Source organism: Elephas maximus, chromosome 11, assembly GCF_024166365.1.
Source record: "Elephas maximus indicus isolate mEleMax1 chromosome 11, mEleMax1 primary haplotype, whole genome shotgun sequence".
Taxonomy (NCBI): domain Eukaryota; kingdom Metazoa; phylum Chordata; class Mammalia; order Proboscidea; family Elephantidae; genus Elephas; species Elephas maximus.
Genome location: NC_064829.1, coordinates 96992746 through 97136924, shown reverse-complemented (window position 1 = coordinate 97136924; position 144179 = coordinate 96992746). Strand labels below are relative to the sequence as shown.

Here is a 144179-nt window from a genome sequence, read left to right as displayed (position 1 = left end):
AATGTCGTAGATGTATATATAGATGTCAAGGATGACTCCATATGGTCTGCCTTGATAAACTTAAAGAATGGAATTGCCATTTACTGAAATTGCCAACATTGCAAGAAGAGTATATGTTTGAGAGGGAATCATGACTTTATTTTTGTTATTATGTTGGAGTTGCCTCATAGACCTCTAAGTGAGATTACAAGTAGATAAGGAGAGTCTGGAATTCAGGAGAGGACTTCAGGTGGGAGGTACAGAGATTTAGGGGTTCTCTACATCGAGGTATTATAGTGGGTGAGACCACAAAAAAATAAAAATAAAAAAGAGAGAAGGGGCCCAAGGACAAAGCTGTTGGATCTCCCAGCATTTAGAGTCAGATATGAGGTGGAAACAGCAAGTGGACTGAAAAGGAGCAGCCATTGAGGAAGGATGAAAGACCAAGGGTGACAAGAGATGATGGGGTTTCAAGAAGGAGAGAGTTAGTATTTAGTTCATCTATTTTACCTGCCAAGCGTTGTTCTAGGTGCTTTGGACATGTCTGTGGACAAACGTAAATGCAAATGTAAATGCTCATGATGGGTTCTGTAAGATAGGGTCTGAGAAATGATTATTTGAATTTAACTAAACAGATATCACAGCTGATCTTGACAAAAGCGGATCTGGTTGTGTGGTAAGGGGAAATATTTTGACTGGAGTGAGTTCGAGAGAGAATGGGAGGAGAGGAAGTGGTAGTAGTGAGTGCAAATGAGAAACCTGAGAAATTTTGATAACTGCTGCAATAAATCTAGAGCTGTGAAATGGATCTGCAGCAGAAAGTAATTGTACTCCGTAAACCTCTGCTGTCTCCACCAGCCTCTGATATTATCTCTTCTGTGACTCTATGTGCATCCTTTGTATGGGGCTCCTCACATCTTGTCACAACTGCATGCCCACGTCTTCCCCCAGCACACTGGAAGCTCCACAAGGATAGGCTCAGGTCTGATTCGTGCCCCTGTTATTCCCTCTACCTCTCTCCTGCTTACCTGCATGTCACAATTTGCAATTTCATGTTTATTTATATCTGTCTCCATACCTTCCCAGACTAAAGGTCACAGAGTCTATGTCAGCTTTGGCCCCTCCTCTATATCAAATTCCTAAAGTATAGTAGGCCTCAGCAAAATGTTTAGCTCTGGTGTTGGAGAGATCTGGGGTTGGATTCATGATTAAAAGATTTGTGGCCTTGGGCAAGTACCTAACCTCCTCAAGACTTAGTTTTCCTAACTGTGAAATGGATAAAATAATAGCATTTCCTGAAAAGGTTGTGAGTGCTCATTGCAATTGGAAAGCAACCAACAAGTGCTATATCTGTTGGATAACTGAATGAATGAGGCGTTAAAAAAGGTTTAGGGGAAAATGGGAATATTCACATCATGGACCCTATCTGCCTTTCCCAGCTCCCCAGTGCCCTACTCTGACCACTTTCTCTCCCTTCCACACAGGATCACAAGCAGGAGTCCAAGTCAGAGAACCCTGTTGGCCTCAGAAGCCCTGCAGAGGCCGCTTTCACCTTGGGGACAAAACCTAACCAGTAGTACTGTGGAAGAAAGACCTGGTGATCTACTTCCATTAAGTTACAGCCAAGAAAATCCTATGGAGCACAGTGCTACTCTGTAGCACTTGGGATCGCCAGGCATCAGAATTAAACTGGCAGCAATAGGTTTCCTTATTTTTTTGTTTCTGGGTTTTTGTTGTCCCCTCTAAACACCATTATAAACCCTGGAAATGTGCAAGAGATAACCAAAGGAGAATTCTAGAAAGTGGTAAAAGATGGTGAGCTGATATGGATCCCAGGACTAGAGGAACAGCACAACAGCAGGGGATCTTGACTCCGCCACCCAGGAGAGGAAGGCCACCAGACCCACTGTTTCCCAACCCCTGACCTAGGAACAGAAGGCATTCAAGCCATCTCACTCGTCTCCCAGACAGAATGGTAGCCCCTCTAGCAACTCAGGGGAACTCAACATGGATCAGTGCTGAGCCGTGGCAGAAATAAGGTGCCAGAGGAAGTACTTTCTTTCCCCACTGGACCTGGGACTCCCTTTTTCCACCAAGAGATACTGGCGCAGGTGGGCAGAACCAGCAGGAAGACAAAGGTACAAAGGGGGCTTCTTCCAGGAAGTCTCTGTCCCTGTGGGTCTAAAACATTCCTCTCCTCTCCAGAGGCACTAGAAAGGGAGGGGAGAACTGGAGAAAGAGATCCAAGTACAGCCAGGAGCCCAGCCCAGGAAGTTCTTAACTCCTATAGGGCTCAGGACCCTCCTCCCTTCCTCAGAGACACTGCAACAGCCAGGGCTCACCAGGAGGGGGATCCTACCACGACTCTCCCTCACCAGGAGACACCTAGTGGTCAGGCCTGGGAAATTCCTTCTGCTACCTCAGGCAGCATCAGCTGGGACTGGTGGGACCCGTGCAATATCAGCTAAACCACGGAACCCAAAATAACATTGCCATTGGACCAAGACCTACAAGCTAAACCTAAACAAAGTGACTGTCTGCTAAAATAAAAGGTGGAAGTAGGACCCAGAGTGTCCTAACATAATAGACAAAATCCAGGATACAATTGAAAATCACTCATGCCAGACAAAAATAACAAAAAACCAAAGAAGAAAAACACAACTTCGATAAGAAAAGACAATCGACTGACACAAAGACTAAAATAAATCAGATGTTGGAATTACTTGACAAAAATTTTAAAGCTGTGGGAAGCCCTGGGTGGCACAAACAGTTAAGCCCTTTAGCTTGTAACCAAAAGGTTGGTGGTTTGAATCCACCCAGAAATACTTCAGAAGAAAACCTGGTGATCTATTTTTGAAAGGTCCATAACTATTGAAATCACTATGCAACACAGTTCTACTATCGCACACATGGATCATCATGAGGCAGAACTGTGTGTGTGTGTGTGTGTGTGTGTGTGTGTGTGTTTAATGTGCCTAGCAGTGTTACAGGCATTTGGGATACATACATCACTGACCAAAACAGATCTCAGTGCCATCCATCCAGCTTAATTTCCAGCAGGGGGAGACATACTACAGACAAGCAACCAAGCATCATATTGATTAAGTTCAGACTATAACGTTTTCAAAGGTGATAAAAAGAAAGAGCAGATTAAGGGAAATCAGGACGACTGGGGGTGGAGGGGAGCATGCCCAATATTAACAAGCATGACCAGAGTAGGCTTCATGGGAATGGTGAGATGTAAGCAACGACCTAAGGAGGCCAGGGAGCGAACAAAGCAGGTATCTCGGGAAGAGCTGTCCAGACACAGGGAGCACCTGGAGCAAAGACCCTAAGTTGCAAAGAAGATTCAGGAAAAACAAGAAGATCACAATGACAGGAGTGGAGTGGGTGAAGGAAGAGGAGACGAGGGAGGGAGGAACTCAGGGCCCAGGTTGTATAGAGCCTGTGCCCACTTTAAGGAATATGGCTTCACTGCCAGGGAGAGGAGACCCAAAGCATAGTCTCTTTGTTATCCACTGCTGCTAAAATAGAAACACCACAAGTGGGTGGCTTTAACAAACCGAAATTTATTTTCTTGTGGTTTAAAAAAAAAACCCGTTGCCTTCGAGTCGATTCCAACTTAGAGTGACCCTATAGTACAGAATAGAACTTCCTTATAGGATGTACAAGGCTGGAATATTTGGAAGAAATACAGCTAGAATGCTCCTTAGAAGCAAGGATGGCTTCATCTCACATACTTTGCACATGTTATTAGGAGGGACCAGTCCCTAGAGAAAGACATCTTGCTTGGTCTAAGGTAAACAGTCTGTGAAAAAGAGGAAGACCCCCAACCAGACGGATGTACACAGTGGCTGCAATAATGAGCTCAAGTGTAGCAAAGATTAGAAGGGTGGCGCAGGCTCAGGCGGTATTTCCTTCTGTTGTACATGAGGTTGCTATGAGTCAGAAGTGACTTGACAGCACCTAATGACAACAACAACAACAGTATTTGCGGAAGCATATTTCCAGGTCTTTCTCCCTCACAGCTGCTGGTAGGTTCAAACCACAGTCCTTTTGGTTAGCAGCCAAGTGCTTAGCTACTGCGCTACCAGAGCCCCTCATTACTACGAAAAAAAGACTGGAAGGAAATTCACTCACATGTTCATTTCTGTGGGTGTTGGGATTTGTGGGGAATCAGTAAGGTCTAGGTTTCATACTTAGCAGCACTATTTTACGCAGGCATCTAATATTTCTGATCCTCACTTTTCTCCTTTGTCAAGTGTGAACGCTAGCCCCTCACTTTCCGTATTTTTGTGAGGGTGGCATGATGCTAAGTATTTAAAGGAGCAGTAGAGTCTCATTTTCCCCAATCTTCTGTTAGTTTGTCGTACTGTGGGGGCTTGCATGTTGCTGTCATGCTGGAAGCAATGCCACCGGTATTTGAATACCAGCGGGATCACCCACAGTAGACAGGTTTTAGCTGAGCTTCCAGACTAAGACAGCCTAGAAAGAAGGACTGGTGGTCTACTTCTGAAAAGAATTAGGCAGTGAAAACCTTATGAATTGCAGCAGACCAGTGTCTGATATACTGACAGAAGATGAACCCCTCAAGTTGAAAGGCACTCAAAATATGACTGGGGAAGAGCTGCTTCCTCAAAGTAGAGTCAACCTTAATGATGTGGATGGAGTCAAGCTTTTGAGACCTTCATTTGCTGATGTGGCATGACTCAAAACGGCAAGAAAAATCTGCAAACATCCATTAATAATTGGGGCCTAGAATGTACGAAGTATGAATCTAAGAAAATTGGAAATCATCAAAAAAGAATAAAGATCGACATCGTAGATGTGTTAGTTATCTAGTGCTGCCATAACAGAAATAGTATAAGTGGATGGCTTTAACAAAGAGAAATTTTAGCCGTAAAGTAGGCTAAAAGTCCAAATTCAAGGTGTCAGGTCCGGGGAAGGCTTTCTCTCTCTGTCAGCTCTGGAAGAAGGTCCTTCTCAATCTTCCTATAGTGGGAGAGCTTCTCAGGCGCAGGGTCCTCAGGCCCAAAGGATATGCTCTGCTCCTGGTGCTGCTTTCTTGGTGGTATGAGGTCCCCAAATCTCTGCTTGGTTCCCTTTCCTTTTCTCTCTTGAGAGATAAAAGGTGATGCAGTCCACACCACAGGGAAACTCCCTTTACCTTGGATAAGGGAGGTGACCTGAGTAAGGGTGGTGTTACAACCCCACCCTAATTCTCTCAACATAAAATTACAATCACAAAATGGAAGACAACCACATGTTACTGGGAATCGTAGCCTAACCAAGTTGATATGCACGTGTTGGGGGGAACACAATTCAGTACATGACACTAGGCATTCGTGAGCTGAAATGGACTGGTATTGGTCATTTTGAATCAGACCATTATATGGTCTACTATGCCGGGAATGACAACTTGAAGAGAAATGGCATTGCATTCATCACCAAAAAGAACATTTCAAGATCTATCCTACACCGCTGTCAGTGATAGGAAAATATCCATACGCCTACCAGGAAGACCAGTTAATGCAACTATTATTCAAATTTATGCAGCAATCACAAAGGCCAAAGATGAAGAAATTGAAGATTTTCACAAACTTCTGCAGTCTGAAATTGATCAAACATGCAATCAGGATGCACTGATCATTACTGGTGATTAGGATGTGAAAGTTGGAAACAAAGAAGGACCGGTATTTGAAAAGTATGGCTTTGGTGATAGAAAACAATGCTGGAGATCGCAACACTGAATTGCAAGGCCAAAAAATTCTTCACTGCAAATACCTTTCTTCACCAACATAAACCGTGACTATATACACAGATCTTGCCAGATGGAATACGCAGGAATCAACTTGACTACATCTGTGGGTAGAAAAAAAAAAAAAAAGATGATGGAAAAGCTCAACATCACCAGTCAAGACAAGACGAGGGGCCAACTGTGGATCAGACCATCAATTACTTATATGCAAATTGAAACTGAAGAAAATTAGAACAAGTCAACAAGAGCCAAAGTACGACCCTGAGTATATCCCACCTGAATTTAGAGACTATTTCAAGAATAGATTTGATGGGTTGAACACAAATGACCAAAGATCAGATGAGTTGTGGAATGAGATCAAGGGCACCATACATGAAGAAAGCAAGAGGTCATTAAAAACGCAGGAGAGAAAGGACCTAAACGGATGTTAGAAGAGAACCTGAAACTTGCTTTTGAACGTCGAGAGCCAAAGCAAAAGGAAAAAATGATGAAGTAAAAGAGCTGAACAGAAGATTTCCAAGGGTGGCTCGAGAAGACAAAGTAAAGTATCATGATAACATGTGCAAAGAACTGGAGATAGAAAACCAAAAGGAAAGAACATGCTCAGCATTTCTCAAGTTGAAAGAACCAATGAAAAAATTCAAGCCTTGGGTTGCAATACTGAAGGATTCTATGGAGAAAGTATTAGACGGCACAGGAACCATCAAAAGCTGGTGGAAGGAATATACAGTCACTATACCAAAAAGAATTTGCCGATGTTCAACCATTTTAGGAGGTAACATATGATCGGGAACCAATGGTACTGAAGAAAGAATTCCAAACTGTACTGAAGGCATTGGTGAAAAACAAGGCGCCAGGAATTGACGGAATCCCAATTGAGATGTTTCAACAAATGGATGCAGCACTGAAAGTGTTCACTCATCTATGCAGAGAAACTTGGGAGACAGCAGCCTGCCCAACTGACTGGAAGAGATCCATATTTATGCCTATTCCCAAGAAAGGTTATGTAACTGAATGTGGAAATTATCAAAATATGGAAATTATCATTAATATCACATGCAAGCAAAATTTTGCCGATGACTATTCAAAAGAGACAGTAGCGGTATATCGATAAGGAACTGCCAGAAATTCAAGCTGGATTTAGAAGAGGACATGGAACCAGGGATATCATTGCTGATGTCAGATGGTTCCTGGCTGAAAGGAGAGGATACCAGAAAGATGTTTCCCTGTGTTTTATTGATTATGCTAAGGCATTCAACTGTGTGGGTCATAACAAATTATGGATAACATCGCGGAGAATGGGAAATCCGGAACGCTTAATTGTGCTCTTGAGGAATCTGTACATGGATCGAGAGGCAGTTGTTCAAACAGAACAAAGGGATACTGCATGGTTTAAAGTTAGGAAAGGTGTGCATCAGGGTTGTATTCTTTCACCATACCTATTCAGTCTGCATGCTGAGGAAATAATCAGAGAAATTGGACTATATGAATAAGAATGGGGCATCAGGATTGGAGGAAGACTTACTGACAACCTCTGTTATACAGATGACACAACCTTGCTTGCTGAATGTGAAGAGGAATTGAAACACTTACTGATGAAGGTCAAAGACCATAGCCATCAGTATGGATTACACTTCAACATAAATAAAACAAAAATCCTCACAACCTCACCAATAAGCAACATCATTGTAAATGGAGAAAAGATTGAGGTTGTCAAGGATTTCGTTTTACTTTGGATCCACAATCAGCACCCATGGAAGCAGTAGTCAAGAAATCAAGACACATTGGATTGGGAAAATCTGCTGCAAGAGACCTCCTTGAAGTATTGAAAAGCAAAGATGTCACTTGAGGTCTAAGGTGCACCTGACCCAAGCATGGTGTTTTCAATCACCTCGTATGCATGTGAAAGCTAGACAATGAATAAGGAAGACCAAAGAAGAATTGATGCCTTTGAATTGTGGTGTTGGAGAATAATATTGAATATACTGTGGGCTGCCAAAAGAACAAACAAATCTGTCTTGAAAGAAGTACAACCAGGATGCTGCTTGGAAGCAAGGATGGCTAGACTACATCTCACATACTTTGGACATGTTATTAGGAGGGATCAGTCAGTCCCTGGAGAAGAGCATCATGCTTGGTAAAGTAGAGGGTCTATGAAAAAGACGAAGACCCTTCGTGAGATGGATTGACACAGTGGCTGCAACAACAGGCTCCATCATTGCAACAATTGTGAGGAAGATGCAGAACCAGACAGTGTTTCATTCTCTTTTGCACAGGGTTGCTATGAGTCGGAACTGACTCGATGGCACCTAAAAATAACAACAGAGTCATTTCTCAAGGAGCCCTAGAGCACAATAGTTAAGTGCTTGTTAAAATGCTGAGCCACTAACCTAAAGGTCAGCAGTTGGAACCCACCAGCCACTCTTCAGGCGAAAAATATGGCAGTCTGCTTCTGTAAAGTTTACAGCCTGGGAAACCCTGTGTGGCAGTTCTACTGTATCCTACAAGGTTGCTACGAGTTAGTATTGACACCACAGCAGTGAGTTTGGGTTTTGCTTACAGCCATTTACCAGCTCCTAGGCCCCAGCCTCCAGGTCAGATCTTCACTTTCTCCTCTGGGTTCCCACAGCTTTATCCTCCCCACTGTGTCAGCCATGGTCATGCTGGGCTGTGGCTGGGTCTCTGACTCTTCCCAGTCCTCTGGGGTGACAATGTTGAGCTTTACCTGAGCCCTGAGCTCCTGGAGGCTCCCTGTGTGGTGAAAATGGTTTGGGCTTCACTACTAGCCTGTTGCTGTTGTTGGGTGTCATTGAGGTCACCCCAGCTGTTACTGAGTAGACCATCTCCACAGGGTTCTCATGCCTGGTATCTTTACGGGAGTGGATCATTAGGTCTTTCTCTCTTGGAACTGCAGGGTGGGTTCCAACTGCCAATCTTTTGGTTTGCAGCCAAGTGGTTAACCATTGCACCACCAGGGTTCCATTCATCAAGATTATTGCCAAGAAAATCCTTGCTCCCAATGCCCAGTTCTCAGGGCCTGGTGTGTGTCATCAACACCAAGGATGCCTGGGGCAATGGGCACTGAGTAGGTCAGGAAGGTCATATGAGACCCACATCCTTATGGCCTGGCCATATCTGCCCTGCTTCCCTATGCCTATTAATACCTGAGAACTCACTTTCTAGCTGCACAGTATAACTGATTTTCCCACAATTCTTTGCCTGTGCTTCCCCCATTATGGCTCTTACTAACAGGAGCTAGAATGGCCTGGTGACTTGTCTGCCTCCATGTTGGCTAAAAATAAGCCAAGGCAGTTACCATTAAGTTGATTCCAACTAATGGTGGTCCATGTGTGTCAGAGTCAAACTCTGCACCATAGGGTTTTCAATGGCTGATTTTTGAGAAATAGATAGCCAAGCCTTTCTTCCAAGGTATCTCAGGTGAATTGGAATTGCCAAACTTTTAGTTATTAGCTGAATGCTTAACTGCTTGTGCCATCTAGGGACTCTCCTCATTGGTTAAGGAACTCCTAAATCAAGTCTGCCATAGTCTCATGTTTGACCTAATCCCCCAGCATGAAGTAGAAGATGTTCATGATGTGGTTGTTGCATTCATTCATTCAGTCAGTCGATCATTGGCACCTCTCTCACTCAAGACACTTCCCCTTCATGTATGCCACGTGGTTCTGCCTCAGGCCCCTCTTGAGTCCCATGCCCAGCAGGATTGGCCCTCCTGAACATCTACAAGCTGTGACTCACAGAGCCTGGCCAGGAAGCACCTGCTTTCCTGGTGTGAACAGTGGTGTGTGAGAGGAAATCCACACACAGAGAACCAGGAGCTAGGGATGGGAATCTTCCTCTGCTGTGTGTGACTCCACTGGGACCCACCTAGAAGCAGAAGTGGTTTCCCTGCAGGACTCTGACAGCTTGTGCTGTGAGTTTCCCCTTGTATGGTCAGTCACCTTTCTCACCTCATTCCTGAGCTTCCTGATGGGTCATCATCCTAGTCTTGTGACACTAGGACCCCATGTCTCTTACTGCCAAAATGCTGCTGCTGCTGCTGCTGTCCCTGCTCTGGGCAGGTGAGTGGCTGAGGGGATGTAGCACTGGTGCTGGCGCTGGAGCTGGAGCTGGAGCTGCAGCTGCAGCTGATCCTTGTTTCCAACAGGGCCCCAGATCAAGTTTTGGAGTTCCAGCTGAAAATACAGGAGATGGTGACAGTACAGGAAGGTCTGTATGTTCTTGTGCCCTGCTCAGTCTTTTATCCCAAGAAGGGCTGGACTGAGACTGACCCAGCTCACGGCTACTCATTCTGGAAAAGAGCCAATCAGCTCTACAGTGTTCTAGTGGCCACAAACGATGCAGCTACAAAAGTGCAGGAGGAGACCAAGGGCCGATTCCAACTCATTGGAGATTCTCAGGATTATAACTGCTTCTTGGACATCAGAGATGCCAGGATGGCGGATGCAGGATCATACATCTTTAGGGCCATCAGAGGGTCTTGTGTGAAACACAGTTTCAAATATACCCAGCTCCACATGTGTGTGACAGGTGAAGACTGGGGTCAAGGTGGGGCCACAGGGAAGGGACATGGCCCCCAGGAAAAGAGTGGGGTGGGACCCCCTGCTCCTTATCCTGGGAGGACACTGGAGCTGGCTGGGGAGGATTCTGCCTGCCCGAGGCAGAAGCTACCTTAGGGGACACCCAGAAGTCCCCACCTCCAGGACCTGAAAATCTCTCTCTCCTCAGCCCTGATACAGACACCCAACATCTACGTCCTGGGGACCCTAGACTCTGGCCACCCCACAAACATATCCTGTAAGATGCCATGGGCCTGTAAGAGGGGCACACCTCCAACCTTCTCTTGGATTGGGGCCGCCAACTTTTCCCTGGGCTCCAAGACTCCTAACTCCTCGGAAGACACCCTCACCCCAGAGCCACATCACCACAGCACCAACCTCACCTGCTGAGTGACCTTTCCTGGAGCAGTTGTGACCACGGACAGCACCGTCTAGTTCAATGTCTCCTGTGAGTACTGGGCAAGGACAGAGCTGGGTCCTTGAGGGCAGTGGGCATTGGGGGAAGTGAGGCAGAGCCTGAGATACTGGGTGCTGGGTCTTAGAAGGAGGGCATGCTGAGGAAGAGGGCACTAGACTCTGCCTCCTTCCTATTTCTCAAGTTTCTTTTCGAAATGGGCCAATGCCCATCTTCCTGCCACTGAAACGGGAACACTTATTTTCTGTCTGTTCAAATGCTCCACAAAGCCTGATCCTCAGTGTTTCCTGGGGAAACTGGACAAGGAGGGAGCAGCCACTCCTCTCTTGGGTTGTGGAGGTCATGAGGCCACTGCCCCTCAGAGCAAACTGGGGTCTCACAATTCTTATGGGAGGAGGTCTCAGGCCAGGTGTGGGAGAAGAGAGGTGGGAAGTCCCCCACTCACTCATGAGTCTACGGCTGGCTTCCTTGTACCCCTGATCTTGCTATCACCGAGATCATCCATGGCCTTCTCCATGCCAAGCCTAGTGGGAGCAGCTGTAATCAGTGCCAGGGCTATGTCACCATTCTAAACCCTGCCCTCCTGCCTCTCAGGACCTGGACCCTAATTAGTCCTTTAATTTGGTCTTTATGTCGGTTTTTCTTAAAATGTTTCACTCTGCTGGAAAAACATATGTATAAGAACATTTGCCAGTTCAGCATAATTTATGTCTAACTCCTCATGTTGTGCAACTCTCACCCCACTATCAGCCTCCAAATAATTCACCACAGTTAACAGAGACTCAGTGCCCCCAAACTAAGACTTCCCCTTTTCCCCTCACTCCCACCCCGGTAGGCACCAATTAACTTTGTTTTCGATACATTTGTCTGTTTCATATTATTGGGAACATACAATATTTTTATGACTGACTTATATCACTCAGCACAAGTTTTTCATCATGACTCCGTGGTTTTACAGTATATACAGTAGATATACTGTAGAGTACTTAATCAACCCTCCATTTGTCTTAGTCATCTGTTGTTGTTTTTAGGTGCAGTCGAGTCGGCTCTGACTCACAACAACCCTATGTACCACAGAATGAAAAACTGCCTGGTCCTGTGCTATCCTATTATCGTTGTTTTGCTTGAGCCCATTATTGCAGCCACTATGTCAATCCACTAGTCGTCTAGTGCTGCTATAACAGAAATTGCACAAGTGGATGGTTTTAACAAACAAAATTTTATTCTCCCAACGTCTAGTAGGCTACAAGTCCAAATATAGGGCATCAGCTCCAGGGGGAAGGCTTTCTCTCTGTCGGCTCTGGAGGAAGGTCCTTGTCATCAATCTTCCCTTGGTCTGAGAGTATCTCACCACAGGAACCTCAGGTTCAAAGGATGCTCTCTGCTCCCAGCACTGCTTTCTTTCTTGAAAAGAGACCCCATGTCTCTTTTCTCACTTCTCTCTTTTATATCTCAAAAGAGATTTGCTTAAGACACTATCTAATCTTGTAGACCTCATCAGTATAACTGCCGCTAATCCATCTTATTACATCATGGTGACAGGATTTACAACACATAGGGAAATAACATCAGATGATAAAATGGTAGATAATCATATAAGGGAATCATGACCTAGTCAAGTTGACAGATATTTTGGGGGGACGGAATTCAATCCATGACACCACTGATCGAAAATTGTGCCGTTTCCTATCTTTTGCTGTGGTGAATAACTTGTACGAACACTTCCCATTGGTGTGTGTCTGTCTGTATGATAATTTGCTAGACAGTTTGAGTCAAAGAGTGTATTTGTAATCCCTACAGATATTGACAAACTGTGCTATTTGCACTCCTACCAGCGGCACTGGGTTACCAGCAATGTGCCTGTTTCTCTCTGAAAGATTTTCATTGTTGCTGATATGATAACTGAATCCATTGTAATTTAAATTACATCCTCATTTTGTGAGAAGGTTGAGTAGCTTTCATTGTGTTTAAGAATCATTCTTTAAAAGCCTGTGGATTTTAACCATATGAAGAAGCTCTTATGTTAAGGAAATCAGGTTTTTATTAGTTGAAAATATGTATTTAAAGCCTGTTAATGGTCTTTGAACTTAGTGTAAGGTGATTTTAACCCAAACAACCCAATGCCGTCAAAAAAAATGGTGATTTTACTAAGCAAGAACAAGAAACAAAAACAGGTGTTATTTTTATTTAGATGCGTTCAGTGGTGTGCTGGAGGCAGCTTTCACCTGTTGGGAAGAGCCAATTGTGTGCATCTTTTCCCAACTCCGTGTTCAGTGATTTCAAATTCAGAGCTTGATATTGGCCATGATAGGAGTGTTTTACACCATGGAAATTGGCAAATGATACAAATAAAAGCTTTTTTTCTTTTAACGGTTGTCAAACATTTGCAGTAAACCACTGGCTGCATTTATCAATCTTTTCTTTATGCCTCTGACTGCCTCCACTACTTGTAAATTTTGCCACAATTTCATCTAGGAGCCTCATCTCTGTTGTTTGACGCTGTCAAGCTGCTTTTCCATTCACAGCGACCCCATGTGACAGAGTAGAATTACCCCATAAGGTTTTCTAACTGTAATCTTTACAGAAGCTGATTGCCGGGTCTTTTCTCACAGGAAGCCACTGGATGGGTTTGAACTGCAAACCTTTCAGTTGGCAGGCAAGAGCTTAACTGTTGCACCTTCAGGGCTCCTTAGCCTTATCTCTGAACACTCCCAAACATACCAATTTACTCAAGCGTTACAGGGCCTTGATCATGTGAGGCCATTTCAGCTCTCAGCTGTAGGTCCTCCTCCTGTACCTTCTTCCCATAATGTTCTTCCATGCCAACATCACCCTCTAGGCAGCTCCTATCTGTTGTTCATGCTCTGCTTAAACCTCTCCTCCTCCATGAAGCTCCCCCGTCCTGACAGACTCTGAAAGCTGCCCATTCTCAGGACTCCCTCAGCATGAGTCCATCAGTAAATGTGTCATATGGCCTTATGAGTAACTGCTTTTGAGTATGTTGCTCATGAGATTGTGAGCTCCTCAGACCCAGCTAAATTAAACAGGCTTCAGTGAACTGTTGTTAAAAGACTAAATTGCAAGATTCTTGAAGGTAAATCTTGGATCCGAGTTGGCACAGACAGCCAATACAGGGGGTGTGGGATCCAAGAAAAGTCAGACAAATGCACATGGCCCTCTTGGAAAAGTGACAAGAGTCTGCTCCTAGCCCTGTTCCTTTGGGATTCAACTCAGGCAAGACGAGCTGCTCAATCAATGAAGAGAAGAGACAAATCTATGTGGTGGAAGGAAAAGACAGAGCCCCTAAGCTGGATCTGGTTTTAGCTTTCTGTCCATCTCACCAGGACCTGAAGCAATGGTTCATCTATTACTTTCCTGAAGGGCCAATTCCTGCGTCTGGTCTGTGTCACCAACAGTAATCCCCCCGCCAGGCTGAGCTGGGCACATGGGAGCTTAACCCTGAGCCCCTTGTAACCCTTGAATGCAGGGGTCCTGGAACTGCCTGGGGTGGAGTTGGCAGACTATGGAGAGTACAAAGGGGTCTTGCATGGAAGTGGGCACACATGTGGATCATGGATTTGCAAAGACTGTATGTTCAGATGCCTGATTGGGGGGATTGGGGATCACCCCAAATATTACTTGTATGCAGGGAAACCAAGGAGCCTGTCAGGAGTAGCTCAGGGGGTCACCTGGGGAGTTGGCATCATGGCCTTGCTTGATCTCTACCTTTGCCTCATCTTCTTCATGTGAGTGTTGGTCCCAATTTGGGTGAAGACTTGGGGGGGCGGTGGTAGTAACGGGGCCAGCTCAAAGGATCTCTGAAACCTGAATCCTAGAGCTCTAGGGACTTGGAAATATAGTAAAGTGCAGGAGTGCTGTTAGCCGAAGTGACATCAAGAATTTAGTCTCCTTGATCTTGTTTGTGAAGCTTTTATTTGCTGTTATGTAGTGAGACCCTGACTGCACAATGGTGCAAAAAGCTGCCTGGTCCTGTGCCATCTCCATGATGCAGTTGCAGATTAGACCTTTGTGATTCATAGGGTTTTCATTGGCTGATTTTAGGAAGTAGATTGCCAGGTCTTTCTTTTTAGTCCAGCTTAGTCTGGAAGCTCTGATGAAACCTGTTCAGTACCGTAGGAACACTCAAGCCTCCACTGATAGATAGATGGTGGCTGCCCTTGAGGTGCATTGACTGAGAATTGAGCCTAGGAGATAAGAATTCTATCACTGAGCCACTAATGCCTCCTTGATATTATTAGAGATCTATTTACCCCACCCTGCTCATGCAGCTTTTTTTTTTTAATGCCTAGCACACACACACACATGAACGTATACACACACTGCCACCACCACCACCACCACCACAGCGGTGGCGATGTCTGGCTTCTGATACCCAGGGCTCTTATTTTATCTAAACCCTTCACTAGCTCTATGGTTCTGGGTAAGTCATTTTCACATTTCACAGCTGTCGTTTTTCTTCCTGTGAAAGTGGGATAATAGTGCCTACTTCACATGGGTTAAAACATCGTGCAAACAATTATGTTATTATTACTAAGTCCAAGATCTATTGACAACTCATAAAGCTTATGTCCTGATTTTACATCCTGGACTCCATAATAGCTCGAGTGAGACAGTGGTATTTCGTAGCTTCAAAACCTTAAGAATTGGCCTGGGGGGGACATCTCGGTAATTGGCATAACATAGTTTATAAAGAAAATGTTCTACATTCTATTTTGGTGAGTAGCGTCTGAGGTCTTAAAAGCTTGCAAGCAGCTATCTAAGATATATCTCTTAGTCCCATCACATTTGGAGCAAAGGAGAATGAAGAAAACCAAAGAAACAAGGAAAATATTAGCCTAAAGGACTTATGGACCACGTGAACCACAGCCTCCACCAGTCTGACCCCAGAAGAACTAGATGGTGCCCAGCTACCACCACCAACCACTCTGACAGGGATCACAATAGAGGGTCCTGGACAGAGCAGGAGGAAAATGTAGAACAAAATTCAAATTCACAAAAAATGACCAGACTTACTGGTCGGACAGAGACTGAAGGAATCCCTGAGACTATGGGCCCCAGACACTCTGCTAACTCAGAACTGAAGCCACTCCTGAAGTGCACCTTTCAGACAAAAATTAAGCAGGCCTATAAAACAACAGTAACATACTTGAGGAGTGGGGTTCTTAGTTCATTCAAATATACGAGACCAAATGGGCAACACCTGCCCAAAAGCAAAGACGACAAGGAAGGAAGGGATGGGAAAACTGGACAAATGGACTCGAAGAACCCATGTCGAAAAAGAAAGGAGAGAGTGTGATACCTTGCAGGGATCACAAGCAATGTCACAAAACAATCTGTGTATAAATTTTTTAATGAAAAACTAATCTGCCCTGTAAGCTTTCACCTAAAAAAAAAAAAAGTTAAGGATTTCCTCCAAATTTATCTTTAACAGAATAAATACTTGGACAAATACTGTACAAGTAGACTCCAAGAGTATAGGGGCATAGGTGGTTCAGTGGTAAAATTCTTGCCTTCCATGTGGGTGACCTGGGTTTGATTCTCAACCAATGTACCTTATGTACAGCCACCACCTGTCTGTCATTGGAGGTGTGCCTGTTGCTATGATGCTGAATAGTTTTCAGACAAAGATGAAATAAGGAGAAAAACCTGGTGGCCTACTTCTGAAATCAGCCAATGAATCACAATGGTCAGATCTACAATCATGGGGATGGTGCAGGACTGGGCAGTGATTCGTTCCATTGTGCATGGGGTCTCCATGAGTCAAGGGCCAACTCTACAGCAGCTAACAACAAGACTCCATGATAAGGTGCGTACTCAGGCAAGGACAAAGGAAAAAAAAAAATACTCGAGCATCCTGCCCTCTGGGCCAGGGTTAGGGTCTCTTCCAACACCTGGCTCCAGCTGTCAATGAGGAAGGTGCATCTGTTTTCTTCATGGTCTTAAGCTAAGCATCAACCTTCACTTTCTTGGCTCAGTCACCCTTCCTAGGCTCTTAACAGAAGCCAACCAGGTTGAAAGAGTCTGCTCTTTTTGCTCAGAGTGAAGATCTACAAGAAGAAAACAGCTGAGGCAGCAATGAGCACAGATGATGTCCATCCTGTGTTGGGTACCTCCTCCCAGGTGAGTGATGTGGGCATCTTTCCACCCAGTGTCCCAGCTGAATGTCTCCCTGGAGATGGTCCACAGGGGCTCACTCAGCATGTCAAGAACTGAGCTCCACATTGCCCCCCACCCACCCAAAATTTGTTCCTCTTACTAGATTTCCCACTGCAGTCACCCAAGCCAGAGACCTGGTACTTTTCCTCTCCTCCTTCCTCTTCTTTATCTCCAAAAGCCAGCAATTCACCAACTGACCAGTTGCCATGGAGTTGACTCTGACTCATGGCAACCCCATGTGTGTCAGAGTAGAACTGTACTTCATAGGATTTTCCAGGGTTGTTTTTTTTTTTTTTTTTTTGGAAATAGATCTCCAGGAATTTCTTCTGGGTGGACTTGAACCTCCAAACCTTTGGCTAGCAGCCAAGTGTGTTAACTGCACCACGCAGGGACTCCAAGGAATTATCACACAGCCTCATGATTACTGGCTTGTCCCCCACTACACCATGAGCCCCTTGTTGGCAAGGGCAGGTGTAATTTGTGACTTTGTGATTCTCACTCACGCATTCTATTTCTGTCTATCAAATTACAATTTGCAATTATATATATATTTTTGACAATGTGATACTGTCTTCTTGCCCTGATTGTCTGAGGTCAGGAAATCTGCCTTGTTTATCATGGTGTGCTCCATTCCTTGGTACAACCTAGGAAGAGTTAGTTAATCTCAGTCTGTTTTCACATCTGTAAAATGGAGATAACAGTTATATCATCCACAGAGGGAAGTGTAATAATTCTGTGATTTAGTAATAAGTATTGGCACAAATGGTTAAGTACTCAACTACTAGCTAAAAGGTTGATGGTTCAAAGCCACCCAAAGGCACTGCCGGAGATAGGCAAGGTAGTCTGCTTCCAAAAGCCTTGAAAACCCTATGGAGCAAAATTTGGAAATGGATAGTGGTGATGGTTGCACAGCATGATGAAAATAATGTTATTGAATTGTACATGTAAGAAATGTTGAAATGGCAAATGTTTTGTTGAATATGTTTTTACCACAATAAAAAACAAAGAAAGTAAAGCCTATGGAGCCATTCTACACTGCACACATGAGGTCACTATGAGTCAAAATCAACTCGATGACAACAACAGTAGCAGGCCGTCGCAGTGATTAAAATTTGTTAAAGGTATGAATGAGTGAATCTTCTGGAAACGTGTGTGAAATGGATAAATGAGTAAATGTCCATCAGTTCCAAGTTCCGTTGAGAACCATTGCTTCCTTCTTTAGGCCCAAAGGTCTGCTCTGACCCCCTCTGTCATCCCACTCAGGGTGACCTAAATGAATCCTGGTCAATCAACCCCTCTGACCACCTGAGCTCAACTGCAGCAGCCCGCATGTTAGGGAGGAGCAGGAACTTCATTATGCCTCTGTCAACTTCCAAGGGGTGAGGCCCTGGAACTCTCAGAGACAGGAGGCCACCAACACCGCCGAATACTCAGACATCAAGATCCAAAAGTCAAGACTGGTCCAGAGCCCCAGCTCTGGCTAGAGCCCAGTGAAGGCATCTCTGAGGAAAATGTGCCTCAGGGACAGATTCTTGAAGAATAGCCAGTTCTCTGGACCAACGGAAAATGGACTTACTTGAAGTACTTATTAGTTCCCTGTGGCTGCTGAAACAAGTTATCAGGAACTGTTGTTGTTGTTACATGCCGTCGAGTCGGTTCTGACTCATAGCGACCCTATGCGCAACAGAACGAAACACTGCCCTATCCTGCGCCATCCTTACAATCCTTATGCTTGAGCTCATTGTTGCAGCCACTATGTCAATCCACCTCGTTGAGGGTCTTCCTCTTTTCCGCTGACCCTGTACTCTGCCAAGCATGATGTCCTTCTCCAGGGACTGATCCTTCCTGACAACATGTCCAAAGTATGTAAGATGCAGTCTCACCATCCTTGCTTCTAAGGAGCATTCTGGTTGTACTTCATCTAAGACAGATTTGTTTGTTCTTTTGGCAGTCCATGGTATATTCAATATTCTTCGCCAACACCACAATTCAAAGGCATCAACTCTTCTTCAGTCTTCCTTATTCATTGTCCAGCTTTCACATACATATGATGCAATTGAAAATACCATGGCTTGGGTCAGGTGCACCTTAGTCTTCAGGATGACATCTTTGCTCTTCAGCACTTTAAAGAGGTCCTTTGCAGCAGATTTGCCCAATGCAATGTGTCTTTTGATTTCTTGACTGCTGCTTCCATGGGTGTTGATTGTGGATCCAAGTCAAATGAAATCCTTGACAACTTCAATCTTTTCTCCGTTTATCATGATGTTGCTCGTTGGTCCAGTTGTGAGGATTTTTGTTTTCTTTATGTTGAGGTGGAATCCATACTGAAGGCTGTGGTCTTTGATCTTCATTAGTAAGTGCCTCAAGTCCTCTTCACTTTCACCAAGCAAGGTTGTGTCATCTGCATAATGCAGGTTGTTAATGAGTCTTCCTCCAATCCTGATGCCCCATTCTTCTTCATATAGTCCAGCTTCTCGGATCATTTGTTCAGCATACAGATTAAATAGGTATGGTGAAAGAACACAACCCTGCCGCACAACTTTCCTGACTTTAAACCAATCAGTATCCCCTTGTTCTGTCCGAACAACTGCCCCCTTAATCTATGTAAAGGTTCCTCATGAGCACAATTAAGTGTTCTGGAATTCACATTCTCTGCGCAGTGTTATGAATAGTTTGTTATGATCCATAAAGTCAAATGCCTTTGCATAATCAATAAAACACAGGTAAACATCCTTCTGGTATTCTCTGCTTTCAGCCAGGATCAGTCTCACATCAGCAATGATATCCCTGGTTCCACGTCCTCTTCTGAAACCAGCCTGAATTTCTGGCAGTTCCCTGTCAATATACTGCTGCAGCCGTTTTTGAATGATCTTCAGCAAAGTTTTACTTGTGTGTGATATTAATGATATTGTTCTATAATTTCCACATTCAGTTGGATCACCTTTCTTGGGAATAGGCACAAATATGGATCTCTTCCAATCAGTTGGCCAGGAAGCTGTCTTCCATATTTCTTGGCATAGATGAGTGAGCACCTCCAGTGCTGCATCTGTTTGTTGAAACATCTCGATTGATATTCCATCAATTCCTGGAGCCTTGTTTTTCGCCAATGCCTTCAGAGCAGCTTGGACTTCTTCCTTCAGTACCATCGGTTCCTGATCATATGCCACCTCTTGAAATGGTTGAATATCGACTAATTCTTTTTGGTATAATGACTCTGTGTATTCCTTCCATCTTCTTTTGATGCTTCCTGCATCATTTCATATTTTCCCCATGGAATCCTTCACTATTGCAACTCGAGGCTTGAATTTTTTCTTCAGTTCTTTCAGCTTGAAAAACGCTGAGCGTGTTCTTCCCTTTTGGTTTTCCATCTCCAGCTCTTTGCACATGTCATTACAATACTTTTCTTTGTCTTCTCGATCTTCCCTTTGAAATCTTCTGTTCAGTTCCTTTACTTCATCAATTCTTCCTTTTGCTTTAGCCGCTCAACGTTTGAGAGCAAGTTTCAGAGTCTCCTCTGACATCCATCTCGGTCTTTTCTTTCCTGTCTTTTCAATGACCTCTTTCTTTCTTCATGGATGATGTCCTTGATATCATTCCACAACTCGTCTGCTCTTCGGTCACTAGTGTTCAACGTGTCAAATCTATTCTTCAGATGGTCTCTAAATTCAGGTGGGATATACTCAAGGTCATATTTTGGCTCTCATGGACTTGCTCTAATTTTCTTTAGTTTAAGCTTGGGCTTATATATAAGCAATTGATGGTCTGTTCCACAGTTGGCCCCTGGCCTTGTTCTGACTGATGATATTGAGCTTTTCCATCATCTCTTTCCACAGATGTAGTCAATTTGATTTCTGTGTGTTCCATCTGGCGAGGTCCATGTGTATAGTTGCTGTTTATGTTGGTGAAGGAAGGTATTTGCAATGAAGAAGTTGTTGGTCTTGCAAAATTTGATCATTCAATCTCTGGCATTGTTTCTATCACCAAGGCCATATGTTCCAACTACTGATCCTTCTTTGTTTCCAACTTTTGCATTCCAGTCACCAGTAATTATCAATGCATCTTGACTTCATGTTCGATCAATTTCAGTCTGTAGCAGCTGATAAAAATCTTCTATTTCTTCATCTTGGCCCTAGTGGTTGGTGTATAAATTTGAATAATAGTCGCATTAACTGGTCTTTTTTGTAGGTGTATGGATATTATTCCATCACTGACAGGGTTGTACTTCAGGATAGATCTTGAAATGTTCTTTTTGACGATGAATGTACCACCATTCCTCTTCAAGTTGTCATTCCCAGCATAGTAGACTATATGATTGTCGGATTCAAAATGGCTAATACCAGTCCATTTCAGCTCACTAATGCCTAGGATATCGATGTTTATGTGTTCCATTTCATTTTTGATGATTTCCAATTTTCCCAGATTCATACTTTGTACATTCCAGGTTCCGATTATTAATGGATGTTTGCAGCTGTTTCTTCTCATTTTGAGTCGTGCCACATCAGCAAATGAAGGTCCCAAAAGCTTTACTCCTTCCACATCGTTAAGGTCGACTCTACTTTGAGGAGGCAGCTCTTCCCCAGTCATCTTTTGAGTGCCTTCCAACCTGGGGGGCTCATCTTCCAGCACTATATCAGACAATGTTCTGCTGCTATTCATAAGGTTTTCACTGGCTAATGCTCTTCAGAAGTAGACTGCTTGGTCCTTCTTCCTAGTCTGTCTTAGTCTAGAAGTTCAGCTGAAACCTGTCCTCCTTGGGTGAACCTGCTGGTATCTGAAAACCGGTGGCATAGCTTCTAGCATCACAGCAACACTCAAGCCCCCACAGTATGACAAACTGATGGAAATTTGGATTGAATTATGTCCCCCCAAAAACGTGTGTATCAACTTTGTTAGGTCATGATTCCCAGTATTGTGTGGTTGTCTTCCATTTTGTGATTGTACTTTAATGTTAAGAGAATTAGGGTGGGATTGTAACACCACCCTTACTCAGGTCACCTCCCTGGTCCAAGGTAAAGGGAGTTTCATGGAGTGTGGCCTGCACAACCTTTTATCTGTCAAGAGATAAAAGGAAAGGGAACCAAGCAGAGAGTTGGAGATCTTATACCACCAAGAAAAAAACACCAGGAGCAGAACGTGTCCTTTGGACCTCAGGTCCCTGAACCTGAGAAGCTCTCCGACTATGGGAAGATTGAGGACAAAGACCTTCTTCCAGAGCTGGAGGAGAGAGAAAGCCTTCCCCTGCACCTGACACCTTGAATTTAGACTTTCGGCCTACTTTATGGCTAAAATTTCTCTTTGTTAAAGCCATCCACTTATACTATTTCTGTTATGGCAGCACTAGATAACTAACACATCTACGATGTCTATCTTTATTCTTTCCATTTCATTTTTGATGATTTCCAATTTTCCTAGATTCATACCTCGTCCATTCCAGGTCCCAATTATTACTGGATGTTTGCAGATTTTTCTTCTCATTTTGAGTCATGCCACATCAGCAAATGAGGGTCAAAAGCTTGACTCCATCCATATGATTAAGGTTGACTCTACTTTGAGGAAGCAGCTCTTCCCCAGTCATATCTTGAGTGCCTTTCAACTTGAGGGGTTCATCTTCTGTCAGTATATCAGACACTGGTCTGCTGCAATTCATAAGGTTTTCACTGGCTAATTCTTTTCAGAAGTAGACCACCAGTCCTTCTTTCTAGGCTGTCTTAGTCTGGAAGCTCAGCTAAAACCTGTCTACTGTGGGTGGCCCCGCTGGTATTCGAATACCGGTGGCATTGCTTCCAGCATGACAGCAACATGCAAGCCCCCACAGTACGACAAACTAACAGAAGAGTGTTGGGAATTACTCTATTGCTCCTTCAAATACCTAGCTTCATGCCACCCTCACAAAAATACGGAAAGTGAGGGGCTAGCGTTCACACTTGACAAAGGAGAAAAGTGAGGATCAGAAATATTAGATGCCTGTGTAAAATAGTGCTGCTGAATATGAAACCTAGACCTTACTGATTCCCCACAAATCCCGACACCCACAGAAATGAACATGTGAGTGAATTTCCTTCCAGTCTTTTTTTCGTAGTAATAAGGGGCTCTGGTAGCGCAGTAGCTAAGCACTCGGCTGCTAACCAAAAGGACTGTGGTTTGAACCTACCAGCAGCTGTGAGGGAGAAAGACCTGGAAATATGCTTCCGTAAATACTGTTGTTGTTGTTGTCATTAGGTGCTGTTGAGTCACTTCTTTCTCATAGCAACCTCATGCACAACAGAAGGAAATACCGCCTGGGCCTGCGCCACCGTTTTAATCTTTGCTACACTTGAGCTCATTGTTGCAGCCACTGTGTACATCCGTCTGGTTGGGGGTCTTCCTCTTTTTCACAGACTGTTTACCTTAGACCAAGCATGATGTCTTTCTCTAGGGACTGGTCCCTCCTAATAACATGTGCAAAGTATGTGAGATGAAGCCATCCTTGCTTCTAAGGAGCATTCTAGCTGTATTTCTTCCAAATATTCCAGCCTTGTACATCCTATAAGGAAGTTCTATTCTGTACTATAGGGTCACTCTAAGTTGGAATCGACTCGAAGGCAACGGGTTTTTTTTAAAACCACAAGAAAATAAATTTTGGTTTGTTAAAGCCACCCACTTGTGGTGTTTCTATTTTAGCAGCAGTAGATAACAAAGAGACTATGCTTTGGGTCTCCTCTCCCTGGCAGTGAAGCCATATTCCTTAAAGTGGGCACAGGCTCTATACAACCTGGGCCCTGAGTTCCTCCCTCCCTCGTCTCCTCTTCCTTCACTCACTCCACTCCTGTCATTGTGATCTTGTTTTTCCTGAATCTTCCTTGCAACTTAGAGTCTTTGCTCCAGATGCTCCCTCTCCCTAGGCTGCTCTTCCCGAGATACCGGCTTTGCTCACTCCCTGGCCTCCTTAGGTGGTTGCTTACATCTCACCATCCCCATGAAGCCTACTCTGGTCACACTTGTTAATATTGGGGATTCTCCCCTCTGCCCACCATAGTCCTGATTTCCCTTAATCTGCTCTTTCTTTTCATCACCTTTGAAAATGTTATATCCTGAGCTTAATTAGTGTGATGCTTGGTTGCTTGTCTGTAGTATGTCTCCCCCGCTGGAAAATAAACTGGATGGATGACACTGAGCTCTCTTTTGGTCAGTGATGTATGTATCCCAAGTGCCTGTAACACTGCTAGGCACATTAAACACACACACACACACACACAGAGTTCTAACTCATGATGATCCACATGTGAGAGAGAACTGTGCTCCACAGCGATTTCAATGGTTATGACCTTTCAGAAATAGATCACCACGTTTTCTTCCGAAGTACTTCTGGGTGGATTCAACCACCAACCTTATGGTTACAAGCTAAAAGGCTTAACTGTTTGTGCCACCCAGGACTTCCCACAGCTTTAAAATTCTTGTCAAGTAATTCCAACGTCTGATTTATTTTAGTCTTTGTGTCGGTTGATTGCCTTTTCTCATTTAAGTTGTGCTTTTCTTCTTTGCTTCTTTGTTGTTTTCGTCTGGCATGAGTGATTTTCAATTGTATCCTGGATTTTGTCTATTATGTTAGGACACTCTGGGTCCTACTTCCACCTTTTATTTTAGCAGACAGTCACTTTGTTTAGGTTTAGCTTGTAGGTCTTGGTCCAATGGCAGTGTTATTTTGGTTTCTGTGGTTTAGCTGATGTTGCAGGAGTCCCACCAGTCCCAGCTGATGCTGCCTGAGGTAGCAGAAGGAATTTCCCAGGCCTGACCACTAGGTGTCTCCTGGTGAGGGAGAGTCGTGGTAGGATCCCCCTCCTGGTGAGCCCTGGCTGTTGCAGTGTCTCTGAGGAAGGGAGGAGGGTCCTGAGCCCTATAGGAGCTAAGAGCTTCCTGGGCTGGGCTCCTGGCTGTACTTGGATCTCTTTCTCCAGTTCTCCCCTCCCTTTCTAGTGCCTCTGGAGAGGAGAGGAATGTTTTAGACCCACAGAGACAGAGACTTCCTGGAAGAAGCCACCTTTGTACCTTTGTCCTTCTTGCTGGTTCTGCCCACCTGCCCCAGTATCTCTTGGTGGAAAAGGGGAGTCCCAGGTCCAGTGGGGAAAGAAAGTACTTCCTCTGGCGCCTTATTTCTGCCATGGCTCCAAATTGATCCACGTTGGGTTCCCTTGACGTTGCTAGACAGCATTTGGGATGTCCAGATTTTCAAGTCAGACCCAGACAGCTCTCCTGGCCCTGCCCAGCCTGCTGGCCCTGCCTCCTGGGAGCCCAAAACCCGGAGCCAGCGACCTCACCCTTCAACGGTGTCATGAGGGATCTACGCCTCAACAGTGTCATGAGTAGCGGGTATCTTCCCTGCCTTCATGGACCTCACTGTCCAGTGAGAGGACCAGATGCCATTGTCAACGGGAAACAGACAATGGAAGGAGTGCTGGGCTCTAGAGAGAGGTCAGGACTGAGGGCTGAGTGTGCACAGTAAAAATGACCCAAAGAGATTCAGAAACTGGGAGAAGGACAAGGGGGAAGCTCTTGGTGCCCTGAAAAGAGCTGAATCAGGGGATTATTTTGTTTTGTTTGCATTGATTTTTAGCCATTCCAATAAGTGTGTAGTTGTCTCATATCTGGGTTAAATTTTCAGTTCCCTAAAGGGAAATGAGTGGAGCCCTAATGAGCAGTGGTTAAGCATTCGGGTGCTAATTGAAAGTTTGGCAGTTTGAAACATCAGCCTCTCCAAGGGAGAAAGATGTAGGAATCTCCTTCCCTAAGGATTTCCAGCCTTTGAAACTTATGGGGAAGTTCTATTCTGTCCCATAGTGTTGCTACGAGTCAGAATTAACTGGTCAGCAACAAGTTAATGGGAAATTATTTTGAATATATTTTAATGTGCTTATTTGCAATCTGTTCACATTCTTTGGTGAAGTATAAGAGCAAATATTTTGTCTATATTTTTTAACTAGGTTTTCTCATTTTGTTTTGAGAGTCCTCTGTATAATATGCACACAAAACATTAGTCAGATATATGTTTTGGAGATATTTTCTCCCAGTCTTTGACATTTCTCTTTTCTCCCTAAACAGCATCGTTTACAGAACTGCAGGCTCCCATGCTCCAAAAACATAAGATGACCCTCTTGCTTGTCAGCACGTGGAAGAGTAGGGCAAGGAAAATAAAGAGGGAGCAAGTGTGGAACCCATATTCCAGGTGCAGTAAGTCCATGGGCAGGAGCTCAGAGAGCACCTCCAGAGAATGCAGAGATGGAACTGAGAGGATTCTTCCTTCTCCAGCTCCTCCACCACAATCCACTGTTTGCTCATTGTCCTTAGGAACACAGGGGCAGCTGCCTACTAAAAACACGATCCTGTGGTAGTGACCTTCCTTCTTCTCCCCTGAGAGTTCAGGACACGTCCAGTTTTCTCACTCGTTCCAAACCAGCCAGTGCAACTAGCAATCAATCCAACCATCCAAGCCTGGGATTGTATCACTGGAGCCTCCAACGGTTGGCTTTTTTTGTCTCTTCCCTGTAGCTTCATTCAAGCAGGAAGGGGTGGACATCTTCTCGTCTGGCCAGGACACCTGCCAGTGAACCAGATTGCAGGGAGAAAAGGGGGTCAGATCACCACAGTGGATCCAGGATGGGAGCTCGGCAGTGTCCTTATCCACTGATCCACTCATTTCTTTCCATTTCCTTAGTCTCATTTATTCTTTCTTTGTTGATTCATTTCCATAAATATTTAGTAATGATAATACTTAACACTTATTGGGTGACGTGATAGGCAGAATAATGGCCCACAAAGATGTCTACTTCCTCATCTTCACAACCTGTGAATATGTTACCTCACATGACAAAAAGAGCTTTATAGATGTGATTAAGTTAAGGATCTCGAGATCGGAGATTATCCAGGATTAACTGGGTGAATCCAGTGTAATCACAAGGGTCCTATAAGTGAATGAGGGAAGCAGGATCATATGGGTCACAGAAGGAGCTGTGAAGATGGAAGCAGAGGTAGGAGTGATGTGATTGCTGTCTTTGAAGATGGGGGGGGACCAGGAGCCATGGAATACAGGTGCCTTCCAAGACCCGAAGAAGCAAGAGCACCGAGAGAAATGCAGCCCTGCTGACAGTTTGATTTTTGCCCAGTAACACCCGTTTCAGACTTCTGAAATCCAGAACTGCAAAATAGTAATTTTGTATTGTGTTAAGCCACTGAGTTTGGGGTCTTTTGTTACACCAGCAAGTGGAAACCAATACAGGTGATGCCTAATCTCATTGCTTCTTTTCAATAATCCTGTGATAAAGATACTATTACTTTCTCCATTTTATGGAAAAGGAAATTAAGGCAGAGAGGTATCAGGTAAATTGCTAAGTTCACATATGCAGAAATTATAGATTCAGGATCCATTATTGCGTCTTGGAGGAAGAAAGACCTATACCTTACAGACAGCCTCATAAGGGCCAGGCCCTGGGGTAGCACTGGACACAGAGTGGTGCACAAAGTAGACGTGAGCCCTGACCTCATCCAGCTTAATTCCTAATACAAGAAGAAGAAAACAAATAAAAAATAGACAAATACCTAACTGTGAACTATTCTATGATGGAACTGAACAGGATATAGTAAAAAGGAATAACAGGAACCCAATCAGATCCACTTCTTCTCTCCAGGAGACCCCGGTGATTTGGGGAAATGGGCACAGGGACCCACAGTACTGGGACGTCCATGGGATTAAGGGGAGAGACCAACATGCCTGGGAGGGAGCTGGCGAAGTTTCCACTGAGCTCCTCCAGATATGGCCCATTTCTCTGTACCCTTTTTACAGCACAATTCCTCAAAGCGTTGCTTATTCTCACTTTCCCAAGCCCCTCCTCCAGTTCTCTTCTGAACTTCTCCAGTCATGTCTGCACCACCTTCCAACCAGTCCACCAAAGCCACAGTTGTCAAGATCACCATGGCAAAGTGTTTCTAGATTTAAATGGCCATTTCTCAGCCCTCACTCTACCAGATCCACCTGATACAGTGCTCACTCTCTTCTGAAGCATCTGCCTCACTGGCACCCTGGACAGCACACTTTGCTGATTCTTCCTCATTGGCACCATCCTGAGCCCCTCTATTTTGGCTGTACAGTCAGCCCCTTTTCATCTCATCCGTCGTCCCCACGTCATACTAGTTATACACGTTATTTGTGTTTTACTTTTCAACATGCTTTTTTGGCTCAACATTGCATGCGTGTTTATTGTGGTAGGTATGCATATATAGTAAAAAGGTTGCCATTTGAACATTTTTTACATGTGTAATTCAGTGACATTAATTATGCTCATCATGTTGTACGACAATCACGACTACCTGTTTCCACATTTTTACATCTATGTACACATATTAACATCACCAGCCTGAACTCCTCTCTTGACCTTCAGGCGTTTAAATCCACCTGACATCCCACTGGGAGATCAAGCAGCCCCTTGGAATTAACAAAATGCTGCTCTTGGATTCCTCTACGTAACATACCTTCTTTCTTTCAGTTTCTCAGAGAACATTTTGGTGCCATCCTTGCTCTTCTCTTTCCCTCAGTCCTCACATGCATTAGAAAATCATGCTAGCTTGATCTTCAAAGTACATCCAAACGTGTATCATCACCACCAGCATTATCTCCCAGGTTCAAACCCTAATCTCCAGAATCCTGCCTCGAGCATGCGGTAGCACCTTGCCAATCTCTTTTTTGTTGTCCTGCTCACACTCCAGGAGTCCCTGGATGGTACAAATGGTTAAGAGTTTGGCAGCTGACCAAAAGGTTGGAGGTTGGAATGCACCCAGAAGCTCCTTGAAAGAAAGACCTGGCTATCTACTTTTGAAATATCAGCCACTGAAAACCTAATGGAGCACAATTCTACTCTGTCACACGTGAGGTCACTATGAGTTGGAGTCAACTCAACTGCAACTGGTTAAATTTTTTTTGGTTTGGTCCCACTTTGGTCTTTCCTTAACACAGCAGCCATGGGGATCCTGCCAACATGAAAGTCCTATCATGTCTCCCATCCTCTCAAAGGCTTTTAGATTCTTCCATTGACCTGCAAGGCACCTCAAGGTCTGTACCATCCTCCCAGGTGCTTGTCCCTCCTCTGCCTCCCTCTGCTTCAAACACTAGCCTCCTTGTCATTTCCACAGCACACCAGACCTCCCTCTGCCTCGGGGCCATTGCTTCCAGGGTTCCCTCTTTTCTCTCTTCTGGGATCTTTTGCTTTTAGGTGAGCACAGACTGGGCTTCCTCTCTGGCCTCAGGTCTTTGCACAAACATCACCTCCTCACACTATCGAATGTGGAAATCCACCCCAATTTGTCTTATACTTTTTTCCCTGCATTGTTTTTCTCCAAGGACCATCTAGCACACTCAATTTTATTTAATATCTGTTTCTTTTTATTTCTATTCTTCTTGTTTCTAGAATGATAGCTCCTCAAGAAAAAATATTTTTGGGTCATGTTCTGTGTGTTGCCCTTAGCACATACAACAGTGCTCAGCACATAGTGATGTTCAGTAATACTTGGTGATGGTGTCTGTGAATAAATGAATGAATGTCACTCCTCTTCTCAAACCCACACAGTGAGTGTTACACACACAGAGACACACACCCAACTGGTTGATATTTAAGACCGAGATTAAAAGATGAGAGAGGCTTGGGAAAGCAGAATGGGGATGGAAGGGCATTTTGGGAGAAGGAACTCTACATGCAAAGTCATGAAGTCACAAGGAGTCTTGGCTGGGTTGGATGTGGTGAGATGATGTGTGATGCTGGAGTAGGTGGAAGAAATGCGTCGGGAGCTTCCAGCAGGGGCCGGCCATGCAAGGCCTTGAAGTCCAGGCTGTGGGGTTTGCACTTCATTCTCTGGCTGTGTAGAGGGAACATTACTGGTGAAACTGTAGAAGAACTGGATGCAAGCACAATTTGGAGCCCTGTGTTGCGAAAGAGATGGGGCGTCGGGAGATGAGGTGGGACCAGTGATGTAGGGAAGAGATGAGGCCACCGGAATGACCAAAGTCAGGATGGAGAGGAGAAGGGCACAACATGAGCTGTGCCGAAAGAGAAAGGATGGACAAGAACAGTGATTCACTGGACCTGAGACAGGGAGGGGAAGACAGAGCTCCCAAATCATGCCTCCTGGTCTTGTGCACAAGGGTCCGTTCTGGGGAAGCAGGTATCACCTGGTCAGACCCCTGGGAGTCACAGCCTCAGGTCTCTGGTGAAGGTCAGCCTGCCGGGAACAGGACTCCTGATGTCCTTTCTGAGTATCAGAGGCATAGGAAAAGGAAAAGGGGTCAGATGAGGTAAGGTAAGCAATGATACACAGATTTCATTCATTCATTCATTCACAAACTAGGGACTTGTTATGGACTGAATTGTTTCCGTCAAAAAGATATGTTGCAGTCCTAACCCCTGGTACCTTAGAACATGGCCTCATTTGGAAATAAGGTCTTTGAAGATGTTATCAATTAAGTTCACATGAGGCCATTTTGAAGCAGGGTGGGTCCAAATCCAATATGAGTAGTGCCTGTATAAAAGAGGAGACAAGACACAGAGGGAAGATGACTATGTGAAGATGGAGGCAGAGACTGAAGTGATATGTCTATGAGCCAAGACACACCAAAGATAGCCAGTTGTCATCAGAATCTAGGAAACAGGCATGGAACAGATTCTTCTTCAGAACCTCAGAAGGAATCAAAATGGCCAATGCCCTGATTTTAGGCTTCTAGACTCAGGAACTTTGAGACAACACATTTCGGTTGTTTTAAGCCACCCAGTTTCTTGAACTTTGTTGTGGCAGCCCTAGGAAACCAATACATCCTATCTCTGGGGATTTTTCCTGGGGCTCCTCACTACTAATCATATTCAGAGACAACGTCATATATTTGAAACCATATTTCACATAATATTTCTCCATCCAAAAGGAATATGCCACATTTCCCAATCATGAAAAATCTGAGGCTCAGAGGGAACAATTGTGGGTCCTAGAATCGTAAGGGAGCTGAATCATCCCCAGGTCAGCTCTTCCAGGTTTCTTTGATTTTTAAGTCAAAAGTGTGTTAAAAAGACAATGAAGTTAATAACTCAGCACAATGTATGGTCCTAGATTCCTTATTAGTTTGGACAGATGCCATAAATGGCATTTGGGCATTAACTGGAAAAAAAATGAATATATTTGAATACGGACAGAAGATGAGATGAGAGGAAAGTTTACTAAGATGAAAAGTTCAGGAACATTAACTAAATAAAAGCAGGTTACAAAAGCGTATGTGCAGTATGATCCCATTTTTTTAAAGTCTGTATTCTTGTTAGTGGCTCTCCTATCAATTCTGACTTATGGTGACCACATGTGTGAAGGTAGAACTGTTCCATAGCTTTCAGTGCCATGGCTTTTCAGAAGCAGGTCTTAGGAGATGTCTTCTGGGGTACCTCTGAGTGGGTTCGAACAACCAACCTTTCAGCTAGTAGTTGAACACTTAACTGTTTGTGCCACACACACACACACGCACAACCACACAGGGACTCCTAAAAAAGTCTACATGTATATATGTATATATATAAAGACCTGAAAGGATATTCATTAAGGCATTAAAGCAGAGCTCTTTGAGTGGTGAGAATATGTTTTGTTGTTGTTGGCCCTCATTTTCTATGTTTACACAATGCATGGGTACTGCCTCTGTAATAATAATAACCTATTCCTATAAAGCCAGTTCTAACTTGTGGCGACCCCAGGTGTTACAGAGTAGAATCACTCCATTGGGTTTTGTTGCTTGTCATCTTTATGGAAGCAGATGACAGGCTTTTCTCCCGTGGTGCTGCTGGGTGGGTTCAAACTACCAACCTTTAGGTTAGTAGTCAAGCACAAGCCACTTCACCATCCAGGGACCTTTGTAATACTAATAAGCTATTATAAATAAAACAAGTGATAGCTGATGTTTACATTTCAGGAGATTTCACTCTTTCAGATTTGACATGATCTCTTTGTGGTCACAGGGGATTGTGGTGTCTCTTGACCACCTCCAGGATCTGAAAGTGTAGGTGAGTTAAAGTTAGTCAAGAAAACCCAGGGATCGGGCTGGAGAATAGACAGGTGTAAGATGCACAGACCCTCTTTTGCCATCACTCACTGAGGGATGTACAGATTGTGCCCACACAATTCTCCAGGGACCACTGAGGGAGACAGAAACTTTGGCTGCAGCCCCACCCAGCCCCCTCTTCCTCAGACCCCTGTCAGCTTCACAGGTGGGCAATAGCAAGAGGAGCATCTCTGGGCTGAAGGGATGATCTAGATTCTCCTGGCACCATCTGATTAGCCTGTCCCACCCTGAAAGTGGTGGTGACTGTAAGGTGGTGAGAGAACTGGAGATCCTTTCTGGATTTAAATTTATGGTTTATGTCCCAGCTTCTTTCTTCAACAATGGTTGCCTTATTTTCCCAGGGATGTCATAACAGAAAGCCACAAATTCAGTGACTTTAAAGATTAGAAGTGGATTGTCTCACAGTTCTGGAGGCCAGAAGTTCATATCAGGGTGTCAGCTGTGTTACTTCTGAAGGCTTTGAGAAGAGAGACAGAAAGGAAACAGAGAGATCAACATATTGGGGAAGTGGGACCTCATATCTGTAGGAGGTGGAGGAGGGGGAAATAGAGTGTTTTCCAGACATTAGGGTTTCCCACAGCAACTGGAGGCAGAGCAGGCCCTGAGAGTCAAAAAACCAAGTTTGCGTGAAGAGGCCCTCTCTGATGGAATATAGGCCCTGTCTCCTGGGGTAACAAGGGGAGACTGAGAAGAGCAGGCTCACACTAGAAGGTGTTTCCATATTCAGTCCCCAAGTGTCTTCCAATTCTCTCATTAGTATCAGCCCGCAGGGGACAGGCTTTCAGACCTAGGCACATTTTGGCGCTTGGCCAATCCCAGACACCAGGGATAGCGCTGTCCATGGTGCTGCATGTGGATTGGGTTTTGGGTTTAGGAACAACTCAGCTGTGCAGAGGGGCCTGAGTAGACAGAAACTAGATCTGGGCCTCAGGCCAGGAGAGCAGATGACTAGAGGGACTGGGCCGCCTGGGAGGGAGGAAATCAGAGAAGGGTGATTCTCTGGTGTATTCATTTCCTAGGGCTGCCATAACCAAGTATCACAAATTGAGTGGCCTGTAAGAACAGGTATTTACTCTCTCACGGTTCTCGAGGTTAGAAGTACAAATTCAGGGTGTCCCAGAACCATGTTCTCTCCAAAGACTCTAGAGGAAGGTCCTTTTTTGTCTCTTCTAGCTTCTGTTAGCTTCAGACGCTCACTCCTTGGCTTACAGCTGCTAGATCACATGGTATTTGTCTTAATTATCTAGTGCTGCTATAACAGAAATACCACAAGTGGATGGCATTAACAAACAGAAGTTTATTCCCTCAGAGTTTAGGACACTAGAAGTCCAAATTCAGGGTGCCAGCTCTAGGGGAAGCCTTTCTGTACCTGTCAAATCTGGAGGAAGGTCCTTATCATCAATCTTCCCTTGGGTATAGGATTTTCTCAGCCCAGGGACCTTGGGTCTAAAGGACATGCTGTTCTCCTGGCTCTTCTTTCTTGGTGGTATGAGGTTCCTCTCCTCTCCGCTCACTTCTTTCTTTTATATCTCAAAAGAGATTGACTGAAGATTCAACCAAATCTTGTACATTGAGTCCTACTTCGTTGACATAGCTACTTCTAAACCTGCCTCATTAACATTATAGAGGTTAGGGTTTACAACAGATAGGATAATCACATCAGATCACAAAATGGTGGACAACCACACAATACTGGAAATCATTGCCTGGCCAAGTTGATACACATTTTTGGAGGATACAATTCAATTCATAACAGTGCTCTTCACTCTGTGCTTCTTCTCTTTTATATGACACTACCCATATTGAATTACCATTTTTCTTCAAGTCATTTCTGACTCATGGTGATGCCATGTGTTTCAGAGTAGAACTGCACTCTCTAGGGTTTTCAATAGCTGTGATCTTTCAGAAGTAGGTCGCTGGGGCTTTCTCCCAAGGTATCTCTGGAGGGATTCGAACCACCAACCCTTTGGTTAATACCTGAACACTTAGCAATTTGCACCACCCAGGGAATCCTTTTTTTGGATTAGGACCCACTTTATTCCACTATAACCTCGTGTTAACTTCACTGGTAACATCTTCAAAGCCCCTATTTCCAAACAAGCTCATGTTCACAGGCACCAGGTGTTAAGACTTAAGCATATATTTTTAGGCAATATAATTCAACCCATAAGAGACCCATTCAAAAAACAAAGTTTACTTAGCACTGCTGAGGAAACCAAATGATACCCAACTCCTATCCTCTTAGAGTTCGGTAACTAGAGGCGAGAATGAGGCCACCATAGGCAAGGGCAGTGGGGAAAGTTGTCAAGGCTGGTGATTGGTCAACAGTAAAAAATGCTTCAGAGTGGTTGCAGGAAGTGCAATTGAAAAGCAGCCTTTGGGTTTGGCAACAAGTTGTGCACAATACAAGCAGGAAGTAAGTGTGGGAAGAAATCTGACTGTTGGGACTGAGGACTGATGGGGCTTCTCATGACTAACCTTGGCCCCCCAGTATTAGAGCTCGGAGATACCAGCTCACCACTGTACTGGCAGAGACTCTAAGGAGCCTGGATCCTAGCCAAAAACATGTGTGTGATTGTTTTCAGGCCCAGCCACAAGAAATTACAGAGGCTTTACCCAGTGTGCCTCATGGAGGGAAGCTGCCCTCCCCACACCAGACTTGGTCTATAGCCAGTGCATTGCAGTCTCTGAATAGAGTTGCAGTTAAAGACTCAGGCCCCCCTGGCCAGCTGTACTCTTTCACATATCTGCATTCACAGCCACACTGTCTTAGTTATCCAGTGCTGCTGTAATTCAAATACCACAGTGGATGGCCTCAACAAAGAGAAATTAATTTTTTCACAGTTAGGAGGCTAGAAGTCTGAATTCAGGGCACCAGCTCTATGGGAAAGCTTTCTATCTCCGTTGGCAGTGGGGGAAGGTCCTTGTCTCTTCAGCTTCTCTTCCTTGGCACCTTGGTGAGCTTCATGTGGCATGGCATTTATCTTCCCCCAACTGTGCTTCCTTGTTTACTTGTTTAATTTTCTGTTTTTATATCTCAAAGACATTGATTTAAGACACACCCTACACTAATACTGCCTCATTAATATAATGAAGAAAACCCATTCTCGAATGGGATTGTAACCAAAAGTATTTAAACAAACAAACAAAGCTCATTGTTGTCAAGTTGCTTCCATAGCGACCTTATAGGACAGAGCAGAGCTGTCCCATAGGGTTTCCAAGGAGTGGCTGGTGGATTTGCACTGCTGAGCTTTTGGTTAGCAGTCAAGTTCTTAACCACTGCACCCCCAGGGCTCCAACCACAGGTATAGGGGTTAGGATTTACAACACACATTTTGGGGGGACACAACTGAATTCGTAATACCAACCAACCAACCAGTTGCCACCAAGTCAGCTCTGACTCATGGTGACTCCATGTGTGTCAGAGTAGAACTGATCTCCATAGGGTTTTGAATGGCTGTTTTTTTTAGAAGTAGATCGCCAGGCTTTTCTTCTGAGGTGCCTCTGGGTGGACTTGAACTGTCTGCCTTTTGGTTAGCATCTAAGCACTTGACCATTTGCACCACCCAGGGACTCACAGCCCAGGCACCTCCATTGGAGGCCTCTTTATCAGGGGTCTTTGGCAGAGGCCTTTCTCAAGCACCTCTGTAAAGATCTCCTTATCAGGGGATGGAAGTGGGAACTTTCCACTCCCAACCTTTCTGCCTCACTGTCACCCCAGTCTCTGGGTCCATAAAACTGCAGGAACCTTTTTTGGGGGGAATCCCCCACAGTGAAGCAATCCTCCACGTCTATGCTGATTCACCTGACCCTCGCCTGTCGTGGTTCTGTGGGAAAAAATAGAAATGTGGGGGAATCGGTGCTTTCTCTGGGTTAGTCTCTTGCTTATATTCATGATTTGTGATTACAGCCTTGAATATTACTTTCATTTTGGCTTGGTGTCTTAATCAACCACTTTGGCATGTGACAGCTCAGTTCTCAGCTCACCCCTTGACAGATTCCAATCTCATCCCAGCCCCAGAGGTGTTCTCTTCTACCTGGGCCACTTTCCTAGATGGCAAATGGCCTGATTTTATGGCATACCTGGGACAGGAAGTCAATATTTCCATCTTCAGGGGTGCTCAGGGAGTACCTCCCTCTGAGTCAGAGAAGTAGGGCTAAGACTTTCCCAGCCAGGTCTCCAGGTCCCAAGCACAAATTACTTCTCCCTCAATGGCCTATGTCTCAGGAGTCCAGGTTTCATGACCCAGCACTGTTTCTCTTGTGGTCACACGAGCTCTAGGATCGGTGAAGTTGGTGTTGTGGTGCTGGAGCTGCAGATAAGGGCTAAATATCAAGAAGCGATGTGTCCAGGGCCAAGGGAGAAAGGGATGGTCCATTTCCAGGAAACGGTGAGGGTCTTTCCCACTCAGGCCCTGAGCATGGTGCAGGTCAGTTTCCCTGGGAGCCAGACTCCGGAGTCTACAAGATGTGGATGTCAGTGTCTAGGTCAGAACTGGGGAAGAGGGAGGCAAGGCCCAGTCCTGGAGGAGGGGAGACCCCAGGTGTGATCTTGGGTGACTTCTGTACTAGCCCCTGAGGTAGCCCCTCTCCTCTTATCCCAAGGCCTCTGTTGGCTTCCTTTCTTCCTCACCCCCTAGATGAAAATAGGGGTTGCCTTTAACTGGGGATCTTTTCTTGGGAAATCTATTCCTGTCACATTCAGAAACAATGTCTTCTTTTTATAAATGGAACCTCCTCTGTCCTGGCCCTTTCGCCACCATCACCATTCGCTGAGGCCTAATTTGGGCCTGAGTAGTTTTCTGCCCCAAACTTGTCCCTTCACCAGGAAATCCCACCTACTACCAAGTGTTACACCCACAGCAGGGTGACCCTTTCCTCCTCTATTCACCAGCCCCATAAAACTTCCCTTCTACGAGACTTAGAGTTAGGAACTTTCTCTTGGTACATGAGTTTCCTTGGGGCCTCTCACACAGGGCAGGAGGAATTAGGGAACTGGGGCCACCCGGAAACTGAAACCTCTCTGACCCCAGCCCTAGCTCAGTCCTGGTACACGGTAAAAAAACAAAGGCATTGGAAACTCTTGCCTGAGCCATTAAAATTGGAACACAGGCTGGGATTCCAGTTCCAAATCTGGGTGTGATGTTTTTGGTGTCTCCTGTGCCTGTGTGGGGCTTGTGGGCAGGACAGCCTCTCCCTGCATTTCCCACAAGCCCCACCTGCTCTAGTTAGTTGGGTGGATGGAGAATCCACCTTGGTCTCAGCATTCCTGACCCAGTCTTGTGCTGCTCTCACCATGCAGTCCTCCTGCCTGACCCTCCCTTCTTCTTCCTGAGGTAACCCAGCCCGGCAGTCAGCAGCACCCACAGAGTGACTCTTCTCAAATTCTCCACCTTACTCCAACCCCTTCAAGCATTCTCTCGATAGAAACACAATTAAAACTCTGGACCCATTGTCTCTCTACACTGTCACTCACCTTTCAATCCTCCAAGGCTACAGAATATTTTTTTAGAAATCTGAGAACATATCCTCACACAACTGAAAACTTTAGATTTCTCCCTGTGTGCCAAAGCTAATTACCCAACTAACTTCCATATTCTTCTATCTATCATTCAACAGGCCTTGAGCATTTATTGATTTTTCCCAAGGCTTGGTATTGAAAAGAATGGAAAAAATAATAGGAAAGGGAGATCAGAACAATGGATAACATTTTGACTCTAGGGGGTGAGGAAACAAAAGAGTTGGAGAGAACCAGTACTGGAGGAACTGTGAGGTCAGAGATGTTGCCTTTTCTTACAGAGCAACTATGAGGATTCTGCTAAAATGAAAGTGCAGTCCTGTCTCCGCTTCCTTCAAAAGTGTACGGATTCTTCTAGTGGCCTACAAGGCCTCTTACGTTCTGCACCATGCTCCCAGGCTCTCCTTCTTCTTCTACTGCCCTCTGCTTCAAACTCTGACCTCCTTGTCGTTTCCATAGCACACTGAGCCTTTCTCTGCTTCTGGGCCATTGCACTCATGGTTCCCTCTCTTCTCTGTTCCTGCTCTTAGATGAACACAGAACAGGCTTCCTCTCTGGCCTTAAGTCCTTGCTCAGATGTCACTGCCTCTTGCTTTTGAATGTGGAAATCTACCCCGATATGTCTTACTTCTTTCCCATCATTATTTTTCTCTAAGCGTATACCACCAATCACCACACTCTAATTTTTATTATTGGTTTCTTATTTCTATTCTTCTCGTCTCCAGAATGACTGGTCTTTGAGAACTGAGATTTTTGAGGTCATGTTCTCCAAGGCACCCCTAGGACTTACAACAGTGTTCAGCATATAGTAGATGTTCAGTAATACTTGGTGAAGGTGTCTATGAATAAAAGAACAAATGACACTTTTCTTCTAAAATTCATACAGTGAGTGTTTTACACACACACACAACTTGTTGACATTTAATACTCAGATTAAAAGGTGAGAAAGACCAGGGAAAGCAGAATGGGGATGGAAGGGCATTTCAGGAGAAGGAACTTCATATGCAAAGTCTCGGTGTCACAAGAGGATTTGGCTGGATTGGGTGTGGTGGACCTTGTGTGATGTTGGGGGTGGGAGGAATCTGGCTGGAGGGTCCAGCAGGGTCAGGTCATGTGAGGCCCTGAAGTCCAAGCTGGGGATTTACATCTCAGTCTTTGATCATGAAGAGGACACATCGTTATTCAAACTATGGAGGATTTGGATGATAATTGTATCTGGAAGCACAGTCTGGAGGCCTGTGTTGGAAGAGAGATGGGAGGCAAGGAGATGAAGTGGGACCAGTGATGGAGGGAAGAGCTGAGGCCGCAGGAATGACCAGGGTCAGGATAGAGAAAAGAAGGGTATCAACATGAACTGAAGAGGAGGTAAGGACAAGGTTACTGAATTATTAGATCTTGGAGATGGAAGGGAGGACAGAGTGGAGAATGATACCCTGGTTTCAGCTTGACAGATTGGAGTTGGCTGAATCATTAGTGAAACAGGATCCAACAGAAACAGTGGGTTGTGGAGAAAGATGGGCAGCTCAAAGTTGGCCATGCTGGGTGGAGCAGTCATGGGGGCCTTTCTGGAGAAGGTATCCAAGTGGGATGATGGGAGGTGAGGCACTCATGTCACTCACCTGAGAAACTAACCCATGTACATATTTGCATCCTTGGCTCCTGTGTCCTCCAAGCCCACTGGTGGCCCAGCCATTCTCTTCCTGCTGCATCTCACTCTGAGTGAAGACAGCAAAGAGCCTCTCAGTCTGGCCAGATTGGGGGCAGTGGGTAGACGGACCCTCTGTTCCTTCTTAAGGGCCTGGAGGGTGACTCAGGCGGGACAGGGCAGGACTTCCCTAGAGAACTTCTGATGAGAACAGGGACTCTCATTCATCCTGGACAATTGGGTCTAGTAGGGACAGGCCCCAGGCTTGACTTGATGGGCTCCTGTGTAATTGTCACCACCAATTCATCCTCCCACTTGGTCTTGCGCCCCTTGGCCCATTGATGTCCCTCCTGAACTGGGGCTCTGCGATTCAGCAACCTGCCCTCTGCCCTCTCTGTATCTCCTTTCCTCCTTGGGTGGTGCTCACATGGACAAGGTGAGGTAGAGGCAGAGGATCAGTGCCTTGAGCACAACTACCATGATGGCCACCAGAACCACATCTGCCATGGGCCCTGGTGTCCCTGTGGGGAAGAGGAGTAGGACTGAGTCACCTCCCACACCACACTCCTGTGTCCTTCAGCTCTCAATAGGATGGACATTTGTTCTCCAGGTCTCTCCTGTGTCACTGCATGGGGACCACCTACGCTCAGGCCTCACCTCACCCACACCTTAAAGTCCAGCCAGTGAACAGAAGGCTCTGGGAGCCATAGATGTTCAGTCTTCATAGGACCTGCCTTTTCTCCCAGGAACCCTCCCAAGCTCCAGCCTGACGGTTGCCATGGCCATTTCTCACCTCCCTGTATGCCTGACCTGTCCCCATATCCCAGAGTCTTGCCCCCAAACTCATGACCCACACTCAATCGGATGGTTCTTGAGGTGTTCAGAGCATTTCTGGAAAAGTCCACTTGACAGGTAAGCTCACTGTCATGATCCTGAGGTCTCAGTATGAGAGTGAGAGCCGAGAAGAGGAAAGCTTGTGGTCCATCTCCTTGGGGGGCGACAGCCGCCCCCATTCAGGAGAACCTGGAGGCCATACAGCACTCAAAGTCCCCGGGAAACACACAGAACAGTGTTGCTGGGCACCCTGGCTCCAGGTTCTCAGGGACATAGACATTAGGCTTCTGTGTCAGGCCTGGGGTGGAGAGAGGGAGATCCTAACCCAGGCAGTAGCTATTCCCCACAGTCTCTATGCAGCCCACTCCAGCTCAAGTCAGCTCCGTCCGTACCTGCCACTTCCAGGGACAGTGTGTATTCTGTGAAATTAAATTTCACATAACTTCCTCTCTGCACCCGAAAGAAGTATGTGGCTGTGTCCTCCCTCTGTGCATCTCGGATCACCAGGGAGCAGCTCCCTTTCTGGGAGTCCCCGAGGAGCTGGAATCGGCCCTGGGTGTCCCTGTGGACCTCTTGATCGGGGTTGTTTGAGGTCACTGGAGCCCCAACATTAGTGTCAGTCCCTTTCTGGAACCAATAGCCATGAGCTGGGTCAGAGTCAGTCCAGCCAACCTCGGGGTAGCTAACATTGCAGGGCACAAGGATGCACAGACCCTCCTGAACCATCAATGAACTCTGCACTTCCAGCTGGAATCTCCATCCACATGTCAGGGACCCTGAGGGGAGACAGAGTTTCGACCTGCAACTTCAGCCCTAGCACCCTCTCCCCCAGATCTCTCTGGTCCTCAGCCCACTCACCCCTGAACAGCATGGGCAGCAGCAGTAGCAGCATCTTGGAGCCAGTTCATTTCCCTGATGCCAGGACTGGCTCTGGGTCGGGGCAGAAGGGGGAGCCAAGGGCGGAAGCTGCGCCTGGGGACTGATGCGTGAAATGAGCTCCTAGTCCTGAGACTCAAGTTCTGTGTCCTCTCCATGCTCTACCCTGCCTTGCCCACTGGTGCTCTCAGTCTTCCTGGGGAGTCTGAGCTTGGGCTTGCTGAGTTGGTCCTTCCCAAGTCACCTTTTGGGGAGGGCTGGGAGGATAGGTGTCAGCCATGGGGCCTGGCTGGCGTGAAGATGGGGGCTCTCCCACTGGGCCCCGGGCTATTGAAGAAGCAGAAGTGAAAGTCTTCAGTGAGTTCCCCTTTTCCTAGGCTGTGGTGGGGGTAGAAGCGGGGCCACAGGAGAGGAAGCATTCCTAGAGGGGCTGGTCTTGCCAGATAAAATGCAGAATGTCCAGTTAGAAGATGACTTCAGATAAACGCTAAATATATTTGTAGTATAAGTATATCCCAAATATTGCATGGAGCATACTTACACTAAAAAAAAAAAAAAAATTATTTCTTAAAGAGAAATGAAGTTCTGTTATATGGATGAACCTTGAAAACACTATGCTAAGTGCAATAAGTCAGACACAAAAGGACAAATATTGTACTATCCTACTTACATGAAATATCTAGAACAGGCAGATGCATGGAGAACTTTTATTATTGGTCACCAAGAGGCTGCAGGAAGGAAGCAGTGGGGAGTTATTGCTTAATAGGTACTGAGTTTGTGTTTAGAGTGATGAAAAACTTTCTAAAATAGGTAGTAGTAATGGCTGTACAACATGGTAAATATAATTAACGTCACTGAATTGTACACTTAAAAATGGAAAAAAGAATTGAGATATTTGAATTATAGTGTTGGAAAAGAATACTGAATATACTGTAGACTGCCAGAAAAATGAACAAATCTGTCTCAGAAAGAGTACAGCCAGAATGCTCCTTAGAAGCAAGGATGGCGAGACTTCATCTCATTTGCTTTGGACAGGTTATAAGGAGGGACCAATCCCTCAGTGAGATGGTGGCTGCAACAATGGGCTCAAACATAGTGATGATTGCGAGGATGGTACAGGACCTGGCCACGTTTCATTCTGTTGTGCTTAGGGTCACAATGAATCAGAGCCAACTAGATGCCACCTAACAACAAGACATTTTGCCGCACTAAAAATTGTTAAGTTGAAATTAATAAAACAAAGTACTGAAAAAATTATCCCTTTACTCAGCCCTGGGTTCTCACAGCCTAGCCAGGGCCTCGGGAGGAAGAGCCAGGCTTCCTTCTCTTAGCAGCCCTCAAGATGAGGCACATCACAGACTCCATTCTCCAGAGTTCAGAGAGGAAATGCCTCTCCAGAGAGGAACCAGAGTCAGGGAAAGGATATCTGGGTCCTGGTGGGGGCTCACCCTGAGTGAGCTGAGGACTGAGGCCCAGAAGCTGAGATCCAGCCCCACCCACCTCTGCCTTTGAGCATTTTCATTTGGCACAGTGGGTAGTTAAGAGCTTGGCTGCTAACCGAAAGGTCAGCAGTTTGAATCCACCAGCTGCTCTTTGGAAATTCTATGGGACAGCTCTTCTCTTTCCTGTAGGGCCACTGTGAGTGGCAATCAACTCCATGGCATCAGGTTTGGTTTTTATTTTTATTTTTTTAGGTTTGATGGGGCTAATTAAAAGGACCCCTGGTGGTGCAGTGGTTGAAGCGATGGACCACTAACCAAAAGGTCATCGGTTCAAAACCACCAACAGCTCTGCAGGAGAAAGATATGGCAGTCTGCTTCTGTAGAGATTTACAGCCTTGGAAACCTCATGAGGTCACTATGGGTTGAAATTGACTCGATGACAGTGGGTTTGATTGGGTTTTCTCTATGGGGCTAATTAAGGAGTCCTTAGTGGCAAAAAAAAAAAAAATTTTTTTTTTTCTTAGTGGCACAGTGGAAACCTGGTGGCGTAGTGGTTAAGTGCTAAGGCTGCTAACCAAAGAGTTGGCAGTTCGAATCCGCCAGGCGCTCCTTGGAAACTCTATGGGGCAGTTCCACTCTGTCCTATAGGGTCACTATGAGTTGGAACTGACTCGACGGCACCGGGTTTTGGTTTGGTGGCACAATGGTTAAGTGCTCAGCTGCTAAGTGAAAGGCCAGCAGTTCAAATCCACCAGCCGCCCCTTGGGAGAAAGATGTGACAGTCTGCTTCCATAAATATAATCAGCTTGGAAACCCTATGGGGCAGTTCTACTGTGTCCTATAGGGTAGCTATGAGTCGGAATTGACTCGATAGCAATGAGTTTGGTTTGGTTGGATTATGGGGCTAATCAAAGTTCACTGGGTGGTGGGTGCAAATGGTTAAGCAGTCAGCTACTAACTGGAAAAATTGGAGGTTTGAACCCATCCAGAGGTGCCTCAGAAGAAAAGCCTGGCATTCTACGTCTGAAAAATCAGCCATTAAAAAACGTATGGAAGAGGGCAGAGGGGGTCAGAAGCTGACCAAATGGACACAAAAATAGAGACTGAAGGGAAGGATTGTGCTGCCTCATTAGAGGGAGAGCAACTAGGAGTATATAGCAAGGCTTATGTAAGTTTTTGTACGAGAGACTGACTTGGTTTGTAAACTTTCACTTAAAGCACAATAAAAATTAAAAAAAAACAAACAACTTATGGAGCATTGTTCTGCTCTGACACACAGAGGGTCACCATAAGTTGGAGTCAATTTGACGGCAAATAATAACGTCAACAACAAATGAGGCTAACTGGAGTCCCTAGGTGGTGCAAGTGGTTAACATGCTCAGGTGCTAACCAAAAGGTTGGTGATTCCAGACCACCCAGAAGTGCCTCAAAAGAAGGACCTCATGATCTAATGGAAAAAAAAAAAAAAAAATCAGCTATTGAAAGCCCTGTGAAGCACAGTCCTACTCTGCAATGCATGGGCTTTCCATGAGCTAGAATAAAGTTGAAAAATAAAAATAAATGATCTCAAAGAAAATAAAAATCATGCTGAGGAAGAATGAAGAAAACTAAAGATACAAGGGAAAGATTAGTCCAAAGGATTAATGGGCCACATCTACCACAGTCTCCACCAGACTGAGCCCAGTACAACTAGATGGTACTCAGCTACCACCACTGACTGCTATGATGGGGTTCACAGTAGAGGGTCCCAGACAGAGCTGGAGAAAAATGTAGAACAAAATTCTAACTTAAAAAGAAAGACCAGACTTGCTGGCCTGACAGAGTCTGGAGAAACCCTGAGAGTATGGCCCTGGACACCCTTTCAGCTCAGTAATGAAGTCACTCCTGAGGTTCAGCCTTCAGCCAAAGAGTAGACAGGCCCATAAAACAAAATGAGACGAAACAGGCACACCAGCCCTGGGGAAGGACCAGAAGGGACAAGAAAGCTGGTAATAGAGAACCCAAGATTGAGAAGGGAAAGTGTTGACATGTCGTGAGGTTGTTAACCAATGTCATAAAACAATATGTGTACTAACTGTTTAATGAGAAACTAGTTTGGTTCTGTAAACCTTCATCTAAAATACAATAAGAAAAGAAAAGTCATGCTGACTACTCATAAAATTGTATTTTAACCCTGGAAATTCCCCATTTATTTGACATCTACTTAGCGATATAGAATGGACATCTCAAACTTTACATGATCTTGAAGAACTCCTGATTTGTCACCTCAAACCATCTCCTTCACCAGTTTTCTAAAGCTCAGCGCCATGTGATATAACATCTATCCACATCTTAGCTTTATTCTGATGTCTTCCTTGGCCTTATCTCCATATCCAAACTAGCCATGAGAGCTATCAGTTCAAATTTTAAGGTATTTAAAAAATGTATCCACTTACCCTCATCCCCACTGCCATTGCCTTGTTCAGGATTTCTCAGCCTCAGCACTATTGACATGCATTCTGTGCATTATAAGATTTTCAAGGAGCACTGGTGGTCCAGTGGTGAAGTGCTCGGCTACTAACCAAAGGTCTGCAGTTTGAACCCATCAGCTGCTCCACAGGAGAAAGACACGGCAGTATACTTCCACAAAGCTTACAGCCTTGGAAACCCTGTGGGGCAGTTCTACTCTGTCCTATAAGCTTGCAATGAATCGGGATCAACTCCACGGCAACAGGAACAGGATACAATTTTTAGCAGTATCTCTGGCCTCTACCCACCAGATGTCGACCAAATGTGACAGATGTGACAACCAAAATGTCTCCAGGCATTGTCAATTAGGTAGCAAAATCACCCCCAATGGAGAGTCACTGCCCTGGTCCAAGCCCTAATCATCACTCATCTATGTGATGGTGATAACCTACCGATTAGTCTTTCTGCTTCTACTTTGGCCCCTTCCAAAGTGCCTTCTCAATACATCAGCTAGTTTTTTTTTTTTCTTTTTTAAATATAAATCACACTTAGTCACTCTTTTACTTAAACATTTTGATGGCCTGTCATTTTATTTGTCCCAGGGTGGTGCAAGTGGTTAAGTGCTCAACTGTTACCCAAAAGGTTGATGACTTGAAACTCCCCAGAGGTGCTTCCACCACACATCTGTCAGTTTGTCATACTGTGGTGGCTTGAGTGTTGCTGTGATGCTGGAAGCTGTGCCACCAGAATTCAAATATCAGCAGGATCACCCGTAGTAGAAAAGTTTCAGCAGAGCTTTCAGACGAAGACAGGCTAGAAAATAGACCTGGTGGTCTACTTCTGAAAAAAAAAAAAATCGTTGTAAGTACTGATTTCACTGAATCCCATAAGTTTTTTTATATTGTGTCTTCATTTTTATTGATCTCAATAAATTTTCTGATTTCCCCTGTGATTTCTCCTTTGACCCTGTCATGAATTGAATTGTGTCCCCTAGAAATGTGTGTCAAATTGGCTAGGCCATGATTCCTGGTATTGTGTGATTGTCCACCATTTTCTCATCTGATGTGATTTTCCTATGTGTTGAAAATCCTCGCTCTGTGATGTTATTGAGGCAGGATTACAGACAGTTATGTTAGTGATGCAAGGCTCAATCTACAAGATTAGGTTGCATCTTGAATCAATCTCTTTTGACTTATGAAATAAAGAAGCAAGCAGAGAGATAAGGGGACCTTGTAACACCAAGAAAGCAGAGCCACTGAAGAGTGTATCTTTTGGACCTGTGGTCCCTGTGCTGAGAAACTCCTAGGCCAGGGAAATATTGATGATTAAGAACTTCCCCCAGAACCAACAGAGAGAGAAAGCCTTTCCTGGGAGAGTTGGCTCCCTGAATTCAAACTTCTAGCCTCCTAATCTGTGAGAGAATAAACTTTTGTTTGATAAAGCCATGCACTTGTGGTATTTCTGTTACAGCTGCACTAGATAACTAAGACAGACTCATTGGATATTTAGGAGTATGTTGCTTTATTGCCACATATTTGTAAATTTTCCTATTTTCCTTCTGTTATTTATCTCTAATTTCATTCCATTATGGCCAGAGAAGATACTTGGTTTGATTTAAATATTCTGAAATTTGTTGAAACTTGTTTGGGGTAATGCCAGAAACAATTTAAAGATCTTCATAGAAGTTCCCTTGCATCTGACAAGACACAAATCTCCAGGTGCATGGGGTGAAACTTCAAAGGCCAGACAAGAACAATTTCCACAGAGAGAACGATAAGCTGAGAGCCATAAGAAAAAAATTCCCAGAGCTCACAAACAGTTGGGAATTTTGTATATTCCTTTCAGCCGCAGTGAAGATGCCTCCTTGAATATGTGGGGTATTCAGTAAAAATTCACAAAGGACCATGGCATACAAGTAAAACTAAATTAACCTAGAATAAAGACAATGCTAGACCTACCCTAGGAGAGCTCTGTCAAAGAGGAAACTACCAAATTATTACCATTTACAACAGCCCCCAAGAAGATAAAATACATAGGAATAAATCTAACCAGAGATGTAAAATACCTGTATGAAGAAAACTACATGACACTGCTGCAAGAAACCAAAAGAGACCTACATAAGTGGAAAAACATACGATGCTCCTGAATAGGAAGGCTCAACCTTGTGAAAATCTCTATTCTACCCAATGCAATCCTGATCCAAATTCCAATGTCATTTTTTAATGAGATGGAGAAACAAATCACCAAATTCATATGGAAAGGGAAGAGGCCACAGGTAAGTAAAGCATTACTGAAAAAGAGCAAAGTGGGAGGCCTCACACTACCTGATTTTACCACCTACTATACCACAACAGTCGTCAAAACAGCCTGGTACTGGCACAACAGATACATAGACCAATGGAACAGAATTGAGAATCCAGAAGTAAATTCATCTACCTATGAGTATCTGATATTTGACAAAGGCCCAAAGTCCTTTAAGTGGGGAAAAGACAGTCTCTTTAACAAATGGTGCTGGCATAACTGGATATCCATCTGCAAAAAAAAATGAAACAAGACCCATACCTCACACCATGCACAAAAACTAACTCAAAGTGGATTAAAGACCTAAATATGAAATCTAAAAGGATAAAGACCATTGAAGAAAAAACAGGGGCAACTCTAGGAGCTCTAATACATGGCATAAACTATATAAGACATTAGTAACAATGGACAAACACCAGAAGAGAAACAAGATAACTGGGAGCTCCTAAAAATCAAACACTTATGCTCTTCCAAAGACTTTACCAAAAGAGTAAAAAGGCAACCTACGGACTGGGAAAAACTTTCTTGCTACGACAAATCCAATCAGCATCTAATCTCTAAAATCTACAAGATGCTGCAAAACCTCAACAACAACTAGACAAATAACCCAGTTAAAAAATGGGCAAAGCATATGAACAGGCACTTCACTAAAGAAGACATTCAAGCGGCTAACAGATACATGAGGAAATGCTCACGATCATTAGCCATTAAAGAAATGCAAATCAAAACCACAATGAGATACTATCTCAACCCAACGAGGCGAGCATTAATCCAAAAAACACAAAATACTAAATATTGGAGAGGTTGTGGAGAGACTGGAACACTAATACACTGCCGGTGGCAGTGTAAAATGGTACAACCACTTTGGAAATCGATTTGGCACTTCCTTAAAAAGCTAGAAACAAAACTACCATACAATCCAGCAATTGCACTCTTTGGAATATATCCTAGAGAAATAAGAGCCCTCACACTAATAGATATCTGCACACCCATGTTCATTGCAGCACTGTTTACAACAGCAAAAAGATGGAAACAACCAAAGCGCCCATCAACTGATGAATGGATGAACAAATTATGGTATATTCACATAGTAGAATACTATGCAACCATAAAGAACAACAATGAATCCATGAAACATCTCATAACATGGATGAATCTGGATGGTATTATGAAGAGTGAAATAAGTCAGTCACAAAAGGACAAATATTGTATGAGACCACTATTATAAGAACTCAAGGAAAGGTTTAAACACAGAAGAAAACATTTTTGATGGTGTGAGGGTGGGGAGGGAGGGAGAGGGGAATTCACAAACTGGATAGTAGACATGAATTATCTTAGGTGAAGAGAAGGGCAACACACAATGTAGGGAAAGTCAGCACCACTGGACTAAACCAAAAGCTAAAAAGTTCCCTGAACTCAACCAAACACTTCGAGTGACAGTGTAGCAGAGGCAGGGGTCTGGGGACCATGGTTTCAGGGGACATCTAGGTCAATTGGCATAACAAAGTTTATTAAGAAAATGTTCTGGATCCTACTTTGGTGAGTGGCTTCCGGGGTCTTAAAAGTTAACAAATGGCCAGCTAAGATGCATCAATTGTTCCCAACCCACGCGGAGCAAAGGAGAATGAAGAACACAAAAGACACAAGGAAAATATTAGCCCAAGAGGCAAAAGGGAACACATAAATCAGGGACTTCATCAGCCTGAGACCAGAAGAACTAGATGGTGCCTGGCTACCACCAATGACCACCCTTACAGAGAACACAACAGAGAGTCTCTGACTTAGCAGGAGAAAAGTGGGGTGCAGAACTGAAATTCTGGTCAAAAGACCAGACTCAATGGTCTGACTGAGACTGGAGGAACCCCAGAAGACTTGGCCCCCAGACTCTCTGTTAACCAGAACTAAAACCATTCCCGAAGCCAACTCTTCAGGCAAATAACAGAATGGACTATAAGACATAAAATGATATTGTGAAGAGAGTGCTTCTTAGTTCAAGAAGATACACGAGACTAAATGGGGGCAACTCCTGTCTGAGGTCGAGATGAGAAGGCAGAAAGGGATAGGAGCTGATTTAGTGGACACAGGGTATTTGGGGTGGAAAGGAAGAATGTGTGGTCACATTATAAGGAGGGGAAAAGGGGAAGTCTTAGCTTAGGGGGCACTGAGTCTCTGTTAGTGGTGGTGGAATTATTTGGAAATGATAGAGATGAGAGTTGCACAACATGAAAAACAAAACCAGTACCATGGGATTGTACATAAAACGTGATGAATTGGCAAATGTATTGTTATATATATTTTTACCGCAGTAAAACATTTTAAGAAAAACCAACACAAACAAAAACCAAATTGAAGGACTAATTAGGGTCCAGATCCTGAGAGGCATGAGGGCAGGGTTTAGGATGGGAATGTAGCCCTGAACTGGTGACAGCTGTACCCATGGGGCTTAGCAATGAGAAGGTCATGGATGATCTTGGTGATAGCAAGGTCAGGGTGAAGGGAGGCCAGTTGTAGGGTCATGAGTGAGTGAGGGGTTTCCCACCTCTGCTGTCCCCACACCTGGTCTGAGGCCTCCTCCCTCCTGAATTGTGAGAGCCCAGACCTCCCGTTCACCACAGCTCCAGAGAGGAGCAGCTGCTCCCTACCTGTGTTATTCTCCTGGAACACACTGATAGGTTCTGTGGAGCATCTGGACAGACAGAAACACAGTTATGTGTTGCTTAACGTCCACATATGTTCTGTGATAAAGGTGTTATATTATATACAGGCAGTCCCTGGGTTTACTAACTTCAGACTTAAGTACAACCTGTAGTTGTACATAAAGTCTATCATATTAAAAATTTGAGGTATATTTAATGGTTCATAGTAATAAATGGTGTTACTTTGCAACTTGCATCAAAACATTATTATTATTATTACTGTATTACTATGTTAAAGATATTTTAGTGTATTGGGAAGTGTTTCTTTAATGTTTTTTATGCATAGAAAGGCACACTACATGTATTTCTGAACGATATTATAACCTTAGAGGACCATGGACGTACATGAAGTTGAAAGTTTTCCGAATGGATGTTATGCATTTCATGACTTTAATTGTTTTCTTTTCAGTGGCAGAAACATGGGTGTTGGCCCTTTTCTCACAGAATCTTGAGAAATAGGAAGGAGGTGGAGTCTAATGTCTCTTTCCTCACCAGCCCCTTCTTTCAGGACCAGCACCCAGTACCCCAGGCTCTGCCCCACTTCTCCCAACACCCACGACCCTCAGGGACCTAGGTGTCCCTGCCCAGCACTCACAGGACACATTGAGCTGGTGGTACTCTCCGTGGCCGCACCTGCTCCAGGGAAAGTCGCTCAGCAGGTAAGGTTGGTACCACGGTGACGTGGCTCTGGGGTGAGGGTGAGCTCCGAGGAGTGGGGAGTCTTGGAGCCCAGGGTTTTGAGGGCAACCCCAATCCAGGAGAAGGTGAGGGGCGTCCCCCTCTTACAGGCCCACGGCACCTTACAAGTTATGTTCGTGGGGTGGCCTGACTTGAGGATTCCCTGGATGTGGATGTCTGTGTCAGGGCTGGGGAGAAAGAGAGAGATAGGTATCGAGACCACGGAGATGGGGATCCTCAGTGGCCCCTGAAAGCAACCTCTGTCTCAAGATGGCTTGCTTCTCCCCAGCCGGCGCCGGTGTCCTGTTCCCCTCAGTCTCTCCCAGGATGAAGATCCAGGGGTTCCACCCCTCTCCTGTCCTGGGGGCCATGACCTTCCCCTGTAGCCTTTCCCTGACCCCAATCCTTACTGGTCACATGCACATAGAGCTGATTATATTTGAAACTGTATTTCACATAATGTCCTCTGATGACCTTAAAGACATATGATCCTGTGTCCACCATCCTGGCATCTCTGATATCCAGGGAACGGTTATAATCCTGTGGGTCTCCAATGAGGTGGAATCTGTTCTTGGCCTCCTCCCGCACTTTTCTAGCTGGGTCATTAGTGGCTGCTGGAGCATTGGAGACATAATTGTCCTCATTCTGGAACCAGTAGCCATAAACAGGGTCAGTCCAGCCCTACTTGGGGTAAAAGACAGAGCAGGGCATGAGGATGCACAGACCCTCCTGCATTGTTACTCCCTCTTTCATTCACAACAGGAATCTCAAATCTTGAGCGAGGGACCCTGTAGGATACAAGGGTCAGCCGCAGCTCCAGCCCCAGAACCACTGCCCCATCCCCTTGGCCACTCACCTGCCCACAGCAAGGGCAACAGCAGCAGCAGCATCTTTGGAGTTAGGCGCACAGGGCCCTGGTGTCAGAGGACTGTGAAGGAGCCCCAATAGGAAGCTCAGGGATGAGGTCAGAAAAGTGACTAACCACAGAAGAAGAACCTCATACCACATGCTGTCAGAGCCCTGGAGGGAAACCGTTTCTGCTTTCTAGATGGAGTCCCAGTGGGGTCACACACAGCTGAGGAAGATTCCGTCTCCAGCTCCTGGCTCTCTGTCTGTGGACTTCCCATCATGCACCACTGTCCACATCAGGAAAACAGATGCTGCCTGTCCAAGCTCTGTGGATCACAGCTTCTAGATGCTCAGGAGAGCCAGTCCTGCCAGGTATGGGACTCAGAAGGGGTCGGAGGGAGAACCACATGGCATTAAACAGGGTGAAGTGTCCCTGGAGTGAGGAAGGTGCACTGAACTGAATGAATGAATCCAACAACCACATCATGAGCATCTTCTACTCCTTGCTGGGTAATGGAGTCAAAGAGGAGGCTATGACCGTTCTATTCTGCATACATGGAGTCACAATATTGGTCACATTAAATAAAACAAATCTGTTATTGTCCAGTCCCAACTCATGGCAATCCCATGTGTTACAGTGTACAACTAATACATAGGATTTTCTTGGCTATAATCTTTATGAATGGAACCCTGGTGGTGCAATGGTTAAGCGTTCAGCTGTAAACCAAAAGGTGGTTCAAATCTACCCAGCAACTCCCAGGGAGAAAGACCTGGCAATCTGCTCCTGTAAAGATTACACCCAATAAACCCTTTGGGGCAGTTCTACTCTGTCCTATATGGTCGCAATAAGTTGGAATTTACTCAACAGCACCCAACAACCACACTAAGTAGATAGCGGATAAGAACTATTTTAGGTGAAGGGAAAGACAACACACAATACAGGAGAGGTCAGCACAACTGGACTAAATCAAAAGCAAAGAAGTTTCCTGAATAAAATGAATGCTTCAAAGGCCAGTGTAGCAGTTGTAGGGGTTTGGGGACCATGGTTTCAGGGGATATCTAAGTCAATTGGCATAATAAAATCTATTAAGAAAACATTCTGCATCCCACTTTGGAGAGTGGCGTCTGGGGTCTTAAACACTAACAAGTGGCCATCTAAGACGCATCAATTGGTCTCAACCTATTTGGAACAAAGGAGAATGTAGAACACCGAAGATACAAGGTAATTATGAGCCCAAGAGACAGAAAAGTCCATATGAACCAGAGGTTACATTAGCCTGAGACTAGCCCAACTACAACTGATGACTGCCCTTACAGGGAACACAACAGAGAATCCGTGAGGGAGCAGGAGAGCAGTGGGATGCAGACCCCAGATTCTCATAAAAAGACCAGACTTAATGGTCTGACTGAGACTAGAATGACCCCAGAGGTCATTGTCCTCAGACCTTCTGTTAGCCCAAGACAGGAACCATTCCCAAAGCCAACTCTTAAGACAGGGATTGGACTGGACTACAGGATAGACAATGATACTGGTGAAGAATGAGCTTTCTGGTTCAAGTAGACACATGAGGCTATGTTGGCATCTCCTGTCTGCAGGGGAGATGAGAGGGCAGAGGGGGTCAGAAGCTGGCCAAATGGACACAAAAAGGGAGAGCGGAGGGAAGGAGAGTGCTGTTTCATTAGAGGGAGAGCAATTAGGGCAATTAGGAGTAAATAGCAAGGTGTTTATAAATTTTTGTATGAGAGTCTGACTTGATTTGTAAACTTTCACTTAAAGCACACAAAAAACAGGAGGAGTGGCAGTGCTAATCTCAGATAAAATAGACTTTAAAACTAAAGTCATCAAAAAGACAGAGAAGGTCGCTATATAAAGATTAAAGGGACAATCCATTATGAAGACATAATCATAATAAATATCTACACACCCAATGACAAGGCTCCAAAATACATAAAACAAACTCTAACAGCACTTAAAAGAGAAACTGACAGTTCCACAATAATAGTAGGAGACTTCAACACACCACCGTTGGTAAAGGACAGAACATCGAGAAAGAAACTCAACAAAGATACAGAAGATCTAAAGGGTGCAATCAGCCAATTTGACCTCATAGACATATAGAGAACACTGCACCCAACAGCTGCAAAGTACACATGGAACATTCTCCAGAATAGACCACATCTTAGGCCACAGAGCCACCCTCAAAAAATCCAAAACATTGAGATTATACAAAGTATCTTCTCTGACCACAAGGCCATCAAAGTGGAAATTAACAACAGGAAGAGCAAGGAAAAAAAAAAATCAATTACATGGATACTGAATAATACCCTGCATAAAAATCACTTGGTATAGAAGAAATCAGAGATGGAATAAAAAAATTCCTAGAATCAAATGAGAATGAAAAGTCATCATATCAAAACTTTTGGGACACAGCAAAGGCAGTGCTCAGAGGTTAATTTATAGCAATAAGTGCACACATCAAAAAAGAAGAAAGGGACAAAATCAAAACATTGACTACACAGCTCAAACAGAGAACTGCAAAAGAAGCCCACAGCCACCAGAAGAATGGAAATAATAAAGATCATAGTAGAAATAAACTGAATAGAGAATTAAAAAAAAATAGAAAGAATCAACAAAACCGAAAGTTGATTCTTTGAAAGGGTCAACAAAATCGACAAACCATTAACCAAATTGACAAAACAAAACAGGAGAGGACACAAATAGCCCAAATAAAAAATGAAATGGGAGACATTACTACCAACCCAACTGAAATAAAAAGGATCACAACAGAGAATTATGAAAAACTACTCTCCAACAAATTTGAAAACCTATTGGAACTGGACAAATTTCTAGAAACACACTACCTAGCCAAACAAACACAAAATGATGTTGAAAATCTGAACAGACTCATAACAACAGAAGAGGTTGAAAAGGTAATAATAATAATAATAAAACTCCCAACAAAAAAATCCCTGGCCCAGGTGGCTTCACTGAAGAATTCTACCAAACATTCAGAGAAGAGCTTACACCAGTATTACTCAAATTATTTCAGAACTTAGAAAAGGAAGCAATACTTCCTAATTCATTCTATGAAGCCACCATAACCCTGATACCAAAACCAGGCAAAGACACAACAAAAAAGACAATTACAGACCAATATCTCTCATGAATATAGATGCAAAAATTCTCAACAAAGTTCTAGTCAATATAATTCAGCAGCACATCAAAAAAATAATACACACAACCAAGTAGGATTCATCCCAGGTATGCAAGGATGGTTCAACATTAGAAAATAAACTAATGTAATCCACCACATAAATGAAAGAAAAGGATCACATGATCATCTCAATCAACACAGAAAAGGCATTAGACAAAGTACAACACCTATTCTTGATAAAAACTCTCAATAAAATAGGCATAGAAAAGAAATTTCTCAACATAATAAAGGGTGTCTATACAAAACCAACAGCCAACATCATTCTCAATGGAGAGTGGCTGAAAATATTCCCACTGAGAACAGAAACAAGACAAGGATGTCCTTTATCATCACTCCTACTTAACATTGTGCTGGAAGTCCTATTTTTTTTTTTTTTTTGAAAGTCCTAGCTACAGCAATAAGGCAAGAAAAAGAAATACAGGGCATCCAAATTGGTAATGAAGAAGTAAAACTGTTCCTATTTGCAGATGATATGATACTATACAGAAAAATCCAAAAGATTCCATCAGAAAACTACAGAACTAAGAAATATTCAGCAGATTAGCAGGATACAAGATAAACATACAAAAATTCACTGGATTCCTATATACCAATAAAGAGAATGGTGAAAAGAAAATCAGGAAAAAGCTTCCATTTATAACTGTTGTTGTTGTTAGGTGCCGTCGAGTCGGCTCCTACTCATAGCAACCCTATGCAAAACAGAAGGAAACACTGCGCCATCCTTACAATCGTTGTTATGCTTGAACTCGTTGTTGCAGCCACCGTGTCCAATCCACCTTGTTGAGGGTCTTCCTCTTTTCCACTGACCCTGTACTCTGCCAAGCATGATGTCCTTCTCCAGGGACTGATCCCTCCTGACAACATGTCCAAAGTATGTAAGATGCAGTCGCACCATCCTTGCTTCTAAGGAGCATTCTGGTTGTACTTCTTCCAAGACAGATTTGTTTGTTCTTTTGGCAGTCCATGGTATAGTCAATATTCTTCGCCAACACCGCAATTCAAAGGCATCAACTCTTCTTCGATCTTCCTTATTCATTGTCCAGCTTTCACATGCATATGTTGCGATTGAAAATACCATGGCTTGGGTCAGGTGCACCTTAGTCTTCAGGGTGACATCTTTGCTCTTCAACACTTTGAAGAGGTCCTTTGCAGCAGATTTGCCCAATGCAATGCGTCTTTTGATTTCTTGACTGCTGCTTCCATGACTGTTGATTGTGGATCCAAGTCAAACGAAATCCTTGACAACTTCAATCTTTTCTCCGTTTATCATGATGTTGCTCGTTGGTCCAGTTGTGAGGATTTTTGTTTTCTTTATGTTGAAGTGTAATCCATACTGAAGGCTGTGGTCTTTGATCTTCATTAGTAAGTGCCTCAAGTCTTCTTCACTTTCAGCAAGCAAGGTTGTGTCATCTGCATAATGCAGGTTGTTAATGAGTCTTCCTCCAATCCTGATGCCCCATTCTTCTTCATATAGTCCAGCTTCTCGGATTATTTGTTCAGCATACAGATTAAATAGGTATGGTGAAAGAATACAACCCTGACGCACACCTTTCCTGACTTTAAACCAATCAGTATCCCCTTGTTCTGTCCGAACAACTGCCTCTTGATCTATGTAAAGGTTCCTCATGAGCACAATTAAGGGTTCGGAATTCCCATTCTTCGCAGTGTTATCCATAGTTTGTTATGATCCTCAAAGTCAAATGCCTTTGCATAATCAATAAAACACAGGTAAACATCCTTCTGGTATTCTCTGCTTTCAGCCAGGATCAGTCTCACATCAGCAATGATATCCCTGGTTCCACGTCCTCTTCTGAAACCAGCCTGAATTTCTGGCAGTTCCCTGTCAATATACTGCTGCAACCGTTTTTGAATGATCTTCAGCAGAATTTTGCTTGCGTGTGATATTAATGATATTGTTCTATGATTTCCACATTCAGTTGGATCACCTTTCTTGGGAATAGGCATAAATATGGATTTCTTCCAATCAGTTGGCCAGGAAGCTGTCTTCCATATTTCTTGGCATAGATGAGTGAGCACCTCCAGTGCTGCATCTGTTTGTTGAAACATCTCAATTGATATTCCATCGATTCCCGAAGCCTGGTTTTTTGCCAATGCCTTCAGAGCAGCTTGGTCTTCTTCCTTCAGTTACCATCGGTTCCTGATCATATGCCACCTCTTGAAATGGTTGAATATCGACTAATTCTTTTTGGTATAATGACTCTGGGTATTCCTTCCATCTTCTTTTGATGCTTCCTGCATCATTTCATATTTTCCCCATGGAATCCTTCACTATTGCAACTCGGGGCTTGAATTTTTTCTTCAGTTCTTTCAGCTTGAGAAACACCGAGCGTGTTTTTACTTTTTGGTTTTCACTCTCCAGCTCTTCGCACATGTCAGTACAATACTTTGTCATCTCGAGAGGCCCTTTGAAATCTTCTATTCAGTTCTTTTACTTCTTGAATTCTTCTTTTGCTTTAGCTGCTCAACGCTCAAGAGCAAGTTTCAGAGTCTCCTCTGACATCCATCTTGGTCTTTTCTTTCTTTCCTGTCTTTTCAGTGACCTCTTGCTTTCTTCATGGATGATGCCCTTGATATCATTCCACAACTCATCTGGTCTTCGGTCACTAGTGTTCAGTGCATCAAATCTATTCTTGAGATGGTCTCTAAACTCAGGTGGGATATACTCAAGGTCATATTTTGGCTATCGTGGACTTGCTCTGATTTTCTTCAGTTCAGCTTGAACTTGCATATGAGCAATTGATGGTCTGTTCCACAGTCGAGCCCTGGCCTTGTTCTGACTGATGATATTGAACTTTTCCATCGTCTCTTTCCACAGATGTAGTCAACTTGATTTCTGTGTGTTCCATCTGGGGAGGTCCACGTATAGTTGCCGTTTATGTTGGTGAAAGAAGGTATTTGCAACAAAGAAGTCACTGGTCTTGCAAAATTCGATCATTCGATCTCCAGCATTGTTTCTATCACCAAGGCCATATTTTCCAACTACTGATCCTTATTCTTTGTTTCCTACTTTCCCATTCCAATCGCCGGTAATTATCAATGCATCTTGATTGCATGCTTGATCAATTTCAGACTGCAGCAGCTGATAAAAATCTTCTATTTCTTCATCTTTGGCCCTAGTGGTTGGTGCATAAATTTGAATAATAGTCGTATTAACTGGTCTTCCTTGTATGTGTATGGATATTATCCTATCACTGACAGGGTTGTACTTCAGGATAAATCTTGAAATGTTCTTTTTGACGATGAACGCACCACCATTCCTCTTCAAGTTGTCATTCCCAGCATAGTAGACTATATGATTGTCGGATTCAAAACGGCCAATACCAGTCCATTTCAGCTCACTAATGCCTAGGATATCGATGTTTATGCGTTCCGTTTCATTTTTGACAATTTCCAATTTTCCTAGATTCATACTTCTTACATTCCGGGTTCTGATTATTAATGGATGTTTGCAGCTGTTTCTTCTCATTTTGAGTCATGCCCCATCAGCAAATGAAGGTCCCAAAAGCTTTACTCCATACACGTCATTAAGGTCGACTCTACTTTGAGGAGGCAGCTCTTCCCCAGTCATCTTTTGAGTGCCTTCCAACCTGGGGGGCTCATCTTCCAGCACTATATCAGACAATGTTCTGCTGCTATTCATAAGGTTTTCACTGGCTAATGCTTTTCAGAAGTAGACTGCCAGGTCCTTCTTCCTAGTCTGTCTTATTCTGGAAGCTCAGCTGAAACCTGTCCTGCATGGGTGACCCTGCTGGTATCTGAATACCGGTGGCATAGCTTCCAGCATCACAGCAACACACAAGCCCCCACAGTAAGACAAACTGACAGACACGTGGGGGACCATTTATAATAGTCCCTAAAAAAAAAAAAAAATACTTAGGAATAAATCTAACCAGGGTTGTAAAAGACCTATACAAAGAAAACTACAAAACACTATTGGAAGAATACAAAAGAGATCTATGTAAATGGAAAAACATACCATGTTCATGGATAGGTAGATTCTGCATTGTGAAAATGACAACTCTACCCAAAGCAATTTACAAATACAATATGATTCCAATCCAAATACCAACAACATTCTTGAATTAGACAGAAAAGCTAATCATTAACTTTATATTGAAAGGGAAGAAGCTCCATATAAGTAAAACACTATTGAAGAGGAATAAAGTGGGAGAACTTGCCCTCCCTGACCTCAGAACTTACTATACAGCTGCAGTAGTGAAAACAGCCTGGTACTGGTTCAATGACAGGTACATTGACCAATGGAACAGAATTGAGGATCCAGATGTAAGTCCATCCACCTATGGTCACCTGATCTTTGCCAAGGGCCCAAAGTCCATCAAATGGGGAAATGACAGTCTTTTTAACAAATGGTGCTGACAAAACTGAATGTTCATCTGCAGAAAAATGAAACAGGACCAATTCCTCACACCATGCACAAAAACTAATTCAAAATGGATCAAAGGCCTAAATATAAAGCCAAAAACTATAAAGATCATAGAAGAAAAAATAGGATCAATGCTGGAAGCCCTAATACACAGCATTAACAGTTTACCAACCATAACTAAGAACATACAAACTCTAGAAGATAAGCTAGATAACTGGGATCTTCTAAAAATTAAGCACTTAATGCTCATCAAAAGACTTCATCAAGAAGGGTAACACAGTACACAATATTGGGGAAGCCAGCACAACTTGTACAAGGCAAGGTCATGAAAACTCGATAGACAGGTACAAACTCCCTGAGGGATCGAATAGCTGGGCTGAGGGCTGTGGGGTCCATGGCCTCGGGGATCATCTAGCTCAATTAGCATAATACAGTTTACAAGTAAATGTACCACATCTACCACAGCCTCCTCCAAGCTGAGTCCAGTACAACTAGATGGTACCTGGCTACCACCACTGACTGCTGTGATCAGGATCACAATAGAGGGTCCCAGACAGAGCTGGATAAAAATGTAGAACAAAATTCTAACTCAAAAAGAAAGACCAGACTGACTGGCCTGACAGAGTCTGGAGAAATCCTGAGAGTATGGCCCTGGACACCCTTTCAGCTCAGTAATGATGTCACTCCTGAGGTTCACTCTTCAGTCAAAGATCGGACAGGCCCATAAAACAAAACAAGACTAAAGGGGCACACCAGCTCAGAGCAAGGACTAAAAGGCAGGAGGGAAGAGGGAAGCTGGTAATAGGGAACCCAAAGTTGAGAAGGGAGAGTGTTGACATTTCGTGAGGTTGTTAACTGATGTCATAAAACAATACATGTACTAACTGTTTAATGAGAAATTAGTTTGTTCTGTAAGCTTTCATCTAAAGTACAATAAAAGAGAACCTACTGACTGGAAAAACTTTTTGGCGCTGACAAATCCAACAAAGGTCTGATCTCTAAAATCTATAAGAAAATCCAAAACCTCTACAACAAATGAGACAAATAATTCAATTAAAAAATGAGCAAAGGAAATGAACAGACACTTCACCAAAGAAGACATTCAACCGGCTAACAGACACATGAGGAAAATGCTCGCAATCACTAGCCATTAGAGAAATGTATATTAAAGCCACAATGAGATACCAACTCACCCAACTTTACTAGCACGAATCAAAAAAACAGGAAATGGCTGTGGAAAGATTGGTACTCTTATGCACTGCTGGCAGGAATGCAAAATGTTACAACCATTTTGGAAAACAATATGGCACCTGTTTAAAAACTAGAAATAGAAATACCATATAATCCAGCAATCCCACTCCTAGGAATGTATCCTAGAGAAATGAGTCATCACACGAATAGACATATGCACAACTATGTTCACTGCAGCATTGTTTACAATAGCAAAAAGATGGAAACAACCTAGATGCCCATCAACAGATGAATGAATAAACAAGCTATGGTACACACACACACAGTGGAGTACTATGCAACAATAAAGAACAATGCTGAATCTGCAAAGCACCTCACAACATTGATGAATCTGGAGGGCATTATGCTGAATGAAATAAGTCAACATGAAAGGGCAAATATTGTGTGAGGCTACTACTGTAAAATCTCATGAAAAGGTTTACACACAGAAAGAAACAATCTTTGAATGTTATGAGGGAGGGGAGGAGTGGGGATGGAAAAACACTAAATAGACAATAGATAACGGGTAACTTTGGTGAAGGGTAAGATAGCATACACTGGGAAAGCCAGCACAGCTTGTACAAGGCAAGGTCATGGAAGCTCCATAGACACATCCAAACTCCCTGAAGGACTGAATTACTGAGCTGAGGGCGGTGGGGACCATGGTCTTGGGGAACATCTAGCTTAATTGGCATTAACATAGTTTACAAAGAAAATGTTGTACGTTCTATTTTGGTGAGTAGTGTCTGGGGTCTTAGAAGCCTGTGAGCAGCTATCTAAGATACTCCAATGGTCTCATCCCTCTGGAGCAAGGGAAAATGAAGAAAACTAAAAACACAACGGAAAGATTAGTCCAAAGGACTAATGAACCACAACTACCATGACCTCTACCAGACTGAGTCCAGTGCAACTAGATGGTACCTGGCTACCACCATTGACTGCTGTGACAAGGATCACAATAGAGGATCCCAGACAGAGCTGGAGAAAAATGTAGAACCAAATTCTAACTCACAAAAAATGGCTAGACTTACTGGCCTGACAGAGACTGGAGAAACTCTGAAAGTAAGGTCCCCAGACACCCTTTTAGCTCAGTAATGAAGTCACTCTTGAGCTTCACCTTTCAGCCAAAGATTAGACAGTCCCATAAAACAAAACAAGACTAAAGGAGCACACCAGCCCAGAGGCAAGGACTAGAAGGCAAGAGGAGACAGGGAAGCTGCTAATTGGGAACCTGAGGCCGAGAAGGGAGAGTGTTGACATGTCGTAGGGTTGTTAACCAATGTGATAAAACAATATGTGTACTGTTTAATGAGAAACTAGTCTGTTCTGTAAAATTTCATCCAAAGTGCAATAAAAAAAAAAATTTTTTTTCTATAAACCTAAGACTGCTCTAAAAATAAATCTATTAAAGAAAACAAAAAACAAATGCAAGAAGTACTAAAGGACAAAGGCAAAGAAGATCTTAAGACACATAAAAAACAAGTAACAAAATGGTGGAAGTAAGTCACTTATCAGTAATTACAGTGAATGTAAATAGACAAAATGAGCTATCAAAATGCAGAGAGTGGTAGAATGCATTAAAAAGAAAATTGTCCAACTATACGCTGCTTATAACAGACGCACCTTAAACCCAAGGGCGCAAAATAGTTTGAAAGTGAAAGGATGGTGTCGTGTATTGAATTATGTTCCCCAAAAATGTGTGTATCAACTTGGTTAGGTCATGATTCTCAGTATTCCCAGCATCTGTGGTTGTCCTCTATCTTGTGATTGTAATTTTATGTTAAGAGAATTAGGGTGGGATTGTAACGCCACCCTTATTCAGGTCACCTTCCTGATCCAATGTAAAGGGAGTTTCCCTGGGGTGTGGCCTGCACCACCTTTTATTTCTCAAGAGGAAAGGGAAGCAAGCTGAGAGTTGGGACCTCATACCACCAAGAAAGCTGTGCCAGGAGCAGAGCGTGTCCTTTGGACCTGAGGTTCCTGTGCTGAGGTGCTCCCAGACCAAGGGAAGACTGATGCATCACGAAGACCTTCCTCTAGAGCTGACAGAGAGAGAAAGCTTTCCCCTGGAGCTGATGTCCTGAATTTGGACTTTTAGCCTACTGGACTGTGAGAGAATAAACTTCTCTTTGTCAAAGCCAGCCACTTGTGGTATTTCTGTTATAGCAGCACTAGATGACTAAGACAATTAAAAGGAAAGAGAATCAAGCAGAGAGTTGGGAATCTCATACCACCAAGAAAGCATGCCAGGAGCACAGCACATTCTTTGGACCTGAGGTTCCTGTGCTGAGATGCTCCCAGACCAACAGAAGACTGATGCATCACAAAGAACTTCCTCCAGAGCCGACACAGACAGAAAGCCTTCCCCTGGAGCTGATACTCTGAATTCAGACTTTTAGCCTACTAGACTGTGAGAGAGTAAACTTCTCTTTGTTAAAGCCATGCGATTGTGGCATTTCTGTTATAGCAGCACTAGATGACTAAGACAGATGGAACAAAATATTCCATGTAAATAATAACCAAAAGAAAGCTGCGGTAGCAATCTTAACACCAGACAAAGTAGACTGTAAGACGAAATTTGTCAGAAGAGATAAAGATGGACGTTATGTAGTGATAATAATTAATCAAGAAGATTTAACAGTCATAAATACATGTGGACCCAACATCAGGACACCTACATATATAAAGCAAACACTGACAGAATTGAAGGGAGAAATAGATATTACTACAATACTAGTTGGAGAATTCAATACACTACTATCAATACTGGACAGAACATCTAGAAAGAAGATCAACAAGGAAACAGAGGACCTAAATAACACTATAAACCAATGAGACTTAACAGACATTTTGATAGTTAATGTTATATGTCAACTTGGCTAGGCCATGATTCTCAGTATTATGTAATTATCCTCCATCTTGTGATGGGATGTAATTACCTTCCATTTTGTGATATAATGTAATCACCTCTATGATGTGATCTGTTGTTATCAGCCAATCCGTAGTAATGGGAAAGGTGTGGCCTGCATCCAATATATATATATATGTACATCCTGACAATGCTCACTTGTCTGCTTTGGATGCTGTTTCTGGCTCATCATCCTCTGACCTCCAGGTCTTGGAATTTGAGCCAGCATTGTATCATCTGACCTACTGACTTTAGGATTTGCCAGTTATGCAGCCCTGTGAGCCACCAGACTGTTGCCTGACCTGCTGACTTTGGGATTTGACAACTCCACAGCCTTGTGAGCCAGCAGACTGCTGTCTGACCTGCCGCTTCTGGATTTGTCAGCTTCTGAGTCAGAAGAAGCCTCTGGCTGTTACCTGACCCACAGACTTTGGGACTTGGCAGCCTCCACAACCACAGGAGCCATTTCCTTGAGATAAATCTACATATATATATCTATGCTTCACTAGTTTTCTTCTATAGAGAACCCAGGCTAAGACATTTGGTACCAGGAGTGGTTCTAGAGAAACAAAATCATAACGATGTTTTCTAAATTGGTTCTCAAGTCTGGCTAGTCTTAAAGGTGCTGAAGACACTGCCTCAAGTAGTAAAGAGGGCACTGCTAATCCATGGAATGAGGGATCGATGTTAATATGCAAAATATCACCACCAATAGGTCACGTATTGTGACAAGCAAAGCACTGGGTGATTGTATGTTTGATACTTTTAAACAATTTTATCAAAAGAAGAAGTATACAGAAGCTGGTTGGTTGGTCCTACTTTTACTAGAAAAAGTGGTGAAAGAAAGAAATGAGCTCAGGCTTCAGAGTCACAGACTGAGTGCTGCATAAAAGACCTCAAATTGTCCCCTTGTGCCCTGAAAGAAAACCTAACTTCTTGTAGTAACAGGGCTGATATTGCTGAAAAACAAGCGCAGAGTCTTATTGTAAGAGTAGCTGAATTACTACACCAATTAAATTCCTAAACCTTGAATGGTGTCTGAAATTAAAGCGAGGGCATTGATTGGGAAGAAATGGGATCCCAAAACTTGGTATGAGGACAAATTGGCAGATAATCAGGAAGCTGGGAGCATTGAGCCCCTAAATTCCATTGAATTATTCCTGACGACAGAACTAACCTTCACACTCACATCAGAAAGATTAGTGCATCTTTGTCTGCTAAACCACCTTCCCCAGGGAAACCATTATTTCTTCCACCCTATTTGATGAGATTACCCCAACTGTCTCTGAAGGGTCTTTGTCTGAGATGTCACCTGGAGCATTGCCTGAGGTAGATGCCATACAAGACATTGCTGAATGTTCCCATGACCCACACACACCACCCATTTTTGCTTCTAGACTTATAAATAGACTTAAGAGCCTCAAAAGGTAAAATACAAAGTGTGACCCAGGAGGAGGTACACACATTCCAAAAGAACTGCTTGATTTTTCTAAGATGTACAAACAGAAACCTGGTGAACATATGTGGGAATGCTATTAAGGGTGGGGGATAATGGCACAAGGAACATAAAGTTGGATCAGTCAGAGTTTATTGATATGGGCATACTAAATACAAATCCTTCACTCAATGTTTCAGCTTGAGAGGTTTGTAAAAGACCTAATAGTTTATTTAGTTAGTTCGCTGAAGCATGAATTAAGCAGTGACCTACACTAAATCAAGTTGAAGTACCAGACCCACCTTGGTACTTCAAGGTGCCTACTCCTCAGCTGCTACCATTAAGGGATGCAATCAGTCCAATAGTAGTTATGTATCTTGATTCATTCAGGGCAGTTACCGCTGTCAAATCTGACTTACATAAAATGGAAATCACAGCAGTCTTCAGGGATGCTGGGGCTCCCTTCACAAATTTGTTCCTCATCATTGAGGTAAAAGGTGTGTCTTTTGAGCATTCCATATGCGGGTCTGTGGGTCTAACGTAATAAATCCACTCTAACATGCCAGTTTCCCTAAGCCTTTGGATACCTTCTGCTACACTTCTGTGAGATATGCAGTCACCACTCTATGGTGGACAGAGGCAGCACTGCACCCCCTTTCTGGGATCTCCCTGAAGGACGGTAGTGAAGGGAAATCCTCCCGATAGGCACAACTTCAAGCAGTACATCTGGTTGTTCACTTTTTTTGGAAGGAGTAATGGTCACATGTGCGATTGTGTACTGATTCATGGGCAATGACCAATAGGTTTCCTGAATGGTCAGAGACTTGGAAGAAACATGACTGGAAAATTGATGACAAGGCGATATGGGAAAGAAGTATGTGGATAAACTTCTCTGAATGGGCCAAAGAAGTGAAGATATTTGTATCTATGTGAATGCTCACCAAAGGATGACCTCAGCAGAGGCAGACTTGAAAAATCAAGTGGATAGGATGACGTGTTCTGTGGAAATCAGTCATATTCTTTCCTCAGCCACTCCTGTCATTGTCAGATGGGCTCATGAACAAAGTGGTTATGGTGGCAAGGATGGAAGTTATGCATGGGCCCAGTAACATGGCCTTACACTCACCAAGGCCAACTACAGACACTGTTGAGTGCTCAATCTGCTAGAATAGAGACCAACACTGAGCCCCCAATATGGCACCATTCCTCAAGGTGATCAGCCAGCAACCTGATAGCAGGTTGATTACATTGGACCACTTCCATCATGGAAAGGGCAGCTTTTCATCCTTACCGGGATAGACACTTACTCTGGATACAGACTTGCCTTCCCTGCACGCAATTCTTTTGCCATAACTACCATCCGTGAACTTAGGGAATGCCTTATCCACCGTCATGGTATCCCACACAGCATTACCTTGGATCAAGGGACTCACTTCACAGGAAATGAAGTGAGGCAATGGGCCCATGGTCATGGAATTCACTGGTCTTTCCATGTTCCCTAAAATCTTGAAGCAGCTGTCTTGGTAGAATGATGAAATGACCTTCTAAAGACACAATTATGGTGCCACCTTGGTGGCAATCCCTTGCAGAGTGCAATGTTCTCCAGGAGGCTGTATATGCTCTAAACCAGCTTCAAATATATTGTGCTGTTTCTCCCATAGCCAGGATTCATGGGTCCAGGAGTCAACGGGTGGAAATGGGAGCAGCACCACTCACTATTACCTCTAGTGATCCACTCTCAAAATTTTTGCTTCCTGTCCCCACAACTCTATGCTCTGTAGGTCTAGAGGTCTTGTTTCCAAAGAGAAGACTGCTCCCACCTGGAGACACATCACTGATTTCATTGAACTGGAAGTTAAGAATGCCAACTGGCCACTTTGGATTTCTTATGCCTCTCTGGATCAATGGGCAAAGAAGGGAGTTACAATATTGGCTGGTGTGATTGATCCTGATTATGAAGAGGAAATCAGATTGATGTTACATAAAGGAGGTAAAGAAGAGTACGTCCTGAATGCGGTAGATCCCTTAGGGTGTATCTTAGTACTACCATGCTCTGTGATTAAAGTCAATGGAAAACTACAGCAACCCAATTCCAACATGACTACTAATGGCCTTGACCCTTCAGGAATGAAGATTTCGGTTGCCCCACCAGGCAAAGAACCACAACCAGCTGAGGTGCTTGCTGAGGACAAAGGGAATACAGGATGAGCTGCAGAAGAAGGTAGTTCTAAATACCAATTATGACCACATGACCAGTGGTGGAAACTAGGACTGTAATTTTTACGAACATTTCTTTGTTTTAGGTGTTCATCAAATATTTTTGTTTTTATCACTTATAAAATATGAGACGTAAACAGAGTAGTGCATTTTTGATTGTATATGTGTTAGTTGTATCTTGTTAGGCACAAGTATGACTTTATAATCGCTTTATTTAGAGCTTGTGTATGTTTTAAGGAGATGTATACAGGTGCCAGAAAATGCTGGTGGCATAGTGGTTAAGTGGTTAAACCAAAAGTTTAGCAGTTCAAATCCAGCCCTTGGAAACTCTATAGGGTAGTTTTGCTCTGGCCTATAGAGTTGCTATAAGTTGGAATCGACTCGAGGGCAACGGGCTTGGTTTTCAGTTTTTTATAAAGGTGCCAAGTTGACAAGGGGTGGACCGTGATCATTAAGGTTGTGTGTCAACTTGGCCCGGCCATAATTCTCAGTGATTTGACAGTTATGATGTAGTTTGGCAGTCATATAATGATGTAATCCCTTACATGATGAGATCTGATATATCGCCTCCATGATGGAATTTGTTGTGAGTAGCCAATCAGATTAAAAGGAGTTTCAATGGATTTGTGGCCTTCATCTAATGTAGATGGACTTTCTGGCAAGTCTGTTGGGCTTTTGCTTGCTCTGGATCCTGCAGCTGGCTCCTGTTTATCTGACCTCTGTTTCTTGGGACTTGAGCAAGCAGCTTACGTGCCATCTTGCCTACTGATCTTGAGATTCGTCGTTCCCCACAGTCTGCGGTCTGACCGCCAATCTTGGGTTTGCCAGCCCCTTCAGGTATGTGAATCAGGAAAAGCCTCCAGCCTGACCCACGGACTTGGGACTTTCCAGTCTCTACAACCATGTGAGCCATCTCCTTGATATAAATTTGTCTCTCTCTATATTTATATGCTGCCTTAGTTATCTAATGCTGCTATAACAGAAATACCACAAGTGGATGGCTTTAACAAAGAGAAGTTCATTTTCTCATAGTAAAGTAGGCTAAAAGTCCAAATTCAGGGCAACTCCAGCGGAAGGCTTTCTGTCTGTGTCAGCCTTCTCATCAATGTTCCCCCAGACTTGGAACTTCTTCGTAAGGAACCCCAGATCCAAAGGTGCACTCTGCTCACAGAATTGCTTTCTTGGTGGTATGAGGTCCCTCTGTTTCACTGCTTGCTTCTTGCTTTTCTATCTCAAGAGATTGCCTCAAGACACAATCCACCCCTGTAGGTTGAGCTCTGCCTCACTAACACAACTGCCACCCATCCTCCCTCATTAACATCATAGAGGCAGGATTTACAACAGATAGGAAAATCACACAATACCAGGAATCATGGCCCAGCCCAAATGATATACACTTTTTTGTGGGTATATAATTCAATCCATGACATACGCTTTACTGGTTTTGCTTTTCTGGAGAACCGGCCTAAGACAGGGATAAAGGCAAGACTGGACAAGTTCAGAAGAAAACTGGAGAAGGGGAATGGGGAGAGTGAGCACTACCAAACTTTTAGAAGTTGCACTGTAAAGGGGAACAGAGAAATGCTCTGTAGATGGAAGAGCTCAGTGGAAACTTTGCTAGCTCCCTCACAGGCATATTGGTCTCTAACCTTAATCCCATGGATGTCCCTGTACTGTGGGAGGGTCTGTGCCTATTTATCCAAAATACCAGGGTCTCCTGGAGAGGAGATATGGGTCTGATTGGGTCCCTACCACTTCTTTTTACTGCACCCTATGTGTCTTTGTGGCACAGTGGTTAAGAGCTTGGCTGCTAACCAAAAGGTCACCAGTTCAAATCCACTAGCCACTCTTTGGAAACCCTAAGAGGCCATTCTGACACATGAGAGGGTCATCTTTTGTTTTGGGGACATGGGAGCCTACTGTTCTGTAAAGGAAGCTGTTACAGAGTAAAGAGAAAAGTTAAAGAATGGGAGAAAATATCTGCAAATCATATATCTGACTACCGTCTTATATCCAGATTACATAATGGACTCTTAAAAAAAAAAAAACCTAGCTAAAAATATAGGCAAAATATTTGATCATATACTTCACCAAAGAAGATTAACAGAAGGCAAATAAGCACATTAAAATATGCTCAACATCATTTCCCATTAACCCGTTTCTGACAAGTCAATTCCAACTCACAGCAGCCCCGTAGGACGGGATAGAACTGCCCCATAGGGTTTCCAATGCTGTAAACCTTTTCGGAAACAGGCTGCCACATCTTTCTTCCACAGAGAAGCTGGTGATTTCAAACGGCCAAAATTTCGATTAGCAACTGATAACTCAACCACTGCTCCAGCAGGGCTCCTCTCATTTTCCATTAAAGAAATGCAAATTAAAACCAGATGTGAAACAGCTACACTTATTAGAGTGGCTTAAAAAAAATTACAAACAAAACAAAAAAAATTGTTTTTAACCCTGATTGTTTATGAGAATGTGGAGCAACCACGGAGAGAACCACCCAACTCAACATGTTCTGTGAGTCCTGGACTAGGATTCCCAGGGCCCAGAGGTCGTGGAGACAGGAGGGTTGGGGTTGGAGACACTTCATACTTTTGTCCTGGAAACATGGACCCTACTCCTCCTCTACTTCTGTGACTTCTGGGGAGAAAATGATTGCACTTATCTCCCCTTGATCACTGAAGAGGGAAATCCTCTCTTCCTATCCCAGATGCTCCGCAAAACCTGCCAATCAGCATCTTCCTAGGAAATAGCAGAGGTAGAAAGAGCCTCTCCTCCAGGGGGGTGTGACTGGAGGAGAGTCTCTGCCAGTTTGGGTCAGAGCTAGGCTGTTGAAGCTAAAAGGTAGGAGGTGGATGCTAGGATCAGACATAAGAAGCCCCTTCTAGCCTCTTCCCCCCAAATCCCAAATTGGCACTTTGCAGGGCACCAACAGATTCCTCCTTGCCCATCCCAAAGTTGCCCTTCATTTTCTTCCAGTTTCTGAACCTCTATGGGTATTTTTACTGGGGACACTCAGCCCTCAGTCGTGGCCTCTCTCTGGAACCCAGCACTCCATCCATTGCCCCTTTCCCATTGACAATGGCATCTGATCCTCTCACTGGACAGTGAGGTGTATGAGAGCAGGGAAGGCACCCACTGCTTATGACAGTGTTGAGGGGCAAGGCCCTCAGGACAGGGTTGAGGGCCAAGGTCCCTGGTCCCAGGTTTTGGGCTCTCAGGACGCAAGGCTAGCAGACTGGGCAGGGCCCAGGAGAAATCTCTGAGTCTGATTTGAAGATCTGAGGACCTGCCACTTCCTGTCCCTTCTGGAGGCACAAAAAACCAGCTTTGAGTCCTGAGACCAATGGAGACCAAGCAGAGAGACTCAGATATCCTTAGGTCTTGGGAAGGAGGATAATGTCTTTCAGCATTCCACTGTTCTCTCTCCATTCTCTCTCTCTCTCACTCACTCTCTCTTCTTCACTTGGGCTCTTTCTTTCCATTTCTCTCTCTCTGCATTTCTCTATCTGGCCCCCTCCATCTCTGTCCTCAAAACTCCCGAGATTCTGGGAAATGCCTCATCCCTTCCGATCCTGAAGGGCCAGACCCTGCGACTGCTCTGTGTTACTGACAGCAGTCCCTCTACAGAGCTGAGATGGCACCATGGCCTTTGTCTTAGTTATCTAGTGCTGCTGTAATGGAAATACCACCAGCGGATGGCTTTAACAAACAGAAATTTATTCTCTCACAGTTTAGGAGGTTAGAAGTTCTAATTCAGGGTGCCAGCTCCAGGGGAAAAGTGTAAAAATTGAATGGGGGACTTCCTCTAACTTCAGAAGGGGGTAGAGAATGAAGATAAACAGCCCAAAGCTGATTCCTACAAGGCAGAGGACAGACATGCCTCCTCTCTCCACCATCTTTACTAATTCTGACACCAGCCATTGCTCCCACAGAATTCTCTACTTCCCTCCTGGTTTAATAATTCATACCAGAGACATCATCAATGCTATGTTCCACCCATACTGGCCTTCTCACTCTCCCCAAGCAGAGCAAGCTTCTCTTACCAAAATTGTCCCTCAAGTGCATGTATCAACCTGCCCAACTGCTGCTCATCTTTTGAGTTATGGCTTCCATTTATATTTTTTAATTCTGACTAATGCGAACAGCAGAGTATTGGTGGTTTAATGGTAAAAATTCTCATTTTCCATAAGGGAGATCTAGGTTTGATTCTCAGCAGGTAATACACCTTATTTACAGCCACCACCTATTTCTCAGTAGTAATTTACATGTTGCTGCAGTGGATAAGTGCTCGGCTGCTAACTGAAAGGTTGGCAATTTGAACATACCCAGCAGTTCCTAGGTAGAAAGACTTGGTGATCTGCTTCTAGAAAGATTACAGCCTAGAAAAACCCTATAGAGCAGTTATACTCTGTTACATTGGGGTTGCTGTGAGTCTAAATAGACTTGACAGCACTTAGCAGCAACAACATGATGCTGAACAGTTTTCAACAGAGCTTTCAGGTTAAATTGGACAAGGAAGAAAGGCCTGGTGATCTACACCTGAAAATCAGCCAATGAAAACCTTATGGATCACAGTGGTCTGATCTGAAACCAATCATAGGATGTTGTAAGAGCAGTTAACATTTTGTTCCATTGTGCATGGAGTTGCCGTGAGTTGGGTGCCAACTCAGTGTTAGCTAACAGCAGTAAAGTGGCAACACTGTAAAGTTTTGAGTACAGGGCCAGCAATCTCCCATGCATTCATCCAGCCCTTTATAAATATCTATCAGCTCCCATTTGCTAAACATTATTCTAGTGCTTGCATTGTATCTGTGGACAAATGTAAAATATCCCTGCTGTCAAAGGCTTACATTTAATGGGAAGGTGATATAAATAATGAACAAATAAATAGTGAAAATATACAGGAAATGTATATGCTATGGAGAGAAATGAAATGGCAGAATGGGAAGGAACGGTCCTGGGGGGTGAACAATGAACTTTGAACAAACTTCTGAGGGAAGCGAAAGAGCGTGATGTGAGAACAGAAGACATCATTAAGGACTCTAAGCAGAGGGAGCAGCAAGTGCTGAGGCTCTGAGGCAGGGGCATATCTGACATATTGGATAAGGACAGTGTGGCTGAAGGAGAGTTATGCATGGGTCAGAGCAGTGGTTAATGGCAGGTAGGAAATGAGATTTGAGACGCATGGAGACTGCAAATATTGCAGGATCTTTCAGACCACTGTCATCACTTATGTGTTTTGTGTGGAGTAGTGACAAGGGAATGAAATGGAATGCATAAACATCAATACCCTAGGCATTTGTGAGCTCAAATGGGCTGGTATTGGCCATTTTGAATCAGACAACCATATGAAGAGGAATGGCATCATGTTCATAATCAAAAAGAACATTTCAAGTTCTATCCAGAAGTACAACGCTGTCCATGATAGGCTAATATCCACAAAATCGCAAGGAAGACCAATTAACATGACTATTATTCAAATTTATACACCAACCACTAAGGCCAAAGATGAAGAAATCGAAGATTTTTACCAACTTCTGCATTCTGAAATTGATCAAACATGCAATCAAGATGCATTGATAATTACTGGTGATCAAAATGAGAAAGCTGGAAACAAAGAAGAAGGATTAGTAGTTGGAAAATATGGCCTTGGTGATAGAAACCATGCCAGAGATCACATGATAGGATTTTGCAGGACCAACGATTTATTCATCGAAGATACCTTTTTTCAACAACATAAATGGCAACCGTACACGTGAAATCAAATCCACTACCTCTGTGGAAAGAGACAATAGAAAAACTCAATATCATCAGTCAGAACAAGGCCAGGGGCCGACTGTGGAACAGACTATCAATCGCTCATATGCAAGTTCAAGTTGAAGCTGAAGAAAAGTAGAACAAGTCCATGAGAGCCCAAATATGACCTTGAGTATATCCCACCTGAATTTAGAGACCATCTCAAGAACAGATTTGACACACTGAACACTAATGACTGAAAACCACAGGAGTTGTGGCATGGCATCAAGGGCATTATACATGAAGAAAGCAAAGACAGGAAAGAAAGAAAAGACCAAAATGGATGTCAGAAGAGACTCTGAAAGCACAGCAGTGGTTAAGTAGGAATTCAGCTGCTAACCAAAAGATTGGCAGTTTGAACCCACCAGTTGCTCCTTGGAAACCCTATAGGGCAGTTCTACTCTGTACTGTAAGGTCACTCTGAGACAGAATAAACTCGACTGCAATGGGTATAGTCTCTGTTGAAACTATTCAAAATGCATTGTAGTGCAAAAGCAGCCATAGACAGTCTGCAAATTAATGTAGTTATTTTCAACAAGACTTTATTTATAAAAATAGACAACCCATGCCTTAGTTTGCTGATGCTCATTCTAGGTCATTCAGAATCTCACCTGTCAGATTTTAACCCATTAACCCCTCAAGCCATTCTCCAAGTACCCCATTCTAATGCATTCCCCGTTGTTTGCGTGCATCAGTGTCCTTCCTCCAGGAATGCCCATCACCATGTCATCATCTGGCTAATGCTTTTCTTTCAAAATGAGCTCAAAAATAGATGTCTGGTGGAGGGAAGCAAGAACTCCCAATCTTCCTTCTATATTATTATTATTATTAAAATAATAAAAATAGTTTATAATGGGTAAACAAAAGGTGGTATATATACACAATGGAATATTATGCAGCCATAAAGAGAAATGAAGTCTTGATGCATGTCGCAACATGGATGAACCTTGAAAACATTATGCTGAGTGAAATAAGTCAGTCACAATAGGACAAATACAGTATGATCTCACTTATATGAAATAAACAAACATATAGAAACCAAAGCTTGTCAGTGGTTACCGGATGTTAAGAGGGAGGGTGAAAGGGGAAATTTTTGTTTAGGGAGCAATGAATTTATGCTACTGGTGGTTGGATATTTTGGAAAAGAGTAGAGACAATGGTGGTAAAACGTGAAAAATGTAATCAACGTCATTGAATTGTAAATTTGGTAGCTGTACTGGAGAAAGTTTTGGTGTGCATATTTTCACCGCAATAAAGAAAAGCTTTAAGAAAAAAAGCAATTTAAGCAAATAGCAAAAAAATTCACCAGTAGCTGAGTAGTGTCTGGGGTCTTAAAAGCTTCTGAGTGGCTATCTAATATACTCCACTGGTCCCACCCCGTCTAGAGCAAGGAGAATGACGAAAACAAAAGACGTAACAGAAATATTAGTCCAAAGGAATAATGGACCACAATTACCACAATCTCCACCAGACTGAGTCTAGCACAATTAGATGGTGTCTGGCTACCATCACCAACTGCACTGAAAGGGATCACAACACAGGGTCCCAGACAGAGTTGGAGAAAAATGTAGAACAAAATTCTAACTCACGAAAAAGATCAGACTTACTGACCTGACTGAGACTGGAGAAACCCCAAGAGTATGGTCCCTCCCTGGGTACACTTTCAGCTCAGTAATGAAGTTGCTTCTGAGGTTCACCCTTCAGCCAAAGATTAGACAGGCCCATAAAACAAAACGAGACTAAATGGGCACACCAGCTCAGAAGCAAGGAAGAAAAGGCAGGAAGAGACGGGAAAGCTGGTAACGAGGGAACTCAGGGTTGAGAAAGGGAGACTGTTGACATGTTGTGAGGTCGGCAACCAATATCACAAAACAATATGTATATTAATTGTTTAATGAGAAACTAATTTGCCCTGTAAACTTTCATCTAAAGTACAATTAAAAAAAAAAATTCACCTCTAGCCTCCAAACCACAATAGATATAAGCCATGATGACATGCCTTCAGAAAGTTCCCCTGAAATAAAGAAATTGAAGTTTCTGGTGTGGTGTAAAAGTCCTCCGATACCCAAACCCACTCCCCAGACCCCTGGAGGAGTATAATAATGAATATTTGAGACAGGCTTCTATTTTCTGGTAATGGTGGTCTGGGCGATAAGAATCAAACCTACTAATGAAAACATTAAAAATTGATAATTAAAATTCCATTACAGGCTAGAAGAAATATATCCATTTTTCCCTGCTCCACCCCAGTAAACAAACCTAGGGCCCTGGGTGGCACAACTCTTAAGTGCCTGACTACTAGCTGTAAGGTTGGTGGTACAAACCCACTTGGGAGACAGCCTAGCGATCTGCCCCTGAAAGGTCACACCCCTGACAACCCTCTGCATACATGGTGTCACAATGAGTAAGAATTGACTTGGCAACAACTCACAACAACAGCAGCTAACTTAAAAGTTGATGGTTCAAACTCACCCAGTAGTACCGTGGAAGAAAGACCTGATGATCTGCTTCCATCAAGTTACAGCCAAGAAAACACTATGGTATTCAGGTCTACTCTGTAGCACTCATTCCCATGAGTCAGAATCGAATCAGTAGCAAAGGGTTTTTTGGGGGCGGGAGTTGTTTTTTATTTGTTTTCCCTTCTAAACACAACTATGAACCCTGGAAATAGTGTAAGAGACAACTGAAGGAGAATTCTGGAAAGTGGTAAGAAAATAGTGAGCTTGTTTGGGACCCCAGGAGTGGAGGAACAGCACAACAGCAGAGGATCTTGACTCCCCTACCCAGCAGAGGAAGGCCACCAGACCCACTGTTTCCCAACTCCTGACCTAGGAATAGAAAGCATGCGAATGAGCTCACTCCTCTCCCAGATTGAACAGGAGCCCCTCTAGCAACATCAGAGGAATTCAACATGGATCATTTGGGAGCTGCGCCAGAAATAAGGTGCCAGAGGAAGTACCTTCCTTCCTCACTGGACTGAAACTTCCGTTTTCCACCAAGAGATACTGGGGCAGGTGGGCAGAACCAGCAAGAGGGACAAAGGTACAGAAGTGGCTTAGTTCAGGAAGCCTCTTTGTCCCTGTGGGTATAAAAACACTCCTTTCCTGTCTAGAGATACTAGGGATGGAGGGCAGAACTGGAGGAAAAGATCCAAGTACAACCAAGAGCCCAGCCCAGGAAGTTTTTCATTCCCACAGGGCTCAGGACTCTCCTCCCTTGCTCAGAGACACTGGAACAGCCAGGGGTCACCAGTAGGGGGATCCTATCAAGACTCTCCCTCACCAGGAGACATCTAGTGGTCAGGTCTGGGAAATTCCTTCTGTGACCTCAGGCAGCATAGCCTGGGACTTGTGGAAGCCCCAGAAATGTCAGATAAACCAAGGAAACCAAAATAACACTGCCATTGGACCAAGACCTACATGTTAAACGTAAACAGAGTGACTGCCTACTAAAATAAAAGATGGGAGTAGGATCCAGAGTCTTCTAATATAACAGACAAAATGTCCAGGTACAATTGAAAATCACTCGTGCCGAACAAACAAAAAAACCAAGCAAGAAAATCACAACTTGAATGAGGAAAGACAATCAACTGACATCAAGACTAAAATAAACCGGATGTTGAAATTATCTGACAAGGATTTTAAAGCTGTAGTAGGCCCCAGGTGGCACAAACAGTTAAACACTTTAGCTTGTAACCAAGAGGTTTGTAGTTTGAATCCACTCAGAAGTGCCTTAGAAGAAAGGCCTGGTGATCTCCTTCTGAGAGGTCATAGCCCATTGAAAACACTATGGAGCACAGTTCTGCTCTGACACAAATGGGCCGCCGTGAGTCAGAACTGGTTTGGTCTTGTGTTTCTTTTGTTTTGTTTTTAATGTGCCAGCAGTGTTACCAGCACTTGGAATACATATGTCACTGAACAAAACAGAGCTCAGTGCTACCAACCCAGCTTATTTTCCAAGAGGGGGAGACATACTACAGAAAAACAACCAAGCATTGTAATAAATAAATTCAGAATATAAGGTTTTCAAAAGTGATAAAAAGAAAGAGCAGATTAAGGGAAATCAGGCCTACTGGGGGTGGAGGGGAGCATGCCCAGTATTAACAAGTGTGCCCAGAGTAGGCTTCATGGAGATGGTGAGATGTAAGCAAAGACTTAAGGAGACCAGGGAGTAAGCAAAGCAGGTATCTTAGGAAGAGCTGTCTGAGCAAAGACCCTAAGTTTCAAGGAAGATCCAGGAACAGCAAGAAGGTCACGTGATAGGAGTGGATTGGGTGAAGGAAGAATGATGAGGGAGGAAGGAACTCAGGGACCAGGTTGTGCAGAGCCTCGTGCCCACTTTAAGGAGTACGGCATCACTGTCAGTGAGATAATACCAAAGCATAATATCCTAGTTATCTAGTGCTGCTGTAACAGAAATACCACAAGTTGGTGGCTTTATTTAACAAACAGGAATTTATCTTCTAACAGCTTAAAATATAAAATAAAAGTGTTGCTTCAAGTCAATTCTGACTCATATGGACCCTATGGGACAGAGTAGAACTGCCCCATGGGGTTTCCCAGGCTACAGTCTTTAGAGATGCAGATCACCAGGTCTTTCTCCCATGGAGCCGCTAGTGGGTTGGGACCACAGTCCTTTTGGTTAGTTAGCAGCTGAGACTTAACTACTGTGCCACCAGGGCTCCTTATGTGTTCATTACCATAGAAAAAAGACTGGAAGGAAATTCACCCACATGTTCATTACTATGGGTGGCAGGATTTGTGGGTTTCAATTTAAGCAGCAGTATTTTATACAAGTGTCTAATATCTCTGACCCTCAGTTTTCTCCTTTGTCAAAGGTGAACACCAGTCACACACTGGTTTTCTGTGAGCGTGGAATGAAGCCAGGTATTTGAAGAAGCAGTACAGTCATGTCCCAAGGAGCTCTGGTGGTTCAATGGTTACATGCCCAGCTGCTAACCAAATGGTTGACAGTTCTAATCCACCAGCCGCTCCATGGCAGAAAGATGTGCCAGTCTGCTTCCATAAAGATTACAGCCTTGGAAACCATATGGGGCTGTTGTACTCCGTCCTATACTTTCCTATGAGTTGGAATCAATTCGACAGCAATGTGTTTGGGATTTGGTTACAGTCAATCCCCAATTCACATGCCCCTGCCTCCAGGCAGGAGTCTCACTTCTTCCTCTGGGCTCCAACAGCCTTGTCTTCCCCCTGTGTCAGGTCTGGTCATGCTGGGATGTGACGGGGTCTCTGACTCTTCCCACCCCTCCAGGGTGACAATGTTAACCTTTACCTAAGGCTTGTGCTACTGGAGGTTTCCTGGGTGGCACAAATGCTTTGTGCTCTACTACTAACTTGTTCTCCCATATGTCTGTCAGTTTGTCATACTGTGGGGGCTTGCATGTTGCAGTGATGCTGGAATCTATGCCAACGGTATTCAAATATCAGCAGGGTCACCCATGGCAGAGAGGTTTTAGCTGAGATTCCAGACTAAAACGGGCTGTGAAGAAGGGTCTGTGGCAAAACTGGATATCCATCTGCAAAAAAATGAGACAAGACCCATACTTCGCACCATGCACAAAAACTAACTCAAAATAGATCAAAGATGTAAATATAAAATCTAAAATGATAAAGATCATAGAAGAAAAAATAGGAACAATGCTAGGAGCCCTAATTCATGGCATAAACAGTATATAAAACATTACTGGGAATGCACAAACACCAGAAGAGAAACTAGATAAATGGGAGCTTCTAAAGATCAAACACCTATGCTCATCCAAAGGTTTCACCAAAAGAGTAAAAAGACTACCTACAGACTGGGAAAAAATTTTAGCTATGACATTTCTGATCAGCGCCTGATCTCTAAAATCTACATGACACTGCAAAAACTCAACAACAAAAAGACAAATAACCTAATTAAAAAATGGGCAAAGGATATGAACAGGCACTTCACTAAAGAAGACATTTAGGTAGCTAACAGATACGTGAGGAAATGCTCAGGATCATTAGCCATTAGAGAAATGCAAATCAAAACCACACTGAGATTCCATCTCACTCCAGCAAGGCTGGCATTAATCCAAAAAACACAAAATAATAAATATTGGAGAGGTTGTGGAGAGACTGGAACACTTACACACTGCTGGTGACAATGTAAAATGGTACAACCACTTTGGAAATTGATTTGGCACTCCTTTAAAAAGTAAGAAGTAGAACTACCATATGATCCAGCAATCCCACTCCTTGGAATATATCCTAGAGAAATAAGAGCCTTTACACAAACAGATATATGCACACCCATGTTCATTGCAGCACTGTTTACAATAGCGAAAAGATGGAAGCAGCTAAGATGCCTGTCAAGGGATAAATGGGCAAATAAATTATGGTATATTCACATAATGGAATACTGTGCATCAATAAAGAACAATGATGAATCCATGAAACATTTCATAACATGGAGGAATCTGGAAGGCATTACACTGAGTGAAATTAGTCAGTTGCAAAAGGACAAGTATTGTATGAGACCACTATTATAAGAACTCAAGAAATAGTTTAAACAGAGAAGAAAATATCCTTTGATGGTTACGAGAGTTGGGAGGGAGGGAGGGAAAGGGGTATTCACTAATTAGATAGTAGACAAGAACTATTTTAGGTGAAGGGAAAGGCAGCACACAATATAGGAGAGGTCAGCACAACTGGACTAAACCAAAAATAAAGAAGTTTCCTGAATAAACTGAACACTTTGAAGGCCAGAATAGCAAGGCCGGGTTTGGGGACCATGGTTTCAGTGGACATCTAGGTCAATCGGCATAATAAAATCTATTAAGAAAACATTCTGCATCCCACTTTGGAGAGTGAGTCTGGGGTCTTGAACACTAGCAAGCAGCCGTCTAAGATGCATCAATTGGTCTCAACCCACCTGGAGCAAAGGAGAATGAAGAATACCAAAGACACAAGGTAATTATGAGCCCAAGAGACAGAAAGAGCCACATAAACCAGAGACTACATCAGCCTGAGACAAAAAGAACTAGATGATGTCCAGCTACAGCTGATGACTGCCCTGACAGGGAACACAACAGAGAACTCCTGAGGGAGCAGGAGAGCAGTAGGATGCAGACCCTAAATTCTCGTAAAAAGACCAGACTTAATGGTCTGACTGAGACTAGAAGGACCCCAGAGGTCATGGTCCCCAGACCTTTTGTTAGCCCAAGACAGGAACCATTCCCAAAGCCAGCTCTTCAGACAGGGATTGGACTGGACGATAGGATAGAAGATGATACTGGTGAGGAGTGAGATTTTTGGATCAAGTAGACACATGAGACTATGTGGGCAGCTCCTGCCTAGAGGAGAGATGAGAAGGTAAAGGGAGTCAGGAGCTGGCTTAATGGACACAAAAATAGAGGGTGGAGAGAAGGAGTGTGCTGTCTCATTAGGGGGAGAGCAACTAGGAGTATAGAGCAAGGTGTATATAAATTTTTGTATGAGAGACTGACTTGATTTGTAAACTTTCACTTAAAGCACAATAAAAATGAAACAAAAAAAAAGGATCTGGCTGTCTATTTCTGAAAAGAATTAGCCAGTGAAAACCTTATGAATAGCAGCAGAACATTGTCTGTTGTACTGCCGGAAGATGAGCCCCTCAGGTTGTAAGGCACTCAAAAGACAACTGAGGAAGAGCCGCCTCCTCAAAGTAGAGCTGATCTTAATCATGTGGATGGAGTCGAGTTTTCAGGACCTTCATTTGCTGAGGTGGCGGGGCTCAAAATGAGAAGAAAGAACTGCAAACATCCATTAATAATTGGAGCTAGGAAAGCACAAAATATGAATCTAAGAAAATTGGAAAATAACAAAAATGAAATGGAATGCGTAAACATTAATATCCTAGGCATTAGAGAGCTCAAATGGACTGGTATTGGCCATTTCGAATCGGACAATCATATGGTCTACTATGTCAGGAATGACAACTTGAAGAGGAATGGGACTGCATTCACCGTCAAAACAAGAACATTTCAAGATTGATCCTGAAGTATAACCCCGTCAGTGATAGGACAATATCTATACGCCTACAAGAAAGACCAGTTAATACTATTATTATGCAAATTTGTGCACCAACTACTAAGGCCAAATATGAAGAAATTGAAGATTTTTACCAACTTCTGCAATCTGAATTGATTGAACATGCAGTAAGGATGCATTGATAATTACTGGTGATTAAAATGACAAAGTCAAAAACAAAGAAGGATTGGTAGTTGGAAAATATGGCCTTACTGGAAAAAATGATGCCATATATCTCATGATAGAATTTTGCAAGGCCAAAGACTTCTTTGCAAATACCTTTTTTCAACAACATAAATGGCAACTATACATATGGATCTTGCCAGGTGGGAAACACAGGAATCAATTCAACTACTTCTGTGGAAAGATTTGATGAAAAAGCTTAATATCATCATTCAGAACAAGGCCAGGGGGCGACTGTGGAACAGACTACCAATTGCTCTTATGCAAGTTCAAGTTGAAGCTGAAGAAAATTAGATCAAGTCCACAAGAGCCAAAGCATGACCTTGAGTATATCCTACCTGAATTTAGAGACCAACTCAGGTATAGATTCGACACATTGAACACCAATGACTGAAGACCAGAAGAGTTGTAGAATGACATCCAGGGCATCATACAGGAAGAAAGGAAGAGGTTGTTTAAAAGACAAGAAAGAAAAAAAGACCAAAATGGATGCCAGAAGACACACTGAAACTTGCTCTTGAATGTTGAGTAGCTAAAGCAAAAGGAAGAAATGATGAAGTAAACAGCTGAACAGAAGATTTCAAAGGGTAGCTTGAGAAGTCAAAGTAAAGTATTATAATGAAATGTGCAAAGACCTGGAGATAGAAAACCAAAATGGAAGAATACACTCAGCATTCCTCAAGCTCAAAAACTGAAGAAAAAAAATCAAGCTTCGAGTTGCAATGTTGAAGGATCCTACGGGGAAAATATTAAATGACACAGGAAACATCAAAGAGGATGGAAGGAATACACAGAGTCGTTATACCAAAAAGAATTGGTCTGTGTTCAAGCATTTCAGGAGGTAACACATGATCAGGATTCGATGGTGCTGAAGGAAGAAGTCCAAGCTGCACTGAAGGCATGGCAAAAAAACAAGGCTCCGGGAATTGATGGAATACCAGCTGAGATGTTTCAACAAATGGATGCAGAACTGGAAGCGCTCACTCATCTATGCCAAGGAATTTGGAAGACAGCTACCTGGCCAACCGACTGGAAGAGATTCATATTTATGCCTGTTCCCAAGAAAGGTGATCCCACTGAATGCAGAAAATATCAAACAATGTTGTTAATATCACATGCAACCAAAATTTTGCTGAAGATCATTCAAAAGCAGGCTGCAGCAGTACATGGACAGGAAACTACCGAGAATTCAAGCTGGATTCAGAAGAGGATGTGGAGCAAGAGATAGCATTGCTGATGTCAGATGGGTCCTGGCTGAAAACGGAAAACCAGAAAGATGTTTATCTGTGTTTTATTGACTATGCAAAGGCACTCGACTGTGTGGATCATAACAAATTATGGACAAAATTTCTAAGAATGGGAATTCCAGAACAATTAATTGTACTCGTGAGGAGCCTGTACATGGATTAAGAGGCAGTCGTTGAAACAGAACAAGGAGATACTGCATGGTTTAAAATCAGGAAAAGTGTGTGTCAGGGTTGTATCATTTCAGGATAGTTATTCAATCTGTATATAGTCCAGCTTCTCCAATTATTTGCTCAGCATAAAGATTGGATTTCCCACCCCCCACTTTTCTTCCCCCCAGCTCAGCCACTTCTGCTTTCTGCTTGGCCAGGTTTCTCCCTGCCCACACTAGCCAGCTCCTTGAGTGCCATTTGTTTGTTGCTGGAAGACACTCACCACCTCCCACTCCTTTCTCTAAAACACCTGGATCCGAGTGCTGTCTTTCCTTGAGACACTGTGAAGCACAGCTCCCCAGCCCACACTGCCAAGCTGGTGAGGTCCCTGGAACTTTTATGTTTGTTTGTTTTTTCCTTTGTTTTGTTTTATTTGTTTGTTTTCTTTTTCTTCTCAGGAATAGACAGCCCCTTCTTACCAGGCTGTACTGCTTATCTTGGGGGCCGCTTCCCCAGTCTGTGCAGCCGTGTAGGTAGGATCCTGGAGGCATTTCTTTTCTCTCTCTCTCTCTCTTTTCTTTTTTGTCTTTCTACACTTCTTGGTTTTTCATCTCTCTGTACTTACCTTCCTTTCCTGTCTCCTGAATACCTTGCACTGTGTGACATCTCTACCCCTTCTAGCCGGGCTGTACTGCACGACCTGGGAGCCACTGCCCTAGTCTTCATAGCTGCAGTGGTGGCATTCCCGGGGGCCTTTCTTTCTTTTCTAATTTGTATTTATTTGTTTTTCTTCTTCCATTTTTCTTTTTTTTTTTTTTCTTCATTTCTCAGAGTCTCATCTCTCCACTCCAATGGCAAGCTCCCTTAGCACTCTTTTTATTGTTTGTTTGTTTTTGGCTCCCATTTCTGTCACCTCTCCTCTTTCTGACACCCGTCTTAGTTCCACACGTCAGAATTTTTCCCTTCCTTCCTGCCTACCTGCACTTTGCTCTGAGCATCGCACATCTCAGCAGCATAGGCAGAGCCTACAGGGTTCCCGGCCCACCTCATTGACCCTAGTATGTGCCACAAACAACCCATCCCAGCCCCCCCATCATATAGATCTGCGCTGCTGCACCATAGCAGAGTGACAGGTCCTGCCCATTGGACAAGGAAGTGAAAAGTATTGTGCCCACAGATGAGCAAACAACAAAGAATGCACAGACCACCTGCTCAGACATAACCAAGGAAACAAAAGAGCAGGGAGAAAGAAACAAGTCTACAATCATTAAAGAAATAACTACTGAATGTCCCAAAGACAGCAGAAAATATCAAAACATATAAAAAACGGAACAGGATGGTTTCAGTAGGTGTCCAAAATAAAACACTAGATGACTTTCCAGTAGAAGAAAAAGCACTAGAACTACCTTATAAGGAATTCAAATCTTTAATACACAGAACAATCCAAGAGATGAAGCAAAAGGAGGAAAAAATAGACAAATTCATGGAAAAGGCAGACGAATTTGAGAAAGTACAGACAAAAAATGGAAGAATTCAGGAAAATAATACAGGAACAAAATGTCAAAATAAATTCATAACTAGAAATCGGACAAAAACAACAATTAGAAATCAAAAAGAGGAACAACAAGATTTCAGAAATGGACAGTGTCGTAGAAGGGCTGTCGTAGCAGGTTGGAAACGTTGGAAGACAGGATCAGTGAAATTCAAGACAAACACTTGGATACAACTCTGTTTGAGGAAAAATTAGAATAAAAGAAAGAAGAAAAAGCAGGAAACCCTGAGAATTAGGTGGGTTGCAATCAAAAGCAAAAATCTGCAAATGATCAGAATTCCAGAAGAGAAAAAGAAAACACAGAGAGGATCATTAAAGAATTGCTGGCAGAAAACTTTTCTAATATCATGAAAGATGAAAAGCTGACCATCTAAGAAGCTCAACAAACCCCATATAGGGTAGATACCAAAAGAAAATCACCGAGGTATATCATAATCACACTCACTAAAACCAAAGGCAAACAACGAGTCCTGAGAGCAGCTTCAAAAAAATGAAAAGTCACATACAGAGGAGAAACAATAAGACTAAACTCTGATTATTTGGCGGAAACCATATAGGCAGGAAGGCAATGGGGTAATATATATAAAACCTTGAAAGAAAAAAATTGCCAACAAAGAATGATATATCATGCAAAACTCTCATTTAAATATGATGGTGAAATTAGGGCATTTCCAGATAAACAGAAATTAAAGGAATATGTAAAAACCAAACCAAACTTTCAAGAATTATTAAAGAGAATCCTTCAGCCTGGGAACAAACAACATCAGATGGCAGCCTGAATCTAGGATGCAAGATTGTACATAACCATATACCATCCTAGGAAATGAAATCTCAAGGACTATCCAAAACCAAAAGAGTTACAATAGGGAAGCAGAGGTTAATCTGTAAGTGACAACAACACCAGAACAATAAAAAGGGAATAAATAGTGTAGGTATACAGCTTTCTAAGGGAGAGGAAGGCAAGATGATACCAGGTAACAATAGACACGTTCAAACCTGGGCAGATAAGGGTAAATTTCAAGACAACCACAAAGAAAGTTAATGAACCTACTCACCAAAGTAAAGAAGAGAAACATAAAGTCTTGGCAAAAACAAAAGAAATGAAAAAAACAAAAATCCACACACAAAAAGAATTCAGCACAGGAGAGTAAAAGGAACAAAGAAAATCTGAGCACCACAAAAAAAAGGCACTACAAAATGATAGCAATAAACTCATGCCTATCAATAATAACACTGAATGTAAACGACATAAATGCACCATAAAGAGACAGAGAGTGACAGAATTGATTTAAAAAACAAGATCCATCAATATGCCATCTACAAGAGACACACCTTAGAAACAAAGATGTCAATTTATTAAAAATCAAAGGATGGGAAAAAATATATCAAGCAAACAGCTACCAAAAACAAGCAGGAGGGGCAATACTAATCTCAGATAAAACAGACTTTAAAACAAAATCCACCATAAAGTGCAAAGAAGGGCATTATATAATGACTAAAGAGATAATTCACCGTGAAGACACAACCATAATAAATATCTATGCACCCAATAACGGGCTCCAAAATATAAAACAAGCTCTAACAGCACTGAAAAGAGAAACCGACAGTTCCACAACAATAGTACAAGACTTCAACACACCACTCTCAGTAAAGGACAGAACATCTAGAAAGAAACTCAACAAAGATACAGAAGATCCAAAGGCTACAATGAGCCAACTTGACCTCATACACATAGATAGAACACTTGACCCAACAACTGCAAAGTACACATTCTTTTCCAAAGCACATGGAATGTTCTCCAGAATAGACTGTATCTTTGGCCACAGAGCAACCCTCAAAACAATCCAGAATATTGAGATAATACAAAGTATTTTCTCTGACCACAACACTATCAAGGTAGAAATTACAACAGTAAAAACAAGGGGAAAAAAAACCAATTTCATGGAGACTGAATTACATCCTGCTTAAAAACCACTGGGTAATAGAAAAAATCAGAGATGGAATAAAAAAATTCCTAGAATCAAAAGAGAATAAAAACACATCATACCAAAACTTTTGGGACACAGCAAAGGCAGTGCTCAGAGGTCAGTTTATAGCAATAGATGCACACATCAAAAAGGAAGAAAGGGACAAAATCAAAACACGAACTATACAACTAGGATAGAAAGAGAACAGCAAAAGAAGCCCACAGCGACAAGAAGAAAGGAGATAATAAAGACTAGAGCAGAAGTAAATGAGAGAGAATAGAAAAACAACAATCAACAAAAGCAAACGCAGGTTCTTTGAAAGGATCAACAAAATTGACAAAACACTGGCCAAACTGACAAAAGAAAAACAGGAGAAGATGCAAATAACCCAAATAAGAAAAGAAATAGGGGACATTACAACAGACTCAACTGAAATAAAAAGGATCATAATAGAGTATTATGAAAAACTATATTCCAACAAACTTGAAAACCTATCAGAAATGGATAAATTTCTAGAAGCACACTACCTACCCAAACTAACACAAAATGATGTTGAAAATACGAACAGACCCATAACAAGAAAAGAGATTGAAAGGTAATTTTAAAAACTTCCAACCAATAAAAAGCCCTGGCCCAGATGGCTTCACTGGAGAATTTTACCAAACATTCAGAGAAGAGTTTATGCCAGTACTACTCAAATTATTTCAAAACACAGAAAAGGAAGTAACACTTCCAAATTCATTCTATGAAGCCAGCATAACCCTGGTACTAAAATCAGGCAAAGACACCACAAAAAAAGAAAATCACAAACCAATATTTTTCATAGAATATAGATGCAAAAATTCTTTTAAAAAATTCTGGCCAATAGAATTCAGCATCATATTTAAAAGAAAAAAAATCACAACCAAGTAGGGTTCATACTAGATATGCAAGGGTGGTTCAACATTACAAAATCAATCAACGTAATCCATCACATAAATAAAAGGAAAGTATCACATGATCATCTCAAAAAAAAAAAAGCAGAAAAACGGCATTCGACGCAGTCCAGCACCCATTCCTGATAAAAATTCACAATAAAACAGACATAGAAGGGAAATTTCTCAACATAATAAAGGGCACCTATGCAAAACCAACAGCCAACATCATTCTTAATGGAGAGAGGCTGAAAATATTACCCTTGAGAACAGGAACAAGACAAGGATGCCCTTTACCACCACTCCTCTTTAACATTGTGCTGAAAGTCCTAGCTAGGGCAATGAGGCAAGAAAAAGAAATAAAGGGCATCCAAATTGGTAACGAAGACGTTAAACTGTCCCTATTTGCGGATGATATGATACTATGCATAGAAAACCCAAAAGACTCCAAGAGAAAACTACTGGAACTAATAGAAATATTCAGCATATTAGCAGGATACAAGATAAACACACAAAAATCAGTTGGATTTCTATACAGCAATAAAGAGAACAATGAAAAGGAAATCAGGAAAACAATACCATGTATAATAGCCCCTAAAAAAATAAAATACTTAGGAAGAAATCTAACCAGGGATTAAAAGACCTGTACAAACAAAACTACACAACACTACTTCAAGAAAGCAAAAGAGATCTACATAAATGGAGAAATATGCCATGCTCATAGATATGTAGACTCAACATTGTGAAAATGACGATTCTACTTAAAGCAGTTTACAAATACAATGCAATCCTGATCCAATTTCCAACAACATTCTTTAAAGAGATGGAAAACTAATCATTAACTTTATATGGAAAGAGAAGAAGTCCTGGATAAGTAAAGCCCCATTGAAGAAGAATAAAGTAGGAGGACTTGCACTACCTGATCTCAGAACCTACTACAGCTGTGGTAGTCAAAACAGCCTGGTGCTGGTACAATGACAGATACATTGACCAATGGAACAGAATTGAGAACCCAGATGTAAATCCTTCCACCTATGGTCACCTGATCTTTGACAAGGCCCCAAAGTTCACCAAATGTTGAAAAGACAGTCTTTTTAACAAATGATGCTGGCAAAACTGGATGTCCATCTGCAAAAAAATGAAACACAGGGTCCATACCTCAAACCATATACAAAAACTAATTCAAAATGGATCAAAGACCTAAATATAAAGCCAAAAACTATAGAGTTCATAGAAGAAAAAATAGGATCAACGCTAGAAGCCCTAATACACGGCATTAACAGGATACAAACCATAACTAAGAACACAAAAACTTCAGAAGATAAACTAGATAACTAGGATCTTCTAAAAATTAAACACTTATGCTCATCAAAAGACTTCACTAAAGGAGTAAAAGGAGAACCTTCAGACTGGGGAAAAAAATTGGCTATTACAAATCAGACAAAGATCTAATCTCTAAAATCTACAAGAAAATCCGACACCTCTACAACAAAAAGACAAACAATCCAATTAAAAAATGGACAGAGAAAATGGACACTTCACCAAAGAAGACATTCAAGAGGCCAACAGACACATGAGGAAATGCCATTAGAGAAATGCAAATCAAAACCACAATGAGATACAATCTCACCCCAGCATTACTTGCACAAATCAATAAAACAGGAAATAACAAATGTTGGAGAGGCTGTAGGGAGATTGGAGCCCCTAAGCACTGCTGGTGGGAATGCATAATGATAAAACCATTTTTGGAAAACAATATAGCACTACCTTAGAAAGCTAGAAATAGAAATGTCATATGATCCAGCAATCCCACTCCTGGGAATATATACTAGAGAAATAAGAGTCATCACAGGAATAGACATATGCACACTCATGTTTATTGCAGCATTGTTTACAAAAGCAAAAAGATGGAAACAACCTAGATGCCCATCAACAGATGATGGATAAACAAACTATGGTACATACACACAATGGAGCACTTTACTCAACAATAAAGAACAATGATGAACCTGTGAAGCATCTCATAACATGGATGAATCTGGAGGGCATTATGCTGAGTGAAATAAGTCAATCACAAACGGGCAAATATTGTATGAGACCACAACTCTAAAAACTCATGAAAAGGTTTACACACAAAAAGAAACAATCTTTAATAGTTACGAGGGAGGGAAGGGGGGATGGAAAAACACTAAATAGACAATAGGTAAGTGGTTACCATGGTGAAGGGTAATATAGTACACAACACTGGGGAAGCCAACACAGTTTGCCCAAGGCAACGTCATGGAAGCTCCATAGACTCATTCTAACTCCCTCAGGGACCGAATAGTTGGACTGAGGGCTGTGGGGTCCATGGTCTTGTGGAATATCTAGCTCAATTGGCATAACATAGTTTAGAAAGGAAGTGTTCTACATTTTACTTTGGTGAGTAGCGTCTGGGGTCTTAAAAGCATGTGAGCGGCCATCTAAGATATTCCACTAGTCTCACCCCTTTGGGAGCAAGGGAGAGTGAAGAAAACTAAAGATACAAGGGAAAGATTGGTCCAAAGGACTAATGGATCACATCTACCACAGCCTCCACCAGACTGAGTCCAATACAACAAGATGGTTCCTGGCTACCACCACTGGCTGCTCTGACAGGGATTGCAACAGAGGGTCACAGACAGAGCTGGAGAAAGATTAGAACAGAATTCTAACTCACAAAAGAAGTCCAGACTTGGTGGCCTGACAGAGACTGGAGAAACCCTGAGAGTACGGCCCCCAGACACCCTTTTGGCTCAGTGATGAAGTCACTCCTAAGGTTCACCCTTCAGCCAAAGATTAGACGGGCCCATAAAAAAAAAAAAGACTAAAGGGGTGCAACAGCCCAGGGGCAAGGACTAGAAGGCAGGAGGGGACAGGAAAGCTGGTAATAGGGAACCCAATATTGAGAAGTAACAGTGTTGACATGTCATGGGGTTGTTAACCAATGCCATAAAACAATACGTGTAGTAACTGTTTAATGAGAAATTAGTTTGTTCTGTAAACCTTCATCTAAAGTACAATAAAATAGAAGAGAGAAAATTTAAAAAAAGGAATAAAAAGGTGAATTGTGTTGGGCAAATCTGCTTCAAAAGACCTCTTCAAAGTGTTAAAAAGCAAAGATAACACCTCGAAGACTAAGTTCGCCTGACCCAAGCCACGGTATTTTCAATCACCTCATGCAAGTGAAAGCTGGAAAATGAATAAGGAAGACCGAAGAATTGATGCCTTTAAATTGTGATGCTGGTGAAGAATACTGAATATACTATGGACTGCCGAAAGGATGAACAAAAATGCCTTGGAAGAAGTTCAGCCAGAATGCTCCTTAGAAGCAAGGGTTGTTAAGACTATGTCTCACATACTTTGGCATGTTAACAGAAGGGATCAGTCCCAGGAGAAAAACAGCATACTTGGTAAAGTAGAGGATCAGTGAAAAAGAGCAAGACCATCAATGAGATGGAGCGACACAATGGCTGCAACACTGGGCTCACTCACAGCAAGAATTGTGAAGGTGGGGTGCAGAACAGGTAGCGTTTCGTTCTGTTGCACGTACGGTCACTATGAGTTGAAACTGACTCAATGGCACCTAATAACAACAACTAACCTGTTGTTGTTATTAGGTGTCATTGAGTCGACCCCTTGTGTTACAGAGTACCCCGGCTCTATAGGGATCTCTTGGCTGTAATCTTGATGAGAGCGCGTGGCCAGGCCTTCTTCAACTGTTCCATTGGGAGTGTTCAAGCCACCAATCTTTTGATTGGTGTATGAGTTGGAATCAGGTTTGTGTTTTTTCGTTTTCTTGGTTTGAGAGCTTAACTATTGTACTACTACAGCTCCTATAGTTGTCACAGGAGTTGTTGTTGTTGTGTGCCATCAAGTCAATTCTGACTCATAGAGACCCTATAAGCAGAGTAGAACTGTGCCATAGGGTTTCCAAGTCTATAATCTTCACAGGAGCTGATATCCAGGTATTTCTTCCATGGAGCTGCAGGTGGGATTGAACCAGACCTTTGCACTTATCAGCTGAGCATTTAACTGTTGTGCCACCAGGGCTCCAAAAGGTTGAAAAATCGGTGTGCACTCTAAGTAACAGTTTCATGATGTACATTCAGATAATCACACATATTATCATGAATTTTAAACATCCAAATTTTCATATTCATTCCATTCCTTTACATGTTGTTGTTGTTGTTGGGTGCTGGCAGGTCGATTCTGACTATAGTGACCTCACAGAACAGAGTAGAACTGCCCCATAAGGACTCCTAGGTTGTAATCTTTAGAGGAGCAGATTGCCAGGTCTTTTCTCCCATGTAGCCACTGCTGCATTTGAACGGCAGTCCTTTCAGTTAGCAGGTGAGCACTTAACCATTGCACAACTAGCCTGTTAATTTCTAATTTCACTTCTTCTGCCTCAAACTCTGGAAACCCCGGTGGCACAGTGGTTAAAAGCTACGGCTGCTAACCAAATATCAGCAGTTCGAATCCACCAGGAGATCCTTGGAAACCCTGTGGGGCAGTTCTACTCTGTCCTTGATTCCTCGAGTCAGGAGTTGTTGCATTACATCCCACTTTAACTAACGCCAACCTGTGTATCAAACTAGTCCAGGGATATCTCAGCTTCCGTTCTCTGGTCAGTTCAGACCCCAGCTGCTTCCACACAGCCCTTTCTCTCACCCGGGTAGGTCAGTGGGTGCCGGCCTCAAGTCAGGGAGTTTCTATGACTCCCTCAGCTCCAGAACAACCGCAAGTTCCTCTGGTTGCCACACTTCCCTTTCCTCCGGCCATCTCAGAGTGACCCCATCTAGGGTTTGTCAAGTGCCCACTGTGGGCCAGACAAGGTCTTCTCTGAGCTTTTTCCTTGGGTGAACACTTTTGATGACCCCCACAAGCACAGACATCATTAGCCCCATTTAACAGCTGAAGAATGTGAGCCGCCGTCTAAGATACAACTCTTGTTCTTTACTCATCAGAGCAAAAGAGAAAGAAGGAAACCAAAGTCTCAGAGAAGAAGCTAGTCAACAGGGCTAACAGCCTACACAAACCATGAAAAACCCACCGCCGTCGAGTTGATTCCGAATTATAGCACCCCTATAGGGCAGAGTAGAACTGCCCCATAGAGCTTCCAAGGAGCTCCTGACAGATTCGAACTGCCAATTTTTTGGTTAGCAGCCGTAGCACTTAACCACTACACCACCAGAGTTTCCAACAGCCTACCCAAGCCACTGCCTTATATACCCTGAGACTAGAAGAACTAGATGGTTCCTGGCTACCTGGACCAACTGCTTCGTTAAGGGCCACACTAGATGGACCCTGCTAGATAGGGAGAAAAAAGTGAAACAGAACTCAATTTCTTAAAAGCCCACCCTTACTCCACCAGTTGAGACTGGGGGACTCCCTGAGACTATCACCCACCCTGAGATATTCTTTGAATCTTGAACTGAAGCCATCTCCTGAGGTCACCTTTGAGCAAAATAACAGGTTGGTACACAAAACTATATTACCCATGAATTCAGTGCTCCCTTAAAAAACCACCTATATGAGACCAAAAGGTCAACGATTACTCCAAAGCAAAGATGAGAAGATAAGGCGGCAGGGAAACTAGAGGACTGGAAATGGAAGAGCCAGAACCCAAAGAGAATGTCGACATGTTGTGAAAAATGTAACTACTGTCACTGAATAATTTGTATAGAAACTGTCAGATGGGAACCTAATTTGCTATGTAAACTTTCACCAATAAAATATAATTTAAAAAAAAATGGCTGAGGACACTGTGCCACAGAGTGTAAGCCCCTCTCTGCCTAAAACAGCACAGTGAACATTAGGGAGTCAGGCTCAAGTTCCAGCAACCTGCCTTCAGAGCCCCCACCCCTGACCTCCTCACTGGTCCACCAGCAAAGCCCACCTCCTGATGAGGAAGTTCCAGCGCAGTGTCTACCACCAAGAGCTTCTCTCTGAGGGCAGGACTTAGAATGGCCACTTGGGACCTGCCCTGGAGACACAACAAGACATCCACATCTTAGTCTGCAGAGAATGCTCACCTCCATCTCTGCACTAGATTGTCCCACAGACTGAGGGACATTCAGTATTACAGTTCCTCTCTGTGACCTGGTGACAGAGTCGATAATCGCTCAGCTGCTAACCAAAAGGTCAGTGGTTCAAACCCACCAGCAGCTCCATGGGAGAAAGGACCCAGAGATCTTCCGTAAAATGGTTACTACCTTGGAAACCCTATGTGGCAGTTCTACTCTGTCACATGGAGTTCCTATGTATTAGAACTGACTCTATGGCAATGGGTTCGTATGTTACCAGTGAGATGCCTGGGTAACGAAGTGGTTTTTGCTTGAGTATTAACGTATTCGTTGGTAGTTCGAACTCACTCAGAGACGCCATGGAAGAAAGGCCCGGCAATCTGCTCTAGTAAAAATTGTTATTGTTGTTCGGTTCTGTTGTGTAAATTCCAACTCATAGCCACCCTATAGGACAGAGTAGAACTGCCCCAAAGGATTTCTTGGCTGTAATCTTTAAAGGAGCAGGTCTCTAGGTGTTTCTCCCTAGGAGTCGATGGATGAATTCAAACCACCAACCTTTCGGTTCGCAGCTGGGGGCTAAATCATTTCACCACCAGGGCTCCATTCCTAGAAAATTCTATGGAGGAGTTGTACTCTGTAACACATGGGTTGCTGTGAGTCAGAATCGACTGGATGACAACAGGTTTGTTTTGTTTTGATTAATGTGACCAGTATTGTGACTCCATGTATGCAGAATAGAACGGTCATAGCCTCCTCTTTGACTCTGTTGCCCAGCAAGTAGTAGAAGATGCTCATGTTGTGGTTGTTGGATTCATTCATTCAGTCAGTCAGTCAGCCAGCCAGTCGGCGGTACCTCCCTCATTCCAGGGACACTTCCCCATCTTGCATGCCACATGGTTCTTCCTCAGGCCCCTCCTGAGTCCCACGCCTGGCAGGACTGGCCCTCCTGAGCATCTACAAGCTGTAACCCACAGAGCCTGGTCAGCCAGCGCCTGCTTTCCTGGAGTGAACAGTGGTGTGTGAGGTGAAGTCCACAGACAGAGAGCCAGGAGCTGGGGGTAGGATCTTCCTCTGCTGTGTGTGACCCCATTGGGACTCCATCTAGAAAGTAGAAGTGGTTTCCCTCCGGGCTCTGACAGCGTGTGGTGTGAGGTTCTAATTCTGCGGTTAGTCACTTTTCTGACCTCGTCCCTGAGCTTCCTGTTGGGGCTCCTTTTCAGTCCTCCTACACCAGGGCCCCGTGCTCCTGACTCCAAAGATGCTGCTGCTGCTGTTGCCCCTGCTGTGGACAGGTGAGTGGCCAAGGGGATGGGGCAGTGGTGCTGGGGCTGGACCTGTGGCTGACTCTTGTTTCCTACAGGGTCCCTTGCTCAAGATAATGAATTCCGATTGCAAATGAACGAGTCAGTGACAGTGCAAGAGGGTCTGTGCATCCTCGTGCCCTGCTCCTTCTTCTACCCCCGGCAGGGCTGGATTGACTCTGACCCAGCTCAAGGCTACTGGTTCCGGAGTGAGTCCAATTACTTCTCCGACGCTCCAGTTGCCACAAACGACGCAGGCAGAAAAGTGCGAGAGGAGACCAAGGGCCGATTCCACCTCGTTGGAGACCCCCGAGATTATAACTGCTCCCTGGACATCAGAGATGCCAGGATGGCAGACAAGGGATCATACTTCTTTAGGATCGTCAGAGGATCTTACGTGTTATATAATTTCAATCATTACCAGCTCTATGTGCACGTGACAGGTAAGGATTGGGGTCAGGGAGAGGCCACAGGGGAGGAGGGTGGTTCCTAGGACAGGGTTGGGGTAGGACCCCCTCCTCCTCATCGTGGGAGGGAATGAGGGGAACAGGATGCTGGGGCTGGCTGGGGATGAGTCAGCCTGACTGAGACAGAAGCTGCTTTAGGGAACGCCTAGGGATTCCAATTCCAGGGCCTTGGTTTCTCTCTCTCCCCAGCCCTGACACAGACACCCAACATCCACATTCAGGGGACCCTCGAATCTGGCCACCCCACAAGTATAACTTGTAAGGTGCCATGGGCCTGTAAGAGGGGGATGCCTCCCACCTTCTTCTGGATTGGGGTCGCTGTCACGTCCCTGGGCTCCAAGACTTCCAACTCCTCAGAGCTCACATTCATCCCAGAGCCACATCACCATGGCACGAACCTCACCTGCCGAGTGACCTTCCCTGGAGCAGGTGTGGCCACGGAGAGTACCATCCAGCTCAATGTGTCCCGTGAGTGCTGGGTAGGGACACCTGGGTCCCTGAGGGCAGTGTGTGTTGAGGGAAGTGGGGCAGAGACTGAGATGCTTGGTTCTGGGTCCTGGAAAAGGGGCTGGTGAGGAAGAGGACACTAGACTCCACCTCCTTCCTATTTCTCAAGCTTCTGTGAGAAAAGGGCCAACACCCATCTTCCTGTCACTGAAAAGAGAACAGTTACAGTCTAGCAATGCATAACATCCATTCGGGCAGCTTTCAACTGAATGTATGTCCGTGGACCCCTAAGGTTATAATATAGTTCAGAAATATGTGTAGTTTACCTTTCTATGCCTAAAAACCATTAGAGAAACACTTCCCAATACACTAAAACATCTTTAACATAATAATACAGTAATAATAATAATAATGTTTTGGTGAGAGTTGCAAAGTAACACCCATTTATTACTATGAACCATTGAATATACATCAAATTTTTAATATGATAGGATTTATGGGGGTTGGTTCATAACTACTGGTTGTACATAAGTCAGATGTTACTAAACCCAGGGACTGCCTGTATGTAATATGGTGTTCACACAGCATCCAAATCATATAACTTCTTTATCACAGAACATACATGGACGTTAAGCAACACATAACTGTATTTCTGTCTGTCCAGATGCTCCACAGAACCTGACCATCAGCATATTCTGGGAGAATAACACAAGTAGGGAGCAACTGCTCCTCTCTGGGGCTGTGATGGATGGGAGGTCTCTGTTCCTCAGAGCAGAGCTGGGGTCTCACAATTCAGGAGGGAGGAGGTCTCAGACCAGGTATGGGGACAGCAGAGGTGGGAAACCCCTCACTCCACTCATCAGCCTGCAACTGGCTTCCCTTCACCCTGACCTTGCTATCACCAAGATTGTCCATGAACTTCTCCTTACTAAGCCTAATGGGTAGCTGTCACCAGTGTCAGGGCTCTGTCCCCATCCCAAACCCTGCCCTCATGCTTCTCCGGATCTGGGCCCTAATTAGCCCCTCAGTTTGGTTTTTGTTTGTGTTGGTTTTTCTTAAAATGTTTTACTGCGGTAAAAATACATATAACAATACATTTGCCAATTGTACAATCCCATGATACTGGTTTTGTTCTTCATGTTGTGCAACTCTCACCACTATCATTTCCAAATAATTCCACCACCATTAACAGGGACTCAGTGCCCCCTAAGCTAAGACTTCCCCTTTTCCCCTCCTTATAATGTGACCACACATTCCTCCTTTCCACCCCAAATTTCCCAGGTCCACTCAACCAGCTCCCATCCCTTTCTGTCTTCTCATCTCGCCTCTGGACAGGGGTTGCCCCCATTTAGTCTCGTGTGTCTTCTTGAACTAAGAAGCACTCTCTTCGCGAATATCATTTTATATCTTATAGTCCAGTCTATTCTCTGCCTGAAGACTTGGCTTCGGGAATGGTTTTAGTTCTGGGTTAACAGAGAGTCTGGGGGCCATGTCTTCTGGGGTTCCTCCAGTCTCAGTCAGACCATTGAGTCTGGTCTTTTCACCAGAATTTGAGGTCTGCACCCCACTTTTCTCCTGCTCTGTCAGGGACCTTCTCTTGTGTTTCCTGTGAGGGCGGTCATTGATGGTAGCCGGGCGCCATCCAGTTCTTCTGGTCTCAGGCTGATGGAGTCTATGGTTCATGTGACCTCTTTTGCCTCTTGGGTACTATTTTCCTGATGTCTTTGGTGTTCTTCGTTCTCCTTTGCTCCACGTGGGTTGGGAACAATTGATGCATCTTAGCTGGCCACTCACTAGCTTTTAAGACCCCACATGACACTCACCAAAATGGGATGCAGAACATTTTCTTAATAAACTTTGTTATGCCAGTTGATCTAGATGTCCCCTGAAACCATGGTCCCCAGAACCCTGACCCTGCTACACTGTCCCTCGAAGTGTTTGGTTGAGTTCAGGAAACTTTTTAGCCTTTGGTTTAGTCCAGTGGTGCTGACTTCCCCTACATTGTGTGTTGCCTTTCCCTTCACCCAAGATAATTCTTGTCTGCTATCCAGTTTTCCCTCTTCTTCCCTCCCCACCCTTATAACCATCAAATAATATTTTTTTCTGAGCTTAAACTTTTTCTTGAGTTCTTATAATAGTGGTCTCATACAAAATTTGTCCTTTCGTGACTGACTAATTTCACTGGGAATAATGCCTTCCAGATTCATCCATGTTATGGGATGTTTCATGGATTCATTGTTGTTCTTTATGGTTCCATAGTATTCTACTATGTGAATATACCATAATTTGTTTATCCACTCATCAGTTGATGAGCACCTTGGTTGTTTCCATCTTTTTGCTGTTGTAAACGGTGCTGCAATGAACATGGGTGTGCAGATATCTATTAGTGTGAGGGCTCTGATTTCTCTAGGATATATTCCAAAGAGTGCAATTGCTGGATTGTATGGTAGTTTTGTTTCTAGCTTTTTAAAGGAAGTGCCAAATCGATTTCCAAAGTGGTTGTACCATTTTACATTGCCACCAGCAGTGTATAAGTGTTCTAGTCTCTCCACAACCTCTCCAACATTTAGTATTTTGTGTTTTCTGGATTAATACTCACCTTGTTGGGTTGAGATAGTATCTCATTGTGGTTTTGATTTGCATTTCTTTAATGGCTAATGATCATGAGCATTTCCTCATGTATGTGTTAGCTGCCTGGATGTCTTCTGTGAAGTGCCTGTTCATATGCTTTGCCCATTTTTTAATTGGGTTATTTGTCTAGTTGTTGTCGAGGTTTTGCAGCATCTTGTAGATTTTAGAGATTAGACACTGACTGGATTTGTCGTAGCCAAAAAATTTTTCCCAGTCCATAGGTTGTCTTTTTACTCTTTTGGTGATGTCTTTGGATGAGCATAAGTGTTTGATTTTTAGGAGCTCCCAGTTATCTTGTTTGTCTTCTGGCATTTGTGCATTGTTAGTAATGTCTTGTATACTGTTTATGCCATGTATTAGAGGTCTTAGCATTGCCCCTATTTTTTCTTCCATGATCTTTATCCTTCTAGATTTTATATTTAGGTTTCTGATCTACTTCGAGTTAGTTTTTGTGCATGGTGTGAGGTATGGGTCTTGTTTCATTTTTTTTTTTTTTTTTTTGCAGATGGATATCCAGTTACGCCAGCACCATTTGTTAAAGAGACTGTCTTTTCCCCACTTAAAGGACTTTGGGCCTTTGTCAAATATCAGGTGCTCATAGGTAGATGAATTTTTATCTGGATTCTCAATTCAGTTCCATTGGCCTATGTATCTGTTGTACCAGCACTAGGCTGTTTTGACTACTGTTGCAGGATAGTGCATTCTAAAATCAGGTAGAGTGAGGCTTCCCACTTTGTTCTTTTTCAGTAACGCCTTACTTATGTGGGGCCTCTTCCCTTTCCATATGAAGTTGGTGATTTGTTTCTCCATCTCATTAAAAAATGCCATTGGGATATGGATCGGGATTGCATTGTATCTATAGGTCGCTTTGTGTAGAATAGACCTTTTCACAAGGTTGAGTCTTCCTATCCATGAGCAAGGTATGTTTTTCCACTTATATAAGTCTCTTTTGGTTTCTTGCAGTAGCGTCTTGTAGTTTTCTTCGTATAGGTATTTTATGTCTCTGGTTAGATTTATTCCTAAGTATTTTATCTTCTTGGGGGCTGTTGTAAATGGTAACGATATGGTGATTTCCTCTTTGACATTCTGTTTGTTGGTGTAGAGGAATCCAACTGCTTTCTGTATGTTTATCTTGTATCCTGATACTCTGCTGAACTCCTCTATTAGTTTCAGTAGTTTTCTTGAGGATTTTTTACGGTTTTCTGTGTATAAGATCATATCGTCTGCAAATAGAGATACTTTCACTTCTTCCTTACCAATTTTGATGCCCTTTGTTTCTTTTTCTAGCCTAGTTCTTCTGACTAGGACCTCCAACACAATGTTGAGTAAGAGTGGTGATAGAAGGCATCCTTATCTGGTTCCTGTTCTCAGGGGAAATGCTTTCAGACTCTCTCCGTTTAGGATGATGTTGGCTGTCGGGTTTGTATAAAATGCCCTTTATTATGCTGAGGAATTTTCCTTCTATTCCTATTTTGCTGACAGTTTTTATCATGAATGGGTGTTGGACTTTGTCAAATGCCTTTTCTGCATCAATTGATAAGATCATGTGGTTCTCTTTTGTTTTATTAATGTGATGGATTACGTTGATTGTTTTTCTAAGGTTAAATCATCCCTGCATACCTGGTATGAATCCCACTTGGTCATGGTGAATTTTTTTTTTTTTTATGATATGTTGTTGAATCCTATTGGCTAGAATTTTGTTGAGGGTTTTTGCATCTAAGTTCATGAGGGATATTGGTCTGTGATTTTCTTTTTGTCGTTGTTTTCTTTACCTCGTTTTGATATCGGGGTTATGCTGGCTTCATAGAATGAGTTCGGGAGTATATTCCATGCATTTCTATGCTCTGAAATACCTTTAGTAGTAGTCGTGTTCACTCTTCTTTGAAAGTTTGGTAGAATTCTCCACTGAAGCTGTCAGGGCCAGGGCTTTTTTCTTTGTTGTTGGTAGTTTTTTAATTACCTTTTCAGTCTCTTCTTTTGTTATAGCTTTATTTAGTTGTTCTACGTGTGTTTGTGTTACCTTAAGTAGGTAATGTGTTTCTAGAAATTTTGCCCATTTCCTCTAGGCTTTCGAATTTCTTAGAGAATAATTTTTTTCATAGTATTCTGTTATGATTCTTTCAATTTCAGTTGGTTCTGTTGTGATATTGTCCGTCTCATTTCTTATTTAGGTTATTTGCTTCCTCTCCTGTTTTTCTTTTGCCAGTTTGGCCAATGGTTTATTGATTTTGTTGATCTTTTCGAAGAACGAGCTTTTGGTCTTGTTAACTCTTTCGATTCTGTTTCTGTTCTCTATTTCATTTAATTCTACTCTAATTTTTATGATTTACTTTCTTCTGGTGACCGAGGACTTCTTTTGCTCCTTTCTTTTCTATTTGTTGGAGTTGTAGGGAAAATTCTTTGCTTTTGGCCCCTTCTTCTTTTTGGACGTGTGCATTTATTTCTATAAATTCGCCTCTGAGCACTGCTCTACCTGTGTCCCAAAGGTTCTGGTAGGAAGTGTTTTCATTCTCATTTGATTCTATGAATTTCTTTATTCTGTCCTTAATTTCTTCTAGAACTCAGTAGTTTTTGAGCAAGGTGTAGTTCAGTTTCCATGTGTTTGATTTTTTTCCTTGCTTTTTCTTTTATTGATTTCTACTTTTATGGCTTTATGGTCAGAGAAGATGCTTTGTAATATTTTGATGTTTTGGATTGTGTTAAGGCTTGCTTTGTGGCCCAATACGTGACCTATTCTAGAGAATGTTCCATGGCACTGGAAAACCAAATATATACTTGGCTGCTTTTGGGTGGAGTGTTCTGTATATGTCTATGAGGTCAAGGGGGGTTTTTGTGGCATTTAGATCTTCCATGTCTTTATTGAGCTTCTTTCTGGGGTTCTGTCCTTCACTAAAGTGGTGTGTTGAAGTCTCCTACTATTATTGTAGAGCTGTCTATCTCTCTTGTCAATGCCATTAGAGTTTGTTTTATGTATTTTAGAGCATTGTCATTGGGTGCATAAATATTTATTGCGGTTATATCCTTCTGGTATATTGACCTTTTATGTAGTGTCCTTCCTTATCCTTTGTGGTGGATTTTACTTTAAAGTCTATTTTGTCAGAAATTAATATTGCCACTCCTGCTCTTTTTTGATTGTTGTTTCCTTGATGTATTTTTTTCTGTTCTTCGAGTTTTAGTTTGCTTGTGTCTCTAAGTCTACGGAGTGCCTCTTGTAGGCAGCATATAGACTGATCATGTTTTTTTAATTCATTCTGCCACTCTCTGTCTCTATATTGTTGCATTTAGTCCGTTTACATTTAGGGTAATTATTGATAGGTATGAGTGTAATGTAGTCATTTTGATGTCTTTATTTTTGTGTTGTTGACGGTTTCTTTTTTCCACTTGATTTTCTGTGCTGAGTCATTTTTCTTTATATATTGTCTTTTCCTCTTTTTCATTGTTGTGGCTTTTGTATTTGCTGAGTCTTTATGTTTTCCGTGTTTAATATTTTGATGTGCAGCATTGTTAGTTTCCTTCGAGGTTACCTTAATGTTTCCTCTATTTTTCTAAGTTTAAACTAATCTTTTCTTTATATCGCCTTGACATCCTCTCCATGTGAAAGATCTATTACTACATTTTTTAGTCACTCTTTTTGTTTTAATGTTGTCACCTTTTACATAATGAATCTCTTTCCCTGTTTGAGCATTTTAGCTTTGATTTATCATTGTGATTTCCCTGTCTGTGTTGGTATCTGGTTGTTCTGTCCTGTGTTCTACTCTTGGGTTATGTCTGATGTTATTGATTTTCTAACTGGAGGACTTCCCTTTAGTATGTCTTGTAATTTTTGATTGGTTTTTGCATATTCCCCGAACTTCTGTTTATCTGGAAATGTTCTTATCTTTCACTGACTGAACGCCATTTCTTGCTGGTTCTGGAGGTTTGAACAGACTGTCTGCTGCTCGGTCTCTTCTGATGTGGAAGACGTGTCCTGAGTGCCACTGCTTGCCTCACTGCTCAAGCCAACCAACCGAGCCTGCAGGATGCCAGTGCCAGCCAGGTCAGGTCTGGCAACTCCTTGCAGCTTCTGAACCATCTCTCCCTCCCCCTGCCACTCAGTCCAAGTCTCATCTTTGTCTTTGATGTTCAGAGCTCCTAGGTTGTCGTATATAATCTATTCATTTGTTTTTTTCAGGACTGCAGGAAGTGTCTGACTACTCAGCCATCTTGGCCCTTCCTACTAGAATATAGATCTTTATGCATCCCATTTCATTTTTGACAAGCTCCAATTTTCCTACACTCGTATTTCACTCATTCCACATTCTGACTATTAATGGTTATTCAAGCTGTTACTTCGAATTTTGAGTCATGCCACATCAGCAAATGAAGGTTCTGAAAGCTTTACTCCAGCCACATCATCAAGGCTGACTCTACTTTGGGGACGTAGCTCTTCTTTTGTCATATTTGGAGCGCCTTCAAAGCTGAGGGGCTCATCTTTTGGCACTATATCAGACAATGTTCCTCTGCTATTCATAAGGTTTTCACTGGCCAGTTTTTTTTGGATGTAGATCACTAGGTCCTTCTTCCTAATCTGTCTTAGTCTGGAAACTCCACTGAAACCTGTCCACCATGGATGACCCTTCTGGTATTTGATATACTGGTGGCATAGTTACCAGCAACACAGCAACACCCAAGGTACCACAGTGTAACAAACTGACAGAAGAGTGGTGGAATATATATACAGAGAGAGAGATTTCAAAGGAATGGCTCATGCAATTGTGGTCACTGTCAAATTCTAAATCCATGGATCAAGTGTCAGGCTGGAGGTTTCTTCTGACCTATATGGTTGCAGGGCCTGATGAACCCAGTCAACAGGTCAGACAGCAGACTGCTGCCTCAGTTCCCAAGAATCAGAGGTCAGAAGATGGTGAGTGAGATGCATGATTGAGAGAGGGTAAGCTTTGCCAGAACACTGATATATATTGGATGCTGGTCACACCCCTGAGGAAATTCCTCTTACATCAGATCACAAAATGGAAGATAATTACACAATACTGAGATTCATGGCCAACACAAGATGACACATAACATTAACCATCACAAGCATTCTCTACTTAAACCTTTCCTCCTCCGAGATGCCCTACTTGTCCCGACAGTCTCTGTGAGCTCCCCATTCTCAGGACTCCCTCAACTTGAGTCCATCACTAAAGGTGTCATATGGCCTTGTAAGTATCCGTTTTTGAGTATATTGCTCATGAGATTGTGAGCTCCTCAGACCACCTAAATTAAAAAGGCCTCAGTGAACTGCTATTGAAAGACTAAATAGTAAGATTCTTGAAAGTAAATATGGGATCTGAGTTGGCACAGATAGCCAATACAGGAGGTATAGCATTCAAACAAGTCAGACAACTGCACATGGACTCTTGGAAAAATGACAGATTCTGCTTCTAGCCCTATTCCTTTGGAGTTGAACCCAGACAGTATGAGCCTATCAATTAATGAACAGAAGAGACAAATCTATATGATGGAAGGAAAAGAAAGACAGAGACCCTAAGCCAGGCTTGGCCTTAGCTTTTTCTCCATCTCAGCTAGTGTTGAAGCCCTGGGCAATGGCTCATTTCTTCCAGTCCTGGAAGGCCAGTCACTGCATCTGGTCTGTGTCACCAATAGCAACCCTCACCCCCTCACCAGCATGAGCTGGGCATGGGGTAGCCTAACCTTGTGCCCCTGGCAACCTTTGAACCCAGGGGTCCTAGAACTGCCTCAAGTGGAGTTGGAGAACCAAGGAAAAGTACATCTGTCAAGCTCAGAACCTCCTGGGTCTGAGTGAGTTGGGACATACCTAGGGAAAGGTGAGAGGTGAGAGCACCTACTGAATTTTCTCCTTCCTCTCCATGGAACCCCCACAGCTGCTCAGACCCTCCTGTTCCAGGGAGCCAGAGGGCCTGTGCTGTGGCTGCTCCTCCTGAGCCCCGCCAGCCTACTCCCTGTGCTGGCGAGTTGGGGACGGGCTGGTAGAGGGGAACAGCAACAATGCCTCCATCATGGTCACCTCCAGCTCTGCCAGGCCATGGGCCAATATCTCCCTGAGCCTCCGTTCAGGGATCAGGCTTAGCTGTGAGGTCTGAGTGCCCACAGACCCAGAGACCTCTATCCACTTGCTGGACATTAGGATGTGGGTAGAGCAAAGCTTGGGCATATGTGGTCCTCATGCAGTGATGTAGGAGAGGCCTAGAGAAAAATGTCCAGTCCTATTGAGAATGGAAGGAGAAAAGAATGTGATGTGGGAGGTGACTCAGCCCCCCTCCCACTCTCCCACAGGGACACCAGGATGTGTGGCGGACATGGTTCTTGTGGCCATCCTGACAGCCTCAGTCAAGACCCTGATCCTCTGCATCTGCCTCACCTTTTCCATGTGAGCACCACCCCCAGAAGGAAAGGGTATATGGAGAGGGCAGGTTGCTGAATCCCGGAACCCCAATACTGGAGGGACTCTAGTGGGTCAAGGGGCTCAAGAACAAGCAGGGGAATGAGTTGGTGGTAAGAATTCCACAGGTGCCCATCATACTCAGGCCTGGAGTCTGTCCTCACCTGGCTCAAATATCCAGGATAGATGGGAGTCCATGCTCTCATCAGAAGGGCTCTGAAGGAGTCCTGCCTTGTCCCACCTCAGTCACCGTTCAGCTCCTTAAGAGGGAACAGAGGGTCCGTCCACCCATTGCCCTCAGTATGGCCACACTGAGAGACTCTCGGCTGTCTTCACTCAGAGTGAGATCCCTCAGGAAGAGAATGGATGGACCAACGGTGAGTGTGGAGAACACGGGCATCAAGGACACAAACCCAGTCACGGGTTAGTCTCTCAGGTGAGTGACATGAGAGTCTCACCTCCCTTTGTTCCACCTGGATGCCTCCCCCAGGAAGGCCCCATGATTGTTCTGCCTAGCATGGCCAACATTGAGCTGCCTATCTTCCTCCACAACCCACTGCTTCTGCTGGGTTCCATCTCACTAATGACTCAGGTGGCTCCAGACTCTCAACAAAGAAACCAGGGTGTTGTTCTCCATTCTATGCACCCTTCCATTTTCAAGATCTAACAATTCATTCACCTTGTCCATTCTTCCTCTTCAGCTCATGTTGATGACCTTCTCCTCTCCATTACCCTGGTCATTCCTGTAGCCTCAGCTCTTCAGTCCATCACTGAACACACCTCACCTCCCTATCTCCCATCTCTCTCCCAACACAGGCCTCCAGACTGTGCTTCCAGATATAATTATCACCGAATTCATCTGCACTTTGAACACCAGTGTTCCCTCTCCATGGCCAGAGAATGAAGTGCAAATGCCACAGCCTGGACTTTAAGGCCTTCAGGACTTGCCCCTGCTGGACTCTTCAGCCAGATCTCATCTCCACATCATACGACATATTACCACCTCCAACTGGGCCAGGCCCTCTTGTGACACTGTGACTTTGCATATGAAGTTCCTTCTCTTGAAATGCCCTTCTTCCCCAGTCTGCTTTTCCAAGTCTTTCTCATATTTTAATCTAAGAGTTAAATCTCCTATAGGACACAGTGGAACTGACCCATAGGGTTTCCAAGGAGCGCCTGGTGGATTCAACCTACCAATCTTTTGGTTAGCAGCCGTAGCTCTTAACCTCTACGCCACCAGGGTTTCCTAAATGTCAACCAGTTGTTCGTGTGTGTGTTTGTGTATGTGTGTAACACTCACTGTACAGATTTGAGAAGAGGAGTGACATTCATTCATTTATTCATAGATGCCTTCACCAAGTATTACTGAACACCTACTATGTGCCGGGCATGTTATAGGTGCTAGGGGTGCCACAGAGAACATGATCCCAAAAATCTTTGTCCTCAAAGAGCAGTTATTCTAGAGACAAGGAGGATAGCAATAAAAAGAAACTGATAATAAATAAAATTGAATGTGGTGAATGGTGCTTGGAGAAAAATAATGCAGGGTAAGACGTATAAGAGAAATTGGGGTGAATTTCCATGTTTGATAGTGTGAGAAGGTGACATTTGTGCAAAGACCTGAGGGAAAGATGAAGCCCACTCTGTGTTCACATAAGAGCAAAGGATTCAGGAAAAGAAGGACCCATGAGTGCAATTGCCCGGAGGTAGAAGCAGACAAGGAGGCTAGTGTTTGAAGCAGAGGGGGGACAGAGAAGGAAGAGCACCTAGGAGGATGGTGTTGACCATGAGGAGCCTTGCACGTCAGTGGAAGAATCTGGAAGCCTTTGAGAGGAAGGGAGGCATGAAAGGACTTTTATGTTGGCAGGATCCCTATGCCTGCTCTGCTAAGGAAAGATCAAAGTGGGACCAAACCAAACAAAAACCTAACCAGCTGCAGTTGAGTTGACTCCGACTCTTGGTAACCCCATGTGCAACAGAGTAGAATTGTTCTCCATTAGGTTTTCAGGGACTGATATTTCTTTCTTTCTTTTTTATTGTACTTTAGATAAAGGTTTACAGAACAAACTAGCTTCTCATTAAACAATTAGTACACAGATCATTTTGTGATATTCATTACCAACCCCACAACATGTCAACACTCTCCCCTACTCAACCTTGGGTTGCCTGTTACCAGCTTTCCCTTCTCTTCCTGCCTTCTAGTCCTTTACCCTGGGTTGGTGTGCCCCTTTAGTCTGGTTTTGTTTTATGGGCCTGTCTAGCCTTTTTTCTAGTCTTTGGCTGAAAGAAGAACCTCAGGAGAGGCTTCATTATTGAGATAAAAGTGTGTCCGGGGCCATACTCTCAGAGTTTCTCTAGTCTCTGTCAGACCAGTAAGTCTGTTTTTTTGTGTGTGTTAGAATTTGTTCTACATTTTTCTCCAGCTCTGTCCTGGACCCACTATTGTGATCCCCATCAGAGCAGTCAGTGGTGATAGCTGGACACCACCTAATTGTGCTGGACTCAGTCTGCTGGAAGCTGTGGTAGTTATGGTCCATTAGTCTGTTGCACTAATCTTTTACTTGTGTCTTTGCAATTCTTCATTCTCCCTTGCTCCAGATGGGGCGATACCAGTGGAGCACCTTAGATGGCCACTCACAAGCGTTTAAGACCCCAGATGCTACTCACCAAAGTAGAACATAGAACATTTTCTTTGTAAACTATGTTATGCCAATTGAGATAGATGTTCCCCTAGACCATGGTCCCCACAGGCCTCAGACTAGTAATTCGGTCCCTCAAGGAGTTTGGAAGTGCCTATGGAGCATCTGTGACCATGCCTTAGACAAGTTGTTCTGGCTTCCTCAGTATTATATACTGTCTTCACCAAAGTTACCAGTTATCTATTGTCTATTTAGTGTTTTTCCAGCTCCACCCCCACGCCTCCCTCCTAACCATCAAAGATTGTTCCTTTTTGTGTATAAACCTTCTCATGAGTTTTTATAGTAATGGTCACATACAATATTTGCCCTTTTGTGATGGACTTATTTCACTCAGCATAATGTTTCATATTCATCCGTGTTGCGAGAGGCTTCTCGGATTCACCATTGTTCTTTATCGTTGTGTAGTATTCCATTATGTGTATGTACTATAGTTTTTTTACCCATTCATCTGCTGATGGGCATCTAGGTTGTTTCCATCTTTTTGATATTGTGAACAATGCTTCAGTGAACATGGGTGTGCATGTGCCTATTCATGTGATATTTCTCTATGTTATATTCCTGGGAGTGGAATTGCTGGATCACATGGTATTTCTATCACTAGCTTTCTAAGGAAGTGCCATATCGTTTTCCAAAATGGTTGTACCAATTTTCATTCCCACCAGCAGTGCAAAAGAGTTCCAATCTCCCTGCAGCCTTTCCAACTTTTGTTATTTCCTGTTTTTTGCTTTGTGCCAGAATGCCAGGGGAGAGATGGTCTCTCGCTGTGGTTTTGAAATGCATTTCTCTAATCCCTAGTGATTACCAGCATTTTCTCATGTTGTCTCTTAGCCACTTGAATGTCTTTGGTGAAGTGTCTGTTCATTTCCTTTGACTACTTTTTAATTGGATTATTTGCCTTTCTGTGGCATAGGTGTTGGATTTTCCTGTAGATTTTAGAGATTGGACCTTTGTCTGATTTGTAATGGCAAAAAAATTTTTCCCAGTCTTTAGGTTCACTTTTTACTCTTTTGGTGAGCATAATTGTTTAATTTTTAGAAGATCCCAGTTATCTAGCTTATCTTCTGGAGTTTGTGTGTTGTTAGTTATAGTTTGTACCCCGTTAGTCACGTGTATTAGGGCCCCTAGCTTTGATCCTATTTCTTCTTCTACGAACCGTAATAGTTTTTAGCTTTATATTTAGACCTTTGATCCATTTTGAATTAGTTTTTGTGTAAGGTGTGAGCTATGGGTCCTGTTTCATTTTTTTTGCAGATGAACATCCAGTTTTGCCAGCATCATTTCTTAAAAAGACTGTCTTTTCCCCATGTGATGGACTTTGGGCTCTTGTCAAAGATCAGGTGACCATAGGTGGATGGATTTACATCTGGGCTCTCAATTCTGTTCCATTGGTCAATGTATCTGTCATTGTACCAGTACCAGGCTGCTTTGACTACCGTAGCTGTATAGTAGTTTCTAAGGTCAGGTAGTGCAAGCCCTCCTACTTTATTCTTCTGCTTCAATAGTGCTTTACTTGTTCGGGGCTTCTTCCCTTTCCATATAAAGTTAATGATTAGTTTTCCCGTCTCTTTAAAGAATGTTGTTGGTATTTGGATTGCATTGTATTTGTAAATTGCTTTGGGTAGAGTTGTTATTTTCACCTATCCATAAGCATGGTGTGTTTTTCCATTTATGTAGACCTCTTTTGGTTTCTTGCAGTAGTGTTTTGTAGTTTTCTTTATATAGGTCTTTTAATCCCTGGTTAGATTTATTCCTAAGTATTTTATTTTTTTAGGGGCTATTATAAATGAAGTTCTTTTCCTGATTTCATTTCCAGTTTTCTCCTTCTTAAGTGTAGAGGAATCCAACTGATCATTGTATGTTTATCTTCTATCCTGCTACTCTACTGAATATTTCTATTTGTTCCAGTAGTTTTCTCACGGAGTTTTGGGTTTTCTACTATAGTATCATATTGTCTGTAAATTTTTTTTTAACCTCTTCATTACCAATTTCAATGTCCTTTATTTCTATTTCTTGCCTTATTGCTGCAGCTAGGACTTCCAGCACAAAGTTAAATAGGAGTGGTGATAAAGGACATCCTTTTCTTGTTCCTGTTCTCAAAGGGAATGTTTTCAGCCTCTCTCTATTATGATTGAGGTTGCAAATATGTTGGTGAAATTAGGACATTTCCAGATAAACAGAACATAAGGGAATATATAAAATCCAAACCAAACTTACAAGAATTATTAAAGGGAGTCCTTCAGCCTGAGAACAAACAACATCAGACCACAGCATGAATCTAGGATGCAGGTTATACCAGCCAGATATCAACCTAGGAAATAAACTCTCAAGGAATATCCAAAACCAAAAGAATTACAACAGGGTACCAGAGAGATTAATCTGTATATGACAACAACGTCTGAACAGTAAAAGAAGGAATAAACGGTGAAGGTACAGAACTTTCTAATGCTGAGGAAGGCAAAGTGATACCAGCTAATAATAGACCGGTTCAAACCTGGGAAGATAGGGATAAATTTCAAGGTAAACACAAAGAAAGTTAAGAAATCTGCTCATCAAAATGAAGAAGAAATACACAAAGTTTCAGTAAAAACAGAATCTACAAAAACAAAAGAAATGAAAAAATCCACAAACAAAGAAATTCAACACAGGAGAGCAAGAGTATCAAAGAAAATGTCAGCACCACAAAAAAAAGAGCAATACAAAATGACAGCAATAAGCTCACATCTATCAATAACTACACTAAATGCAAATGGCCTAAATGCCCCCATAAAGAGGGAGAGTGACTGACTGGATTTGAAGAAAAAAAAAAAAAGATCCACCATTATTCTGTCAATGAGAGACACACCTTAGAAAATAGATGTAAATTTATTAAAAATCGAAAGATGGAAAAAATATATCAAGCCAACAGCTACCAAAAAAAGAGCAGGAGTAGCACTACCAGTCTCAGATATTGTAGACTTTAAAACAAAATCCACCATAAAAGACAAAGAAGAACACTATATAATGATTAAAGGGCCAATCCATCAGGAAGGCAAAACCAAAACAAACATCTATGCACCCAATGGCAGGCAGGGCTCCAAAATATAAAACAAACTCTAACAGCACTGAAAAGAGAAACTGACAGTTGCAAAATAATAGTAGGAGACTTCAACACACCACCCTAGGTAAAGGACAGAACATCTAGAAAGAAGCTCAACAAAGATACAGGAGAGCTAAAGGACACAATCAGACAACTTGACCTCATAGACATATATAGAACACTCCACGCAACAGCTGCAATGTACACATTCTTTTCCAATGCACATAGAACATTCTCCAAAATAGAACACATCTTAGGCCACAGAGCAACCCTCAACAAAATCCGAAACATTGAGATAATACAAAGTATTTTCTTTGACCACAACACTATCATGGTAGAAATTAACAACAGAAAGAGCAAAGAAAAAAAAAAAAATCACCTACATGGAAGCTGAATAATACCCTGCTTAAATTTTTTTTTTTAAGAAACACTGGGTAATAGAAGAAATCAGAGATGGAATAAGAAAACTCCTAGAATCAAACAAGAATGAAAACACATCTTACCAAAACCTTTGAGACACAGCAAAGGCAGTCATCAGAGGCCAATTTGTAGCAATAGATACTCACATCAAAAAGAAGAAAGGAATAAAATCAAAACATTATCTACACAACTCAAACAAATAGGAAGAGAACAGCAAAAGAAGCCCACAGCCACCAGAAGAAAGGAAATAATAAAGATCACAGCAGAAATAAATGAAATAGAGAATAGAAAAACAATGGAAAGAATCAACAAATCAAGAGTTGGTTCTTTGAAAGGATCAACAATAGACAAACCACTGGCCAAACTGACAAAAGAAAAACAGGAAAGGACGCAAATAATCCAAATAAGAAATTAAGTGGGGCATTACAACAGACTCAACTGAAATAAAAAGGATCATAAAAGACTATTATGAAAAACGATACTCCAACAATTTGAAAACCTATCAGAAATGGACAAATTTCTAGAAACACACTGCCTACTCACACTAACACAAAATGATGTTCAGAAACTGAACAGGCCCATAAAACAGAAGACATTATAAGGTAATGGAAAGAAAAAAAAACTTCAAAAAAAAAAAACAGCCCTGGCCGAGATGGCTTCAGTGGGGAATTTTACCTAACATTAAGAGAAGACTTACACTGGTACTACTCAGACTACTTCGGAACACAGCAAAGGAAGAGACACTTCCAAACTCATTCTATGAAGGCACCATAACCCTGATACCAAAGCAGGCAAAGACACCACAAAAAAAGAGAATTACAGACCAATATGTCTCATGAATATAGATGCAAAAACTCTCAACAAAATTCTAAGTAATAGAATACAGCATCATATAAAAAAAAAAAATCACAACCAAGCAGGATTCATACCAGGTATGCAAGGATGGTTCAACATTAAAAAATCAATCGGTGTAATCCATCGTATAAATAGAAGGAAAGAAAAGAATTAAATGATAATCTCAATCAATACAGAAAAAGCATTAGACAAGGTCCAACACCCATTCCTGATAAAAACTCTCAATAAAACAGGTATAGAAGGGAAATCCCTCAATGTAATAAAGGCCATCTAGGCAAAAACCAACAGCCAACATCATTCTTAATGGAGAGAGGCTGAAAACATTCCCCTTGAGAACAGGAGCAAGAAAAGTGTGTCCTTTATCACCACTCCTATTTAACATTGTGCTGGAAGTCCTAGCTACAGCAATAAGGCAAGAAATAGAAATAAAGAACATCCAAATTGGTAATGAAGTAGTTAAACTGTCCCTATTTGCAGACTTTGATGCTACACATAGAAAACTCCAAACTCCGAGAGGCTCAGGTCTGATTCACACCCCTGTTATTCCCTCTACCTCTCTCCTGTTCACCTGCATTTTGCAATTTGCAAGGTAATGTTTATTCGTTTGACAGTCTGTTTCTGTCTCCATACCTTCCCAGACTAGAAGTCACAGAGTCTAGGTTGGCTTTGTCCCCTCCCGTATATCAGATTCCTAGCATGTAGGAGGCCTCAGTAAAACTCTGGGCTCTGCGGCCTGGGAGCCCTGGGGTTGGATTAATGATTAAAAGATGTGTGTGACCTTTGGCAAGTACCTAACCTCTTCAAGACTTAGTTTCCCTGTCTGTAAAATGGATAAAATAATAGCATTATCTGCATAGGCTGTGTGAGTACTCATCGCATTTGGAAAACAACCAGTAAGTGCTGTGTATGTTGGATAACTGTACGAACGGAGCCTTAAGAAAGGTTTAGAGAAGAATGGAAGGATTCACATCACAGACCTCTCTGCCTTTTCCAAGCTCCCCAGCGCCCTATTCTGACCACTTTCTGTCCCTTCTGCACAGGATCACTAGCAGGAGTCCAAGTCAGAGAACCCTGTTGCTCTTAAAAGCCCTGAAGAAGCTGCCACCAACTTGGGAACAAAACGTAACCAGTGCTACCGTGGAAGAAAGACCTGGTGATCTTCTTTACAGACAAAAAAAAAAAACAAAACCAAACCCTATGATGCAGAATAGTACCCCGTGGCACCAGGGGGCACCATGAATTGGAATTGAATTGGCAGCAATGGGTTTTCTTACTTTTTTTACTTTTGGGTTGTTCGTTTAGTTTTGTTTCCCCCTCTAAACACCTCTATAAACTCTGGAAATGGTGCAGGAGATAACCAAAGGTGAATTCTAGAAAGTGGTAAGAAGATGGTGAGCTGATTTGGACCCCAGAACTAGAGGAATAGCACAACAGCAGGGCATCTTGATTTCCTTACCCAGCAGAGGAAGGTCACCAGGCCCACTGTTTCCCAACTTCTGACCTAGAAACAGAAGGCACCCAAATAAACTCACTCCACTCCTAGATTGAACAGGAGTCCCTCTGGCAACATCAGGAGAACTCAGCATGGATCAGTTGGGAGCCGTGCCAGAAATAAATGCTCAGAGGAAGTACTTTCCTTCCCTACTGGACCTGGGACTCCCCTTATCCACCAAGACCTACTGAGGCAGGTGGACAGAATCAGCAAGAGGGACAAAAGGTACAGAGGTGGCTTATTCCAGGAAGCCTCTATAAGCCTGTGGGTCCAAAACGTTCCTCTCCTGTCCAGAGGCCCTAGGAGGGGATGGCAGAACTGGAGAAAGAGATCCAAGTACAGCCAGGAGCCCAGCCCAGGAAGTTATTAGTTCCTACAAGGCTGAGGACTCTCTGCCCTTGCTCAGAGACACTGGAACAGCCAGGGGTCACCAGGAGGGGGATCCTACCACAACTCTCCTTCACCAGGAGACACCTAGTGGCCAAGCCTGGGAAATTCCTTCTGCTACTTCAGGCAGCATCAGCTGGGACTGGTGGGAGCCCTCACAACATGAGATAAATCAGGGAAACCAAAATAACACTGTCATTGGACCAAGACCTACATGGTAAACCTAAACAGAGTGACTTCCTGTTAAAATCAAAGATGGAAATACAATCCAGAGTCTGCTAACGTAATAGACAAAGTCCAGGATACAACTGAAAATCACTCATGCCAGGCAACAACAAGAAAAAACAGAAGAAGAAAATCACAACTTGAATGAGAAAAGACAATCAACTGACTTCAAGACTAAAAACAGATCAGACATTGGAATTACCTGACAAGAATCTTAAAGCTGTAGGAGGCTCTGGGTGGCAAAAACAGTTAAGTGTTTCCACTTATAACCAAAAGTTTGATGGTTTGAATACATCCAGATGTGCTTCAGAAGAAAAGTCTGGTGATTTATTTCTGAAAGGCTAGAACCATTGAAAACCCTGTGGAACACAGTTCTACTTTCACACACGGATTATCATGAGTTAGAACTTTTTTTTTAATGTGCCTAGTCACGTTATGGGCACTTGAGATACATATATCACTGAACAAATCAGAGCTCGTTGCCATCCATCCACCTTGTTTTCCAAAAGGGGACATACAACAGAAAACCAACCGAGCATCTTAATAAATAAATTCAGAATATACCATATTTGAAAGAGATGAGAAGAGCAGGTTAAGGGAGATCAGGATTATCGGGGGTAGAGGGGAGGATGCCCAATATTAAAACAGGTGACCACAGTAGGCTTCAGGGAGATAGCGAGATGTAAGCAAAGACTGAAGGAGGCCACGAAGTGAGCAAAGCAGGTATCTCGGGAAGAGCTGTCCAGGCGGAGGGAGCACCTGGAGCAAAGACCCTAAGTTTCAAGGAAGATCCAGGAACAGCAAGAAAGCCACGTGATAGGAGTGGAGTGGGTGAAGGAAGAGATGAGGGAGGGAGGAACTCAGGGGCCAGGTTGTATACAGCCTTGTGCCCACTTTAAGGACTATGGCGTCACTATCAGTGAGAGAATTCCCAAAGCATAAAGTCTTAGATATCTAGTTCTGCTATAACAGAAATACCATGATTTGATGGCTTTAACAAAAAGAAATTTATTTTCTAACAGCTTCAAAAATAAAATAAAAGTGTTGCTTCAAGTCAATTCTGACTCCTATCGATCCTAAGGGACAGAGTAGAACTGCCCCATAGAGTTTCCCAGGCTGCACTCTTTAGGGCGGCAGATCACCAGGTCTTTCTCCCATGGAGCTGCTGGTGGGTTGAAACCACAATCCTTTTGGTTAGCAGTTGAGTGCTTAACCACTATGCCACCAAGGCTCCTTATGTGTTCATTACCATAGAGAAAAGACTGGAAGGAAATTCACCCACATGTTCATTACTATGGGTGGCAGAATTTGTGGGTTTCAGTTTTTAAGAAGCAGTATTTTATACAAGTGTCTAATATTTCTGACCGTCAGTTTTCTCCTTTGTCAAATGTAAAAACCAGTCACACACTTTCTGTTTTTTTGTGAGGGTGACATGAAGCCAGGTATTTAAAGGAGCAGTACAGTCACGTCTCAAGGAGCTCTAGCGGTGCAGTGATTATATGCTCGGCTGCTAACCAAACGGCCAACAGTTCTAACCCACCAGCTGCTCCATGGGAGAAAGATGTGGCAGTCTGCTTCCATAAAGATTACAGCCTTGGAAACCTTATGGGGCTGTTCTACTCTGTCCTATAGAGTTCCTATGAGTTGGATTCAATGTGACAGCAATGTGTTTGGGATTTGGTTACAGTCATTCCCCAACTCACATGCCCCTGCCTCCAGGCAGGAGTCTCACTTCTTCCTCTGGGCTCCAACGGCCTTGTCTTCCCCCTGTGTCATGCCTGGTCATGTTGGGATGTGACAGGGCCTCTGACTCTTCCCACACCTCCAGGGTGACAATGTTAAGTTTTACCTGAGATTTGTGCTACCGGAAGTTCCCTGGATGACACAAGTGGTTTGTACTCTACTACTAACTTGTTCCCCCTTGTGTCTGTCAGTGTGTCATACTGTGTGGGCTTGTGTGTTGCTGCGATGCTGGAAGCTATGCTAAATGCCAACAGGTTCACCCATGGCAGACAGGTTTCGGCTGAGATTCCAGACTAAAACAGGCTATGAAGAAGGATCCAGCAGTCTATTTCTGAAAAGAATTAGCCAGTGAAAACCTTATGAATAGCAGCAAACGCTGTCTGTTGTAGTGCCGAAAGATGAGCCCCTCAGGTTGGAAAAAAAAAAAAGAAGAAGGCACTAAAAATATGACCAGAGAACAGCTGCCTTCTCAAAGTAGAGATGACTTTAATGATGTGGTTGGAGTCAAGCTTTCAGGACCTTCATTTGCTGATATGGCAAGGCTCAAAATGAGAAGAAACAGCCACAAACATCCACTAATAATCAGAAAGAGGAGTGTATAAAGTATGAATCTAAGGAAATTGGAAAGCATCAAAAATGGATAGAATGTATAAACATCGATATCCTAGGCATTAGTGAGCTGAAATGGACTGGTATTGGCCAATTTGAATTGGACAAACACACAGTCTGATATATTTATGCCAGAAATGACAACTTGAAGAGGAATGGTATTGCACTCGTCATCAAAAAAGAACATTTCAAGATCGATCCTGAAGTATAACCCTGTCAGTGGTAGGATACTATCCATATGCCTACAAGGAAGACCAGTTCATACTAATATTATGCAAATTTATGCAGCAGCGACTAACACCAAAGATGAAGAAATTGAAGATTTTTACCAACTTCTGCAATCTGAAACTTATTGAACGTGCAGTAAGGATGCATTGATAATTACTGGTGATTAAAATGAGTAAGTTGGAAACAAAGAAGGATTGGTAGTTGAAAAACATGGTCTTAGTGAAAAAAATGATGCCAGATATCTCATGATAGAATTTTGCAAGGCCAAAGTGTTCTTCATTGCAAATGCCTTTTTCAACAATGTAAATGGTGACTATACACGTGGATCTGACCAGATGGAATGCACAGGAATCAAATCAACTGCATCTGTGGAAAGATTTGATGAAAAATCTCAATATCATCATTCAGAACAAGGCCAGGGGGTGAATGTGAACAGATTATCAATTGCTCATATACAAGTTCAAGTTGAAGCTGAAGAAAATTAGACCAAGTCTACAAGAGCCAGAGTATGACCTTGAGTATACGCTAGCTGAATTTAGAGACCATCTCAAGAATAGATTTGACACATTGAACACTAATCACTGAAGACCAGACGAGTTGTGGAATGACATTGAGGGCATCATACATGAAGAAAGGAAGAGGATGTTAAAAAGACAAGAAAGAAAGGAAAGACCAAAATGGATGCCAGAAGACACACTGAAGCTTGCTCTTGAGTGTCAAGTAGCTAAAGCAAAAGGAAGAAATGATGAAGTAAAAGAGCTGAACAGAAGATTTCAAAGGGTACCTTGAGAAGACAAAGTAAAGTATTATTACAAAATGTGCAAAGACCTGGAGATAGAAAACCATAATGGAAGAACACACTCAGCATTTCTAAAGCTCAAAGAACTGAAGAAAAAATTCAAGTTCCGAGTTGCAATACTGAAGGATCCTACGGCGAAAATATTAAATGACACGGGAAGCATCAAAAGAAGAAGAAGGAATACACAGAGTCACTATACCAAAAAGACTTGGTCGACGTTCAACCATTTCAGAGGTAGCATATGATCAGGAATCTACGGTACTGAAGGAAGAAGTCCAAGCTGCACTGAAGGCATTGGCAAAAAAACAAGGCTCCAGGAATTGATGGAATACCAGCTGAGATGTTTCAGCAAATGGATGCAGCACTGGAAGTGCTCACTCATCTATGCAAAGGAATTTGGAAGACAGCTACCTGGCCACCTAACTGGAAGAGATTCATATTTATGCCTAGTCCCAAGAAAGGTGATGCCACCAAATGCAGAAATTACCGAACAATATCGTTAATATCATACTAAGCAAAATTTTGCTGAAGATCATTCAAAAGCAGGGTGCAGCACTACATCAACAGGATACCACCAAGAATTCAAGCCAGATTCCGAAGAGGATGTGGAACAAGAAATATTATTGCTGATGTCAGATGGATCCTGGCTGAAGGCAGAGAAAACCAAAAACATGTTTGCCTGTTTTATTGACTATGCGAAGGCATTCAACTGTGCAGATCATAACAAATTATGGATAACATTTGGAAGAATGGGAATATCCTGAATGCTTAATTGTACTTGTAAGGAACCTGTACATAGATTAAGAGGCAGTTGTTCAAAGAGAACAAGGGGATACTGAGTGGTTTAAAATCAGGAAAGGTGTGTGTCAGGGTTGTATCATTTCAGGATACTTATTCAATCTGTATGCTGAGCAAATAATCCAAGAAGCTGGACTATATGAAGAAGAATGGAGCATCACAATTGGAGGAAGACTCATTAACAACCTGCATTATGCAGGTGACACAACCTTGCTTGATGAAAGTGAAGAGGACTTGAAGCACTTACTACTGAAGATCAAAGACCACAGCCTTCAGTATGGATTATACCTCAACATAAAGAAAACAACAATCCTCACAACTAGACCAATAAGCAACATCATGATAAAGGGAGAAAAGTTTGAAGTTGTCAAGGATTTCATTTTACTAGGATCCACAATCAACACTCATGAAAGCAGCAGTCAAGAAACCTAAAGAGAGAGGGAGAGCCAACATGGCACTATAGACAGAAGCACTAAAACATTCCTTCCACAGAAAAACCTGAAAAACTAGGTAAAACAGAGTCAAACGTCAATCCTGGACCACTAAGCATCAGATGAAGAGATAAAGAACTCAGTCAAGCACCGAATGAAATACAAAAACTAACAGAGAACAGAGAGCAAGGAGAGAGATGTGCACAGGTACCTTATCGGCTAAAGGTTCAGTCACCTTGAGCTCCTGTCGGAGATTGGCAGACAAGAAGTATGGGAAAGCAGCTTCATGGAGCTCCCAGCAGGAGACAAAGCACCCAATAGCCAGCAATATATGGTTTTCCACCCCCTACATTTCCTTCCCCCCAGTTCAGCCTCCTCTGCTTCCCACCTTGGCCAGGATTTGCCCCGCCCACACTAGCCAGCTCTCTGAGTGCGATTTGTTTCTGCTGGTGTTCCTTTTTTCTGCTTCTCTTCGTTTCTTCCATATGTCTCACCACCTCCCTCGCCTTTCTATAAAACACCTGGATCCGAGTGCCATCTTTGCTTCTCCTTGAAAGGCGGTGAAGCACTTTTTGACTGGGTAAATGCCTCCCAGGCCCACACGGCAACGCTGGTGAGATCCCTGGGGTTTTTTTTGTTTTGTTTTGTTTTGCTTTGCTTTGTTTGTTTTCTTTTTCTTTTCAGCACTAGAGAGCCCCCTCTAGCCAGGCTGTACTGCTCATCTTAGGGGCCACTTCCCTAGGCTGTACCGCCAAGTCTGTGGGATCCTGGGGCATTTTTTTTTTCTTTTTCCTTCTTGTTTTTCTACATTTCTCAGTTTCTCATCTCTCTATACTTACCTTCTTTTCCTGTCTCCTGAATACCTTGCACTGTGTGACATCTCTACCTCTTCTAGCCAGGCTGTACTGCGCTGTCTGGGAGCCACTGACCTAGTCTTGGCAGCTGCACTGGTGGGAACCCTGGGGGCTTTTCTTTTCTTTTTCTAATTTTTATTTATTTATTTTTCTTCTTCCATTTTCCTTTTTTCCCCTTTCTGTTTTTCTCCATTTCTTGGAGTCTCATCTCTCCACTCTAATGTCAGGCTACCTTAGCCCTCTTTTTATTTTTTGTTTGTTTTTGGCTCCTGTTTCTCTCTCCTCTCCTCTTTCTCATACCCATCTTAGTTCCACACATCACAATCTTTCCCTTCTTTTCTGCCTACCTGCACTGTGCTCTGAACATCACAGCCCTGAGCAGCACAGGCATGGCCTACCAGATTCCTGGCCTGCCCTGTTAACCCTAGTATGTGCCACAACCAACTCATCCCAGCCCCTCCCCTTCTGCTGGACCTGCCCTGTAGCACCATAGCAGAGTGTCTGGCCCTGCCCATTTGACAAGGAAGTGAAAAGTATTGTGCCCACACACAAGCAAACAACAAAGAATGCACAGTACGCCTGCTCAGGCATAACCAAATAAAACAAAAAGCAGGTAGAAAGAAACATATTTATACTCACTAAACGAAGAAAATAACTACTGAATGTCCTAAAGACAACAGAAAATATTAAAAAAAGAAAAAACAGAACAGGATGGTTCCAGTAGGTGTCCAAAATAAAACACCAGATGACTCTCCATAAGGAATTCAAATCTCTAATATACAAAGTTATCCAAGAGTTGAAGTAAAAGCAGAAAAAAATGAGGGAAAAAATACAAATTCATGGAAAAGGCAGACAAAAAATCGAAGAATTCAGGAAAATAATACAGGAACAAAATGTCAAAATAAATTCACAACTAGAAATCAGACAAAAACAACAACTAGAAATCAAAAAGAGGAACAACAAGATTTCAGAAATGGACAGTGTTGTAGAAAGGCTGTCGTAGCAGGTTGGAAACGTTGGAAGACAGGATCAGTGAAATTCAAGACAAACACTTGGATACAACTCTGTTTGAGGAAAAATTAGAAAAAAAGAAAGAAGAAAAAGCAGGAAACCCTGAGGGTTAGGTGGGATGCAATCAAAAGCAAAAATCTGCAAATGATCAGAGTTCCAGAACAGGCAGAGAAAAAAGAAAACACAGAGAGGATCATTAAAGAATTGCTGGCAGAAAACTTTTCTAATATCATGAAAGATGAAAAGCTGACCATCTAAGAAGCTCAACAAACCCCATATAGGGTAGATACCAAAAGAAAATCACCAAGGCGTATCATAATCACACTCACTAAAACCAAAGACAAACAACGAATCCTGAGAGCAGCTTCAAAAAAATGAAAAGTCACATACAGAGGAGAAACAGTAAGACTAAACTCTGATTATTCGGTGGAAACTACGTGGGCAAGAAGGCAATGGGGTAATATATATAAAACCTTGAAAGAAAAAAATTGCCAACAAAGAATGATATATCATGCAAAACTCTCATTCAAATATGATGGTGAAATTAGGGCATTTCCAGATAAACAGAAATTAAAGGAAAATGTAAAAACCAAACCAAACTTTCAAGAATTATTAAAGAGAGTCCTTCAGCCTGGGAACAAACAACATCAGATGGCAGCCTGAATCTAGGATGCAAGATTGTACATAACCATATACCATCCTAGGAAATGAACTCTCAAAGACTATCCAAAACCAAAAGAATTACAATAGGGAACCAGAGAGGTTAATCTGTAAGTGACAGGAACGCCAGAACAATAAAAGAGGGACTAAATAGTGCAGGTATACAGCTTTCTAAAGGAGAGGAAGGCAAGGCGATACCAGGTAATAATAGACACATTCAAACCTGGGCAGATAAGGGTAAATTTCAAGACAACCACAAAGAAAGTTAATGAACCTACTCACCGAAATAAAGAAGAGAAACATAAAGTCTTGGTAAAAACAAAAGAAATTTAAAAAATTCATAAACAAAAGGAATTTTGCAACGGAGACTAAGTGGAACAAAGAAAATGTCAGCACCACAAAAAAAAAAAAAGTACTCTAAAATGACACCAATAAACTCACACCTATCAATAATGACACTGAATGTAAATGACCTAAATGCACCCATAAAGAGAGTGACAGAATGGATTAAAAAAAAACAGGGTCCATCAATGTGCTGGCTACAAGAGACACACCATAGACAAAAAGATGTCAATTTATTAAAAATGAAAGGATAAAAAAATATATATCGAGCAAACAGCAACCAAAAAAGAGCAGGAGAGGCAATGCTAATCTCAGATAAAATAGGCTTTAAAACAAAATCAGCCATAAAACACAAAGAAGGGCATTATATAATGACTAAAGAGATAATTCACCATGAAAACATAACCTTAATAAATATCTATGCACCTAATGAAAGGGCTCCAAAATACATGAAACAAACTCTACCACCACTGAAAAGAGAAACTGACAGTTCCACAATAATAGCTGAAGACTTCAGCACAGCACTCTTGGTAAAGGACAGAACACCTAGAAAGAAACTCAGCAAAGATACTGAAGATCCAAAGCCCACAATCAGCCAACTTGACCTCATAGGCATATAGAGAACACTCCACCCAACACCTGCAAAGTACACATTCTTTTTCAATGCACACGGAATGTTCTCTAGAACAGACTGTATCTTAGGCCACAGAGCAACCCTCAACAAAAGCCAAAACATTGAGATAATACAAAGTATTTTCTCTGACCACAACACTATCGAGGTAGAAATTAACAACAGGAAGAGCAAGAAAATGAAACCCAATTGCACAGAAACTGAATGTACCCTGCTTAAAAACCTCTGGGTAATAGAGAAAAATCAGGGATGGAATTAAAAAATTCCTAGAATCAAACAAGAATAAAAGACACATTGTACCAAAACCATCGAGACACAGCAAAGGCAGTGGTGCACAGAGATCAATTTATAGCAATAGATGCACACATAAAAAAGAAGAAAGGAACAAAGTCAAAACATTAGCTACCCAACTAGAATAGAAAGAAAACAGCAAAAGAAGCCCACAGCCACCAGAAGAAAGGAAATAATAAAGATCACAGCAGAAATAAATGTAATAGAGAATAGAAAAACAATAGAAAGAATCAACAAAACCAAAAGTTGGTTCTTGGAAAGGATCAACAAGATCGACAAACCACTGGCGAAACCGACAAAAGAAAAACAGAAGAAGATGCAAGTAATCCAAATAAGAAAAGAAATAGGGGCATTACAACAGACTCATCTGAAATAAAAAGGATCATAATAGAGTATTATGAAAAACTATACTCCAACAATTTGAAAACCTATCAGAAATGGACAAATTTCTAGAAACACACTACATACCCCAAAAAAACATACCCAAGCTACCAGAAAATTATATTGAAAATCTGAACAGACCTATAATAAGAGAAGAGATCGAAAGGGTTAAAAAAACAAAAACCAAAAAAACTTCCAACCAACAAAAAGCCCTAGCCCAGATGGCTTCAGTGGAGAATTCTACCAAAACATTCAGAGAATAGCTTACACCAGTACTACTCAAGTTATTTCAGAACATGGAAAAGGAAAGGACACATCCAAATTTATTCCATGAAACCGGCATAACCCTAGTACCAAAGCCAGGCAAAGACACCACAAAAAAAGAAAATTACAGACAAATATCTCTCATGAATATAGATGCAAAAATTCTCAACAAAATTCTGGCATCATATAAAAAAAAATAATACGCCACAACCAAATAGGATTCATACCAGGTATGCAAGGATGGTTCAACATTAGAAAATCAATCACTGTAATCCACCACATAAATAAAAGGAAAGAAAAGAATCACATGAACATTTTAATTGACAAAGAAAAGTCACTTGACAAAGTCCAACACCCATTCCTGATAAAAACTCTCAATAAATTAGATATAGAAAGTAAATTTCTCAACATAATAAAGGGCATGTATGCAAAACTACAGGTCAACAGCATTCTTAATGGAGAGAGGCTGAAAACATTACCCTCGAGAACAGGAACAAGCAAGGATGCCAAGAAAAAGAAATAAAGGGCATGCAAATTGGTAAGGAAGAAGTTAAATTGTTCATATTTGTGGATGATATACTATACATAGGAAACCCAAAAGACTCCACGAAAAAACTACTGGAGCTAATAGAAATATTCAGCAGATTAGCAGGATACAAGATAAACACACAAAAATCAGTTTGATTCCTATACACCAATAAAGAGAACGATGAAAAGGAAATCAGGAAAACATATATAATAATAAATGGCCCCCCCAAAAATAAAATACTTAGGAATAAATCTAACCCAGCATTAAAAGCCCTATACAAAGAAAACTACACAACACTACTTCAAGAAAGCAAAAGAGATAAACATAAATGGAAAAACATGCCATGCTCATGTATATGTAGACTCAACATTATGAAAATGACAGTTCTACACAAAGCAATTTACAGATACAATGCAATCCTATTCCAAATTCCAACAACATTCTTTAAAGATATGGAAAAACTAATCATTAACTTTACATAGAAAGGCAAGCAGCCCTGGATAAGTAAAGCCCTATTGAAGAAGAAGACTAAAGTAGGAGGACTCGCACTACCTGACCTCAGAACCTACTGTACAGCCATGGTAGTCAAAAATAGCCTGGTACTTGTACAAGGAAAGACACATTGACCAATGGAACAGAATTGAGAACCCAGATGTAAACCCATCCACCTACAGTCACCTGATCTTTGACAAGGCCCCAAAGTTCACCAAATGTCAAAAAGACAGTCTTTTTAACAAACGGTGCTTGCAAAACTGGATGTTCATCTGCAAAAAAATGAAACAGGACCGATACCTCATGCCATATACAAAAACTAATTCAAAATGGATCAAAGATCTAAATATAAAGCCAAAAACTATAGAGTTCATGGAAGAAAAAATAAGATCAATGCTAGAAGCCCTAATACACCGCATTAAGAGGATACAAACCATAACTAAGAACACACAAACTCCAGAAGATAAGCTAGATAACTGGGATCTTCTAAAAATTAAACACTTACGTTCATCAAGTCTTCACTAAAAGAGTAAATAGAGAACCTACAGAATGGGGAAAAAAATGTGGCTATTACATATCAGACAAATGTCTAATCTCTAAAATATACAGAAAATCCAACACCTCTACCATAAAAAGACAAATATTCCAATTAAAAAATGGGCAAAGGAATTGAACAGACACTTCATCAAAGAAAACATTCAAGCGCCCAACAGACACATGAGCAAATACTCACAATCACTAGCCTTTACAGACATGCAAATCAAAATGACAATGAGATAGCATCTGACCCCAGCATTACTGGCATGAATCAAAAAACAGGATTTAACAAATGTTGGAGAGGCTGCAGGGAGATTGCAACTCTTATGCACTGCTGACGGGAATGCAAAATGACAAAACCATTTTGGAAAATGATATAGTGCTTCCTTAGAAAGCTAGAAATAGAAAGGTCACGTGATCCAGCAATCCCACTCCTAGGAATATATCCTAGAGAAGTAAGAGTCATGAGACGAATAGAAATATGCACACCCATGTTTATTGCACCAATGTTCACAACAGCAAAAAGATGGAAACAACCTACATGCCCATCAACAGATGATGGATAAACTATGGTACATACACACAATGGAGCATTACACAATACAGAACAATGATGAATTGTGAAGCATCTCATAACATGGATGAATCTGGAGGGAATTACGTTGAGTGTAATAAGTCAACCACAAAATGACAAATAATGTATGAGATAGCTACTGTAAAAACTCATGAAAAAGGTTGCACACAAAAAGAAACAATCTTTGGTGGTTACGAGGGAGGGGAAGTGTAGGGATGGAAAAATAGTCAATAGATAAGTGGTAACTATGGAAACCCTGGTGGCTGCTAACCAAACGATCGGCAGTTCAAATCCTCCTGGCGCTCCTTGGAAACTGTATGGGGCAGTTCTACTCTGTCCTATAGGGTTGCTATGACTCAACGGCACTGAGTACTGGGCATGGTGAAGGGTAAGACAGTACACAATACTGAGAGAGCCAGCACAACCCGTACAAGGCAAGGTCATGGAAGCTCCATAGTCACATCCAAACTCCCTGAGCGACCAAATTGCTGGGTTGAGGGTTGTGGGGACCATGGTCTCGGGGAGCATCTAGCTCAATTGGCATGACATGGTTAGAAAGAAAATGTTCTATATTCTACTTTGGTGAGTAGCGTCTGGGGTCTTAAAAGCCTGTGAGCAGCCATCTAAGGTACTCCACTGGTCTCACCCCTTTGGGAGCAAAGGAGAACGAGGAAATCGAAAGATACAAGGGAAAGATTGGTCCAAAGGACTACCACAGCCTCCACCAGACTGAGTCCAATACAACAAGATGGTGCCTGGCTACCACCACTGACTTCTCTGACAGGGATCACAACAGAAGGTCCCAGACAGAACTGGAGAAAAATTAGAACAGGATTCTAACTCACAAAAAAAAGTCCAGACTTGGTGGCCTGACGGAGACTGGAGAAACCCTGAGAGTATGACCCCCAGACACCCTTTTGGCTCAGTGATGAAGTCACTCCCAAGGTTCACCCTTCAGCCAAAGATTAGACAGGCACATAACCAAAACGAGACTGAAGAGGCACGACAACACAGGGGCAAGGACTAGAAGGCGGGAGAGGATATACAGGGAACCCAATATCGAGAAGGGAGAGTGTTGACATGTTTTTAACCAATATCATTAAACAATATGTGTGCTAACTCTTTAATGAAAAACTAGTTTGTTCTGTAAACCTTCATCTAAAGTACAATAAAATAAAAAAGAGAAAATTTAAAAAAGGAATAAAAAGACGAATTGCATTGGGCAAATCTCCTTCAAAAGACCTCTTCAAAGTGTTAAAAAGCAAAGATAACACCTTGAAGACTAAGTGCGCCTGACCCAAGCCATGGTATTTTCAATCGTCTCATGCATGTGAAAGCTGGAGAATGAATAAGGAAGACTGAAGAAGAATTGATGCCTTTGCATTGTGGCGTTGGTGAAGAGTATTGAATATACCATGGACTGCCGAAAGAATGAACAAATCTGTCTTGGAGGAAGGTCAACCAGAATGCTTCTTAGAAGCAAGGATTGCTGGACTACATCTCACATACTTTGGCATGTTATCAGGAGGAATCAGCCCCAGGAAAAAACACCATGCTTAGTAAAATAGAGGATCAGTGAAAAACAGCAACACCATCAATGAGGTGGATTGACACAGTGGCTGCAACACTGGGCTGAAACACAGCAATGAGTGTGAGGATGATGCCAGTCAGGGCAGTGTTTCGTTCTTTTGTACATAGGGTCACTATGAGTTGAAACTGACTCAATGGCACCTAACAACAACTAACCTGTTGCTGTTACTGGGTGTCATTGAGTCTACCCCTTGTGTTACAGAGTAGCCCGGCTCTACAGGGTTCTCTTGGCTGTAATCTTTATGGGAGCCCTTGGCCAGGCCTTCTTCAGCTGTCCCACTGGGAGTGTATGTACCAGCCACCAACCAATCTTCTGATTAGTGTATGAGTCGGACTTGGGTTAGAGTTTTTTTGTTTTGAGAACTTAACTATTATACTACTACAGCTCCTATAGTTGTCATAGTAGTTGTTGTTGTTATGTGCCAGCAAGTCAATTCTGACGCATAGTGACCCTATAGGACAGAGTAGAAGTGCCCCATAGGGTTTCCAAGTCTATAATCGTCACAGGAGCTGATCGCCAGGTATTTCTTCCATGGAGCTGGTGGTGGGTTCAAACCAGACCTTTGCAGTTATCAGATGAGTATTTAACTGTTGTGCCACCAGGGCTCCAAAAGGTTGAAAAATCAATGTTCACTCTAAGTAACAGTTTCATGATGTACATTCAGATAATCACATAATATCACGAATTTTAAACATTCAAATATTCATTCCTTTACATGTTGTTGTGGTTGTTGGGTGCTGTCAGGTCGATTCTGACTATAGTGACCTCACAGAACAGAGTAGAACTGCCCCATAAGGACTCCTAGATTGTAATCTTTAGAGGAGCAGATTGCCAGGTCTTTTCTCCCATGTAGCCACAGCTGCGTTTGAACGGCAGTCCTTTCAGTTAGCAGGTGAGCACTTAACCATTGCACAAGTAGCCTGTTAATTTCTAATTTCACTTCTTCCCCTCAAACTCTGGAAACCCCGGTGGCACAGTGGTTAAAAGCTACGGCTGCTAACCCAAATGTCAGCAGTTCGAATCCACCAGGAGATCCTTGGAAACCCTGCGGGGCAGTTCTACTCTGTCCTTGATTACTTGAGTCAGGACTTGTTGCATTACATCCCACTTTAACTAATGCCAACCTGTGTATCAAACTAGTCCAGGGATATCTCAGCTTCCGTTCTCTGGTCAGTTCAGACCCCAGCTGCTTCCACACAGCCCTTTCTCTCACCCGGGTAGGTCAGTGGGTGCCGGCCTCAAGTCAGGGAGTTTCTATGACTCCCTCAGCTCCAGAACAACCGCAAGTTCCTCTGATTGCCACGCTTCCCTTTCCTCCGGCCATCTCAGAGTGACCCATCTGGGGTTTGTCAAGTGCCTGCTGTGGGCCAGACAAGGTCTTCTCTGAGCCTTTTTCTTGGGTGAACACTTTTGATGACCCCCTCAAGCACAGACATCACTAGTCCCATTTAACAGCTGAGGAATGCCAGCCGCCATCTAGGATACAACTCTTGGTCCTCACTCATCAGAGCAAAAGAGAAAGAAGGAAACCAAAGTCTCAGAGAAGAAGCTAGTCAACAGGGCTAACAGCCTACACAAGCCATGGCCTCATCTACCCTGAGACCGGAAGAACTAGATGGTTCCTGGCTACCTTGACCAATTACTCGGATAAGGGCCGCACTATATGGACCCTGCTAGATCGGGAGAAAAAAGCGAAACAGAACTCAATATCTTAAAAGTCCACACTTATTGGACCAGTTGAGACTGGAGGACTCCCTGAGACTATTGCCCTGAGATATTCTTTAAATCTTGAACTGAAACTACCTCCTGAGGTCACCTTTGAGCAAAATAACAGGTTGGTACACAAAATTATATTACCCATGAGTTCAATGCTCCCTTAAAAAACCACCTATATGAGACCAAAAGGTCAACAATTACTCCAAAGCAAAGATGAGAAGATAAGGGGGCAGGGAAACTAGAGGACTGGAAATGGAAGAGCCAGAACACAATTAAAGAGAATGTTGACATGTTGTGAAAAATGTAACTAATGTCACTGAATAATTTGCACAGAAATGATCAAACGGGAACCTAATTTGCTGTGTAAACTTTCACCAATAAAATATTATTAAAGGAAAAAATGGCTGAGGACACTGTGCCGCAGAGCGTAAGCTCTCTCTGCCTAAAACAGCACAGTGAGGATTAGGGAGTCAGGCTCAAGTTCCAAGCATCTGCCTTCAGAGCCCCACCCCTGACCTCCTCACTGGTCCACCAGCAAAGCCCACCTCCTGATGAGGAAGTCCTGGCGCAGTGTCTACCACCAAGAGCTTCTCTCTGAGGGCAGGACTTAGAATGGCCACTTGGGCCCTGCCCTGGAGACACAACAAGACATCCACATCTTAGTCTGCAGAGAATGCTCACCTCCATCTCTGCACTAGATTGTCCCACAGACTGAGGGACATTCAGTATTATAGTTCCTCTCTGTGACCTGGTGACAGAGTCAATAATCGCTCAGCTGCTAACCAAAAGGTCAGTGGTTCAAACCCACCAGCAGCTCCATGGGAGAAAGGACCCAGAGATCTCCTTCCGTAAAATGGTTACTACCTTGGAAACCCTATGTGGCAGTTCTCTGTCACATGGGGTTGCTATGAGTTGGAACTGACTCTATCGCAATGGGATGGTATGTTACTAGTGAGATCCCTGGGTGACAAAAGTGTTTTTTGCTTGAGTATTAACATATTCATTGGCGGTTTGAACTTACTCAGAGACGCCACGGAAGAAAGGCCTGGCAACCTGCTTTAGTAAAGATTGTTATTGTTGTTGGGTTCTGTTGTACAAATTCCAACTCATAGCCACCCTATAGGACAGAGTAGAACTGCCCCAGAGGATTTTCTTGGCTGTAATTTTTAAAGGAGCAGGTCACTAGGTGTTTCTCCCTAGGAGTCAATGGGCGAATTCAAACCACCAACCTTTCAGTTTGCAGCTGAGGGCTAAATCATTTCACCACCAGGGCTCCATTCCTAGAAAATTCTATGGAGGAGTTGTACTCTGTAACACATGGGTTGCTGTGAGTCAGAATCGACTGGATGACAACAGGTTTGTTTTGTTTTGATTAATGTGACCAGTATTGTGACTCCATGTATGCAGAATAGAACGGTCATAGCCTCCTCTTTGACTCTGTTGCCCAGCAAGTAGTAGAAGATGCTCATGTTGTGGTTGTTGGATTCATTCATTCAGTCAGTCAGTCAGCCAGCCAGTCGGCGGTACCTCCCTCATTCCAGGGACACTTCCCCATCTTGCATGCCACATGGTTCTTCCTCAGGCCCCTCCTGAGTCCCACGCCAGGCAGGACTGGCCCTCCTGAGCATCTACAAGCTGTAACCCACAGAGCCTGGTCAGCCAGCGCCTGCTTTCCTGGAGTGAACAGTGGTGTGTGAGGTGAAGACAGAGAGCCAGGAGCTGGGGGTAGGATCTTCCTCTGCTGTGTGTGACCCCATTGGGACTCCATCTAGAAAGAAGAAGTGGTTTCCCTCCGGGCTCTGACAGCGTGTGGTGTGAGGTTCTACTTCTGCGGTTAGTCACTTTTCTGACCTCGTCCCTGAGCTTCCTGTTGGGGCTCCTTTTCAGTCCTCTGACACCAGGGCCCCGTGCTCCTGACTCCAAAGATGCTGCTGCTGCTGTTGCCCCTGCTGTGGACAGGTGAGTGGCCAAGGGGATGGGGCAGTGGTGCTGGGGCTGGACCTGTGGCTGACTCTTGTTTCCTACAGGGTCCCTTGCTCAAGATAATGAATTCCGATTGCAAATGAACGAGTCAGTGACAGTGCAAGAGGGTCTGTGCATCCTCGTGCCCTGCTCCGTCTTCTACCCCCGGCAGGGCTGGATTGACTCTGACCCAGCTCAAGGCTACTGGTTCCGGAGTGAGTCCAATTACTTCTCCGACGCTCCAGTTGCCACAAACGACGCAGGCAGAAAAGTGCGAGAGGAGACCAAGGGCCGATTCCACCTCGTTGGAGACCCCCGAGATTATAACTGCTCCCTGGACATCAGAGATGCCAGGATGGCAGACAAGGGATCATACTTCTTTAGGATCGTCAGAGGATCTTACGTGTTATATAATTTCAATCATTACCAGCTCTATGTGCACGTGACAGGTAAGGATTGGGGTCAGGGAGAGGCCACAGGGGAGGAGGGTGGTTCCTAGGACAGGGTTGGGGTAGGACCCCCTCCTCCTCATCGTGGGAGGGAATGAGGGGAACAGGATGCTGGGGCTGGCTGGGGATGAGTCAGCCTGACTGAGACAGAAGCTGCTTTAGGGAACGCCTAGGGATTCCAATTCCAGGGCCTTGGTTTCTCTCTCTCCCCAGCCCTGACACAGACACCCAACATCCACATTCAGGGGACCCTCGAATCTGGCCACCCCACAAATATAACTTGTAAGGTGCCATGGGCCTGTAAGAGGGTGATGCCTCCCACCTTCTTCTGGATTGGGGTCGCCGTCACATCCCTGGGCTCCAAGACTCCCAACTCCTCAGAGCTGACATTCACCCCAGAGCCACATCACCATGGCACGAACCTCACCTGTCGAGTGACCTTCCCTGGAGCAGGTGTGGCCACAGAGAGTACCATCCAGCTGAATGTGTCCTGTGAGTCTGGGGAGCGACACTTGGGTCTCTGAGGGCAGTGGGTGTTGTGGGAAGTGGGGCAGGGCCTGAGATGCTTGGTTCTGGGTCCTGGAAGAAGGGCCTGGTGAGAAAGAGGGCACTAGGCTGCACTTCCTTCCTATTTCTCTAGTTTCTGAGGGAAAAGGGCTGTCATGGATTAAACTGTGTCCCCCCAAAGTACGTGTCAACTTGGCTAGGCCATGATTCCCAGTATTGTGTGATTCTGCACCATTTTGTCATCTGATGTAATTTTCCAATGTGTCATGAATTCTACCTCTAAGATGTTTATGAGGCAGGATTAGAGGCACTTGTGTTAATGAGGCAGGACTCAATCTACAAGATTAGGTTGTGTCTTAAACCAATCTCTTTTGAGATATAAAAGAGAGAAGTGAACAGAGAGACATAGGGACCTCATACAACCAAGAAAGCAGTACCAGGAACCTAGTGCATCCTTTGGACCTGAGATTCCTGAGCGGATAAGCTCCTAGACCAAGGGAAGATTGATGACAAGGACTTTCCCCCAGAACTGACAGAGAAAGAAAGCCTCCCCCTGGAGCTGGCACCATAAATTTGGACTTCTAGTCTTCTAGACTGTGAGAAAATAAATTTCTCTTTGTCGAAGCCATCCACTTACTGTATTTCTGTCATAATAACACTAGATAACTAAGACAAGGGCCAACACCCATCTTCCTGCCACTGAAATTTCTGTCTGTCCAGATGCTCCACAAAACATGACCATCAGTGTGTTCTGGGAGAATGGCACAGGGAGGGAGGAGCTGCTCCTCTCTGGGGCTGTGGTGGACATGAAGTCACTGACCCTCAGAGCAGAGATGGGGTCTCACAATTCAGAAGGGAGTAGGTTTCAGTTAAGGTGTGGGGACAACAGAGGTAGGAAGTCCCCCACTCACTCATCAGCCTACAACTGGCTTCCCCTCAGCCCTGACCTTGCTATCACCAAGGCCATCCATGGCCTTCTCCTTGCCAAGCCCAGTGCGTCTAGCTGTCACTAGTGCCAGGGCTCTGTTCTCATCCCAAACCCTGCCCTCATGCCTCTCAGGAGCTGGACCCTAATCAGTCCTTTAGTTTGGTTTTTGTGTGGGTTTTTCTTAAAATGTTTTATTGTGCTGAAAATATATATAACAAAATATTTGCCAATTCAGCATTTTTTTATGTACAATCCGGTGATACTGGTTTTTTGTTCCTCATGTTGTGCAACTATCAGTTTCCAAATAATTCCACCACCATTAACAGAGACTCAGTGCCCCCAAGCTAAGACTTCCCCATTTCCCCTCCCTCTCACCCCTGGTAAAAAAAAAAAAAAAACGTAGCCACCGATTAACTTAGATCTCTATATGTTTGTCAGTTTCATATTAGTGGGATCATACAATTTTTTTATGACTGGCTTATTTCACTCAGCACAATGTGTCCATCATGACTCTGTGCCTTTTCAATTATGGATATACTATAAATTACTTAATTGATTCTCCATTGGTCGAAAATTATACTGTTTCCAATCTTCTACTGTGATGAATAACTTGTACAAACATTTCTCATTTGTGTGTGTCTATCTATAGAATAATTTGCTAGAAAGTTTAGATCAAAGAGTATATTTGTAATCCCTACAGATATTGACAAATCGTGCTATTTACACTCCCATCAGCAATGTGCCTATTTCCCTTTTAAAGATAATTCGACTTTACTGATATCATCAGTGAATTCATTGTAATTTAAATTTGCATTTTCATTTTGTGAGTAGGTTGAGTACCTTTCATTGTGTTTAAGAACCATTCTTTAAAAGTCTGTTGACATTTTCTTAATGATTTGAAGAAGTTCTTTTCACATTAAGGAAATTAGTTGTTTGTTAATTGAAAAGATTTGTTTCCAGCTTGTTGGTGGCCTTTTGACTTAGTGTATGGTCTTTTTGCTAGGCAAAAAAAAAAGTGGTTTTATTTTTATTTAGGTGCATTCAGTGGTGCGCTGGAGTCAGCTGTCACCAGTTGGCAAGAGCCAATTTTGTGCATCTTTTCCCAACTCTGAGTTCAGTGATTTCAAATCAAGTGCTTGAAATTGGCCATGATGGGAATGTTTACACCATGGAAACTGGCAAATGCTACAAATCAGAGGGGTGTTTTTTGTTTGTCTGTTTTAATGGCTGTTAAACATCTAGCAGTAAACCCAGAGTCATATCTAAGGAAAATAGTACCTATGGCAAGCACAGGCAGTGAGAGTAATGAGTGCCCAGGGACAATCTCTAAATTGTACATCCCCCCAATATCAATAGACGTTGATAGCAGTGATGTGCCAGTAGAAATGCCTTCCCTCCCCTCATCTAGCTGCCTCAGTCAGACACCTTTCAGATTTTTGGCATCTCAAAAGGTCATTCTGTGCCTCAACTGGAGCCTCCTTGGACTTGTGCCTGGAGGAAAGTGTCTCCCTCTGCCCCCACCAGATTGGGAATTCCAGAACACTTAATTGTGCTTATGGGAAACTTTTACATAGACCAAGAGGCAGTTGTTCGGAAAGAACAAGGGAATACTGATTGGTTTAAAGTCAGGAAATGTGTGTGCCAGGGTTGTATCTTTTTACTGTACCTACTCAATCTGTATGCTGAGCAAATAATATGAGAAGCTGAACTATATGAAGAAGAATGGGGCATCAGGATTGGAGGAAGACTCATTAACAACCTGCATTATGCAGATGCACAACCTTACTTGCTGAAAGTGAAAAGGACTTGAAGCTCTTACTAATGAAGATCAAAGACCACAGCCTTCAGAATGGATTGCATCTCAACATAAAGAAAACAAAAATCCTCACAACTGGACCAATGAGCAATATCATGATAAATGGAGAAAAGATTGAAGTTGTCAAGGATTTCATTTGACTTGGATCCACAATCAACAGCCATGGAAGCAACAGTCAAGAAATCAAATGACACATTGCATTGGGTAAATTTGCTGCAAAGGACCTCTTTAAAGTGTTGAAAAGCTAAGATGTCACCCTGAAGACTAAAGTCACTTAACCCAAGCCATGGTATTTTCAATCGTATCATATGCATGTCAAAGCTGGGCAATGAATAAGGAAGACCGAAGAAGAATTGACACCTTTGAATTGTGGTGTTGACGAAGAATATTGAATACTCCATGGACTGGCAAAAGAATGAATAAATCTCTCTTGGAAGAAGTACAACCAGAATGCTCCTTAGAAGCAAGGATGGCGAGGCTGCGTCTTACATACTTTGGGCATGTGGTCAGGTGGGATCAGTCCCTGGAGAAGGACATCCTGCTCGGCAAAGTACAGGGTCAGTGGAAAAGAGGAAGACCCTCAATGAGGTGGATTGACACAGTGGCTGCAACGATGAGCTCAAGCATAACGATTGTAAGAATAGCTCAAGACTGGGCAGTGTTTCATTCTGTTGCGCATAGGGTTGCTATGAGTCGGAACCGACTCAATGGCACCTAACCACAACAACAACTGCCCTCACCTCACTACGCTTTTTTGTCTACCATGTTTGAGGAGGGCATTGAGTCATACTTGGTTAATAGGAACTGCTCGGTGGCGTCCCCCCAAGTGGCACCCAGGGCATGTGCCATACTGATCATACCCTTAGATACACCTCTGAGTAAACCACTGGTTGCCTTTATCAGTCTTTTTTTAATGCCTCTGACTTTCCTCACTCTAGCATTACTTTTAAATTTTGCCACAATTTCATCTAGTAGCAACATCTCTGTTGTTGTGAGGTGCCATCGAGTCTATTTTCAACTCAAAGCAACCTCATGTGACAGAGTAGAACTGCCCCATAGGGTTTTCTAGCTATAATCTTCACAGAAGCAGGTTGCCAGGTCTTTTCTCACATGGAGCCACTACCTGGGTTTGGACTGCAGACCTTTAAGTTGGCAGCCAAAGCTTAACTGTTGACCATCAGGGCTCCTTAGCCTCATCTCTAAGCACTTCCAAACGTACCAATTTACTCAAGCCCTACACAGGACTATGGAAACCCTGGTGGCGTAGTGGTTAAGTGCTATGGCTGCTAATCAAAAGATCAACATTTGGAATCCACCAGGCCCTCCTTGAAAACTCTGTAGGGCAGTTCAACTCTGTTCTATAGGGTCTCTATGAGTTGGAATCAGCTCGATGGCAAGGGTTTATTTTTTATTTTATTTTTTTTTAATAGGACTATGATCATGCAAGGCCTTTTTAGCTTTCAGCTGTAGGTCCCCCTCCTGTACCTTTTTCCCATAATGTCCTTCCATGCCAACATCACCCTATCTGTTGTTCATGCTCTACTTAAACCTTTCCTCCTCCATGAAGCTCTCCCTGCCCTGATAGTCTCCACAAACTGCCCATTTTCAGGACTTCCTCAGGGCGAGTCCATCACTAAAGGTGTCATTTGGCCTTGTGAGTATCTGCTTTTGAGTGTCTCACTCATGAGACTGTGAGCAACTCAGACACAGCTAAATTAAACAGACCTCAGTGAACTGTTGTTGAAAGACCAAATGGCTAGATTCTTGGAGGTAAATCTGGGATCCAAGTTGGCAGAGATAGCCAATACAGGAGGTATAGGATCCAAGAGAAGTCAGACAAAAGCACATGGGCCTCTTGGAAAAATGACAGTCTGCTCCTGGCCCTGTTCCCTTGGGACTGAACCCAGACAGTACGAACCCATCAACAAATGAAGAGAAGAGACAAATCTATGTGTGGTGGAAGGAAAAAAAGACAGAGGCCCTAAGCTGGGTCTATCTGGGCTTAGCTTTCTCTCCATCTCTCCAGGACCTGAAGCCCTGGGCAATGGCTCATTTCTTCCAGTCTTGCCAGTCCCTGTGTCTGGCCTGTGTCTCCAGCAGCAATCCCCCTGCCTGGCTGAGTTGGGAATGGGGAAGCCTAACCCTAAGCTCCTCGCACCCCTTGAATCCCGGGGTCCTGTAATCACCTCGGGTGGAGCTGGGGGACAATGAAAAGCACATCTGCCAAACTCAGAACCTGTTGGACTTCCAGGAAGCCACTCTGAGCCTCTCTGTGAAGAGTGAGTTGGGGGAAAGACATCTAGCAAGGTGAGAGGAACCTGCTGAATCTTTTCTTTCTACACCACCCCCTCTCACCCCTGCCAGCTGCTCAGGCCCTTCTGATCCTGGGAGACCAAAGTTCTGCACTGCAGCTGCTCTGCCCAAGCCTGGCCAGCCCCTTACCTACACTGGCAGGTTGGGGACAGGCTGGTGGAGGGGAACAGCAGCAACGCCGCCTTCACGGTCACATTTTTCTCAGCTGGGACATAGGCCATCAGCTCACTGAACCTCAGCTTAGAGCTCAGCTCTGGCCTCAGGCTCAGCTATGATGCCCAGAATGCCCATGGGAACCAGAGCGTCACTCTCCTGCTGCTGCCAGATCAGGTGGAGGGTATGAAATTTGATGCCTAAGGAAGGAGATGACATGATTCTGGATCCTAGGAGACACTGAAAGTATGAGAAACGGGTCTGAGCCCAGGGCAAGAAGAGACTGTGGTTCAGGGTTCTGAGTCCTTTGACTAGAGAGCAAGTTGGGGGAACAGGGGGCTGTAGTCATATATGGTGGGGGGGGGGACAAAGGGGCCCTTGATGGAAGTGGGCACACACGTGGATCATGGATTTGCAAAGACTGCAAGTTCAGATGCCTGATTAGGAGGACTGAGGCTCACTTGAATTCTCACTTGTCTGCAGGGGAACCAAGGACCTGGTCAGGAATAGCTCAGGGTGCCTCCTGGGGAGCCGGCATCACTGCCCTGCTCACTCTCTCCTTCTGCCTCATCTTCTTCACGTGAGTGTTGGCCCCAATTTGGTTGAAGGCTTGCAGTGGTGGTCATAGTAATAGGCACAGCTCAAAGGATCTCCAAAACCTGATGCCCATAGCTGTAGGAACTTGGAAATGTGGTGAAGTTTGGGAAGAGTGTAGCTAGTCTAAGTAACATCAAGAATTTAGCCTCCTTGACCTTGTTGGTGTTGGCGTTGAGGCAGTCCTTGACCGTACAATGGAACAAGATGCTGCCCTGTTCTGCACCATCTACGTAATGCATTGGGGATTGGACCACTGTGATCCATAGGGTTTTCATTGGTTGATTTTAGGAAGTAGATCACCAGGACTTTCTTTCTAATTCATCTTAATCTGAAAACTCTACTGAAAAACCTGTTCAGTATCATAGCAACACAAAGCTTCCATTGATAGTTGGTGGCTGTACTTGAGGCGCATTGACTGGGAGTTGAGCTTAGAAGGCGAGAATTCTACCAGTGAGCCACCAGTGCCTCTTTGATTTTATTAGAGATCTATTTCCCCCATCCTGCTCATCCTGATTTTTTTAATGCCTAGCATGCACACACACAGGTACACATCTCCACACCACCACCACCACAGTGGTGACGATGCCTGGCTTCTGATAACTACGGCCCTTATTTTGTCTAAACAGTTCACCAGCTCTATGATTCTGGGCAAGTCATTTAACATTTCAGAGGTGTCATTTTTCTTCCTGTGAAAGTGGGACAATACTATCTATTTCATACGTTTAAAACACTGTGCAAGCAATTACTGTTATTATTACCGTTCAACACTCATAAAGATTATGTCCTGATTTTACATCTTAGACTCCAAAATAACTCAAGTGAGGTACTGGCATTTTGTAGCTTCAAAACCTTAAGAATCCATTCAAAATTTATCTTGAAGAGGATAAATACTAAGATAAACACCACACAGGCAGACTCCAAGAGTATGGGGGCATTGGTGGTTCAGTGGTAAAATTCATGCCTTCCACGTGGGTGATCTGGGTTTGATTCCCAACTAATGCACCTCATGCACAGCCCCCACCTGTCAGTGGAGGCTTGTGTGCTGCTATGATGCTGAACAGGTTTCAGTGGATATTCCAGACTAAGACGGACTAGGAAGAAAGATCTGGTGACCTGAAAATCAACCAATAAAAAGTCTATGGAACACAACCGTCAGCTCCACAATCATGGGGATGATGCAGGCCCAAGCAGCAATTCCTTCCATTGTGCACAGGGTTGACAAGAGTTGGGCGCCAACTCTACAGCAGCTAACAACAACGATAGGCTCCGTGATGAGGTGCATACTCGGGCAAGGACAAAGAAGAAAAAAAAGAATTTAGCCTCCTGCCATCTCAGCCAGGGGTAGGATCTGTTGCCAACCCCTGGCTCCAGCTGTGGAGGAGGAGGGTGCATCTGTTTTGTTCATGGTCTGAATCTAGACAGCAGCCCTCACTTCCCTGGTTCAGTCACCTTTTCTAGGTGCCTAACAGAGACCCAGGCTGGAAGAGCAGGTTGAAAGACTCTGCTCTCTTTGCTCAGAGTGAAGATCTACAAGAAGAAAAGAGCTGAAGCAGCAGCAAGCATGGATGATGTCCATCCTGTGTTGGGTACCTCCCCCCAAGTGAGTGATGTGGGCATCTTTTCATCCAGTGTCCCACCTGGGCATCTCCCTGGGGATGGTCCACAGGACCATATCAGGAACTCAGCATGTCAAGAACTGAGCTCCAAAATTTCCCCCAAAATTTGTCCTTCCTGCTGTGTTTCCCACTGCAGTCACCCAGGCCAGTGATCTGGGACATTTCCTCCCCGCCTTCCTCTCCCTCATCTCCAAGAGCCAGTAATTCACCAACCAACCAGTTGCCATGGTGTTGACTCTAACTCATGGTGACCCCATAGGTGTCAGAGAAGAACTGTGCTTTGTAGAATTTTCAGGGTCTGGTTTTTTTTTGAAAGTAGATTGCCGGGCCTTTCTTCTGGGTGGACTCGAACCTCCAAGCTTACGGCTAGCAACTAAATGCATTAACTGTTTGCACCACCCGGGGACTCCTAGGACTTATCACACAATTTCATAATCACAGGCCTGTCCCCCACCACACCATGAGCCCGTTGTAGGCAAGGGCAAGTATAATTCGTAACTCTGTGATTCTCACTCACAGCATTCTACTTCTGTCCAACAAATTACCATTTGCAATTACATATGTATTTTTTTTGACAATGTGATACTGTCTTCTTGCCCTGATTGTCTGAGGTCAGGAAACCTACCTTATTTGTTTATCATGGCGTGCCCCAAGCCTGGATACAACCTAGGAAGAGTTACTTAACCTCACTCAGTCTGTTTTCACATCTGTAAAATGGAGATAGCAGTTATATCATCCACGGAGGGAAGTATAAGAATTCAGGGATTTAGTAATAAGTACTGGCAGTAACCATTAAGTACTCCACTACTAGCCAAAAGGTTGATGGTTCAAACCCACCTAGAGGCATTTTGGGAGAAGGCATGGTGATCTGCTTCCAAAAGCCTTAAATACCCTATGGAGCAAAAAAATGGAAATGGGTTGTGGTGATGGTTTCACATGATGAAATTAACTAATGTTGTTGAATTGTAATGTAAGAAATGTTAAAATGGCAAATGTTTTGTTGTACATATTTTTACCACAATAAGAAAAGAAAAACCCTATGGAGCAGTTCTACTCTGCACACATGGGGTCACCATGAGTCAGAATCAACTCGATGACAACTAACAAAAACAGCAGGCCATTACAGTGATGAAAATTTGTTAAAGGTGTGAATGAATGAGTGAATCCTCAGGAAATATGTGTGGAATGGATAAATGAGTAAATGTCCATCAGCCACAAGTTCACTTGAGGACACTTGCTTCCTTCTTTTGACCCCAAAAGCATGCTCTGACCCCCTCTGTCATCCCACTCAGGGTCACCTGAATGAATCCTGGTCAAGCAGCCCCTCAGACTACCCAAGCTCAGAGGCAGCAGCCCCCACCTTGAGTGACGAGCAGGAGCTTCATTATGCCTCTGTCAGCTTCCAAGGACCGAGGCCCTGGAACTCTCAGGGGCAGGAGGTCACCAATACAACTGAATACTCAGAGATCAAGATCCGCAAGTGAAGACTCGTCCAGAGCCCCAGCTCTGGCTGGGGCCCAGTGAAGGCATCTCTGAGGAAAATGTGCCTCAGGGACAGATTCTTGAAGAATAGTCAGTTCTCTGGCCAATGGAACGTGGAGTTACTTGAAGTGTGCATTAGTTTCCTGTGGCTGCCGTAACAAGTTACCACATACTAGGTGACTTAAGACAATAGAAATTAATTATTTAACAATTCTGAAAGCTGGAAGTTTGAATTCAGTGTTAGCAGGGCCATGCTCTCTCTGAAGTCTTTAAAGAAAAATCCTCCTTTGTCTCTTCCAGCTTTTGGTAGAGCTAGGCATTCCTTGGCTTATACCAGCATAATTCCAGTCACCATCTTCACATGGCTATCTTCCCTCTGTGTCTCTGTCTCTTCTTCTCTTCTTATGTTGAGTTATGGCCCTCTCTACTCGAGTATGACCTCATGATAACTAATTGCATTTGCTATTTCCAGATAAGGTCATATACACAGGTACTGGGGGTTAGGACTTGAACATATCTTTTTGGAGGACATGACTCAATCCATAACTAAGTGGCTGAAGGTCACAGTTAGAGACTCCTGAGCTTAAATATAGGCTCAGCTACTTATTAAGGGCATTACATCAGAAGCCACTTCACCTCTCTGTGCCTCAGTTTTCTCCTCTGTAAAATAGGCATAATATAGGTGTTCATTATGTACATCGACAAGTGGGAAAATGCAAAATTTGTGTTGTTAAGTATATGTCATGTGTATAACTCTTAACCATGTTTATCTCAACAAGGTGGAAGAAATTTTCAGCTTTTTACTATACTATACACTCGTATTTTGCTTGAACATCTTTAAGATCATGTGCTGTTTTTAAAAGTAAATATTTTTTTAAATGTAACTCTCTGGTTGGAAAAGATATTTGCAGTACATATATCTAACAAAGACTCATATACAGAATATATAAATATCATACAAATCGGTAAGGAATACACAGACAATTCAGTACAAAAAGAGGATATTCAAATGGTCAATAAAATATGGAAAGGTGCTCAACTTCAGTAGTTGTCAAGAAAAAGCATATCAAAAATAGCAATGGCCTACCACTACACAGCCACCAGCCTGGCTAAAATAATAAAAATAACATTAAAAATATCAAGGGTTGGTGTGGATATGGAACTACTGGAACTCTAGTATACTTCTGGTGGGAGTGGGAATTGGTACAACCACTTTGGAAAATGTTTCTGATTCTCTACTAAGGCTGAACATACAAGTTACCAGTTCCACTTCTAGGTGTGTACCCAACTGAAGTGCATAAGAATGTTCACCAAACATATACAAGAAAGTTCATAGCAGCACTAATCCTAATAGCTGAAATATGGAACCTACGCAAATACCCATCAATGGCAAGATGGATGAATAAATTATGGATTATTCAGTCAATGAAAGAGGAAAATAACAATTCAACACAACATGTATGAATCTTACAAACACGATATTGAGTTAAGTAATCAGGGCTTTGAACCTGTTCAGACTGGTTCAGTTATGGCTCACAGAAACAAAGGCAGCTCTTGTGTTGCATAGCAACTAAACCTGCTGCCTGTTGGATTTTGACCTGAATAGGAAACAGGCAACGCTACCCCACTCAAAGATGGCGGCTGACTGCATAGCCTTGAATGTATGTTGCTGTCCACAGTCTTGCCAGTAATTCAGTCTCCCACATCAGCTCCAGAAATTTTGCCACACTATGCCAGAGGCCTGGTGAAACTTCCAGGAGTCTGATGCAGGAGACTGAATTATTGGCAGGACCGTGAAGAGCAACACACATTGAAAGCGGCTCTGTCAGCCTCCATCTTTGAGAAGGGCACCACTGCCTGTCTCCTACTATGGTCAAAATCTGATGGTCAAAAGATTTGGTTGCTGTGCAACACATACTCTGACCCTGTTGCCATTGACTATGACTGAACTGATCTGAACTGCTTTGAAGCCCTGTGTTGTTACGATTGGCCATGGCTGAACCAGTCCAAAACAATATGAAGCCCTGAAAGAAACCCAGACACAAAAGAGTACATACTATGTGATGCCATTGATGTAAAGTTTTAAAACAGCCAATATTAATCCTTGATATTAGAAGTCAGAGCACTGGTTACCATTGGATGGGGTTAGTGATTGGAATGGGGCCAGGAGGGGGACTTCTGGGGGCTCTGGTAAGGATCTGTTTCTGGATCAGAGTGCTAGTTGTTCTGAAGTGTTCGCTCTGTGAAGCGTTTTTAAGTAAAACATTCAAGAGTAAAAGCTTGTGCCCTTTTCTGTATCTGTGCTACTCTTTAACAAAATTTACATAAAATATTTTAAAGATTATTCCTGTGTCTAGCCCTCCAGGGCAGAGACTGTGCTATGTTCAGCCCTGTATTTTCAGTGCCCAGCCTTCCTCTGAAATGACTTGAACTTGATTCAGGTGGGGATAATACCTCCAGGCTCTGCTGATGCCTCCCAGGTCATGTTCCCAGCCCAGACCTCTCTTCTAAGCCACAAATCACTATTCCTCCTGAATATCTCTCCCTGGATGACCCATGGGATCCTTATGTCCCAAACTGGACTACTCATTTTCCATCAAGCCTAGTTCTCTTCAAGGTTCTCCATTCTCCTGGATTTCTCTCCCTGAATGACCCACAGGCTCCTCACTTTCAGTATGTCCCGAACTGGACCCCTCATCTTCCCTCAAGCCTTGTTCTCTTCCAGGTTCTCCATCCAGGTGCCTGATAGCCAATTCCTTGGCAAGGCGAAAGCATCATGCTCCTGCTTCTGGATTGGCTCTAACCTCCCACCAGAACACAGTTTCTGCCTGGCACTCATCTGGTCTTTTAAAACATCCTCCCTGCCCTCCTCCAGTATCTCAGATCCCAATTTATACATCAGGACAGGCTTCTCTCTGCCTGTTCCTCTGAGATGCCACTGTTTGAACCACTTCCTGAATCCTTTGCACCTCCACTTCCCCCTTTCTTGTTCCCTCTCCCCTGGGGGCTGTCAGATCCTCTGACCACAATATGAAGTGCCTCAAGGCCCAGCTACAAGGTCCTTTCCAGTGTGATACCTTTTTCAATCCCTTCCAATGGGAAGATTCTGGCACTCCCTCATTTGGGTTCCCACAGACCTGGGTTTGCCACTCCATCACAGCATTTGTTACAGGATCTAGAGACTGTGGGGGCGGTAGAGGGCGGTGGTTAAAATTTTAAACTCCTTCGAATGTCCATCAATGGATGATGAATGCACAAATGTCCTATATCCATACAAGGGAATATTAATCAGGCGTAAGAAGGAATGAAGTCCTGAAACATGCTACTACATGGAAAAACCTTGGAAACACGCTTAGTGAATGAAGCCAGACATAAAAAAAAAGTGAATGAAGCCAGACATAAGAGGCTATATATTGTGCGATCCCATTTATATGAAATAACCAGAATAAGAAAATTCATAGAGACAGAAAGCAGATTGGTAGTTGCCAGAGGCTGGGGGGAGGCTGGAATGGGGACTGACTGCTTAACAGGTATGGGATTTCTTTTGGGGGTGATGAAGAAGTTCTCAAACTAGATAGAGACATTGTTATACGATGTTGCAAATGTACTGAATGTAACTGAATTGGCCACTTTATTTATTTTTTTTTAATATTTTATTGTGTTTTTGGTGAAAAGTTTACACAGCAAAATTTTTAATATTTTTTTTGTGAAATACAAATAGCAAAATTACAGCAATTCAACAATTTCTACATGTACAACTCAGTGACTTTGATTATATTCTTCAAGTCACGCAACCATCTGTCCTTTTCTGAATTATTCTCCACCATAAACTCACTGCCCCCTAAGCTTCTTATCTAACATTTCAAGTTGCTGTTGTCAATTTGATCCCATACAGACAATTCTTTAAAAGAATACAGTGCTCAAGGTAGACGTTATTTACTAATTAAGCTAAACTATTGTTTGGTTTAAAGAAGACTTCAGGGGCTATTTCTGGTTTAAGGTTTATAGATTATCTCAAGGCAATAGTTTCAGGGGTTCATTGAATTGTCCACCTTAAAATGGCTAATTATGTATTTTGTGAATTTCACTCAATAAAAAGATAATAAGCTCTTAAGTCAGACCACCAGGATTCAAATACCTGCTTCACCATTTAACCTCTTGCTGCTTCTATGTGCTCATCTACTAAATGGGGATAATAACAGTACTTTGCTCCTCGGAGTGTTTTCAGGATTAAATGAATTAAGGAATGTCAACTGCATAGCACACTGCCTAGTATATGGGAAGCACCTAGTAACGGTCATCTGTGGGAGGCCAGTCAAAGGCCACTCAGCCAAGGGCCAAATGCCACCAGGATAAGCATTCGACTAGCTAAACAAATTTTTGGCTTCAAGTTATAACCTCCTATCACCAGGTTCTCCACTATCAGATGGGCTTCCCAGTGGTCATGGGAAAAGCTACTTACCCACAAGTTAGCAAAGAAGAAGTGTAAAGTCTATTGCAAGAGTTTGTGGGCAATTTTATTTCACTTCTCTCTTTCCCTCATTTTCCAGTCTCATGAAAGTCACCAAGACCCTAATTTGTCCCCTCCTCTTGCCCCCAGCCTCTTTCCACACATCATGCTGCAGTCCTGCCTCACCCAGTCCATCACCAACACCAGCAGAAAGACCTTTCTAATGCTCACCTCCAACTCTGACTCTCCCCTGCTAAACATCTTCCCATGCCTGTCCCTTGCTTTCAAGATGAGGTGCCAACTCCAGTGGAAGTTATTCAAGGGCCTCCACGATCTCACCCTAATCTACCATCTTTGTTATCTAGTGCTGCTATTAGTGGTTCAAATATCACAAGTATGT

General features: G+C 43.1%; 3 protein-coding genes across 7 annotated transcripts; 2 read left to right on the top strand and 1 right to left on the bottom strand.

Annotated features, from left to right (window-relative positions):
• Positions 1-45359: 45359 nt before the first annotated feature.
• Positions 45360-51491, bottom strand: LOC126086021 (myeloid cell surface antigen CD33-like). 3 transcript variants are annotated; one of them, XR_007519387.1, is made up of 4 exons: positions 51307-51491; positions 50368-50638; positions 49719-49762; positions 45360-45615 (listed from the first exon to the last, which is right to left on the bottom strand). XR_007519387.1 is itself a non-coding variant. In XM_049901981.1 (3 exons), exons 1-3 carry the CDS (start codon positions 51456-51458, stop codon positions 50425-50427), a joined length of 573 nt encoding a protein of 190 aa, XP_049757938.1. In that variant the 5' UTR covers positions 51459-51491. The 3 variants fall into 3 exon arrangements, 1 of the variants encoding a protein (XP_049757938.1); XR_007519388.1 differs by lacking the exon at positions 49719-49762; XM_049901981.1 differs by lacking the exons at positions 45360-45615; positions 49719-49762 and adding an exon at positions 50925-51131 and having other exon boundaries at positions 50425-50638.
• On the top strand, positions 50343-105969 carry LOC126086015 (myeloid cell surface antigen CD33-like). Of its 2 annotated transcripts, XM_049901973.1 has the most exons (9): positions 50343-50431; positions 51499-51671; positions 93843-93914; positions 93983-94366; positions 94580-94858; positions 95502-95655; positions 103766-103859; positions 104212-104307; positions 104688-105969. In XM_049901973.1, the coding sequence occupies exons 2-9, from the start codon at positions 51608-51610 to the stop codon at positions 104712-104714; spliced, it is 1170 nt and encodes a 389-aa protein (XP_049757930.1). In that variant the 5' UTR covers positions 50343-50431; positions 51499-51607; the 3' UTR covers positions 104715-105969. The 2 variants fall into 2 exon arrangements, with proteins under 2 accessions (XP_049757930.1, XP_049757931.1); XM_049901974.1 differs by lacking the exon at positions 95502-95655.
• Positions 93519-141626, top strand: LOC126086017 (myeloid cell surface antigen CD33-like). 2 transcript variants are annotated; one of them, XM_049901978.1, is made up of 7 exons: positions 93519-93774; positions 129326-129465; positions 129534-129917; positions 130131-130409; positions 136118-136214; positions 137750-137831; positions 139140-141626. In XM_049901978.1, the coding sequence occupies exons 2-7, from the start codon at positions 129432-129434 to the stop codon at positions 139329-139331; spliced, it is 1068 nt and encodes a 355-aa protein (XP_049757935.1). In that variant the 5' UTR covers positions 93519-93774; positions 129326-129431; the 3' UTR covers positions 139332-141626. The 2 variants fall into 2 exon arrangements, with proteins under 2 accessions (XP_049757935.1, XP_049757934.1); XM_049901977.1 differs by lacking the exon at positions 93519-93774 and having other exon boundaries at positions 129225-129465.
• Positions 141627-144179: the final 2553 nt, after the last annotated feature.

Bases quoted from the DNA above. Each gene is read 5' to 3' on its own strand.
- LOC126086021 (XM_049901981.1), bottom strand. From the start codon at position 51,458: ATGTGGTATGAGGTTCTTCTTCTGTGGTTAGTCACTTTTCTGACCTCA. The intron at 51,132-51,306 runs GTGAGTGGCCAA...TACCCCAAGTAG, and splicing joins GTTGCCCTTGCTGTGGGCAG to GGCTGGACTGACCCTGTTTA. The intron at 50,639-50,924 runs GTCATCAGAGGA...CTTTCTCCCCAG, and splicing joins CAGGATCATATGTCTTTAAG to CCCTGACACAGACATCCACA.
- LOC126086015 (XM_049901973.1), top strand. From the start codon at position 51,608: ATGCTGCCTGTCCAAGCTCTGTGGATCACAGCTTCTAGATGCTCAGGA. The intron at 93,915-93,982 runs GTGAGTGGCCAA...TGTTTCCTACAG, and splicing joins GTTGCCCCTGCTGTGGACAG to GGTCCCTTGCTCAAGATAAT. The intron at 94,859-95,501 runs GTGAGTGCTGGG...CTGTCTGTCCAG, and splicing joins CATCCAGCTCAATGTGTCCC to ATGCTCCACAGAACCTGACC.
- LOC126086017 (XM_049901978.1), top strand. From the start codon at position 129,432: ATGCTGCTGCTGCTGTTGCCCCTGCTGTGGACAG. The intron at 129,466-129,533 runs GTGAGTGGCCAA...TGTTTCCTACAG, and splicing joins GTTGCCCCTGCTGTGGACAG to GGTCCCTTGCTCAAGATAAT. The intron at 130,410-136,117 runs GTGAGTCTGGGG...ACTTGTCTGCAG, and splicing joins CATCCAGCTGAATGTGTCCT to GGGAACCAAGGACCTGGTCA.